This window comes from Oncorhynchus mykiss, chromosome 21 (assembly GCF_013265735.2).
Source record: "Oncorhynchus mykiss isolate Arlee chromosome 21, USDA_OmykA_1.1, whole genome shotgun sequence".
NCBI classification, from domain to species: domain Eukaryota; kingdom Metazoa; phylum Chordata; class Actinopteri; order Salmoniformes; family Salmonidae; genus Oncorhynchus; species Oncorhynchus mykiss.
Genome location: NC_048585.1, coordinates 31,678,915 through 31,823,093, shown reverse-complemented (window position 1 = coordinate 31,823,093; position 144,179 = coordinate 31,678,915). Strand labels below are relative to the sequence as shown.

General features: G+C 42.7%; 3 protein-coding genes across 7 annotated transcripts; all 3 read right to left on the bottom strand.

The window, feature by feature from the left end:
• Positions 1–22,972: 22,972 nt before the first annotated feature.
• LOC110500247 (ras-related and estrogen-regulated growth inhibitor) lies at positions 22,973–77,321 on the bottom strand. Of its 2 annotated transcripts, XM_021577499.2 has the most exons (5): positions 76,958–77,313; positions 72,685–72,858; positions 30,726–30,782; positions 25,873–25,946; positions 22,973–24,785 (listed from the first exon to the last, which is right to left on the bottom strand). In XM_021577499.2, exons 2-5 carry the CDS (start codon positions 72,743–72,745, stop codon positions 24,375–24,377), a joined length of 603 nt encoding a protein of 200 aa, XP_021433174.1. In that variant the 5' UTR covers positions 72,746–72,858; positions 76,958–77,313; the 3' UTR covers positions 22,973–24,374. The 2 variants fall into 2 exon arrangements, with proteins under 2 accessions (XP_021433174.1, XP_036813551.1); XM_036957656.1 differs by lacking the exon at positions 30,726–30,782 and having other exon boundaries at positions 76,958–77,321.
• Positions 77,322–86,262: 8,941 nt separating this feature from the next.
• On the bottom strand, positions 86,263–137,687 carry LOC110500244 (ras association domain-containing protein 3). Of its 4 annotated transcripts, none has more exons than XM_021577494.2 (7): positions 137,318–137,687; positions 126,773–126,897; positions 91,154–91,261; positions 89,358–89,513; positions 89,152–89,239; positions 87,473–87,588; positions 86,263–87,385 (listed from the first exon to the last, which is right to left on the bottom strand). In XM_021577494.2, exons 1-7 carry the CDS (start codon positions 137,670–137,672, stop codon positions 87,236–87,238), a joined length of 1,098 nt encoding a protein of 365 aa, XP_021433169.2. In that variant the 5' UTR covers positions 137,673–137,687; the 3' UTR covers positions 86,263–87,235. The 4 variants fall into 4 exon arrangements, with proteins under 4 accessions (XP_021433169.2, XP_021433170.1, XP_021433171.1 ...); XM_021577495.2 differs by lacking the exon at positions 137,318–137,687 and adding an exon at positions 130,671–130,808; XM_021577496.2 differs by lacking the exon at positions 137,318–137,687 and adding an exon at positions 127,967–128,063.
• Positions 137,688–138,197: 510 nt separating this feature from the next.
• Positions 138,198–142,154, bottom strand: LOC110500245 (apoptosis facilitator Bcl-2-like protein 14). Its single transcript, XM_021577498.2, has 7 exons — positions 142,000–142,154; positions 140,600–140,997; positions 140,343–140,438; positions 140,067–140,128; positions 139,666–139,812; positions 139,254–139,367; positions 138,198–139,112 (listed from the first exon to the last, which is right to left on the bottom strand). Exons 2-7 carry the CDS (start codon positions 140,991–140,993, stop codon positions 139,074–139,076), a joined length of 852 nt encoding a protein of 283 aa, XP_021433173.1. The 5' UTR covers positions 140,994–140,997; positions 142,000–142,154; the 3' UTR covers positions 138,198–139,073.
• Positions 142,155–144,179: the final 2,025 nt, after the last annotated feature.

Here is a 144,179-nt window from a genome sequence, read left to right as displayed (position 1 = left end):
GCTACTTATTGATCCTATGGTTCTAACAAAGACTTTAGCTTTAAGATGCTTTTGGGAAACCGGGCCCAGTTCAGTGTTTGCCTAAATTAAAACCCGCCTAGGTTTCCAGGTCGGATAAATAAATACAAAATGTAGTGCCTGTGGCACTCCAGGACCAGTGTTGCCTATCCTTGGAGTAGGAGATTGGCAACGGCCTGGGTCCATTCCAGACCAAATAGTTTTCTGAATTCCTTACTTTGCTATGATCTGGACTGTTAAGAAGTGAGTGTTTAAATTTAGTCTCAGGTGAGTATTCCTTTGACCTCTTGGTTAATTTAAGATGAAGATTAAAATCGGGCTTAAAAACTTGCATACCTGTACATATCAGCTGAGTAACATTACACATAGGGCCTGTCTCTGTAAGGAGTTTTCTTTTTAGTCAAAGCACTCGTTTCAGTAAACTCCATAAAATGAAAATGACCTCTTGCCCCTCAGGTGCAGGTGACTAGTGTGAGGTGTCATATATGAATATGGGTGCTGAAAGAACCCATACCATGGTTTCACCCTCATAGTTGTGGAATGTGTAGAAATTATAACTGTATCCTCACTGTCCAATTCTGAGTTTTAGGGTGCCAGGGTGTAGACAAAGGGACTGCCTGTGCATGTCACGCATAAGTAAATCGTCATTAAAGGTGATGACATAAGGCCACAGAGTTATTTGACTGGCCTCTGCAAGTGATATTTAAAGGTGTGTATATAGTATTCTTCATAAAATACCTCTGATGGAATGTTGATTTTTGCAATCACCTGTAATGAAAAAAATATTGTAGAATTCACAGACGAGGCATATTCTGTATTTCCAGATTTGTTACATAATACTTGTAATTATTTATTCACCTGCGACATTAAACTAACATTTCAGTTTCACCCTTGTGTAAAAGCAGTGGTGAAAAAAGTACTCAATTGCCATACTTGAGTAACAGTAAAGAAACGTTACTTATACTAATAGAAAATGACTCAAGTGAAAGCTACCTAGTAAAACACATCTTGTGGAAAAGTTGAAGTATATGGTTTTAAATGTACTTAAGTACAGTGGTTGAAAAATACTCAACTCATACTTGAGAAGTAAATGCTATAAATCAAATTCTTTATATTAAGCAAAGCAGACCGCACGATGTTCTTGTTTTTAATTTACGGACAGTCAGGGGAAAACGGCAACATTCAGACAGTTTACAAACACAGTATTTTTGTTTAGTGAGCCCGTCTGATCAGAGGCAGTAGGGATGACAATGCGTTATATTAATAGCTGTGTGCAGGGTTCTACACCTTTCCACTGGTGGCTCTGGTACTGCTACCAACTCTTTCAGCGGTGGCACCAGCATACAATTGGGTCACACCAATTTTTTATTTTGGATAGTTTTCCAAATAATTGATAATGACCTGGCCTGTGTCCCATAATGTGCCTGCATTCCATACAGAACCAGGCTAATAATAAGTAGCCATCTTTTAAAGTAGCATGCCCTTGTGTCCTTACATTGATTTGGTTAAATTTACTGTAACAGCAAAGAAAAATCTTTCAAGTGCAAAATGTATTTATTGCAGATTTCGAAGTGCCATTTGTTTCCTCTAGAGGGCAGAATTTGAAAAAACAAAACTTGATACCAAAATGATACCACAGCAGCAACAAAATGTTCAGGTTTTCGCATTCAAAAATGTGAATTCACAGAGATACCATGACGAGATCCTGAGGCCCATTCTCGTGACATTCATCCCCTGCCATCACTTTGTTTCAACATAATGCACGGCCTCGTTTCGGGAAGAATCTGTACACAATTCCTGGAAGCTGAAAATGTCCCAGTTCTTCCATGGCCTGTATACAGGTCACCCATTGAGCTTGTTTGGGGTGCTATCTCCAGTCATGTGAAATTCATAGATTAGGGCCTAATTAATTTATTTAAGATGACTAATTTCCTTTTATATGAACTGTAAAACCTTTGTTGCCTGTTGCGTTTTATATTATACAAAATACAGTATTTTGCAATGTTTTTTTAATCTTGGCATCAAGTTTATGTTAAGTGTAATGTTCCCTGTGAATTGCTGTACCCGCTTTGTTAGTTTTAACAGTGGCGAATTAGGCTACTGTGGCTATTGTATCATAATGTGCATTTACCAGAGTAGACTACCACCAAAAACAATATAGAAAAATGCATTCCAGAACATTTTAACATGGAAGTAGATCGTTCAACCTACAGTAGCAGCAAATGTGTTGTTCAATGTAGGCCTACATTCCATGAGACTTTTGAAAAAACATGCAGGGCTCGACATTAACCTGTTTAGCCCCTTGTCCTTCAAACAAGGAGGTGACTAAAAATGTTGGCTAGAAATCAACACATTTTGTGCTCTTGTAGGAAGCAACCACTCCCCCATTGTTGACTAGAAATTAGCTATATAACTGGGCTAATAATTCACAAACTACCAAAGAATATGAACAGGTGGCTCTTGCCTTTGTTCTCGAAACAAGCGCACCTACTGGCGACTGCTCGTGCAGTAAACAGATTGGCACAGATCCATATATGGCTATTTAATTTGCATATAGGCTTACTGCAGCTCTGATTGGCTATGGTGCACCGGTCTGTGTAGAGTGAATTGTGCTTGTCAATGCAATCGAATCCTACTCCGATGCGCTGTGCCAACAAGAACATCTCTTGCATAGTTCGTTTTGTTTCAATATGTTAAATTGGCTAATATTGCGTTGATTCGAGCTCAATTCCCACAGTTAGATCGCAACGTTAGTAGTGGTATCTAAAGGGGGAAACTTGACTGAAGTTAAATCTCCTGTTTCTCTGCATTCGCTGATATTTCTTATGCATGGCAGTCGAAGGGGAGTTACGTGCAGTTTAGAGGGAACATTGATAATGTGTTATTATATTGTGCAATACTTACTATGTAATCCATGCTGTTTGCTCCCCTCAGTGTCATAGATTGTGTCCACCAATTCCTGAAGAAACTCCAGTCTTCTTCCACCTCATTCATTGCCTCCCTGCCCTCATCCTCCCACATTTCATGCTACAATGGTTCTCCATCTTCTGTCTTATCCAGCAGCTCTACAAATCAAATGTCAAATGTATTTATTTATTTATAAAGCCCTTTTTACATCAGCAGATGTCACAACGTGCATATACAGAAACCCTGCCTAAAACTCCAAACAGCAAGCAATGCAGATGTAGAGGCATGGTGGCTAGGACATCTTCCTGGAAAGGCAGGAACCTAGGAAGAAAGCTAGAGGAACCAGGCTCATACTGGACACAGATACATATGAATGGTATCCACGGGTTCAACTGACCCTGGTGAAGTAGATAAAGGGTATCGTTGCCAAAACCCCAAAGTGTCCCGTTAATTAAGGCATGGATTTTGACAGCTGAAGCGCCGCCTATCCAGCAGTGACACACAGTGCCCATATGCACATGGAACTAAATAGATGTGCTTTTTGTGCCCCTAAACCACGTATTTAGAAACACAAACTGTTTTTTCCACTTGATCAATAGCCTTGACTACTTGGCGAATGTATTTGGCAGGACCAAAAAAAACAGGCTTCATTGAAATGAGGGGATGCTTGGTTTTTAATCAAATTAAACAAAGGGTTTGGCTCATGAAACCGCTTTGAAATCTTAATTAGCAGAGCTAAATTATTTTAGCCAGCTCCTGTTATTATTTTGGATGTGCGTAAAAACCCTCATGTACGTTATATGTACCATGATGGGCATATGGTCGAGAGATTAGCTGATGCCAGAGACCATATTTTAGAAACATTTAAGTTATTTTCCTTTTAACAATAGCTTGTTATCCGTTTCATGTGATTAAATAACAAGCCCTCAGTGGGAAAACGAAATTTGTTTCGACAGCAATGCATCGGGTGTATTTATTATCCTGGCCATTCATTAGCCAAGGAGCCTATGCATAAAATGTTTCTAAATGGTCTACTCGTGAGGCTTTTGCAATATTCACAATTCACATAGTCCTACCTGCAGTGCAAACTGCATTCGACTTGTATCCATCCCAATATCCAAAGTGCACCTCTTGTCCGGTTACCAAAGACGCGCTCCACCAAACATATTCAAATTATTCAGTCCTGTAACGCCGTGTCAATGGTAGGCTTTAGCGCCTTGTTTATTGAGAACGTGCCTCACAGGTACAATACAATTTACCAGGGGCGAAAATCTGATATCAACTTTGGAATGGACAATTACATGACATTTTCTCAAGAGGGGGACACCAAAAGTAGTGCTGTAACACACAGCCTACGTTGTAATATGTTAAATGTATATTGAGGAACCATAATTACTACTACTACTGGATAATTGATAGGTAGTTAAATGAGGGGTTGTCCCAACTTGTTTAAATATTTAAATCATTATAATACTACTACTAATAATAATAAGTTATAGCAGTGTTCCTTATCAGTCCAGTATGTATGCAGGTAGTTGTATTTACAACCAGCAAGACCAAGAAAGGCCAGTAGGTGACAATGGTACTGTACACTGTATGGGTGCAGTTTTCGTAAATACAATGAACATGGTGCGATCTCATCTAAAATAATCTCCATTGGGAACCATCACAAAGTTGGTCTCCGTATTGAATTTACCTTTTTATTTCACTTTTTCTGATACATTTATATAGTCATGAGTCTACTACAATAGCTTTACAAGAACAAAACGCTCAAAAAGTGCAGTTCTAAAAGCGAAAGAACTACTTCAATGAATAACCCAAACAAATCAACCAAAATATCCTTCAAAAATACTTGTTCGTTGTTCAGTCAGTGCCTCAACTCTTCAAACAACTATAGACAAGCATGTCACACAAAGTATGTAATTTTAAATAAAATAGCATAAAATAAATCATTAGTAAGTGTACTCTCATGTACTGAAAACTGCTAAACAAAATAACAAATATCATACTATACACCAGGGGTTCTTAAACAGGGGTCCGTGGACCCCTAAGGGTCCCTGGTGTAATTGCAAGGGGTCCGTGAAATAAAAAAGTGTAATGAACGTATTCAGTACGACAAGGTTTCCAGTAACTTTACATATATTATAGAGGGGGTGGGGGTCCATGAGGACCGCTTAAAACCTTGCCTGCCTTGCCTCAAAATATGCAGGGGTTCCAGTACCCTAAAAAGGTTGAGAACCACTGCTATACACACTACTGAACTAATGAACAAAATAACCAAACATATGTTTGCGGGTTTCAATGGATCAAACAAATTGCTAGCAGATATTTTCCCTCTTGAGACTGTCCAGCCTGTCTTTACGTACATTACAAACAACTACTCCGTTCAGTCTCTCTTGGCTCATGCTGGCCCGTAGTCAAGTCTTCAACCTGTGGAGTGCACTGAAACGCCTCTCAGCCTTACATGAAGACACTGGCACCACAAACAAAATTCTGATCAGCTCCTCAACTTGGTCAAACAACCCCCTACCTCCACTGGAAGCCTCCTGAGGACCTCTTCTGCCTCTCCACTGCTGCTACAGGGGTATTTGTTGCAAATGAGGGGCAACTGCACTGAAAGATAATCTATGTTTAGCTCAGGGTACTGATCGAGAGACTCGTCCAACTCACCCGTGAGATGCGCCCTAAGCCATGACCGCACACTCGACTGCAGCCTGCATACCAGAGACAGCCTGAGTTTTCTTCTGCAGTGAAATGTTTAGGCATTCAAGCTCTCCAAGAACAGCATAGGCAAGTGTGAGGCCCAACACAGTCTTGCCTTTGCTGAAGTGCTCAAATAAGCCACTGGCAGTTGAAGCTGTCTTGGAAGCAGTTTTTGCCATCTCCTCTAGGCTGCTTAGCACCCGCTCATACTGCCCTAGCACAGCTCTAATAGCAGTATTCCGCACAGTCCACCTTGTTGGACATAGGGGTTTCATGGTGGTCAGATGTGTATCTTCGGACGTGTCAATTGATTAAAACATGCTCTTAAACTTTCCTGACTGGCTATAGAGGACACCTACTGTAACTGATGGACCCAGGAAAGGGAATCCCGGATCAGTGGGGAGGCTGAGCAGCCAGCCTGTATTATCAGATTTACAAGGTGTGCTCAACAATGCACATAGAGGGCTAATGGCTGCTGCCTCCTCACAATTGCCTGTGCACCTGTGTATTTTCCTGCCATGTTTGAGGCACCATAGTAACTCTGCCCACGTAAGGCAGACATGGGCAAATTGAGCCTCAACAATACATCAGTTGCAATTCCCCTTGTCATCCGTTTGGCCTCTAAAGACTTGTTCCTGTCTTGCTACATGTCGCACCGAACTAACAATTTTCATCAAGCAATGCCTTGCCGCTGTTAACCCCACGCGCTGGATAACTGGGCACTGATTGGATTTAGCTGGTGTGCTGTTAGTTACAAAGTGGCGGTGGGTTTGGCAGTTCTGATGTGCTGTGAATTTTACACTGGCTTTTCTCCAGGTTCTAAATCCTGCACTAATGAAGGCAGCATCTGCTCTTTGGCCAAAAGATGGGTGGGGGGGGGGGGGGGCAAGACTGAGTTTGGGAAACCTTATTTTAAGTGACCTGGATGGAATGGAGTCAAATACAGTATGTGGTTTCCATATGCTTGATGTTTAATACCATTCCATTTATCCAATTCAAGCCATTACAATGAGACTGTCCTCTCATAGCTCCTCCCACCTGCCTCCTCTACATTCCATCCCTCTCTTTTCTCTGGAAACCACCAGAAAACAGAGCAGACTGAGTATCTACTATCTATCTAGATCTATGATGATTATCACTGTGCTGGGCCAGCGTGGTCTTGCACTTGCATACTTCAGGGAGTCTATTTACAGTAGTCACCCATCTGCCACTGAGCACTGCGTCTGGCCCCAATGACACCTGAGTGAGACACACATGGACTGGTTGACTTTCCCGTTAAAATAATAAACATATTTTCAGTAGAAATAGATTTGACTTGCTTTAGTGGCAACTAATATGATCATTTTCTCTGGAAACCACCAGAAAACAGAGCAGATTGAGTATCTACTATCTATCTAAAATCTACAGGAAAGAAAGTGTGCTTGCATTGATTTTAGTCTGTCAGTAGAAGGCACTGCTCCTCAACAAACCAATCCAAACCTACATTTACAAGGTAGTCCAATCCTACATTTACAACCAGAGTACTTCCAGCTCGCTGTCAACTTAAATTACAAGGACTAAGTACTTTTTGTTTTCAACTTTCTAGCTTTTCATGATCATGGATTGCACGGCAGCTATTCAGGATTGTTATTTTTCAGGTCTTTTTTCAGTGAAGTTAATAGTGATTCATATATCCTATCTGAATAAATGGATATTTGGAAATGATCCACTGCGATGTGCAGTTATCCAAAACTCCCACTTAATGTTACATATGCTGATTGTTCATTCAGAATCTGTTCAATTACATTATAAAGTAGAGAGTGGGAGTAGGAGAACAAAACTTTCCTCTGTACCATTCCAAAGGAAGGAATTTTAGTGAACCCACCTGTGAGCTATGTATAGATGCCAGTCTTGTCCCTTCCATCCAAGTCTCTAACCACACTTTCACCTCCAGGTCTGAACATGCGTCACAGCCTCACAGGGGTCCTTGTTTCATATGATAAGATCCTCCCACTCTTGGGCATGATGTGTGTGTGTGTGCCTACGCTATCTCCCAGACCTGTATATTGTGTCGGTCACCATAGAGGGGAGGGGGGAGGGGGGGGAGAATCTCCTTAGGTTAGAATCAAGGGAAGGCCTTGGTCGTCATGGTAACTGCAATGAGAGACAGAGAGAGAGAGAGCGAGCGAGCTTAGGAGTGTTGAAGGGAAGGCCACCAAGATGTCAATTACCCGCTAACCAATTGTTGTGGTTATCTCTATGTGCTTGCATTTATGAGATGGAAATGTTTCCTCCTCTGCCTGTTGTCCGTAGCCTCTTGTCTAAGCCACCGTCCTTCAGTGCTTCTTCCCATCTATACCTAAGATGACATGACAATAGCCTGTCCATTATAATATTACTTTATAAAAGCCTAGGGAATAGATATTGTGCAATGGGTTTTGTGCAATGTGTTATGCTTATAGATTATGATATATCAGGGCTATTCTGACACAGTATGTAGACATAACATGACAATCAAACAGCAATGCATTGGTGAATCTTTCCTGTTGAATAGCACGCTACTGAATGCTACAGGGTGGTCCCTCTGTGAGAATAACGTGGTGTTATATGACTGACTGCACAAGTCATTGTCAAAGATGACATCAATTCTTATCTCTGTTAGGTATTCATCAGGAAGTCAGAACAGTCTTTTGAAGTAAATTCAAGATAATTCCCTGTGTATTTTGTCTGCAGCACTCGGTAGCTATTATTCTATTTGGCCTATATATCGATTCATATAGTCTGCATGTTATTGACGGAACATTGTACCCTGACCATAGTGATTTCATTTCCTCTTCTGACAGTGTATTTCTTCTGTTTATCCTTTCTGTTTTTTTGCTGCTTGAGTGCATTCCTTCATGTTCATACTCAATTTCCTAGATTTGATTGCAAATGGTTCTGCAAATGTTTGCTATTTTCCCAAGTTAAACAGGATGTCCAGCATGGGGATTCTGACTGGCCTAGAGTAATACAACTAGACAGATTTAGCCAAGTCGGTTTCACAATAGGTCACTGGGCAGAACCCAAGAGAATATATACAGTATTACTTGAACTAAGTAATATACATGTAATTGTTATAGACGACAACATATTTCCATGGCAGCTCAGTACATTCCTAATTGTAATAACAGGTAAGCTACCAGCAACTGTTCATTCTAGAAACAGCAATTCCAAAGGGACCAATTTGACCATGGCCTTATAATAACTGTGATTGAAACATGGAACATTATTTGTGATACAAATAAGCAACAAAATTGTCCGTTTGAGTTCAAGGCCAGATGACGGCAACATAAAACAAAACTGTCCTTTGATGTGGCACTGTTGTATCTGCACTGTTGACATGCATTTAATGCCAAAGATATCATGAGTTTAAGGGAGACGCGCACACACACACACACCCAAGCCTCCTGGAGCTGTTAGTCTGCTGGGATTCTGGCCACTGAAAGAGTGTTATCTGCCTGCAGAGGTAAATATGGTAACATGGACCCAAGGCAGACACAGCAGGGTATTACTGTATTAGCAGGAAGAGTTGCAACTGGAGTGTGTTGTGCTGAATGACAGCAGGTGGGCTTACCCCCAGAGCCCTGAGAACCATCACATTTAGGCAATACATATAGATGAGATGTGTGCAGCCCTCAGGATCAACTAGTCACAGATTTACTTTCTACTCAATCACTGGATAGATCCAATGTTAGATCCAATGTTCTACAAGTGTGCTAGATATGATTTAAAGGTCCCTAACAGTCATTCTGATTCCCATGTAAAACAGTATTTTGCGTTACTAAAATATCACCCATAATATTATATTCATGACCTCGCGTTGACTGACAGCTCTTTGAAACGCCTATGTCAAGCAACGCGGATACAGTGAGCAGTGTTGCAGTAAAAACATCAAGCAAATGTACTGATACACAAAGCAACTCAAAACAACATTGAAATTGCACCAATGTCAAAAATATTTTACATCCCCTGTTTGGCATGTCTCTTAGTGATGCAGTTTACAGCAGCACCAACGAATGTGTTGACTTGACAAATGTGTCAGAGTTTTGAACGACCCCCCCCCATTTGTTCCATGCTGGCTGAAGACCTAGATAGCCAGTATCTAGCTAACACCAGACACCAATGAAAGGGCAAACATATAAGTATCTTTGCCATAGATGAATAGGGTAAACTTTTAATTATATTTGTTAACACCCTAGAGTCAAATTTTTCATGAGCTGAAATAATTTAAAAAATCCCCAAGATTTTCCATATAAACAAAAATATTATTTCTCTCAATTTGTCTACAAATTTGATTACATAGCCCTCTGCTCTTTTCCTCGGGTAGAAGCACATTCCTAACACCCAGACAGACTTAAAGAACTTGGGAAACTCCCAGCCATCATCTTGTTTTCTGAGTTTATTCTCAATGTTAGATAGAGAATAACGTGTGGATCTGTTTCTATCATGCAGAATTGTAGTTTAGTTTGTAACAGGGGAAGCTCATTCAATAATACAGATTTGGGTGATTTCTGTCCCAGGGGACTAAACTGTGTGTATATATTTGTTAAATTTAGACCACAATTAATTGAATGTGGTGTTAGTGAAGTGCTGGAACAAAAACCTTTACACTCCTGTATAAAGAATATATGGCTGTCATGACTTCAATTGACTAAATACTGTACAGTTACCATTTTACATTGTTAATCTATGCAGGTTTGATTTCTAAGAACCTGGTAGAGATGGATACAACCATACTACAAGGCAGGACATTTCCCTGCATCCAGGTTGAGGCCTGCTACCAGCATGACTTACTGTCAGTGTCAGTAAGTCATGCATATTTTTTAGATATATACAGTGCATTCAGAAAGTATTCAGACCACTTCACTTTATCCACATGTTGAAAAAATGTAAATATACATGACTTTGACTCAGTACTTTGTTGAAGCACCGTTGGCAGCGATTACAGCTTCGAGTCTTCTTGGGTATGATGTTACAAGCTTGGCACACCTGTATTTGGGGAGTTTCTCCCATTTTTTTCTGCAGATCCTCTCAAATTCTGTCAGGTTGAATGGGGAGCGCTGAACCCGCCTCCTTCCTGAGCGGTATGACGGCTGCGTGGTCCCATGGTGTTTATACAGATGAACGTGGTACCTTCAGGCACTTGGAAATTGCTCCCAAGGATGAACTAGACTTGTGGAGGTCTACAATTTTTTTCTGAGGTCTTGGCGGATTTCTTTTATTTTTCCCATGATGTCGAGCAGAGAGGCACTAAGTTTGAAGGTAGGCCTTGAAAAACATCCACAGGTACACCTCCAATTAACTCAAATTATGTCAATTAGCCTATCAGAAGCTTCTAAAGCCATGACATAATTTTCTGGAATTTTCCAAGCTGTTTAAATGCACAGTCAACTTAGTGTATGTACAGTGCCTTGCGAAAGTATTCGGCCCCCTTGAACTTTGCGACCTTTTGCCACATTTCAGGCTTCAAACATAAAGATATAAAACTGTATTTTTTGTGAAGAATCAACAACAAGTGGGACACAATCATGAAGTGGAACGACATTTATTGGATATTTCAAACTTTTTTAACAAATCAAAAACTGAAAAATTTGGCGTGCAAAATTATTCAGTCCCCTTAAGTTAATACTTTGTAGCGCCACCTTTTTGCTGCGATTACAGCTGTAAGTCGCTTGGGGTATGTCTCTATCAGTTTTGCACATCGAGAGACTGAAATTTTTCCCATTCCTCCTTGCAAAACAGCTCGAGCTCAGTGAGGTTGGATGGAGAGCATTTGTGAACTGCAGTTTTCAGTTCTTTCCACAGATTCTCAATTGGATTCAGGTCTGGACTTTAACTTGGCCATTCTAACACCTGGATATGTTTATTTTTTAACCATTCCATTGTAGATTTTGCTTTATGTTTTGGATCATTGTCTTGTTGGAAGACAAATCTCCGTCCCAGTCTCAGGTCTTTTGCAGACTCCATCATTCTTCCAGAATGGTCCTGTATTTGGCTCCATCCATCTTCCCATCAATTTTAACCATCTTCCCTGTCCCTGCTGAAGAAAAGCAGGCCCAAACCATGATGCTGCCACCACCATGTTTGACAGTGGGGATGGTGTGTTCAGGGTGATGAGCTGTGTTGCTTTTACGCCAAACATAACGTTTTGCATTGTTGCCAAAAAGTTCAATTTTGGTTTCATCTGACCAGAGCACCTTCTTCCACATGTTTGGTGTGTCTCCCAGGTGGCTTGTGGCAAACTTTAAACGACACTTTTTATGGATATCTTTAAGAAATGGCTTTACAGTGAATTATAAGTGAAATAATCTGTCTGTAAACAATTGTTGGAAAAATTACTTGTCATGCACAAAGTAGATGTCCTAACCGACTTGCCAAAACTGTAGTTTGTTAACAAGTATTTGTGGAGTGGTTGAAAAACGAGTTTTAATGACTCCAACCTAAGTGTATGTAAACTTCCGATTTCAACTGTGCGTGTATATACACTGCTCAGAAAAATAAAGGGAACACTTAAACACAATGTAACTCCAAGTCAATCACACTTCTGTGAAATCAAACTGTCCACTTAGGAAGCAACACTGATTGACAATACATTTCAAATGCTGGTGTGCAAATGGAATAGACAACAGGTGGAAATTATAGGCAATTAGCAAGACACCCCCAATAAAGGAGTGGTTCTGCAGGTGGTGACCAAAGACCACTTCTCAGTTCCTATGCTTCCTGGCTGATGTTTTGGTAACTTTTGAATGCTGGCGGTGCTTTCACTCTAGTGGTAGCATGAGACGGAGTCTACAACCCACACAAGTGGCTCAGGTAGTGCAGCTCATCCAGGATGGCACATCAAGGAGGAGCAGGAGGAGCACTGCCAGAGCCCTGCAAAATGACCTCCAGCAGGCCACAAATGTGCATGTGTCTGCTCAAACGGTCAGAAACAGACTCCATGAGGCTGGTATGAGCGCCCGACGTCCACAGTTGGGGGTTGTGCTTACAGCCCAACACCGTGCAGGACGTTTGGCATTTGCCAGAGAACACCAAGATTGGCAAATTCGCCACTGGTGCCCTGTGCTCTTCACAGATGAAATCAGGTTTACACTGAGCACGTGACAGACGTGACAGTCTGGAGACGCCGTGGAGAACGTTCTGTTTCCTGCAACATCCTCCAGCATGACCGGTTTGGGGGTGGGTCAGTCATGGTGTGGGATGACATTTCTTTGGGGGGCCGCACAGCCCTCCATGTGCTCGCCAAAGGTAGCCTGACTGCCATTAGGTACCGAGATGAGATCCTCAGACCCCTTGTGAGACTATATGCTGGTGCGGTTGGCCCTGGGTTCCTCCTAATGCAAGACAATGCTAGACCTCATGTGACTGGAGTGTGTCAGCAGTTCCTGCAAGAGGAAGGCATTGATGCTATGGACTGGCCCGCCCGTTCACCAGACCTGAATCCAATTGAGCACATCTGGGACATCATGTCTCGCTCATGCACCACAGACTGTCCAGGAGTTGGCGGATGCTTTAGTCCAGGTCTGGGAGGAGATCCTTCAGGAGACCATCCGCCACCTCATCAGGAGCATGCCCAGGTGTTGTAGGGAGGTCATACAGGCACGTGGAGGCCACACACACTACTGAGCCTCATTTTGACTTGTTTTAAGGACATTACATCAAAGTTGGATCAGCCTGTAGTGTGGTTTTCCACTTAAATGTTGAGTGTCACTCCAAATCGAGACCTCAATGGGTTGATAAATTTGATTTCCATTGATAATTTTTGTGTGATTTTGTTGTCAGCACATTCAACTATGTAAAGAAAAAAGTATTTAATAAGAATATTTCATTTATTATATTTTATATTTTAGTGTTCCCTTTATTTTTTTGGAGCAGTGTATATAGATATAGATATATATACTGCCGTTCAAAAGTTTGGGGTCACTTAGAAATGTCCTTGTTTTTGAAAGAAAAGCACATTTTTGGTCCATTTAAAATAACTTCAAATTGATCAGAAATACAGTGTAGACATTAATGTTAATGCTGGAAATTGCTGATTTTTAATGGAATACCTACAGAGGCCCATTATCAGCAACCGACCACTGTGTTCCAATGGCAAGTTGTTAACCTTTTAACATAATAAACTTGGATTAGCTAATTGATCATTAGAAACCCCTTTTGCAATTATGTTAGCACAGCTGAAGATTTTTCTTCTGATTTAAAGAAGCAATAAAACTGTCCATCTTTAGACTAGTTGAGTATCTGGAGCATCAGCATTTGTGGGATTGATTAGAGGCTCAAAATGGCCAGAAACAAAGTACTTTCTTCTGAAACTCGTCAGTCTATTCTTATTCTGAGAAATGAAGGCTATTCCATGTGAGAAATTGCCAAGAAACTGAAGATCTCGTACAATGCTGTGTACTACTCCCTTCACTGAAGAGCGCAAACAGGCTCTAACCGGAATAGAATGAGGAGTGGGAGGCCCTGGTGCACAACTGAGCAAGAGGACAAGTACTTTAGAGTGTCTAGTTTGAGAAACAGACGCCTCATAAGTCCTCAAATGGCAGCTTCATTAAATAGTACCCGCAAAACAACCGTTTCAACGTCAACAGTGAAGAGGCGACTCCGGGATGCTGGCCTTCTAGGCAGAGTTCCTCTGTCTAGTGTCTGTCCATCTTGTTATTTTCTGTCCCACCCTTTAGCTCCACTCAACCCCTCCCATCTATCTCTTCAACCCCATGATTTCTATTTGCCATATATTTTTCAACTGTGCTGTGATGTTTCACAAAAGTTCTGAACCTTCCAATTCTCATAGTTTATACAGAGTTTCTACAGATTTTAAAGATAGCAAAAATATAGTATTATTATTATATAATTGATTTGACTGACTTTTCAAATCACTGGGATGGTTGTATCCCATATATATATATAGCATTCTCTTGGTTGCAATCAATTTTTTGAACGATAATACAAATGGAAAACTCAGTTTTGAATCCAGCGTTGTTTTGTGTATTTTTATTTTTTATTTAACCAGGTAGGCCAGTTGAGAACAAGTTCTCATTTACAACTGCGACCTGGCCAAGATAAAGCATAGCAGTGCGACAAAAACAACAACACAGGGTTACACATAAACAAACGTACAGTCAATAACAAAGAAAAATAGAAAGAATCTATGTAGAAGAGTAGAGAGGTAAGGCAATAGATAGGCCGAAGTGACGAAAATAATTACAACTTAGCATTAATACTGGAGTGATATGTGCAGATGATGATGTGCAAGAAGAGATACTGGGGTGCAAAAAAGCAAGAGGGTAAGTAATAATGTGGGGATGAGGTAGTCGGGTGTGCTGTGTACAGGTACAGTGATCGGTAAGCTGCTCTGACAGCTTATGCTTAAAGTTCGAGAGGGAGATAAAAGACTCCAGCTTCAGAGATTTTTGCAATTCGTTCCAGTCATTGGCAGCAGAGAACTGGAAGGAAAGGTGGCCAAAGGAAGTGTTGGCTTTGGGGATGACCAATGCAATATACCTGCTGGAGTCCGTGCTACTTGTGGGTGTTGCTATGTTGATCAGTGAGCTGAGATAAGGCGTGGCTTTACCTAGCAAAGACTTATAGATGACCTGGAGCCAGTGCGTTTGGCGACGAATATATAGCGAGGGCCAGCCAACAAGAGCATAGAGGTCGCAGTGGTGGGTAGTATATGGGGCTTTGTTGATAAAACAAATGGCACTGTGATAGACTACATCCAGTTTGATGAGTAGAGTCTTGCGGGCTATTTTATAAATTACATCACCGAAGTCAAGGATCGGTAGGATAGTCAGTTTTACGAGGGTATGTTTGGCGGCAATCGGTTTAAGAGCATGCACTTAGTTTTACTAGCATTTAAAAGCAGTTGGAGGCCACGGATGGAGTGTTGTATGGCGTTGAAGCTCGTTTGGAGGTCTGTTAGCACAGTGTCCAAAGAAGGGCCAGATGTATACAGAATGATGTCTGCGAAGCGGTGGATCAGAGAATCACCAGCAGCAAGAGCGACATCAATGATGTATACAGAGAAAAGAGACAGCCCGAGAATTGAGCCCTGTGGCAGCCCCATAGACTGCAAGAGGTCCGGACAAGAGGCCCTCCGATTCGACACACTGAACTCTGTCTGAGAAGTAGTTGGTGAACCAGGGGAGGCAGTCATTTGAGAAGCCAAGGCTATTGAGTCTGCCGCTAAGAATGCAGGGATTAACAGAGTCGAAAGCCTTGGCCAGGTCGATGAAGACGGCTGCACAGTATTGTCTTTTATCTTTGGCGGTTATGATATCGTTTAGGACCTTGAGCGTGGCTGAGGTGCACCCATGACCAGCTCGGAAACCAGAATGCATAGTGGAGAAGAAATGGTGAGATTCGAAATTATGTTTTTATCAACTTGGCTTTCGAACATTTTAGAAAGCCAGGGCAGGATGGATATAGGTCTATAACAGTTTGCGTCTAAGGTGTCTCCCCCTTTGAAGAGGGGGATGACCGCGGCAGCTCTTTGGGGATTTCATACAATGCGAAAGAGGTAGAATAGGCTAGTAATAGGGGTTGCAACAATTTTGGCTGATCATTTTAGCGAGGGTCCAGATTGTCTAGCCCAGCTGATTTGTAGGGATCCAGATCTTGTAGCTCTTTCAGAACATCAGCTGTTTGGATTTGGGTGAAGGAGAAGCCGGGGGGGGGGGGGGTGGGGGGGGGGGGGGGGGCTGAGGTATTGGCCGGGGTAGCCAGGAGGAAAGGTGTATCAGTTCATAAACTATGTGCCATGGAATATTTTGCAATCTATATGGCATAGCTATAATTTTTTGGGTCCTTAAATTGAACTAGTATACTTTATTTAACACAATTTTCATTAACCTCTTTTGGTCTTTAATGCAGGACCGGGAGACAAGTTTCTTACTTTCTCCCCCTTTGACTTGCCTCTTCCATTTTCGCGGTAATGCTGCAAATGGTTGGTTGTCATTTTGAGTAGAGCAGACATTTCCATATATTTTTGTTAACTGCATGTGTGACAACTCTACCAGTCCTATTTATGATATAATTTACAAAGATTATATTGTTTTTAAACATTATTTCCAAATATATAGTTTTTTTAATCAATTAGTATATTTGAGTTTAACCCTAATATTTGTTCTGTTTTATTCTGCTGGATTAAACTGAAAATGAAACCAACTTTCTATAGATTTTTAAAAACAAATGGCTATATTGGAATAGAGAGGGGGGGAAAGGCCATTCTTGATCATGGGGTGAGACATTCTTACTAATCTTCTAGAGAACCAGATCAGAGTAAGTGTACTATGACTGAATCCTTTAGTCAGAGGTCTAATGCTTTAATATTTAGTCATTTCTGCCCTCTGAATTCATAGTCATTATAGAAATAGACCAGTTTAATTTTGTCTGGCTTCCTGTTCCAAATAAAACGGAATATTTCATTGCTCATATCATTTTAAAAACAAGTGTAGGCAAGGCCAGAAGCAACTAGCTAAACTGGGATATGACTAAAGAGTTAATCAGGATGATTTTTCCACAAATAGACAGTTATTTTACTTTCCATGGTAGCAAGATCTTATCTATTTTTGTTAACTTTCTATTAAAATGTATTGCAGTTAGATAATTTCTTTCTTTCGGGATATGAGTACCGAGTATGTCCACTTCACTGTCAGACAATTTTATTGGTAACTACACAGTAATGTAAAATGTATATTTCTTAGTGATACAATAGGTATTATAAACTGGGTGATTCAAGCCCTGAATGCTGATAGGCTGACAGCCGTGGTATATCAGACCGTATACCACAGGTATGACCAAATATGGGGCGGCAGGGTAGCCTAGTGGTTAGAGCGTTGGACTAGTAACCGGAAGGTTGCAAGTTCAAACCCCCGAGCTGACAAGGTACAAATCTGTCGTTCTGCCCCTGAACAGGCAGTTAACCCACTGTTCCTAGGCCGTCATTGTAAATAAAAATTTGTTCTTAACTGACTTGCCTAGTTAAATAAGGGTAAAATAAAAAATATTTATTTTTAGAGGGCTAATTACATTGGTAACAATAAGGCTCCTTGGGGGTTGTGGTATATGGCCGATATACCACAACTAAGGGCACTCTGCATTGCGTCGTGCATAAGAACAGCCCTTAGCCGTGGTATATTGGCCATATATCACACACCCTCTGGCCTTAAATATAGTACCCTTATCATAATTAGGTTGTAATCCATAGAGGTTAGAAAAGGTATCTAGATCCTCTGAGGCTGTGGAGGGATTGAATCATGTATGCTGAATCATCAGCATACAATGACACCTTTGTTTTTAAGCCCTGGATTTCTAGCCCCTTGATATTATTGTTGGATCTGATTTGAATAGCTAACATTTCGATGGCCATAATAAATAGATACGCCAATAGTGGACAACCTTGTTTTACTCCTCTTGACAGTTTAATACTTTCTGAGAAGTAGCCATTATTCACTATTTTACACCTAAGGTTACTTTACATAACTTTAACCCATCTTATAAGAGATTCTACAAAATGTAAATATTCCAGGCATTTATATATACATTCCCAGCCGTACATTATCATTTTCAAAGTCAGCCATGAATACCAGACCTGGTTTCCCTGATTTTTTTCATAGTGTTCTATTGTTTCCAGTACTTGTCTTATATTATCTCCAATGTATTGTCCATGTAAAGAACCTATCTGACTCGGATTAATAATATCCAACAATACCTTTTAAATTCTATGCGCTATGCATTTTGCTAGAATTTGTGCATCACAACACTGATGTGTAAGGGGCCTCCAATTTTATAAAAGGACTGGATATTTATGTTTACCACTTTGGCCCTGTTTCAGTAAAAATGAAATCAGACCTTGTTGAGTATCTGATAATCTATCATTTTTATGGGAGTGGTTGAAACATGCTAATAACATTCCTCTGAGTACATCAAAAGTTTTGGTATACCTCAACTGGTATGCCATCCAGCCCTGGAGTTTTCCCAGACTTAAAAGCTTTAATTGCATCAAGAAGTTACTCCTCTGTAATTTGCCCTTCACTTGAGTCTTTCTGTACAGCTGTTCATTTTACATTATAAAAAAATCCTTAAAATTAACTACAGTTAGTGGAGAAGGAGGAGACTAAAATGAAAACATACTGTAGTTTAAAGTACATTGCATCCACTTTCAAAATATTGTTATTATTTTTGGTAGCATTTCTATGTTGAAGATTTTAAAAAATGGTGCTTTTTTCCCCCATTCTATCCAGGTCGCTTTATTTTTATAATATATTAGATTTGATCTTTCTTGAATAAGGTCCTCCATTTCTTTTTGTTTTTCCTCTAACATATTCTGTGCCTCTATGGTACAGTTTTTATTTCTATCTATCTGTACTGTTAGTCCCTTTATTTCCTTTGTTAATATTAATTATTTTGACCTAAATTGCTTTTGTTTTAAAGATTTGTAGCTATTGAATTGCATGGCCTCTAAAGGCACATTTAAAAGTTTCCCATAAAATAAGGGGATCTGCTGTACCTATATTATGTCGGAAAAAGTAAGTTATAAATTCTTCTGTCCTGGTTAAAACCTCTCTGGGTTATGCGTCCCACCTCGCCAACAGCCAGTGAAATTTTACACCATTTTAAAAATAAACTTTTTGTGAATCCAGCCACAGTGTCCGATTTCAAATAGGCTTTACCTAGTCACAGAAAACCCTACAGCCATTTTCCAGCCCAGGAGAGGGCTCACAAAAGCCAGAAACCACTAACCTTTGATGATCTTCATCAGATGGCACTCACAGGACTTCATGTTACACAATACCTATGTGTTTTGTTCAATAAAGTTAATCTTTATGTCCAAAAAGCTTATTTCAAATTGGTGTGTTATGTTCAGAAATGCATGGTCTCAAACAAACATCCGGTGAAAGTGCAGAGAGCCACATCAAATTACAGAAATACTCATAATAAACATTGATAAAAGATACAAGTGTTATGCATGGAAATATAGATAAACTTCTCCTTAATACAACCGCTGTGTCAGATTTCAAAAAGGCTTTACGGCGAAAGCACACCTTGCGATTATGTTAGGTCAGCACCTTGCCACAGAAAAACATACAGCCATTTTCCAAAGAAGGAGGTGTCACAAAAGTCAGAAATAGCATTATATATTAGCAAATATTTACTTACCTTTGATGATCTTCATCAGAGTGCACTCCCAGGAATCCCAGTTCCACAATAAATGTTTGTTTTGTCCGATAAATTATGGACTTTATGTCCAAATACCTCCTTTTTATATGCGCCTTTAGTTCACAAATCCAAACTTACGAGGCGCGGGCAAGTACAGGCAAAGGTTCAGACGAAAAGTCCAAAAAGTTATATTACAGTTCGCATAGAATCAATCTTTAGGATGTTTTTATCATAAATCTTCAATAATGTTTCAACTGGACAATTCCTTTGTCTTTAGAAATGAAAAGGAACGCAGCTATCACTCACGACCACGCGCATGATTTAGCTCATGTCATTCTGCCAGACACCTAACTCAAACAGCTCTCATTCTCTCCCCCTTCGCAGTAGAAACCTGAAGCAAGGTTCTAAAGACTGTTGACATCTAGTGGAAGCCTTAGGAAGTGCAATATGACCCCATAGACACTGTATATTTGATAGGCAATGACTTGAAAAACTACAAACCTCAGATTTCCCACTTCCTGGTTGGATTTTTTCCCAGGTTTTTGCGTGCCATATGAGTTATGTCATACTCACAGACATTATTCAAACAGTTTTAGAAACTTCAGTGTTTTCTATCCAAATCTAATAAATGTATGCATATTATAGCTTTTGGGCCTGAGTAGCAGGCAGTTTACTCTGGCCACCTTATTATCCAAGCTACTCAATACTGCCCCCAGTCCCAAAGAAGTTAAAAACAAGTTGTCATCCAATAGGCTTGGACAAAATTTCCAATATCCTCGACCATGTGGAAATTCTGTAAGAGTAATGTAAATGGCAATAATTTGATGAGCTTAATTGAGCGGTATATCTCACTAGGTCAGGATATTTAAGCCTCCACATATCCCCTAGTTTCAATATATCCATGATATTCGTAATTTCCTTAAGTGCATAAGGGTGATAGTTTGTAGTGTGATTTCCTTTATGGTCCATTGAGGTATTCAGAATTGTATTATAATCTCCCACTGGAGTCTTGTACTGTTTGTAGGCTTGATATATTATTATATATATTTTCAAATAAGCGTGGATCATTTATTTGGACCGTATAGATTGAGCCAAATTGGTTTATGTTCCAATAACATATTTAAAAGAATCCATCCAACTTGCACATTCGGATCAAAATTATTGGTAATTAATATCATCATCATCATCCCTTTTGAGTTTCTTCGAACATGGGAGAAGTATATTTTGCCCGGACCTTTCCCGACACAACTTCATCTAAAATTGATGAATGAGTTTCCTGTAAACAATAGATATTATATTCCTTCTCTTTAGCCAGGTACATACTGATATTTATTTTCTTATCTGCTATGCATTGCAATTATAACCATTAATCATAATGCGATACAAGTTTCAAAACTAGTTTTCATAATATACAGTACCAGTTAAGTTTGGATGCACTTACTCATTCAAGTGTTTTTCTTTATACATTGTAGAATAGTGAAGACAAACTATGAAATGACACATATGGAATAATGTAGTAACCAAAAAAGTGTTAAACAAATCAAAGGTTTTTTGAGGTTTTTCAAAGTAGCTACCCTTTGCCTTGAGTGTGGTGTGTCCAAACTGGTACTTGACTGGTACGGTATATTTTTATTTTTGAGAAACCTAGCTAACATTAGCCACACTGCAGTGATGACAGTGGGAGTTAACTAGTTAACTTTCATCCAGCAGTTTCAATTTAGCTAGATATCTAGCTAGCTAATGGCATTTATAATCAACTTTATCATTCAGATGGTTAACTAGCAAATATATTTGTTTTCCCTTCTAAAGCTGCCTGATAAAGCTAGACAGTTGATTGTAAAGCTAGGATGAATGAGGCCAACTAGCTAAGACAATAGCATCTGCCAATGCAATGGCTGGTCTGGAGTTCACCTGAAATGTACCATTATATTTCACATGATAAGCAAACTACTGTCATACCTTTTCACAAAAGAATGCAATTAATATAGATAAGAGACACTTACTTTCAAGCAGATAGGTTTGGTTTCATTTCCCTCATCCTCTCTTGTGCATGTGGGTAGCTACTTCCTGAGATTTGATTAATGGAACAATTCAGCCAATGGTTAGGTTGCTGTGGTTTTGGCAGAAGGAACTGATTGGTCAGGAGTAAAAAGTTCTGCCTCCAGAGTGCAAAGATTTTTACTTGGGAATCTCTTGACAAGTGACGGCGCATGCAAGTGTATTTTTGATTCACAGCAGAATATTCATACTCGTAAATGGACTTGTAATAATTCTGAAAATAAATTATACTTGCAAATTGTATTGTATGTATTCAGATGTCAATTTACAACTTTGCGACCGTTGTAAAATCTTTCACCCATGATACATGCTTGCAAAATTAAATTACACATTTGGGAATCAAACTTGCGACCATGAAATTCAAAATGCAAACTCATGTAGTTCTGTCATCTTTATAATCCCATAGATACAGCATCTTTCTTCTCCAACTGGTCTGTGTCCAAGAATACACAGCCAAGAGACATCTAAATGTACAGCCTACATCTGCAAGCTATGAATCAATCTACAGGCCTTTAGTATTCCTACACCGGTCACGTGATGGGGAGCTAACTGTCTCCAGCTGTGTGCTACTGGTTAGGGACTCCAGAGGGAGGAGCACTGGGGTTGTAGTGGTCCACTGGTGCAGTTATTTTGAGAGATTCACTACTTTGTAATTACAGCAGGCCTATCCGCCCTGAGACTGGACACTCCTAAACAGCACCCAAACTCTCCAAGACTTTAGCGTTTTCTTTGAGGACTACAGGGTTTGTATTGTGTTTCCTTAACTGCCCAAGCAATAAAATGTTGTTTGGGTCACTTGAATTACACATTGATTTGTGGTAAAAGTGGTAATGTTTTTGACATTTTGGGAAAAGGATTGCAGGGTTTGAAATAGCACTTTGCCTTGTAGCCTTTGAGAGTGGTTCCCCCGTGGTTCGATTCATGGAGGGCACCTTTCATTATGATTGACAAGTATTGTGCAAATGTGACATTTCCGTCACTCTAAACCATAATATGAATTATACAGCTTTGTTAGACTGTCAAAAATAACAAACAATGAAATTTGTTTATGCATGACAACATAGTGTTGAAGATTAATCATAAAAGAGACATTTTCAAACTTGTATTGGATATACATGTATCTAATGTTTAATTACAATTGCACAGCAAATTTGTCCATTGTATCCCCATTCTCAAAACTCAGTCAGCTCAGGTACATTCGTTAACAAAGGAACAGCATTTGGTTAAAATATAGGAGACATATCGACCATTTTGTCTGCCTCTGGGTTATGTACTGTACACTCCTTTGAGACCAATGATAAAGGCAATATTATACATAGTTTACAATTAAGGTACATTTAGAACGTTCCTGGAATTTGAACCGGAATGATGGATGGACGATACCATGAAACAGTATTAGCGTTGATTTAAACTGAAAACTTTGGTCTCCTCCTCCTCCTCTTAGGTTCTTTAGATGAAAAACATATTTGAGATATGATCTCTATAGCCCTGTCCTATGCTTGGTATGAGATGGGGGTTGAGGGAGACATAGTATGATGGACAATTGTTTATTTGACCAATCGTGTCACAGCTCAAAGGATATGTCTAAGGTCAACAAGTACCCAAGGCCAACAGAGCTCTGCAAACGGACGACATAATGATCTAAGACCATGAAAACTGTTGATGTTTCATGAATCTTTTAACGCTGCTCAAAGAACATACATCCGTTGACCTAGAGACGTGTTTCCCAACACCGGTCCTCGTACACATTTTTGTTGTAGCCCTGGATTAACGCAACTCATTGAGGGCTTGATGATTAGCTGACAAGTGGAACGAGGTGTGCTTGTCTAGGTTTACAATAAGGATGTGTACTGGAGGACCAGGGTTGGGAAACACTGGCCTAGAGCATATCAAAACATTATCCCACAAACAAGCTACAGGAAACTACAAATGGTTTGTCCATTATTTCTAATAAACAAAGGGTGGGTTCATGGACAATATTTTCTTTAAAGTTGGTGGAGACACAAAACTGGGGTATTCACCATGCTGCTCAAGAAGGGAGAGTGAATTTCAGAGATTTGGGATTTCTGAATAACGGACTCTCCCCCCTTCCTTGGCAGTATACAGAAATGTCCCAGTTGGCTATGAAACAAAAGCATCTTCACCTCCCTCACAGACAAAGTAGTTCCCATCATGTGATTATTATGTTCCCCTTTGTGCTTCTGACCTTAGTTGTGGAGCGTGGTCAAAGAGCGAGTAATAATGGCCTACAACCTTCCCCTTTAGAATCAGTGTTGAATGGAGAGCGATTTTTGGCACACTCGGTATCAATGCAAATCTTCATTGATTGTGCATTGATACTAAGTACGAAGAGGTTCGCTGTTCATTCATCATTTTATATTTGTGCTCTTTAGGAGCTTTGATGGCTGCGTGATATTTCTACACATCTAAACCCTTGAAATCAGTCACTTTGTTCTTTAGTTTTTCTTGAGTTTATCCTCTTTGTGGAGTGTGCTCAGCGGCTCCCCCTAGCTGCTGATCTTGGTCAGCATCTTGTTGATGGCCTGCTTGACGTGGGTGGTGGAGCTACGGCGCCTGGCCTTGCCTTGGACCACCTTGCGGCGCCTCAACTCGCGACACAGCTCATGGAATGCTTCCGCCACCATGCCACCCTCGTCGGCGCACGCCGAGCACTCGTAGAAGGCGCACGCCATCTCGGCAGCCAGCCGCTCACCCTCCTCTGTGCCCACCTGTCGGGCATGGTCTAGATCGGCTTTGTTGCCCACCAGAACCAACGGGACATTCTTGGGTTTCTTGACTTCCTCTAGGAGGCCTCGCAAAGGAGCCACTTCGTCAAAGCTGCCCCGGTCAGTGATGTCATAGACAATGACGAAGCCATCGCCCCAGCGCATGTGGCTCTCCTTCTGCTGCGTGTCCTCCTGAGGTAAAGATACAGGAGGGCAGGATATTTTTTTAGCAACAATCTTTCGGCAACTAGCTAGCTAATTAGAGTACTGTTGACCAATAGGCCCACTTGTTGTCTGGCATATCCACAAGGCAAAGAAACAATAACTCTATGGAAGCCTTCATTGAACATGTGATGGAGAATTGAGGCATCTGAACAGAGCTTTTTATAAAATAACTTCCACCATGTTTTCAGCGGATTCAAATGCTTTATTTCTCCTTTCTCAACATAACACTTTTTAAATCCCCCAGATTTGAACAGTCGGCTACCCTTCTGAACTGGGTACAAATTTCAGCAGCTGCTCCTGATTTCGTCAAGTCAGTACAGCCAGTCCTGTCGTAACAAAACTTACTAGTCGTGTGATTAAACTTGCATGAGCCAGCGATATTCTTGACCTCAACTGTTATTGGTAATAATAACTTACTTTGTTACAATAACTATTGCATAACTCACATTGAACATAGTGATACTTGACATCTATATAACTGACCGACTTCTGAACTTATCTGATTTATGAGGTATGCCTTTGGGGTCCAAGAAAAATCAAGAATCAAAAGGCTTGATATATGTACTCACCACTTTCAACAGCTTTGAAGAGAACGAAGAACCCTCAGCTCTACACTGGCTCTCTGACAGAGAAAGACATGTCTAGCAACGCTTGGTTAGGCCCTCACCTAAACTCACTCCCTGCACTCTCAAAATAGAATACAATGTAATGAGCGAAGGATGACTTGGCTTGATGTTTCACAGGGGAAATTAGTAGCAGGCAGAACACCTACGTACTCAGACTAGCAGCAGCACATTTATCGTATAATGTGTTTACCCAATGGCTGATTAGAACAGAATAGAGCAACGCTAACGAGGATTTGGTTTAGCTAGGACTGCTACTGTGAATAATTATCATATAATAATATATATAATAAAATAATCATCATTATACAGTAGGGTTGAACTGGGATATTCAATTGACTATGAATTATTCTTATTCTATTGCCAGTCAGAGTATAAACATTTCTCTACACAAATGTCTGTTTTCTGTGCAAAGTTGCTGAAGCTCCAACCTGTCCGGCTGTGTCAAGGATCTCCATGGTCACAACCTCATCGTCTATGGTTGCTTGATGGCGATATGTTGATTCTGGAAAGAACAAAAAGACAAACCCCATTTAGAAGATGGTAACATGTTTATGTCTATCATGCACCGTTGATTCCACCTGGTTGTTTAGGTGGTCAATGAACCCCATCAAGTTGAATTGCCTCAGGGCAGCTTTACCAATAGGATGAGAGGTGGATACAGATGTGAGTGCTGGCTATGACCCTCTTTGTTATACCTAGATGAGGAGTAGTTTACCTGAAATGTCTCTTGTAAAAATTAAAAAAAATCTGTGTAAACTCTCAAAAACCCTTAAGGCACTTCTCCCTGATCAAAACATACTTTTTCAAGCATGGTGGGCAGCTACTATTGGAGACGGCGGGGGTCTGGAGTTTAACCGCCAGTAACACTAGAACGCTCTGGTTGGGTGTTAGTTAGCTGTGCGTGTCATCATCCCTGCCTCTACCCAGGTGCCCTCTGGGACATAAAACACTGTGTGCGTGTGAAATGTCACCCAGCGCGACCGCTAGGGTGTTGATTTACTGCCTTCTATAGCTAGAGGGTAGCCTGGGTCTCACATTTCGTCGGTGACGTCCCATTTCAGCTGCCATATCCACACACGTGCAAGCGCACACCTGAACACACACACACACACACACGCAAGTACACACACCTACTATGTGTGTTTGGGTATTGACAGCATGAACAGGGGGGCTAGGGGATGATTTAATGGGTCAACCTACATATCTGAAGATCTTGAGGGCCAACACCCCAGTCATTTTCCTGGCAGCAAATAACTCATTTCCTAGCGAGAACCTGGAGCTGCTGTTGGTGTTATTTTAGAATGCTGAAAGAGAAAGTCTCATACCAGAATATTAACTGGAAACATCAACAGATCAGCCCCCATCTCAAGCTGTTTGTACTTTTAACTACTACGCCTCTTAGAAATGTGTTTTCTTGTTCTGCTCACTCACTGGATTGCCAAGCATCTGCTTTCCTATTTGTTTCTACCTGTGATATTTATTCCTGTGATTGCGCAATGTCATAACCTCCATAAATTAGATTAATAGTCGATTTCTAGTAGGTAGTAGTTATTGTAGTAGATTTCTCTGCTCCTTTTTATTGAGGAGTGGCTTGGTAAGACTTCATTTCATGAGGTAAATAAGATTAGATCAGAGGGGGGTATAAATTGTTGTTCACAGCTACTTTCTGCATCGGCACGAACACAAAGGTAACTTTTTGTATTAATGACAAGCCAACTTACATAATTACTCTGCTCACATGCTTCCCATTGAGTGACAATTAATGGAATTCTCATATTCCTATTCTACGGTAGAGAGATAATATTAGTGGTTGTGTATGTTAGCTGGGCAGGGTGGAGTCGGATAAATAAATAGTTTACAATTGAACAATAAACAGAGAACCACCAAATATGAAAAAGCATAGAAATGTAGAACTCTGTTTTTTAATTGTGGGGGAAAAGTCCTGACAAGACTGCCGCAATGAGCAGGGCTTGCCGCCATTGTCAAATTATTGGTGTCATGGCAACAAGCATGACAATGCTCCGGTCCAGAGCCAGGAAAACGCATTCCCCAGTGGAGGCTGCAGAGGGGAGGACGACTCATAATAATGGCTGGAACTGAGCCAAAGGAATGGCATCAAACACATGGAAACCATGTGTATGATACCATTCCTCTGAATCCGCGCCAGCCATTACCACGAGCCCGTCCTCCCCAATTAAGGTGGCACCAACCTCCTGTGGCATTCACCCACATAGATTATATGACTATGGGAAAAGGGTATGCTTATGTAACAGTATAGACTTTACGTCCATCGCCCCGACCTGGGCGCGAACCAGGGACGCTCTGCACACGTCAACAGTCACCCTTGAAGCATCGATACCCATCGCTCCACAAAAGCCGAGGCCCTTGCAGAGTAAGGGGAACCACTACTTCAATGTCTCAGAGCAAGTGACGTCACCGATTGAAACGCCACTAGTGCGCACCACCGCTAACTAGCTAGCCATTTCACATCGGCTACACTCACCCCCCTTTTGACCTCCTCTTTCCGCAGCAACCAGTGATCCGGGTCACGGCACCAATGTAACAGTATAGACTTTACGTCCGTCCCCTCGCCCCGACCTGGGAGCGAACCAGGGACTTTCTGCACATGTCAACAGTCACCCTCAAAGCATCGTTACCCATCGCTCCACAAAAGCCGGGGGAAGGGGAACCACTACTTCAAGGTCTCAGGGCAAGTGACGTCACCGATGGAAACGCCACTAGCGCGCACCACCGCTAACTAGCTAACCATTTCACATCGGCTACACTTATGCATTTATATATTGAATTGTGTATCTCCATCCCCCAGCAAAATATTTTCCTGATGTTAGTCACTGTAGCAGTCTTTTGTAATCATATTTAATTAAACCCCTTGCGCAGGTTAAATCCTAACTCCTAAACTCTGATCAGAATTGAGGGAACATCAAAAAAGAACAAGGTTTCTGTCACACCCTGACCATAGTTTACTTTGTATATTTCTATGTTTTGGTTGGTCAGGGTGTGAGCTGAGTGGGTATTCTATGTTTTATGTCTAGTTTGTCTAGTTCTATGTTTGGCCTGATATGGTTCTCAATCAGAGGCAGGTGTTCGTCATTGTCTCTGATTGGGAACCATATTTAGGTAGCCTGTTTGGTGTTGGGTTTTGGTGGGTGATTGTCCTTAGTGTCCTGATATCCTTGGTCTGTGTTAGTTTGCACAAGTATAGGCTGTTTCGGTTTTTGTTACGTTTATTGTTTTTGTAGTGTTTGTGTTTAGTGTGTTTTTTCATTAAACATGAATCGCAATCGACACGCTGCATTTTGGTCCGACTCTCCTTCTCATACAGAAAACCGTGACAGTTTCAACATATCATATTCCTACAGTTGAATTATGTAACAATATAATAATGAAATGGAAAGCACTCTGTTGTACAACAGCTTCATTTTGCACGGCTGTCTAACCCCCCCCCCCCCACCCCCCCCAAGAATCTGACAAAACAAATTAGCAGATGGCATCTCTTCGAAGTAAAGAGAAAGATGTGGTAGAGATTTCCTCTTATTCGTCTTATTATCATAGCTTCATCAAATCCATTTGTATGTGCAGACTGTACACCTACGCAAACTAAGTGCTTCTTGAATGTCAATCGAAACAAATTGCTGTTCATTTCATTACAGGCGTTTTGAGGTTGACAGCATGGTGGTTGATTTAATCAGAGGGCTCCATTTTAGGGGTTCTATCATCATATGATGAAATGACCAATTTAGTAGACTACAAGGCACGTTATTAAAATCATATTACTTTTCTGGACTCGCATAAACCACCGAAGGATATGTGTAACCTACAGTATACACACACTGCGTACTGTTTGCAAAAACGTGATTAAATTGCTTCCAGACCCTGTTCTGAAACTTCATGAAATTAATCTGTCTGGTGTTGTAATTCAATATTCTCAACGTCCATGTTTCTTACAGAGCGGTGAGCGCGGTGTCTCTCTCTCGCTCTCTCAGCCCAAAGCCTTCATCTTTCATTCAACCCTTGTGTGATGTCAGGAAATAAGCTGTGGTGGGTACTAGGTTATACTCTTGAATGCTGTTCGAATAACAAGCACTTGAGCCTGCACCAAAACGTACATCACATTCAGGGGGAAAATGGGGGAACTGTCAATGGGAATCAGAGACGTGGCTTGCAGTGAGAAAATCTATATAAATATCTGCCGAATCCAATTCCCTTTCAAGCTAATTGTTTGACAGCATGCTATAAGCATATCTTAGACCATTGGTATTTGTAGGAGTATATGTATATATAGCATCCATCACATTAAATGTCTGCATGCAATGAGGCTTAATGTCTATATCATGTTACTTCTCCCACCATGCCAACAGTTGGGTCTGTGCCACGGTGTTATTCAACTTCTAATGAGGCTGACTCTGTACATAGCATGCCTTCGAACCATGAACCGAACAACCCCAATATTGTTCTAGCTTTAAGCAAAACATGCCACAATAGGATTTTCCTGCCAATGACGGGATGTAGGCTTACTATACGAACCTCCCCCTTGGACGGTCACTGTGGTCACTTAGCCTATATATGAACCTGATTAACCGACAACTGCCGTGAATGAATGACGCTTCGCCTCGCCCTAAACTTAAGGCATCGCCTCTATCCCTGTCTTATAATCACATAGCATTCATAGCGGCAGGGTAGCCTAGTGGTTAGAGAGTTGGACTAGTAACCGGAAGGTTGCAAGTTCAAACCCCCGAGCTGACAAGGTACAAATCTGTCATTCTGCCCCTGAACAGGAACCCACTGTTCCCAGGCCGTCATTGAAAATAAGAATTTGTTCTTAACTGACTTGCCTAGTTAAATAAAGGTCAAATAAAATAAATAAAAATAGCATGTTAAATCACCGACTAGGCTTGTGATGTAGTTTTTGCTATAAAAGAAAACGAGGTCAGGCCTAACCTAAAAAGGCATATTGTCAGGAAATTAATCTGTATGATGTTTTGAGAAGATATGGGGGAAATATACTACCACATGGGAGTGATTATTATTACTTCGGTTGCTATCTTGATATGATAACTCGCAGCGATAGAAGGCTTTGACCAACGCAGCACGGTCATCTCTGGATCAAAACAGCCTTTGAGGTCAGATAAAGCCTTTGATACCCAAAATCAGAGAGTGCTTTACTGGCTGCACAAAACACACTAAGACTAGTGTTGTGCAGGTTGTTTTCAATGTTGCCTAGGACAGCAGGAGGGGAGCAGGAGTAGGTAGGGTGTCTTACCAAGCGTTGGGTCATACTCCCAGATGAAACGTCTGGTCAGAAACCTCACCACTAGAGCTGTAGAGGTGGAGAGAGGGATAGGGAGGGAGGGAGGGAGGGAGGGAGGGGTGAATTAACATACTGTGCTGTAATTTAATTCAATCAATCAATCAACTTAAATATAGAGCAAGTGAAAACATGAAGATAGGATTATGTCTTGACAGACAGGGGTAATCAGTTTGGGTGGGATGGAAAACTCTCCCCACTCGGTATCAGATGCACAGAGTGCTCATCTGATTACGCAACAATTTATTCAGTTCAAAGGGACAACAACCTCGCTTTTATATGCACATCTAATCAGAGCCACTTACAAGCAGGAATGTATTAGAGACAGATGCTTGTAAGCCTTAAAGGAACCGTGTGCATACAGATACAGCAGCATGTCATCTGAATGCAAATATGTATTAGCTGTCTGAATTGTTTTACATCTTCAAATACAGTGTGTTCAGAGACAGCCTGCTAGACCAGACATCCGTTCCTCAAATATCTAATTACCATTTACCCCTATCTTTTTTCACTTTGTGTCTTTGTTGTCATAAATGTGAAATGCATAAGACCATTCTATCCAATGATAGTCATTCCCATAGAAAAGAACACTACACTCTAAAAAATGCTGGGTTGTTTGGATGACCCGACTGCTGGGTTGCCAGGCATTAGGACATTTAGTTGGGTTGACCCAGCAGTTCAGATCAGAAGACTGGAGGGGTGACTTAATAGGGATGTGTGTTTCAGGTAGTTACTTTTGGCCACCCGTGAGAGTAAATGTTAATATGTTCTGTTGTATTATCACATGTTAAGGTTGAACACTGACACCTTTGTGGCTTAAATGAGTGTTACAAGTGTGAGTTTCTAAAGAGCCTATGCATATCCCAATGTTGGGATAAATAATACATATTCTAATATTGAACCTCAATGTTGTGATATGTATATAATAATGTTGTGAAATGTATTAGATTTTAATGTGCAAAATATATTCAAGAACATTTTTTTAATTTTCAGTGTTGAAATTTATCACGATGAACAGGAATTACATTTGCTCTAACGGGTGTCCAAAAATAACTATCTGAAAGCCACGCCTCATGAAAATAACCTATGGATTACATCACCCAGTGTGTGTTCTGTCCAATATTTACCCAGCACTGGGTTACCAAATAACCAAAATTTGGTTGTTTTTAACCCAGCATTTTTTTTAAGTGTAGCGCTATCGTCATTCTGAAGGTAGAGTCTCAGTTCAAATGATGAAATATCCTTATGTGTCACAGGATTGGAACTTTGACTTCCTGTCCTTATTGTAGAATTATAAACCCACTGGATGTAGTCACTGTAGCCACTTCCCTGTGGTTTAGAAGAGTGTTGTTTTACCAAAGGTAAAAATAGCTTCGGAGGAAAAAAAAATAGCTTTCTACCTATGATTAATCCCACTCCTCACTTCAGCTGTGCCATAAATTATCAAACAAATGTTAAGCAATTGAATTTCTCTCTTTATTAGGCTACTGAAAGGCTGTTTATTGTGATCTGATATTTTAATTGCATGTAGTGCCTTTATTTGACACTAAGAGATCAAATAAGTGTTGTAGAGTGTGTTATTTACAGAGTTGATATTTCAGTTGATAGTCTGTTAACTCCAAGTAAATACAATAACTTTGGACACTGCAGACATCATTGCCATTCAACTAGGTTGAGATGTGAAGATAACCGCTTGGTAATTCTATTCAATGTGTTAGCTATGTAATAGGTATTCGAGACATTAAAGAAAAGTGTTTTCCACAAGTACATTGAGTAGCCAGCCAAATAGAAAAAGTAGCCAGTCGCCCCCCAGGGTTCTAAAAGATTTTCAAATCAAATGTTATTGGTCACATACACATGGTTAGCAGATGTTAATGCGAGTGTAGCGAAATGCTTGTGCTTCTAGTTCCGACCATGCAGTAATATCTAACAAGTAATCTAACAATTTCACAACAACTACCTTATACACACACAAGTGTAAAGGAATGAATAAGAATATGTACATGTAAATATATGGATGAGCGATGGCCAAACGGCATAGGCAAGATGCAGTAGATGGTATAGAGTACAGTATATACTTTCAAATGAGCTCTATATTGGTGGCCTCTGGTACATTCTAATTCCTTGAGTCTGTATACCCAGCTGATTAGCCGATGGCCGAACTTGATGTCAAAACAGTTCGGGACAGTTCTAAATTTACTGGGGTGGTCTAAAATAGGGGAGGGTGGCAGGTAGCCTAGGGGTTAGAGCGTTGGGCCAAGCAACTGAAAGGTTGCTGGTTCAAAAGCTGACCCGTCAAAGTGAAAAAGCGGTGAATGTATCCTTGAGCACGAAACTTAACCCTAATTTGCTCTAGGGGCGCTCTACTACTATGGCTGACCCTGTAAAACACATGTATCTTTATGTATCACATTTATAAACACATGCATCTATCTGGTGTACAGTGAGGGAAAAAAGGATTTGGTCCCCTGCTGATTTTGTACGTTTGCCCACTGACAAAGAAATGATCAGTCTATAATTTGATTGGTAGGTTTATTTGAACAGTGAGAGACAGAATAACAACAAAAAAATCCAGAAAAACGCATGTCAAAAATGTTATAAATTGATTTGCATTTTAAATGAGGGAAATAAGTATTTGACCCCCTCTCAAATCAGAAAGATTTCTGGCTCCCAGGTGTCTTTTATACAGGTAACGAGCTGAGATTAGGAGCACAACTTTTAAAGGGAGTGCTCCTAATCTCAGCTTGTTACCTGTATAAAAGACACCTGTCCACAGGAGCAATCAATCAATCAGATTCCAAACTCTCCACCATGGCCAAGACCAAAGAGCTCTCCAAGGATGTCAGGGACAAGATTGTAGACCTACACAAGGCTGGAATGGGCTACAAGACCATCGCCAAGTTGCTTGGTGAGAATGTGACAACAGTTGGTGTGATTATTTGCAAATGGAAGAAACACAAAAGAACTGTCAATCTCCCTCGGCCTGGGGCTCCATGCAAGATCTCACCTCGTGGAGTTGCAATGATCATGAGAACGGTGAGGAATCAGCCCAGAACTACACGGGAGGATCTTGTCAATGATCTCAAGGCAGCTGGGACCATAGTCACCAAGAAAATAATTGGTAACACACTACGCCGTGAAGGACTGAAATCCTGCAGCGCCCGCAAGGTCCCCCTGCTCAAGAAAGCACATATACATGCCCATCTGAAGTTTGCCAATGAACATCTGAATGATGGGTGAAAGTGTTGTGGTCAGATGAGACCAAAATGGAGCTCTTTGGCATCAACTTAACTCGCTGTGTTTTGGGGGTGTTTTTCTGCTAAGGGGACAGGACAACTTCACCTCATCAAAGGGACGATGGACGGGGCCATGGACCATCAAATCTTGGCTGCGAACCTCCTTCCCTCAGCCAGGGCATTGAAAATGGGTCGTGGATGGGTATTCCAGCATGACAATGACCCAAAACACACGGCTAAGGCAACAAAGGAGTGGCTCAAGAAGAAGCACATTAAGGTCTTGGAGTGGCCTAGCCAGTCTCCAGACCTTAATCCCATAGAAAGTCTGTGGCGGGAGCTGAAGGTTCGAGTTGCCAAATGTCAGCCTCAAAACCTTAATGACTTGGAGATGATCTGCAAAGAGGGGTGGGACAAAATCCCTCCTGAGATATGTGCAAACCTGGTGGCCAACTACAAGAAATGTCTGACCTCTGATTACCAACAAGGGTTTTGCCACCAAGTACTAAATCATGTTTTGCAGAGGGGTCAAATACTTTTTTCCCCTCACTGTATGTGACAATAAAAACATCTTCAATTGTCAAACTTCTTTTTTCGCTTTGGGTTGTGCTGTTTTATATTGTGCACATTAGAGGTTTACATTAGAGGTCGACTGATTATGAGTTTTCAACGCTGATACCGATACCGATTATTGGAGGACCAAAAAAGCCGATACCGATTAATCGGACGATTTAAAAAATGAAAAAAAAAATGTAATAATGACAATTACAACAATACTTAATGAACACTTATTTTAACTTAATATAATACATCAAAATCAATTTAGCCTCAAATAAATAATGCAAAAACAAAGTGTTGGGGAAGAAAGTAAAAGTGCAATATGTGCCATGTAAGAAAGCTAACGTTTAAGTTCCTTGCTCAGAACATGAGAACATATGAAAGCTGGTGGTTCCTTTTAACATGAGTCTTCAATATTCCCAGGTAAAAAGTTTTAGGTTGTAGTTATTATAGGAATTACAGGACTATTTCCCTCTATACCATTTTTTATTTCATTAACCTTTGACTATTGGATGTTCTTATAGGCACTTTAGTATTGCCAGTGTAACAGTATAGCTTCCGTCCCTCTCCTCGCTCCTACCTGGGCTCGAACCAGGAACACAACGACAACAGCCACCCTCGAAGCAGCGTTACCCATGCAGAGCAAGGGGAACAACAACTAAGTCTCAGAGCGAGTGACGTTTGAAACGCTATTAGCTCGCATCCCGCTAACTAGCTAGCCATTTCACATTGGTTACACCAGCCTCATCTCGGGAGTCGATAGGCTTGAAGTCATAAACAGCGCAGTGCTTGACGCACAATGAAGAGCTGCTTGCAAAATGCACAAAAGTTTGAATGAATGCTTACGAGACTGCTGCTGCCTACCACCGCTCAGTCAGATACTTGTATGCTCAGTCAGATTATATGCAACGCAGGAAACGCTATATAAACTAGTAATATCATCAACCATGTGTAGTTAACTAGTGATTATGATTTTTATTTTATTTATTTTACCTTTATTTAACCAGGCAAGTCAGTTAAGAACAAATTCTTATTTTCAATGACGGCCTGGGAACAGTGGGTTAACTGCCTGTTCAGGGGCAGAACGACCTTGGGGGTTTGAACTCGCAACCTTCCGGTTACTAGTCCAAGCTACCCTGCCGCCCCATTGATTGATTGTTTTTTAGAAGATAAGTTTAATGCTAGCTAGCAACTTACCTTGGCTTACTGCATTCCCGTAACAGGCAGTCAGTCTCCTTGTGGAGTACAACGAGAGGTAGGTGGTTAGAGCGTTGGACTAGTTAACTGTAAGGTTGCATGATTGCATGATTGGATCCCCCGAGCTGACAAGGTGAAAATCTGTCATTCTGCCCCTGAACGAGGCAGTTAACCCACAGTTCCTAGGCCGTCATTGAAAATAAGAATGTGTTCTTAACTGACTTGCCTAGTTAAATAAAGGTGTAAAAAAAATCTGTGTCCAAAAATACCGATTTCCAGGTTGTTATGAAAACAGCCCTAATTAAATCGTCCATTCCCATTCATCGGTCGACCTCTAGTTTACATTCACTCTTTTGCAGGTTTTAGTATACCATTTCTTCCATCCTAGCCAAATCTCCTCATCTGCTTGCATGCGCCTCCCTTATATCAAGGCGTTTTGGTATTTCCCTTATGCACTATGCTTTTCCGCATGCTAACTTTTACTATACCACAGATCAATATAGCCTACCAGTCTGTCTATCCTGCCTTCTATCCACCATTCATAGTGATATTGGTAAGTGGATTGTTTGTACAGATCTGCAATAGGCTAACTACCAATCAAACCCCACATAAAAGCATTGAATCCACATCAACAAATAGGAATAGCTGATAGGCAGTGGAGAGGCCTGGTGCATCATTGAATATGAAAGAACAGTGAGGATATGAGACACGCAGCTCAGATAGCTCCCCTATTGATTTTGTTTTGGGACAATATACAATTATCCTACAATACAATGAATCATTGTATAATTGTTTTCAAGTGAGTACAAAATTCTACTCAAGGCTGCAGTGAAAATTTAATTTGAATAACGGTGCTGGCCCAACGCTCTTTTCTTCTGATACTGAGATGCGCTGTCTGTTGCAGATCATCGTTCTCCCAAGTAGACCTATAATAATGTGGCCACATATGCTCCCGGCAGGCCCAGTTATTCAGGAAAGCTTAACATGCGTTTTGCTTCTCCAATCCGACAGGCTATCCCTAGCGCACCTAGAACCTAACACTTCAATATAGCCTAAATATTTGTCATTAAAATGTTTTTATGTATTACCTTTTTTTTGTGGCATAAACACAACCAGTCAATGTTTTAATGTAATTCGGCTAGTCCAGAAGTCTCCTGTAGGCCAGGCATGCGCATGTTCGTCCAAAATATAATTCCACATCCTCAAAATGGCTGGACATTAACCAGGTTTCCATCCAGCCTTGTTATGTGAGTAAAGTACGTTGCAAATGTTTGTTTTTTCATAACATGGGAAAGAATGCATTTTATTCGGATAGATTAAATACATTATGATGAACTTCACAGGGTGGGGAAAAGTGCACAGTGACGAGGTTGATGGATGCTCCTTTCAATAAATATCGAGGGTCTTAATTCTGGTGACATGATGCTTGGCAGCCGTTTGACCCCCAAAAGTTGTAAATGCGATAGAAACCCATGTAAGTTTTTATTGCGTACATGTAATTTTTATGTACACTGCGTATACACGCACAGACATTTTTCCGCAACAAGTCAATTTGATAGAAACACAACTCTGATGGGGAAATGTGCATATTGTTTTTATGTATACTTTAGAATATTCACATGAAAATCTGTCACCAATTGGATGGACACCTAGCTATAGACACTCTAAAGACTCTCCCAAGTGCTGTAGTCCAGTGTCCCTTTGATTCTGCCTGCACATCAGGATTCACCAGCAGCCCCAAACATCTAAAAATATAAGCTATCTGGTAAGAACACATCTTTATACACTGGTGCTGTTGTGTGGAACAAACTACCACAGCAACTCAATTACAACCATACCCACTTTTAAAAAGCATGTCAAAAGCTGGCTAATGTGTTTAATTTTTTTTTGTCTGTATCTCTGCAATGTGTCTGTATCTACAGTGAGGCAAAAAAGTATTTAGTCAGCCACCAATTGTGCAAGTTCTCCCACTTAAAAAGATGAGAGGCCTGTAATGTTCATCATAGGTACACTTCAACTATGACAAAAAATCCAGAAAATCACATTGTAGGATTTTTAATGAATTTATTTGCAAATTATGGTGGAAAATAAGTATTTGGTCACCTACAAAAGATTTCTGGCTCTCACAGACCTGTAACTTCTTCTTTAAGCGGCTGTCCTCCACTTGTTACCTGTATTAATGGCACCTGTTTGAACTTGTTATCAGTATAAAAGACACCTGTCCACAACCTCAAACAGTCACACTCCAACCTCCACTATGGCCAAGACCAAAGAGCTGTCAATATGATTTTCTGGATTTTGTCTGTCATAGTTGAAGTGTACCTATGATGAACATTACAGGCCTCTCTCATCTTTTTAAGTGGGAGAACTTGCACAATTGGTGGCTGACTAAATACTTTTTTGCCCCACTGTAATTAGTAGATTTGGATAGAAAATACTCTGAAGTTTCTAAAACTGTTTGATGTCTGTGAGTATAACAGAACTCAAATGGCAGGCAAAAACCTGAGAAACATATCCAACCAGGAAGTGGGAAATCTGAAGTTTTTCAAGTCATTGCCTATCGAATATACAGTGTTATGGGGTCATATTGCACTTCCTAAGGCTTCCACGAGATGTCAACAGTCTTTAGAACCTTGTTTGAGGATTCTACTGTAAAGGAGGAGAGAATGAGAGCTGTTTCAACCAGAGGTCTGGCAGAGTGCCATGAGCTGATCGATCACGCGCGCCCCCGTGAGCGTTAGCTGCGTTCCATTGCATTTCTAAAGAAAAAGGAATTCTTCGCTTGGAACATTGAAGATTTATGATAAAAACATCCTAAAGATTGATTCTATACATAGTTTGACATGTTTCTACGAACTGTAATATAACTTTGACATTTCGTCTGAACAAGTGATCGCGCATAATGCATTTGGATTACTGGGCTAAACGCTCAAACAAAAAAGGAGGTATTTGGACATAAATGATGGACTTTATCGAACAAAAACAACCATTTATTGTGGAACTGGGATTCCTGGGAGCGCATTCCGATCAAGATCATCAAAGGTACGTGAATATTTATAATGCTATTTCTGACTTTTCTGACACCTCTCCTTCTTTGGAAAATAGCTGGATGTTTTTCTGTGACTAGCACTGACCTAATGCACTGCTCAAAAAAATAAAGGGAACACTAAAATAACACATCCTAGATCTGAATGAATGAAATAGTCTTATTAAATACTTTTTTCTTTACATAGTTGAATGTGCTGACAACAAAATCACACAAATTATCAATGGAAATCAAATGTATCAACCCATGGAGGTCTGGATATGGAGTCACACTCAAAATTAAAGTGGAAAACCACACTACAGGCTGATCCAACTTTGATGTAATGTCATTAAAACAAGTCCAAATGAGGCTTAGTAGCGTGTGTGGTCTCCACGTGCCTGTATGATCTCCCGACAACGCCTGGGCATGCTCCTGATGAGGTGGGGGATGGTCTCCTGAGGGATCTCCTCCCAGACCTGGACTAAAGCATCCGCCAACTCCTGGACAGTCTGTGGTGCAACGTGGCGTTGGTGGATGGAGCGAGACATGATGTCCCAGATGTGCTCAATTGGATTCAGGTCTGGGGAACTGGCAGGCCAGTCCATAGCATCAATGCCTTCCTCTTGCAGGAACTGCTGACACACTCCAGCCACATGAGGTCCAGCATTGTCTTGCATTAGGAGGAACCCAGGGCCAACCGCAGCAGCATATGGTCTCACAAGGGGTCTGAGGATCTCATCTCGGTACCTAATGGCAGTCAGGCTACCTCTGGCGAGCACATGGAGGCCTGTGCGGCCCCCCAAAGAAATGCCACCCCACACCATGACTGACCCACCGCCAAACCGGTCATGCTGGAGGATGTTGCAGGCAACAGAACGTTCTCCACGGCGTCTCCAGACTCTGTCACATGTGCTCAGTGCGAACCTGCTTTCATCTGTGAAGAGCACAGGGCGCCAGTGGCGAATTTGCCAATCTTGGTGTTCTCTGGCAAATGCCAAACATCCTGCACGGTGTTGGGCTGTAAGCACAACCCCCACCTGTAGACGTCGGGCCCTCATACCACCCTCATGGAGTCTGTTTCTGACCATTTGAGCAGACACATGCACTTTTGTGGCCTGCTGGAGGTCATTTTGCAGGGCTCTGGCAGTGCTCCTCCTGCTCCCCCTTGCACAGAGGCGGAGGTAGCGGTCCTGCTGCTGGGTTATTGCCCTCCTACGGCCTCTTCCACGTCTCCTGATGTACTGGCCTGTCTCCTGGTAGCGCCTCCATGCTCTGGACACTACGCTGACAGACACAGCAAACCTTGCCACAGCTCGCATTGATGTGCCATCCTGGATGACCTGCACAACAGCATGTGAAATGTATTGTCAATCAGTGTTGCCTCCTAAGTGGGCAGTTTGATTTCACAGAAGTGTGATTGACTTGGAGTTACATTGTGTTGTTTAAGTGTTCCCTTTATTTTTTTGAGCAGTGAATCGCAAGGTGTGCTTTCACCGTAAAGCGTTTTGAAATCTGACACAGCGGTTGCATTAAGGAGAAGTTGATCTATATTTCCATGCATTACACTTGTATCTCTTATCAATGTTTATTATGAGTATTTCTGTAATTTGATGTGGCTCTCTGCACTTTCACTGGATGTTTGTTTGAGACAATACATTTCTGATCATAACACACCAATTTCAAATAAGGTTTTTGGACATAAATATGAACGTTATCGAACAAAACACACATTTACTGGGTAATATGAAGTCCCGTGAGTGCCATCTGATGAAGATCAAAGGTTAGTGATTAATTTAATCGCTATTTCTGATTTTTGTGAGCCCTCTCCTTGGCTAGAAAATGGCTGTATGGTTTTCTGTGACCAAACATAATCATTTGGTGTGCTTCGCTGTAAAGCCTATTTGAAATCGGACACTGTGGCTGGATTTACAAGAATATCTTTAAAATGGTGTAAAATACTTGTATGTTTGAGGAATTTTAATTATGGTATTTCTGTTGTTTTGAATTTGGCGCCATGCAATTTCACTGGCTGTTGCGAACCAGTGAACTTAACAAACTATAGTTTGGCAAGTTGGTTAGGACATCTACTTTGTGCATGACACAAGTAATTTTTCCAACAATTGTTTCACTTATAATTCACTGTATCACAATTCCAGTGGGTCAGAAGTTTACATACACTAAGTAGACTGTACCTTTAAACCTGGCTTGGAAAATTCCAGAAAATGATGTCATGGCTTTAGAAGCTTTTGACAGGCTATTTGAGTCAATTGGAGGAGTACCTGTGGATGTATTTCAAGGCCTACCTTCAAACTCAGTGCCACTTTGCTTGACATCATGGGAAAATGAAAAGAAATCAGCCAAGACCACAGAAAAACAATTGTTCCTCTCTGGGAATGCCCAAAAGGTGTATTGGGACCTAAACGACGAACCGGCAACAAACTACGACGTACTCAAACGTTAGATACTCAGCCGCTACGGGTACAGCCTGGCCCATCGGCCTCAACGGTTCCACGACTGGAGGTTTGCATCTGACGCATCCCCCCCGAGCCCAGATGAGCAATCTACTGCGCGTCACTAGGGCACTGCTCCTCACCGACGTATCCACCCTCAACAAAGTGGTCCTGGACACGAAGAGGGCCACGAGTCTGTGCACCCCAGACCTTGGAGGGCCTCCTGGAAGCAGTGGAGATACATAAGAACAGTCAGGCACTGCTGAGTGGGAGCCGGGACCCAGAAGCAGAAGCCCAGAAGCACTTCAAGTTCAACTGTCGGAGTCAGTTGGAGCGCCGGGGTAAGTCAAGCTATTGTTTATGAGAAAAATCCAGTACCCCCCCCCCCAAAAAAAACACACAACCCTCCCAAAGCAAAAAGAAAAGTTTGACAATCTTCCCCTATGTGTTGCTCTCTTTCACTGAGTAGGTAGCAGGTAGCAGGTAGCAGAACAGAAATGGGTTACTCTTTAGTTGACTGATGTAGCTGGCAAGGTAACTGCTGTTTAGCTTAAATTTTTTTTTTTTTAAAACTAGTGTTTGTATGGAAATGTTTTGTAGCCTTTGTTTTGTCCCGTTTCAGAAGTAAATGAACTTTCGCCATTTGACGTACCATTAAAAAGAGCTGGCCAAAAGTTCGCTTACATTAGCTATTATTTTTGCCTCAATAAAACTAGACCTGAAATAAACAATGAAACAAATCGTCAAAATTATTTCAAATTGATGTTCTGACGTTTTTTTCAGTGTAATGTGAGTTGTATTAGTCAGTACGGCAATGTAACTTTATTTATATTTTATTTTCCCTAGATAATTCCCTACTTTTCACACAAACAGTCGGTAATAAACAGCTCTAACCCTGCAAGCTTCACTGTCATGGTGCACAGTAGAGGTTTGCGTGGGAAATTCACTTGCCAGCCATGATCCCAGTAATTTTCCACCCTATAGGCAATATCAAATGTGCAAAAATAACTTCAAATAGGTTTGTTTACCAGAGATTAATATAGTAGATGTAGTTTGAAGGGAGCAGAGTAGGAGAGACTTGCACTTTCTCTTGAGCTATTTTTATAGCCTACCTTTTAAGAGTGAGAGGATTCCCAGCAGGGTCAGACAGCCAAGGAAGACCAGTCTCTAGGGAGCACAGGTGAATTTTGCAGTATATTCAGTGAATGATAAAGTTCCATCTTGAATTGATGGGTAGACCTACAGTAGCTACATGACAGCAGCTTAAGCTTAAAGCTACAGTCTAGGAATAATGGTCCTTTCAATTATTGAACCATTTATTATATTCCTGGATAATGTACACCAAAGTAATGTTGTCATGCCTCATTTTAGGAGGATCAGATGGTGACAAGGGTCAGGCAGCCAGGGAAGACCAGTCTGTGACAGAGGTGATGTGAATTTGAGGATTAAACACATTCTCTCTGTGCAGCAAACACTGGACAAGCCAGACGCTATTTTAAGGCAGTCTGACAAACCTCGAAAGTTGATTTCCAAACTGTATGAAGGGTTGATAGACTTTTCCTGATGACACAAAACATGTAAAATAAAAATGTGAGGAAGACCTGGGAGATGCTATTGATGATGATGATGAATGGATACAAATGTTAGAAAACCCAGTCATGTTCATATAAATTACTGCAGTTTTAGACCATCCATAGAACGTACTATATGCCAGTGAAACTGAATATCATGCACTCAGAAATTGTATTATTCTTCTGGAGGTGTAAAGCACAAAAGAGGACATATTGCATATGTTGTGGTCTGGTGAAGGCTGGCTGAACTCTGGCAAAGAGTATGTTCTTTTAACTCAGTATGTCTACAGATTCCCCCTTTTCCCTGTTTTTGTTTGCTTGGAAATATTGATACTGGAGACGTATCAGTGCCGAGTGTTGCAGTGGTCTAAGACACTGCATCTCAGTGCAAGAGGTGTCACTAGAGTCCCTGGTTTGATTCCAGACTGTGTGATATCCGGCCGTGATTGGGAGCCCCATAGGGTGGCGCACAATTGGTCCAGCGTCGTCCAGGTTTGGCCGGGGTAGGCTGTCATTGTAAATAATAATTTGTTCTTATTAACTGACTTACCTAGTTAAAAAAAGGTTACATAAAAAAAAAACTGTAACCTAGCATTTATAGTGGCTAATAAATGCATTGTCATTAATTGGAAGGATAGTTATCCTCCCACAATGTATGGAAGAAATATCAAGTTATGTACAGTATCACTAGATTTGTTTTAAGATTAAGGGTATACTGTACAACTTTCATAAGGTCTGGATGCCTTATATGGAATACTGTACGACAAAAGGAGTCGGTATTAAAAACATGCCCACGTCAACAGAGATACCTATTTAGGCAATCCCTAGCTGCTGAGCTGCACAGTCCTGGCCCTGGGGGTCTGCTATACTGATGTCACTCTGGCCGTGGCCTAACACACCTGAAAACAATAATGAATGTTTCACTAAGATCCTAAAGCTGAGTGGGTTGTGTTGGGTTGGGGCGCTACGGGGCCATGGACCCCTAGGGGCAGCTCGGAGTGACCCAGCTACAGTGGGGCAAAAAAGTATTTAGTCCATCACCAATTGTGCAAGTTCTCCCACTTAAAAAGATGAGAGGCCTGTAATTTTCATCATAGGTACACTTCAACTATGACAGACAAAATGAGGGAATAAAATCCAGAAAATCACATTGTAGGATTTTTTATGAATTTATTTGCAAATTATGATGGAAAATAAGTATTTGGTCAATAACAAAAGTTTATCTCAATACTTTGTTATATACCCTTTGTTGGCAATGACAGAGGTCAAATGTTTTCTGTAAGTCTTCACAAGGTTTTCAAACACTGTTGCTGGTATTTTGGCCCATTCCTCCATGCAGATCTCCTCTAGAGCAGTGATGTTTGGGGGCTGTTGCTGGGCAACACGGACTTTCAACTCCCTCCAAAGATTTTCTATGGGGTTGAGATCTGGAGACTGGCTAGGCCAATCCAGGACCTTGAAATGATTCTTACGAAGCCACTCCTTGGTTGCCCGGGCGGTGTGTTTGGGATCATTGTCATGCTGAAAGACCCAGCCACGTTTCATCTTCAATGTCCTTGCTGAGGTTTTCACTCAAAATCTCACGATACATGGCCCCATTCATTCTTTCCTTTACACGGGGCAGAAAAACAGCCACAAAGCATGATGTTTCCACCCCCATGCTTCACAGTAGGTTTGGTGTTCTTTGGATGCAACTCAGCATTCTTTGTCCTCCAAATACAACGAGTTGAGTTTTACCAAAAAGTTATTTTTGGTTTCATCTGACCATATGATATTCTCCCAATCTTCTTCTGGATCATCCGAATGCTCTCTAGCAAACTTCAGACGGACATGTACTGACCTGTGATCATTTTGACCCCACGGGGTGAGATCTTGCATGGAGCCCCAGATCGAGGGAGATTATCAGTGGTCTTGTATGTCTTCCATTTCCTAATAATTGCTCCCACAGTTGATTTCTTCAAACCAAGCTGCTTACCTATTGCAGATTCCGTCTTCCCAGCCTGGTGCAGGTCTACAATTTTGTTTCTGGTGTCCTTTGACAGCTCTTTGGTCTTGGCCATAGTGGAGTTTGGAGTGTGACTAAAGTTGTGGACAGGTGTCTTTTATACTGAAAACAAGTTCAAACAGGTGCCATTAATACAAGTTATGAGTGGAGGACAGAGGAGCCTCTTAAAGAAGAAGTTACAGGTCTGTGAGAGCCAGAAATCTTGCTTGTTTGTAGGTGATCAAATACTTATTCCACGGCTGCTACACAATATCTAGTGACTGTCTGACACACTGACTACTAGATCAATAGCCTCTGAGGATTGAGGACTGTGGCCAGTTATATCTGGGCTGTCGTTAAGATCAATAGCTGAGCTTGGTGAAAGAAGAAGATCAGAGCAGATTTCACAATAAAACTGAAAAACAAAACAAGCCCAGACTTGTTTGAGAATTGACTCAACATGTAACCTAGGGAGGGATAAAACAATTTTAAAAAACTACCAGTTTTTATAACCTGGGTCAAAGCATCAGAGTAGGAGTACTAGGATAAGGTCCCCTCTGTTCATTAATCTTATTCATTATGATCTAAAAGGCAAAACGGATCCTAGATCAGCACCCCTACTCTACGGGCAAAAGACAGAGAGAGGAGGACCTTTAAATTTGCTGTCCAGTGTCAACATAGCAACCATGGGAGGTGATTAGCAACAAGTTCCTTTTGTCTCGGGGTGAACTAATTACCTTTATAACGTCAGGGGAGAATGTCCGTCTGATAAACAAAGCAGAAGCAATTAGCAACTCCCAAGACCCTGTTCTAGATCAGTGCCAGTGTTATTCATTGAACAGGCCCTTATTGATTCCGCCACAACCACCAGACAGACACCACATGGCCCCAGGGTTTCAGCTTGCCTCCCAGGGTCACAAAGAAAAATGCTGTGAGGTTCCTCTCTCCCATGAAGACCTAATCTCTGTCTGGTGGGTAGTCTACACTAGCCTGGTTGAACCTGAGTGAACTTGAGTGTAGTGTTCAGTCTGGTTTTACCAGGCTAAGCCTCCACAGTGCAAGCATTTACAAATAATCCTCCCCCTCTGTGTTTGATATTTTAAGGCAGTCTGACAAACCTCGAAAGTTGATTTCCAAACTGTATGAAGGGTTGATAGACTTTTCCTGATGACACAAAACATGTAAAACAAAAATGTGAGGAAGACCTGGTAGAAGCTATTGATGATGATGAATGGATACAAATGTTAGAAAACCCAGTCATGTTCATATAATCTCAGACATAAATTACTGCAGTTTTAGACCATCCATAGAACGTACTATATGCCAGTGAAACTGAATATCATGCACTCAGAAATTGTATTATTCTTCTGGAGGTGTTTTATGACTACAGAGCTGTCATGCTTGTTGCAGGTCCATTTGGGACATTGCTTTCTCATGGTTTACATTAACTGGCCTGGCGCTGAGATCCAATCAAAGCTGAAGTAAATCATTAACTGGAGTGACTGTTTGGGTAGTTTTAAAAGCATTCCTCTACACAGTATCCTGTCATCTCACTGCTGCTCCATTGAAATATTGACTGACTGAAAACATGTAACTTGTATGTATGCAACTTGTATGCTGGTCACCAATCTCTTATAATGAATTCCTCCACAAAAGAAACCGTGTTCCTCAACTCAACTATATAAAACACACACAAAATGTGTTCTTAAAGCAATTTAACTACAATGGCGCTGGAGAAGAAGGCGCCAACAGATTGTGTTTTTTGTTTTATTTGCATTGTTTCTAACTTATTTGACTTTACATAATGTTTCCGCTACCGTCTCTTATGACCGAAAATAACTTCTGGACATCAGGACTGCGATTACTCATCACGGACTGGCAGAATCCTTTTTTTCCCTTTTAAGAAGTCTGACGAGCCCGATGCGAACGATATACTGCTTTCTCTGGAACAGACCCAGATCCCCATGATTTGCGTGAAGAGGAGGCAGCGAAAAAGGGGCCAGAGGGCGGGCTGCCTTCTGAGAATTCGTAGGCGATCGAATAAACTCCCACTTCCTTCCATTCCGCTAGCAAACGTGCAATCTTTGAAGAATAAAATTGACGACTTGCTCGGACGATTAAACTACCAATGGGACATTCAAAACTGTAATATCCTATGCTTCACGGAGTCGTGGCTGAACGATGACACTATCAACATACAGCTGGCTGGTTATACGCTGTACCGGCAGGATAGAACAGCGGCGTCTGGTAAGACAAGGGGCGACGGACTATGTATTTTTGTAAATAACAGCAGGTGCACGATATCGAAGGATGTCTCGAGCTATTGCTCGCCTGAGGTAGAGTATCACATGATGAGCTGTAGACCACACTATCTACCTAGAGAGTTTACATCTGTATTTTGTGTAGCTGTTTACATACCACCACAGTCAGAGGCTGGCACTAAGACAGCATTGAATGAGCTGTATTCCGCCATAAGCAAACATTCACCAAGAGGCGTCGCTCCTAGTAGCCGGGGACTTTAATGCAGGGAAATTTAAATCTGTTTACCACATGTCTATCAACATGTTAAATGTGCAACCAGAGGGAGAAAAAAAAAAAACTCTGGACCACCTTTACTCCACACACAGAGATGTATACAAAACCCGAACAATTGTCAGACTCCTGCCACCCTAGTCATAGACTGCTCTCTGCTACTGCACAGCAAGCGGTACCGGAGCGCCACATCTAGGTCCAAGAGGCTTCTAAATAGCTTCTACCCCCAAGCCATAAGACTCCTGATCACCTAATCAAATGGCTACCCAGACTATTTGCATTGCCCCCCCCCCCTCCTCCTCTTTTACACCGCTGCTACTCTTATCATTGATGCATAGTCACTTTAACTCTACCTAGATGTACATATTACCTCAACTAACCGATGCCCTTGCACATTGACTACAAGGGGGTAACGGTACAGTCTCACTATTGTTATTTTACTGCTGCTCTTTAATACCTTGTTACTTTTCATTCTTATTCTTATGCATATTTTTTTAAACTGCATTGTTGGTTAGGGGCTCGTAAGTAAACATTTCCCTGTGAGGTCTACACCTGTTGTATTCGGCGCATGTACCCAATAAAATTTGATTTTAAATGTATGAGGTCACAACCACGGGAAAAAAATATTCTTTAGCACAGCTGAGAACATGACTGTGTGTAATGTAAAAAATAACACTTATTGGCTACAACACAGGTCCAATGCGTCCTGCACTTCATGTGGCCACCTCATGACATTCACCCTCCTCTCACGTGACAAATGGATTTCGAGATCAATTATGGCTAGGGTTGCATATGGGGCCGGGCCCCATAGATCTTACAGCGATCACCATGGCGATTGATTTCTGTTGTCCAACAGATCTCCCCTACACAGGAACCAGGGCTGGTGGAAATCAAATAACTGTATATTTAGTAGGAGGAGTAACAGAGGAGGTGTGTGTTTATATTGTTTTCCCATTGCCATCTCACCAGTCATTTGTCTTTGACAGTAGGTGTAGAGTTGGAATACCCCATTGATCAAACCCGATCTGAAAAAAGTACTCTAGCTACAACTACTTACTTCAGAGAATAGTAGCAAAAACCGAGACGTATTTAAGATCTAAGTGTGTTCTGGCAAATATAGATATATATATATAGATATATAGACTGGGCTCATTCAATTTGATCCTCGAAAACCTTACAAACTTGATGCCAACTGTGAGGATGATTTACAACTACAGGATGCTAGCTAGCATGTCATCGGGTTTACGGAAAATAAATGGTATGCAATGTAGAATTCAACTGTACAGAATACTGTAGAAATATTTCAATATGCGGCCTCTTAGTAGGTCTCAAGTTAATTTATCCTTTGAATAACAAACCTGTACTCTACCATTAAACACTGCATATTTATGCTTCCATTTCTAACACTGTTCTGTCTGCCTCTTTATATGCAGCTTGAGTTATATGTAGCAGGCTTTTTAACAAGGTGAATATAGTGAACTGGATTGAACTTTATATTGTAAAGAGCAGTTGGAGATCCATTAGTGGCACTCAAGGCTTTTTTCTTTATTCAATAGAGCGACAAATTATACTGTAATTGTGGGTATAAGGGCAACACGCAGAGATGCACATAGCGATAGTGACAGCTCAGTTAGCAAGCCTTTCCAACATCAGACTGCAGTAGTTAGGACCAACTCGACCCATGCTGCTGCTGCTGCAAAATATATATATTCTGGTCACTTCCTGTGAACACGAGGTCACGGCTCTGTGTCAGTCTCAGCGTCCAGTGGAAGCTTTCCCAAAAGCCTCTTTCACCGCCAGATGCTCTCTTGGGCATGTTTATGTTCCCTGGGTTTACAAGGCGCTCCAGATCCATTGATAAACAAGATTTGTAGGGACATCGACTACAACGTTGCTAGATAACAAGTTCCTTTGGCGTATCAATTTTCGTTTAAGTCAAGAGGCTCATCGGGCGGAGACATGGACGACTTCCATGATAGGCTACGTCGTCGGCAGCGCCAATGATAGTCTGTAGGCTTAGCAAGAAGATCCTTGTTCAGATTATTTTGTAAATCATTATCGCCAATTAACTGTAGTGGCCCTAGGAAGAGCTGAATTTGCATGAGTCAACACTTTTCTTCCTAGGGCCTCTCTGCTCATTAGTGGGTATCATGTCCCTGGTTTCGTGACAAAAGCCTGTACACTATAACTAATAGGGGTCCAAACAAACAAATGACAATGTGCTATGCCCCAAACAGTCATCCAAACTCCAAAAAGATGAGATATTAGGGTAGGTGATTGATATTTTATTAATATCTCATGTCATACAATGCTTAATTAGTAGGCCTAACATTTACAGAAGAAGTGCCAATCCTATGAAGTGCAAGCACAACACATTTGTTCATTACTAATTTGAGCTACAGTATGTCTGAGAAGAACTGCCTTCTCTGCCAATTTCCCCCGGACTCTGATACCAATCATCTTCCAAAAACAGAACAAATAAATTACCTCTGTTACGCCAAAGCTCTGAGCAATGTCACAACACTAAGAATAGCAAATCATTCCTTTAATTTAAAACCATCATTAAATCACAGAATGTTCCCCCTGAAAGCTGCAGCTGGGGAAAATGAATATCTCCCTTTAAATACCAGTGTGAGCAGCCTGCCTCCAAAACTGTTTGTTTACACACACCAGTGATGTGCAGTCAGGGTGTGTGTATAATCACATTTTTAAAAAAGCTGTTTTGAAAAGCCATATAAAAAAGGAAATTATATATTTTTAAAGTACATTTTTGTGTTATCTAATGATGTTCAGTATGCTTCAAATCCCCAAATTTGATAAAACTGCATCAAAACATCAGTCGCCAGGGTATTCATGCCTTCCTTCCCATCCATTCAAATTCATTCAAATGGTGGACACATGCGGCCGTTCTTTACGTATTTTGCGTATGCGTATTGCCTAAACATGGTGTGTGGGTAAGCTTTGGGCGTGCTTCCATAATTTGGCCCTCACATCCCTTGAACTGAACAAAGCTAGACAGCTAGCAAAAACTACCTGATAAATGGACACCATACTGGACACCATACTGGACACCATACTGGACACCATACTGGACACCATACTGCACCTCAAACTATTTTCCAAGTTGGATTTCCAAGGAAAGCTTGGTATAATTCAGAGAGGGAGACCAACACCTATGCTTCCTGACCTTCATCAGAGGAATGGACAGAAAATCATCCAATCGAATGTAGCACACTCGACCTGACAGACAAGGCAACCCGGAGCTGATAGTCGATCACAGATGAGAGGAGAGGAATGTTTTACAACATGTTGGACAATAACAGTGTTCAAATGAAAGCCAGATCATTTTGAAATGTTTTGTTCTTCAATGGGAGAATAGTCAATGACGAAGGTTTGGCTCTCTATCAGCTGCAATCAGAACCTGGCCAGTCTAGAAAGTATGGCTTATATGTACTGTACGAGTGCAGACAGATACACACGACCTCTGTACTTTTCCATATACAGTATGAGGTCATAGAAGAGGCAAAGGTAAACCATGCTATCTCTGCATCAGCTGGTGATTATGGGTTTACCTCGAAGCGAACCCTCTCGAGTTCAGTCACAACCTCTCAGGCTATATCATTCCTGTTCGATCACAGCATGTAGACCAATTAGAGAAGCTCTAAATGCACAGAATGATGTTAATGTAGCCACGGGACATGAAAAATAACCATGCACTCTATTCGACCTGATACACCTCATCCCTAATTGTAGTATATACTGTATATCCTTAAATGGGTGTGTAATTACTCACTTGTTCAGTCAGATCCTTTTGATACACCTTTATGGGTCTAAAGGACTATGAAGGTCAATGGAGATATATTGCTTTTGATTGTATTAAACAGGTTGCTGTACAGGAAAGCCTCTCACGTTTACTTTGAATGACTGGGACATCCCCCGAAGGAGGGTCTGACCAGTGTCGCTCAACTTGGTACGTGTTCCAGCTCTTTATAAGCACACAAACAATGGGGGGGGGGGGGGGTGAGGTGAGAAAGAGAGCCTTTCACTCCTGTCCCCTAAGGCAGTGTAATGTAGGACATTTAGGAGAGTACGATTTCCCCTTTTTCTAAGGGTGCAAAGGACCAAAACCCGGGATATTGTCAGTTGGGACTCTGGGAAGGGCTTAAGGTTTCTGATACTCCATTGGATCTCTAATCTGGCCAATGAACAATGGGGATCTACTCGTATTCACCCTGGCTCACATCTCTCCCAGGTGATCCCAGTACACATGATTTGACATTGTGTCAAATATTTGAGACTCATGAGCTAATCTGAGTTTGAATATTACCTGTGACATGGAGGTTACTAACTAGATGACTTCGCAGGGAATGGATGACTATGAATGGAATTGTTTATTATTTTTTTTAAATAGTTGAGTTTAGATATACACAAAGCAGGTGTTCTATTGCTCAACTAGTCCTACATGTAACCAGACGTTTAGCCCAAAATAACCCAACTACGGTTTATACATAATTGCATAAACATGTGATTTTGTCTTGTGTTACACAGGACTTAAAATATTTATGTTCTGCATTGTGCTATGGACAACACCTGGCAACATATATAGTATTATATTAAATCAGCTAAAAACCTCCATTCAGACGATAGAGCTGAACAGATCTTTTAGTCTACCTAATGACAGCACTTTTTTTTTCTAAAAGTAATCTAGAACCTAAAAGGGTTCTTTTGCTATCCCCATAAGAGAACCCTTTGAAGAACCCTTTTTGGTTTCAGGTAGAATCCTTTTGGTTCCAAGTTCCATGTAGAACCATTTTCCCCAGAGGGTTCTACATGGAACACAAAATAGTTCTACCTGGAATCAAAAAGGGTTCTACCTGGAACCAAATAGGGTTCTCCTATGGGGATCAGCTAAAGAAACCTTTTGGAACCCTTTTTTTTTTAGTGTCCACCTGATGACAAGCGTGTGTTATTGAGAGAGTGGACAGATCCACTTAGGAACTCAGCCATTCAAAGCCACTCAATTTGTCAAAAGGGTGCCACAGGAAAACAAATACATTAACCGGAGCGTTTCCTCACAAGCGCTGTGTCTTAAAAAGTAAAAGAAAGCAACAAGAAAATGCTTAATAGATCCACCATTACATTTTAAAAGCCGTCCTAATCTCCCGAGACACAGCAGGGAAGGCTGTTAAAAGGGAAAGAATTGCCAACGATGACTCACTCGTCACTAAGGAGACCAGCGGCATGGAGAACTCGTGACGAACTGGGGGCGAGCATGGCAAGGGAGAGGAGTAGGTAAACGGTAGAGTACGTAGGTCTAAAAGTTTGGTGTCACTTAGAAATGTCCTTGTTTTTTGAAAGAAAGCCAACATTTTTTGTCCATTAAAATAACATTAAATTGATCAGAAATACAGTGTAGACATTGTTACTATTTTAGCTGGAAACGGCAGATTTTGGCTTTTTCTTTGCAACTCTGCCTAAAAGGCCAGCATCCCGGAGTCACCTCTTCACTGTTGACGTTGAGACCGGTGTTTTACGGGTAATATTTAATGAAGCTGCCAGCTGAGGACTTGTGAGGCATCGGTTTCTCAAACTAGACACTAATGTACTTGTCCTCTTGTCCAGTTGTGCACCGGGGCCTCCCACTCCTCTTTCTATTCTGGTTAAAGACAGTTTGCGCTGTTCTGTGAAGGGAGTAGTACACAGCGTTGTACGAGATCTTTAGTTTTTTGCCAATTTCTCACATGGAATAGCTTTCATTTCTAAGAACAAGAATAGATGGATGAATTTCATAAGAAATGTCTTTGTTTCTGGCCATTTTGAGCCTGTAATCAAACCCACAAATGCTGATGCTCCTGATACTCAACTCGTCTAAAGGAGGACAGTTGTATTGCTTCTTTAAAATCAGGACAGTTTCAGCTGTGCTAACATCATTGCAAAAGGGTTTTCGAATGATCAATTAGCCTTTTTAAAATGATAAACTTGGACTAGCTAACACAACGTGCGATTGAAACACAGGAGTGATGGTTGCTGATAATGGGTCTCTGTACGCCTATGTAGATATTACTTTTTTTTTTTAAAGAAAAGCCATTTCCAGCTACAATAGTCGTTTACAACATTAACAATGTCTACACTGTATTTCTGATCAAGTTGATGTCATTTTAATGGACCACATTTAAAAAAAATGTATTTCAAAAACAAGGACATTTCTAAGTGACCCCAAACTTTTGAATGGAAGTGTACGTATGGACAAATAATCTGGGACAGCATTTTAGAGTGCATGGTCTAAAAATGGATAGGCTCTTTTTTCATGATTTCTTTATTTATCAACCTATCTCCCTGTGATGCAATTGCTCTAGAGAGAGAGGGAGAGAGAGAAAGACTAGGAGCTAGATGAGTGGGTTCAGTGGAAGTGTGTGTGAACGCTGAGTTAGGCGGAAGAAAAGCAAGGTCTTTTGACAATTCAAATAGGAGGTAAGTGCTGTGAGGACAAAATGATGCTCTGGGGTGTATTTAATTCGTTCAGAGAGCAAGAGGGAGGAAGGAAAGAGGGGAGGAGATGCTGTTGGAATTGTCGATGCAACATGTGTGCCAATATGTGGCAAGCATACATATACTGTAAGCCTTGTTTATACCTGGTACTAACCCTTTGTCCTGATCTTGTCCACATTCTGATTGTGCTCACATTTCTTGGACAGGTGTAGACAATTAAAGACACATTGTGATCCGATCTTCCTAACCACACACACACAGTGACAGACCTGTATCACCTGTCCACACTTGCAGTAGCTTTCCCTTCTCAGTTTATTAACATTCCAGCATTGTAAACAAACACCACCCAACAGGCTGACGACACCCACCTACCCTCATTTCGCCTGTCTAACCCTAAATCATTTCCCATCCCTCCTCTTCTTCACTTCTCCTTTTCTTTGGCCCATTTGCTGTCACCAAAGCAATCTCTTATCAGGACAAATGACTGATGGTAATGTTAGCTGGCAGGCTCAGTCCCTTTACTTATTGAGGAAAAAAGGTGACAGAAGAAACACTGACAGTGTGTCGATTCATACAGTAGTCTTGGTTTTACTTGCTTACCAACGGAATAGCAGGATTCTGTTTCCTAAGATTTAGTCATACATTTTGTTTGAGTTTGCGCCAGCAGACAGGCAATTCGCAAGCCCTTGAGGAACCTATGACACTAAACAAGTAGCTATATAAATGTATATATTACAATGCAATGTCTCACGTTATTAACGGATGGCCATAAAAACCAATAGCCTGCTAATTATATCTTGCCCTAGCCTGCAAAGTACAGTGTATTCGGAAAGTATTCAGACCCCTTGACTTTATCCACATTTTGTTACGTTACAGCCTTATTCTAAAAAGTATTACATTATTTTTCCCCCTTAATCTACACACAATACCCCATAATGACAAAGTGAAAACAGGTTTTCTGAAATGTTTTATTTACATAAGTATTCAGACCTTTTGCTATAAGACTCGAAATTCAGCTCAGCTGCATCCTGTTTCCATTGATCATCCTTGAGACGTTTCTACAACTTGATTGGAGTCCACCTGAGGTAAATTAATTTGATTGAACATGATTTGAACAGGCACACACCTGTCTATATAAAATGTCCCACAGTTGACGGTGCATGTCAGAGCAAAAACCATGATGTCGAAATAATTGTCCGTAGAGCTCCTTGACAGGAATGTGTCGAGGCACAGATCTGGGAAAAGGTACAAAACATTTCTGCAGCATTGAAGGTCCTCAAGAACACAGTGACCTCCATAATTCTTAAATGGAAGATGTTTGGAACCACCAAGACTCTACACCTAGAGCTGGCTGCCCAGCCAAACTGAGCAATCGGAGTGGAAGAGCCTTGGTCAGGGAGGTGACCAAGAACCCGATGGTCACTCTGACAGAGCTCCAAAGTTCCTTTGTGGAGATGGGAGAACATTCCAGTAGGACAACCATCTCTGGTAGTGACCAGATGGAAGCCACTCCTCAGTAAAAGGCACATGACAGCCCGCTTGGGCACCTAAAGGACTCTCAGACCATGAGAAACAAGATTCTCTGGTCTGATGAAGCCAAGATTGAACTCTTTGACCTGAATGACAAGTGGCATGTATGGAGGAAACCTGGCACCATTCCTACAGTGAAGCATGGTGGTGGCGGCATCATGCTGTGGGGATGTTTTTCAGCGGCAGGGACTGGTAGACTAGTCAGTATCGAGGGAACAATGAACGGAGCAAACTACAAAGAGATCCTTAATGAAAACCTGCTCCAGAGCAGTCAGGACCTTAGACTGGGGCGAAAGTTCACCTTCCAACAGGACAACGACCCTAAGCACACAGCCAAGACAACACAGGAGTGGCTTTGGGACAAGTCTCTGAATGTCCTTATGTGGCTCAGGCAGAGCCCGGACTTGAACCGATCGAACATCTCTGGAGAGACCTGTAAATAGCAGCAACGCTCCCCATCCAACCTGACAGAGCTTGAGAGGATCCGCAGAGAAGAATGGGAGAAACTCCCTAAATACAGGTGTGCCAAGCTTGTAGCATCATACCCAAGAAGACAAGGCTGTAATCGCTGCCAAAGGTGCTTCAACAAAGTACTGAGTAAAGAGTCTGAATACTTATGTAAATGTCATAATTCAATATTTTCTATTTGCACAAATGTCTAAAAACCTGTTTTTGCTATGTCATTATGGGGTATAAGGAATTTTTAGAATAAGGGTTAAATGTGACAAAATGTGGAAAAAGTCAAGGGGTCTGAATACTTTCCAAATGCACTGTGTGTCTAGCCTTACAGCATATAACCTGAATATTAAGCCCTTGTCTGGAAAACAGACTACTGTAGAATATTTACTCCCTGTTGTGTCTACGCTTCAAATCACTCTGGTTGTAGATCAACAGAACAGGAGTGGTGTGAGTGGGTCAGAATACCAGCACCTTCTATGAAATGTTTTTAACATTCTAAAAGCTTATCTGTCTGAACTCAAGTTACCGGTATAGTCAATCAATGTGTCACATTTGTAGGACTACTGTAAATCTCAGTCCTTTAGCAAAAAAAACACTCGTTGAGATTAGAATTGACTTACATTACTTAGTACACTCGGTGTATGATCTGTGTAGGGTTTAGGGTATTTTCCAAGTGAGATAAAGACAACATGATCAAATGATGAAGCGATAGTGAGACAAAGATATAAATATACATAAATAATGCACTTCATTTGCTTGATTTGTCAGGGTTCTGGAAAACACGCAATTTAATAAACAGACCAGCGTGCCAATTCCCAGTGCGTTCCATGGGTAAATTCACACATTTCCCATAACCACCCTCTGATCTCTTTTAGTCTCGAAATCTAAATGCCTAGATAACATGCTGTATGCATAAGTCGCATAAACACATTACATGGATCAGAATTCAACTGTTTTCTGTAGCCGTGCCAACACGTACTGGGTACATATCACTGAAAACCTTGCATGAACCTGGCTCGCCTCTTGGTTTTAGAAGTTTGCCCGAAACATTCTAACCACGTCTTTTTGAGAGACACTTGTATGCCTCTCCAAGGATCTTATCTCAGGAATGAAAATGCCAGCAACGATTGTTAATTAGTGCACTTGTGCAGTGGAATAATGGCCATGATGAATCACATCTTATGCCCACAGGACCACTGTGCCATCAATATAATGAGGGTATTCCAACAGCATGCCAACCGGTCTACACTTTCTTGAAGGTTCTTTCACAGGGCTATTCAGTGCATACCAAAGAGCTATGGGTAGGGCTGTGGCGGTCATTACATTTTGTCCGCCAGTGATCGTCAAGCAAACAACTGCCGGTCTAATGGTAATTGACCGTTAATTAATATCAACACATTTAGCATCTCCTGGCTTCCACTCATAGGCTACAAGCCACTGATGCAGACCATCGGAACATCTACATTTTAATAAATCCATTTAATATAGCCTACACCATCACAAATCCATTATTTAGTTTAGACAGGTTTAAAGAAACATGATATAAAGAAAATGTAGTCTATTTTAGAAGAACAGAATAGCATACTCTGAGTTGTCCTGATCTGGCTACGCCATATGGATGTGGGATAGTTCACTTAGCAGACAAGATTTGCTTAGAATTCAGAGGCATTATTTTATAGTATGAATAATTTAATTGAACTAATCTGAATAAAATATAAAGGATATTTTCTCCAAATGCTTTCCGAGGGAGCGCACACATACAGCTATTGTGTTGAGCAGTTAAAACTTCTTTGGGATCGGTGTCCCTTCCTACGGGACGGTTGAGCTAACGTGATTAGCATGAGGTTGTAAGTAACAAGCACATTTCCCAGGACATTGACATATCTGATTTTGACAGAAAGCTTAAATTCTTGTTAATCTAAATGTACTGTCCAATTTACAGTAGTTATTACAGTGAAAGAATATCATGCCATTGTTTGAAGAGAGTGCACAATTTTGAACATGAAAAGTTATTAATCAACAAATTAGGCACATTTGGGCAGTCTTGATACAAAATATGGAACAAATGCAATGGTTCATTGGATCAGTCTAAAACTTTGCGCATACACTGCTGCCTAGTGGCCAAAATCTAAATTGCACCTGGGCTGGAATAATACATTATGGCCTTTCTCTTGCATTTAAAAAAAAACAAAAGTTTTTTTCCCCTTTGTGTTATATTCTCCTACATTCCTTTCACATTTCCACAAACATCAAAGTGTTTCCTTTCAAATAGAACCAAGAATATGTATATCCTGGCAGCATCCCCCTTGTGTGGCCGTAATGCCCCCTAAAAAAAACCATGCCCTTTTCAGCCAAAGTGGCCGTTGTGCCCTTGGGCTGAATAAAAACAATTATTATTCACTTATCCCGGCTGTCAATCGCCGTGCTCCGAAGCACCTCTCAATCACATGGCTTTCTAAGATATATCTCAAATCTTATTATCCCATGCCCCTCACATGATCGGGTCCTTCTCACAGGCATCTCAGCTCTGAAGTAGGCTACAAGTGAAGACAGACAACTGCGCGCGTCCTTATCGAATTCCGAGGCATGTATTGAAGATGTTAAAAGGACTGTCCACATTTACTTTGTCAGCCAACAAGATGATTAGGCCTAACGAACAGCAAAAGTACTGGCCCATGTCAATCTACTATCCCCCATAGTACAATAGTTAACCTATTCCATTGGTCAACTTGTCCTGTGCGAGAAATAAATATTCCAAAACATCCTCTGGGACAGTTGTGGGTTGCAATAGACCCCAAATTAATACAACCACTCGTATCCAATTTTTTTCTCCCAAAGCAATGAGGCTGATGCAACAGTGCCAAAAGCTTAGCTTAAAATTTTGAGAAACTATTAGGCAATTTCTTCACACTATAAGCGCAGTAATGCACACACGACAGTAGGCTAAAGTGCAAATGTTCCAAAATGCAATCAATTAAGCGGGAAAACACCATTCTCAAAAGTGACCGCCAATGCGACTATGCATGTAATCCTTTATTATAAAAAGGTGCATTTTTATGGTGAAAATGATCTTCCCCAAACTTGAAACTCACACGCCGCCTATGTATTCCAGTAAGGCTCTACACTGGTTGTAAAGCAGATTAATGTGCTTCATTTTAAGAAGTTATTTGGCCACCTTAGTTGTGATACTGTAAGGGTTTGGTTCCTTGTTAATCATTGGCTTATTGGTGAAAACAGTCAGACAGACAATATCTTCTTTAAATAAATCAATTCAACCTTTATTAATGCAATTGCAGAGAGAAGTTGACAATGGAAACACAGCACGTATGTTTCAGAGTAAGTTCTGCAAAATAAAACAGGTCAAAATTGCTTTAATATACTTGCAGTCAACCCCTAGTGATGTAACTGCCTACGTCAACACCTTCTACTCATGAGACCAAGCCCATGCATATACAGTTATACAAACTTGCAGGAAAAAACAATAGTCTCAGGCTCAGCAGTAATTTTCCATTCACGAGTGACTTAGTGGTATGTCTGACTTGTCTCTTATCTATTTACTTCCCTGCCGGAGTCTGTGTCTATGTATCTCTTTTAGCCTTGAGGCACTTTCTCACAGACACCCAGTTTTGACCGCAATGGCTCACACATCTGCTCAGACCATTTCTATAAGAGGCAGAGACTAGAAAAGAACTGTGGAACAGTATTAAACCTTATCATGCCTATATTGGTCATCTGTGGTCCAGGTCCATGAGTTTTGATTTAGAATGGACCATTATCATGCACCTGTTTCAGAACAGGGGCAGGAGAAAATACATGTCATATGAAATTTGCTTAATATTAGGAAAGTTGAGAAATAAATATAGCAGGCTTAGCCTCTTTTTTAATAGAGCACATCAAAACTATTTTCTCACACAATTACATAGCCTATAGAAATGTTGTGCAACGTGAGCTCATGGGAGCAGCAGCATCAGAGCTTGGAGAAGCCTAGTTACCGTGACGAAACGGTCATGTGGCCAGTGTGGCGGTAAGATGGTCACCGTAACAGCACTAGCAATGGAGGTGAATCGTAACTTTCACTGAAGTGAAATTTTCACTTAGATGCCCCATTTGACATCGATGCATGACTGAAGCAGAAGTTAGGATTTAACCTTCAAGTAGTACATCGCAAATGACTTGAGATGGATCAGTGCATCGCCATTCTCTTTTATCCTGTTCAGAAACAATTCTACACTAACTGAATTCACAAATGACTGTCAATCGATGAGGTTATCAGTGTCCTTTAATAGTTAAATACAGGCATTGAGAAACACTAATATGCACATATTAGCTGCCTCAAATTTAATCCGGATTAGAGCTTCTGCTATCTGTTAATTGGCGTTGGTTGTTATGAAAGAAGTTGAGAAAAAAAATGCCGTCTCTGGCCTCCCGGGTGGCGCAGTGGTTAAGGGCGCTGTACTGCAGCGCCAGCTGTGCCATCAGAGTTCCTGGGTTCGCGCCCAGGCTCTGTCGTAACCGGCCGCGACCGGGAGGTCCGTGGGGCGACGCACAATTGGCCTAGCGTCACCCGGGTTAGGGAGGGCTTGGTCGGTAGGGGTGTCCTTGTCTCATCGCGCACCAGCGACTCCTGTGGCGGGCTGGGCGCGGTGTGCGCTAACCAAGGTGGCCAGGTGCACGGTGTTTCCTCCGGCGCATTGGTGCGGCTGGCTTCCGGGTTGGATGCGTGCTGTGTTAAGAAGCAGTGCGGCTTGGTTGGGTTGTGTATCGGAGGACGCATGACTTTCAACCTTCGTCTCTCCCGAGCCCGTACGGGAGTTGTAGCGATGAGACAAGATAGTAGCTACTATAACAATTGGATACCACAAAATTGGGGAGAAAAATGGGTAAAATAAAAAAATAAATAAAATGCTGTCTCGGGAAGCTACTTGTGTAATAATCATTTTGAAGAGTGAGTCTTCTTCTGTTTGGTGGTTTTTGCCTTCCCTGATGACAGCAATTTGCTTGTTCTCAGTTAACTGAGCAGCGCTAGCATGTTTCCATCAGAGTAACTGGCTGTAGACCATGTGGCCATTCTATCTGGTGTATCCTCCAAAGAACGTTGGGTTTTAATGCGTGTGCATGCACTTGTATTAGAAGGGCATGTCATAAAAACAAAGACCTGTGGGGGGGGGGGGGGGGTCCTTTTCCCAGAATGTCCTAAAAAAAATAAGACTACAACAAAATAACACACACTGACTGTGTGGTCTATAATATAACCACCTGAAATGTAGCGGATGTTCATCTTCGGGGCAGCAATACCTGCCAGTTTCTTTGTTTTCCAAAGGCCCAACTCCTCATCCGTGCCCTTTCGGCGTGAAATACTGTTTACATATCTCTTTAACAAGACACTTACATTAAGCTGATTCATGGTCTTCTTCAGGCGTTGGGTTGGAAACCATAAACAGCAGTGTTTCTAGGCTGAGAGGAGAAGAGGAGAGCAGCGGGCAGGAGACTTTATTATTGTTATCTTTTCTTCTCCGTCAGGCAGGGATGGAGGGAGCGGAGGGAGAGAGGCAGGATGTTCAGGGATCTAGCAGACTGGCCCATTTATGGGGCCACATTTCGCACTCAATAAACCTTGTTTCCACTTTATTTGGACTCCCAAATAAAAACACCACACTGCCGGAGCCACGCTGACATCTCACGAGTGTGTGTGTGTGTGTGTGTCAGTTTGTGTGCATGCCAGTGTGTGTGTGTGTGTGTTTGACAAATAGCATCTCCAGACTCCAGCATCTCTCCAGTGAGTCAATAAACCAAAGCCTGAGAAGTGCTGGAACAGACTATCCACACAGTCGGTCAATATACTCTGTTGCTTTATTAGACCTGGGTCTATGTGTGTCTAAGGAGATCAAGACATCTCTCCAACCAATCAAAACCAAGTCTCACAAACACATTGTTCTCAAGCCAAGAAATGTCCCTTGCCATTCCCTGAACAAACCAATCAGGGTTAGACAACACTCTGCATCTTTATTAAACCCGGGTGTCTGTGTGTAAGATTTTTTTTTAACCAACCAAGTCACACAAACATGTACACACACCATCCTCCTCAAGCCAAGAAACATCCCTTTCCCTGAACCAACCAATCTTCTGATTACGATGGTAAATGTTTTCTGCTGGCCAACAACCCAGTGATTGTGCATGTGTAACGTTTGTATGCAGTCACACTCCCGTTCCCTTACAGAAATAGAGCCCATTAATATCATCCGGTCTCCAGGAGACCAAGAAGGAAAGGGAGGTGATGCTGACTGTCTGAAAATCGATTGGAGACACAGGCAGAAGATGTACTGAAAAGAGGTCTGAGTAACCTGATGTTATGCCACCCCATCGAGATTCTATGTTAGGAACAACTTATTGAAGAGACCACAAAAATAATAATCCCCTTTCAAGTGTGCGAGTGTGTAGTGTACCGCACATGCGACTCATAGTAAGACTAAGCAATAAACCTATTAAAATGTTTCTGACTTCATAAATATTATTTTGCAATATGGAAGAGACTATAGTTAAGTTACAGTACTAGGCAATCAAGAAATACTTCAATTGAATTCTAAATACAAGTGTATTGAATTACTTTGTAAAATGAATGGATTCGCATGCAAGGCATACAACATAAGTTACAAGGCAATGCTGACATTAACAAAAAGCATTCTAGGCATATAGAGCCTAAGGTTAACTTACAAGACAAAGCATGAACAAAGAGATGCCTAGGAAATGAGAATTGATCATACAACCTTCCTCCATGGAATGGATACAAGGATAGGAGAGGACAAAATGCATTTCATTCAATTTATAACATCTGAAGTGGCGCAGCGGTCTAAGGCACTGCATCTCAGTGCTAGAGGCGTCAGTAGACACTACAGGTTAGAATCCAGGCTGTATCACAACGGGCTGTGTCGCAACCGGCCGTGATTGGGAGTCCCATAGGGCGGCAAACAATTGGCCGGGCGTCGTCCGGGTTTGGCCGGTGTGGGCCGTCATTGTAAATAAGAATTTGTTCCTAACCGACTTGCCTAGTTAAATAAAAGGTTAAATTATAAAAATATATATTTTTTTTTAAAACAACCACCAATGAAACGATACCAAGTTTACATTAACCTGACTACCAGGCTCAGTCACAGCATTTAAAGGCTTGTATGAAGGATAAGACCAATGTAAATCATTTCTGAGAGGACAATAAAATCCCTTTGCATAGAGTCATTTAAAGTTCACCATGTACAGATGCAAGTAACCACAGAGATCATACATACATTTAGATAGCTTCAGAGTCCTCTTTAGGGGACAAGATTCAGATAGAATAATACTATAGTATCCATGTCTGGTATCATCACACATTCAATAGTCAATCCTCTGGCTACTGTAAAGGAGAGACACATTTTGGCCACTCAGAGGGGGAATGGCTTACTTGTCTTTGGGCATTGTCCTTTTGTGTTTTCCTTGTGTTCCTGCACCATTTGCCATGCAGCTCCAAGTGACAGAGAGCACATAAATTATGGCAGAGCCTACAAGTGCGTCCGTGCATGCATGTGTGTGGGTCAGTGTGGGTTGTCAGAAGAGTAATGGGCTACTGCAGTTTCTACTCAAACCCTAAAATCCTTAATGCAAGTGTCAATTTGCAATGAATCTCCGGGTCTTAGCTTCCGGGAAACACTACAGTGGTTCTGTCCGGTTAACCAGGCTACCGATAAATTCTCAGAAAGCAATCACACCCACCTTCTCTCTGACTCAAACTCTCTCCTCATCCACTGATAACCCCGGTCTTGCTGAATGTAAGTAAGCCTATATGGTTGAAAAACACAACATGCACAGTATATCTTCCTCTACTTTCTAAATTGGGTTTATAGCTGGGCATAATTGACATGGGATTCAGCAGAATTGTTCAGAAAATTAGAAAAAGCACTTAGCTTTAGCCAAGTGCTAATGTTTCGTCATACTCATTTCACTCAGTGGTAACTTTCTCTTGTAATTGACGTTGGAGGCGGCTGTCACCAATTTTCAGCTGCCATTCGCTCTCTTTGGTCAAAGACGTCAGTCTCAGATTTGCAAAGGCTGAACCTTTGGGAACCATACCAATACTTTGGACCTCTTCTTTCAAGTTATTTTACTTTTTATTATTAACTCTATTTGAAGGACATATCTTTTTATTGTAGCTTTTTTTGCTACATATACATATCGTGTAAGTCAGAAGTTAACATATACCGTAGCCAAATACATTTAAACTCAGTTTTTCACAATTCCTGACATTTAATCCTAGTAAATATTCCCTGTTCTAGGTCAGTTAGGATCACCACTTTATTTTAAGAATGTGAAATGTCAGAATAATAGTAGAGAGAATGATTTATTTCAGCTTTTATTTCTTTCATCACATTCCCAGTGGGTCAGAAGTGTACATACACTCAATTAGTATTTGGTAGCATTGCCTTTAAATTGTTTAACTTGGGTCAAATGTTTCAGGTAGCCTTCCACAAGCTTCCCACAATAAGTTGGGTGAATTTTGGCCCATTCCTCCTGACAGAGCTGGTGTAAACGAGTCAGGTTTATAGGCCTCCTTGCTCGCACACGCTTTTTCAGTTCTGTCCACAAATTTCCTATAGGATTGGAGGTCAGAGCTTTGTGATGGCCACTCCAATACCTTGACTTTGTTGTCCTTAAGCCATTTTGCCACAACTTTGGAAGTATGCTTGGGGTCATTGTCCATTTGGAAGACCCAGTTGCGACCAAGCTTTAACTTCCTGACTGATGTCTTGAGATGTTGCTTCAATACATCCACATAATTCTCCTCCCTCGTGATGCCATCTATTTTGTGAAGTGCACCAGTCCCTCCTGCAGCAAAGAACTCCCACAACATGATGCTGCCTCCCCTGTGCTTCATGGTTGGGATGGTGTTCTTCGGCTTGCAAGCCTCCCCCTTTCTCCTCCAAACATAACAATGTTAATTATTGCCAAACAGTTCTATTTTTGTTTCATCAGACCAGAGGACAAAAAAAAGTACGATCTTTGTCCCCATGTGCAGTTGCAAACCATAGTCTGGCTTTTTTATGGTGGTTTTGGAGCAGTGGCTTATCCCCTACTGAGCGGACTTTCAGGTTTTGTCAATGTAGGACTCGTTTTGCAGTGGATATAGATACTTTTGTACCGGTTTCCTCCAGCATCTTCACAAGGTCCTTTGCTGTTGTTCTGGGATTGATTTGAACTTTTCACACCAATGTAGTTAATCTCTAGGAGACAGAACGCATCACCTTCCTGAGATGTATGACGGCTGCGTGGTCTCATGGTGTTTATACTTGCGTACTATTGTTTGTACAGATGAACGTGGTACCTTCAGGCATTTGGAAATTGCTCCCAAGGATGAACCAGACATGTGGAGGTCTACAATTATTTTTCTGAAGTCTTGGCTGATTTCTTTTGATTTTCCCATGATGTCAAGCAAAGAGGCACTGAGTTTGAAGGTAGGCCTTGAAATATATCCACAGGTACACCTCCAATTGATTCAATGTCAATTAGCCTGTCAGAAGCTTCTAAAGTCATGACATAATTTTCTAGATTTTTCCAAGCTGTTTAAAAGGCACAGTCAACTTTGTATGTAAACTTCTGACCCACTGGACTTGTGATAGTGAATTATAATTGAAATCTGTCTGTAAACAATTGTTAGATAAATTACTTGTTTCATGCACATAGTAGGTGCCTTAACCGACTTGCCAAAAGTATAGTTTGTTAACAAGAAATTTGTGGAGTAGTTGAAAAAGGAGTTTTAATAATGACTCCAACATAAGTGTATGTAAACTTCCGACTTAACTGTACATTTTACATACATGGTACTTTTATATAAAGCAGTCGCATAACAATAATACTTTACCAACATAAGCTATTTAATCCCAACCCTCAGCCACTCTCAGACCATCCCACCTACCACCATAGACCACCCTCATTTGGTTTCCATGTGCCATATATTTTACAATTGTGCTGTGATGTTTTATATAATTTTGTTCCTTTCTAAATCGTATAGTATCCACAGATTGTGAGCTAAAGATAAACCTTAAGATTATTATATTATTTATTGACTGACTATGGTTTTCCAAATTGCCCATCACTGCTATTTGTAAGGTTCATTTTAAGTGCACACTGTGATTTATTTACCATTCCTGAACCTGTGACCAGAAACAAGCTACATACTATAGGGGCAATACCAGAATAAATAACCTATTGATGCTGTCTCTTCGCAGCAAAATCTGCAGAGCTGAGATTGTTGTATGCCTCATATATATAGCATTCTGTTGGTGGCAATAATTATATATATATAATACTTTAAATTGAAAAACTAAGTGTCGAGTCAAGTGTGGTTTTGTACCAGTTCATAAACCATATGCCATGGAATTGGTACATCAAAAATCTCTTCATTTATTTTGTAACCTGCATGGCGCAGCTGTCAACATTTTTGTTCTATCTTTTCTGGAGGATAAAACTGAAATTGTAACCAGCCTGTTTAAGAAAAGGGCAATACTTTAAACAACATTTTATTTTCAATTAGTCGGGAAATGAGAAGTTGTAATCTGTATAAAAAGGCCATTTTTGAACAAAGGAAGAGCCTTTCTTAATAATCTACCTGAGAACCATTTTGGGTTTGAATATCTCATGTCTGAGTGAAGCTTTTAGTGAGAGCTTTAAAGCTTTAATATTTCATCATTTTAGCCCCCAAACTTATATTCATTATATGAATAGGCCAGTTGAATTTTTGGCTTAACATTCCAAATAAAATTGATTTTTTTTGTTGCTCAAATGATTTTAAAAATGAGTCATCATTAGTAAGTAAGTAAACTGTGATAGGACTTGTGATTTTTTTTAAAATTAATCTTTGGTTTGATTCAAGAACAATTTTGTGCATTTTTCACCATTTTCCATCCAATTCGCTTTATTTATGTAATACATTACACTTGATCGTACCTCCATTTTCTTTCAAGTGTAGATGGAGTCAAGGGAAATTGTTTCACAAACTGGCGCCTGATACATCCCAAAGCTGCTAGCCTAAACGTCTCCTCACTCCTTTTCCTCAGACTTTTATCAGTACAGTCTGTGCTGGAGAGTAGCACTTCTCTCTCATTCATTAGGAGTAATGTGTTGAAAGTCATGTGGTTTTGAATATTTGTTTCTGTGAAAGTCATACAACATGATCAGAAGTGAAATTCTTACTTACAAGCCCTTAACAATGCATTAAGAAAATAAAATAAACGAATAATTAAAGAGCAGCAGTAAAATAACAATAGCGAGGCTATATACAGGTGGTACCGGTACAGAGTCAATGTGCAGGGGCACAGGTTAGTCAAGGTAATATATACATGGGTAGAGTTATTAAAGTGACTTATGCATAGATAAGAGAGTAGCAGCAGCGTAAAAAAGGGGGGGGGGATGCATATAGTCTAGGTAGCCATTTGATTTGATGTTCAGGAATTTTATGGCTTGGGGGTAGAAGCTGTTTAGAAGCCTCTTGGACCTAGACAGTCTATGACTAGGGTGGCTGGAGTCTGACAATTTTTAGGGCCTTCCTTTGACACCGCCTGGTATAGAGGTCCTGGATGGCAGGTAGCTTGGCCCCAGTGATGTACTGGGCATATGGCCCCAATGACTGCATGATCACACAGTCTTCAGCTGATGCTCTCATGCATGTTTCAGTGTTACTTGCCTCGAAGCGAGCATAGAAGTAATTTAGCTCGTCTGGTAGGCTCGTGTCACTGGGCAGCTCTCGGCTGTGCTTCCCTTTGTAATCTGTAATAGTTTGCAAGCCCTGCCACATCAGACGAGTGTCAGAGCTGGTGTAGTACAATTCTATCTTAGTCCTGTATTGACGCTTTGCCTGTTTGATGGTTCGTCGGAGGGCATAGCGGGATTTCTTATAAGCTTCCGGGTTATTTAATATTACATTTTTTTTAACCGGGCAGGCTAGTTGAGGACAAGTTCTCATTTACAACTGCGACCTGGCCAAGGCAAGGCAATAAATAGGCCATAGTGGCAAAATAATTACAACATAGCAATTACACACTGGAGTGATAGATGTGCAGAAGATGAGTGTACAAGTAGAGATACTAGGGTGCAAATGAGCAAAATAGATAAAATAGATAACAGTATGGGGATAAGGTAGTTGAACGGGCTAATTATAGATGGGCTATGTACAGGTGCAGTGATTATGAGCTGCTCTCACAGCTGGTGCTTAAAGCTAGTGAGGGAGATAGGAGTCTCCAGCTTCAGTGATTTTTGCAGTTCGTTCCAGTCATTGGCAGCAGAGAACTGGAAGGAAAGGTGGCCGAAGGAGGAATTGGCTTTGGGGGTGACCAGTGAAATATACGTGCTGGAGCGCGTGCTACGGGTGGGTGCTGCTATGGTGACCAGTGAGCTGAGATAAGGCGGTGCTTTACTTAGCAAAGGCTTAGATGACCTGGAGCCAGTGGGTTTGGCAACGAATATGAAGCGAGGGCCAGCCAACGAGAGCATACAGGTCGCAATGGTGGGTAGTATATGGGGCTTTGGTGACAAAACGGATGGCACTGTGAGAGACTGCATCCAATTTGTTGAGTAGAGTGTTGGAGGCTATTTTGTAAATTACATCGCCGAAGTCAGAACCGTCCTGAGTAGTGATGCTGGGCGTGTGGGCAGCGAGCGGTTGAAGAGCATGCATTTAGTTTTACTTGCATTTAAGAGCAGTTGGAGGCCACGGAAGGAGAGTTGTATGGCATTGAAGCTCGTCTGGAGGTTAGTTAACACAGTGTCCAAAGAAGGGCCAGAAGTATACAGAATGGTGTCGTCTGCGTAGAGGTGGATTGGAGAGTCACCAGCAGCAAGAGCAACATCATTGATGTATACAGAGAAAAGAGTCGGAGTCCCGCTCCTTGAAAGTGGCAGCTCTACCCCTTAGCTCAGTGCGGATGTTGCCTGTAATCCATGGCTTCTGGTTGGGGTATGCAAGTACAGTCACTGTGGGGACGACGTCATTGATTCACTTATTGATAAATCCAGTGACTGATGTGGTGTATTCCTCAATGCCATCGGAGTAATCCAGGAACATATTCCAGTCTGTGCTAGCAAAACAGTCCTGTAGCTTAGCATCTGCTTCATCTGACCACTTTTTTATTTATCTAGTCACTGGTGCTTCCTGTTTTAATTTTTGCTTGTAAGCAGGAATCAGGAGGATAGAATTATGGTCAGATTTGCCAAATGGAGGGCTGGCTTCGTAGACGTCTCTGTGTGTGGAGTAAATGTGGTCTAGAATTATTTTTTGCCTCCTCTGGTTGCACATTTAACATGCTGGTAGAAATGAGGTAAAACAGATTTAAGTATCCCTGCATTAAAGTCCCTGGCTACTAGGAGCGCTGCCTCTGGATGAGCATTTTCCTGTTTGCTTATGGCCTTATACAGTTTATTGAGTGCAGTATTAGTGCCAGTATCGGTCTGTGTTGGTATGTAGACAGCTATGAAAAATACAGATAAAAACTCTAAGTAAATAGTGTAGTCTACAGCTTATCATGAGATACCTCAGGCGAGCAAAACCTTGACTTCCTTAGATATCGTGCACCAGCTGTTTACAAATATACATAGACCGCCACCCCTGGTCTTACTAGAGGCTACTGTTCTATCCTGCCGATGGAGTGTATAACCCGCCAGCTGTATGTTATTTATGTCGCCCTTCAGCTACGACTTAGTGAAACATAAGATTACAGTTAAAGTCCTGTTGGTAGGATATACACGTGCTTTTAGTTCGTCCAATTTATTAACCAGCGATTGCCATCTGTACTATTGGCCAATGTACAAAGGCAGATTAGCCACTCGTCGGCAGATCCTCACAAGACACTCTAATCTCTTCCCGAGATACCTCTTCCGTCTTTTTCTCCTGCGAATGACGGGGAAGAGGGCCTGTTCGGGTGTCTGGAGTAAATCCCTCTCGTCCGACTCATTAAAAGAGAAATTCAAGTGTAGTGAAATGCTTGTACTTCTCTATGGAATAAGAATATGTACATATAAATATACGGATGAGCAATGACCGAGCGCATAGGCAAGATGGTATAAAATACAGTATATACATATGGGATGAGTAATGCAAGATATGAAAACATCATTATTAAAGTGGCATTAATAAAGTGACTAGTTATTCATTTGTTAGAGTGGCCAATGATTTCAAGTCTGTATGTAGGCAGCAGACTCTGTTAGTGATGGCATGTTTTCTGGAGAACAAAGGAGAGTTGAACAAAAATAATCTGAATGCTCAGAAAGTCACTTTGGGCAATATTCATGTATAAGCCACTCTGGGCCTTGCCCTTGTATCAATGAGAGAAATTGTACTGTCTCCTGCCAGTGCTTTGAACTTTGGCACAAATTATGTGAGAACAACTCTGAGACACTGGTACAGGTGTTCACTGGTGAGGTATTTGTTTTTCTAAGAAAGGTCATTGTGGAGAAGACTGATTTACAGCTGTGTGTGGAGCCAAACATGGTCAGGATGTGTAGTACCAGTTTTTTGAGAACAAGGACATCAACTTCAGGCACCGTCTTTCCCCAGAAAGTGACAGGGTCCCAATCACAAGCCTGCTCCTTCAAAGCCACATTTTCTTGCAGCTCAATCAACTCCATTTTGGGGTTCTGGATGAGCAGCAGTAGCTCTCTTCCAACAGTGAAGTCATCAAAGCAAGCCTTGAAGTTATCCATTAGCTTCTGGATGAAATCAACATGGTTGGGAACATCTTAGTCTCCCTGCATTTGCACCAGAAGATTGAGGAAGTGGACAAGTTCTCCCTGGAGATCATTCTGGAAAAGCTCAAATTTCCTCTGGAAAGCCCGGAGAGCTGTGATATCACACACTGTTGTCCCGTCCCTGCAGCGTAACATTGTTAAGGTGTGATGTAATGTCTGTCAAAAATGCAACTGGTCAGCAGTCCCCGTCACTGTCTTCTCATCTTCCAAAACCTCAGACAATTGAGTTGCCTTCTCACTCTTTTGCTCTAATAAGAAAGCTTGCATTTCCTCCCGAATGGCCCAAAAGCATTCCAAAACCCTGCCTTTGCTGAGCAATATGATATTGTGCAATAGTAAGTAATAAAAATGGCATTGGTCTCTGTCAGAAAGCCTCGTAGCAGGCGGTGTTATAGGGATGATGTTGCTCTCAAAAAGTTCATCATTGTTGTCATGACCTTAGAATACTCTTTTCCCAGACTGGCACACAGGACAGATTGATGGGTGATGCAATGGTATGTCGTCAGGTTTAGGGTGGTCCTCTTTCAAAACGTGCAACCAGCCACCCCTCTCTTTTCCTATCAAGGCTGGAGCGCCATCTGTTGTGATGGAGACCACGGACTTCAGATCTATCCCCCTTTTTGTCAGCATCCCTTTGAAGGTCTCATGGGTATCCTCTCCCCGCGCGGGTGCTTCTAGATTTGTTAAGCCCAACAGCTCCACAGAATTCCTTCTTTGCTTCATTATACAATCTGACAAACACCAGAAGCTGGGCATTATCAATGTTATCTGTTGATTCATCCACAGCCAATGAAATGCATGGTGCATTCTGAATAGCCTCATCAAGTTGTGAAGTCAAATCTCCAGCTAATATTTCAGTTCTCATTGCTATGGAATCTGACAGTGGGATCTGATCTTTCCCTAAGCTAATTATTTTGTTACCTTCAAGCAAGGTGTCAGCAACTTCACACATTATTATTTTACCATCTTAGCATCAGAAAATGTTTTTTTCGTGTTTTCCCAAAACCCAGGCTATCCTCAGTGAATACTCCATTGCATGTTGTTGGGCTGTCAGGGAATCGACATGGACTTTGGTGGACCTCTCATATTGGGATTTAAGTTGGTTAATCTTGTTTGTTTTCACCCCAGTGTTTAGGAGATACATCGGATCGATATTACTATTGTCGTAACATTGGCACTTTTCACAAGGGCTACGGACTCACTGCATATTAGGCACATTGGTTGTGGGAAGAATTAGGTTTTGTTTTTTAAAGCCATCTAAAAAAATAATTGACTTTTATAGAACTAAATGATGTTTTGGTCCGTATTGACCCTTAACTGGGTCTGGAACCGGACAGCGCCAGTTGAGTTTGGCTGTCACAGGAGGATAATGTGTGTGAAGTCTTGCAATATACAGGGCTGGGCTGTAAAACATACTTCCCTTTTATAGAAGCGGTAATCCTTATTCCACATGACCTATTAGTGGTTAATAATACATGTTCATTGCAAAACAACCTGCTGTACAGTACTTACGGTTCTATACGGGTTTTCATGGAATCATTTGGCATCTTTCCGCAGTTTCCAAAACAGTCCCTTATTTGACCTTCACAGACATCAGTGTTACATAATGAATGGCCTTCTTAAAAACATGGATAACTTTCAAATAAATATCTTCCAACACCATCGAGAGCAATCTGTCTTCAATTGTGCCGTGCAAGAGACATATGCTCTTCATTATCTTGTTAGCTACTGCAGATATCATAATAAACAGCATACTAAATATGGTGACCCCTGTTTGACATGTGCATTAGGATATACAGGAGAGTTTTGCCAGTTTGTGTTGAACTGATTCAGAATGTGTTGAATTGGCTTGGGTAAAGTAAGGCACTTCAGACCAGAACAACAATCAGCGGTTGATTTAGTAGATAGTTTATTGTGTAATCGTCACTGAAACGTGGGAAGTAAAACAAATACTGCTCTTCTAACAAAAATAAGCCCACAAGCCATATCTCACTGACTCACTCCAATAGATTAACAAATAGAAAGACACAAACATGTAAAGACACAAACATGGAAAGACACAAACATGGAAAGACACAAACATGGAAACACACAGACAGACAGTCAGTCAGTGGTCCTCCTACCTGATTTACCCACTCCTGCTCTACCGAAAACGGCCAGCTTCATCTCGGGACTCTTCGCCATGGCAGCAGGTAGCGACCGGAACCAGAACGGACCAATCACAGAGCCGATAGATCACACAGCGGGTTCCGGGTTCAGCCACCCATCCTCAGTTCCAGACACGGGAGCTGGGATGTCTGGGAAAGCAAACCATCAAATACGGGATTAAGGCTTTAATATGAAACAGCTTGTCACATATGAACTTAGATGTATTTCCTGCTGGGATCTGAAGCAATGTGAAATGACAGGCGAGAAGCCTTTGATATACAATTTCCAAGGCAGTGAGTCGTAAAAATGGAAAAGGCACGCGATTCGAGGTCGTCTGGTTTATGTGGGATGAGGTCTGGATCTGAGAAAAATATTTTATGTCTAATGCATTAAAGAATATATAATATGTGTAAGTGTTGTGTTCTCTATAGTTCTTTGTATTGACAACCCAGGTATAATTTATTTTGAGGCTGTGAAATGGCTGTCAATGGTGTGCTAATTAAAAGACCCTCAATGTGCTGGAAGCCATTTTGGCTCAAGGGAACAGGTGGCTGCAGGTATTTCTGGTTATCCTCATTCTGATAGTCTTTTATTATATGAACGAGCTCCATATCACTGGGGAGGGTGAGGCAAAGTGAATCTCTCCGAGAAGCTGTGGATATGTCAGGGTACTGTGGCTCCTGTTTATCAATGGCTTAGCCCTGACACACACAGACACACACATGCTCACACCTACTGAAGTGATGGATGAGGCCCATCTGCAGAAGCGTTACCGCGGGCAACAGCATCACCACTGATATGAGTCACATACTCTTTTTTTTTTTGCGTGGAAGGCTGTTAGCAGCTGCATTAGTATCTGAGCTGGTGTGGGAGGGAGAGCATATGTGGGAGGGCAGTCTTCTGAATTATTCATTCAGAAATAAAGCAAATGGTTCCGTGCTCTAAATAGCAGTCAATTCTGCACTATAATCTGTTTAGGTAGACACCAGCCGAGCTGTGTTGCTGCTGGCGCTGAAGAAAACGGACAGAAATAAACTCTAAAACATCACACACAGTGCATTGCTTCACCTTTTGACGGGGAATGACAGGAAATGAATGCACACTAGAGAAATAAAACACTTTTAATTATCACATAGTGCAAACGTATGTCTAAGTCCTGGGCTGGCAGCCCCAATGATGTTCTATCACTATGTTTTCCCCCCCACTCATTTAGAAAATGGTTGCTGCTCAGTACACCATATATACGGAGTGAAATGTCTGCGTTGCAAATGGCACCCTATTCCATACATAGAGAACCACTTTTGACTACAGTGTATGGGCCCTGTACACTATATATGGAATGCAGTTCCATTTGAGACACAGCCATTGTTTATTTGACACCAGGTTGGCTGAGATCAAGAAGTGCGCTGAATCACCTCCCATTAGCCAATCGCAATCTCTCTCAGATCCTGGCACGGGTGCCATCGACAGCCATCCCTCAATACCACTCACTCCCTCACTGACTTGTTGTGTACAGTCACACAGCACTCTCCTAGCCTTCCCTCTCAAATTGAGCCCTTATATGGTATGATTGTGCACCATCTGTGCCCTGTCCTAGCCTGCCGAAGGTGCTCGAGTGGCAAACGAGTGTCTCAGTCAACATCGCTGAGGTCATCCTCTCCATCCCTCCCATCATCTATCCCTCCATTTCCCCATCCAGACCCAATAAACAGAGAGGCAGGAGACCTCTGTCTGAGGCCACACCACCACTCTGGGTTTATACAGCTCTATGCTGCTGCACTAGGGGCTGCAGTGCCAAGCCCTGTCTCTCTCTCTCCGGAGCTGTGTGAGAAATGAGCATCATCTATCTCACAACTTTCTCTCTCCTGCCAAGGGAAGCTGAAGGTTCTAGACGGGAACATCCCGGTCTATCCGTTTGGCGCCAACGTCTGTCTCAGTTTGGGGACACACGTATTGCAACGTCACAACAACATTTAAACAACATTCCCCATTTGTGAGGATAGCATCTTCTGAGCACCCACCCACCTTGGTCAAATAGACCCGAGGAGAAGGGGAGGAGGAATCCATTACTTAACTCCCTCGCCCTGCTAACGTCAGTGTCACTTCCCTGGCCCTTGGCCATTTATTGGCTCAACTTCGTGTACCACAGGTTCCCCCACGGCCCACACTATCCTATCTGTAATCCAATGACGTCTCCTAAAGGGGAGGCCAGATAAATAGCCTCAATAAGGCCTGTGATGGATTGCGTTAAGTGGCTGCTAAGTGGTCAGGTGGGAAAAGAGGCCGGGGGAGACTTGGTGACAAATTGAACACATCTGGAGTTTAAAAAGAATAACGAATCCTGCCGTAAAGAGCCTTGGGCGATAGTGAGATCTGAGCATACTGTGTGGTGGTGTGTGTGAGAGAACGATACAGAGAAGAGAGAGCTGGGAGTGGAGGGAAGATATGGGCGATAGGTGCATTGCCTCTCTGTAAAAAGGTGTTTTACACTACCTTAAGATCCATCGCTTAAGAAAATACCATCAAAGTCTTAAAAGCGAGGGTGAGGAAAATGAAATGTGCTGGCATTTCACCTGAGGGCTGTACACTCAGGACCTTGTCTAAATATTCAAAATAAGCACATTTATTTTTTTTTCCACACCAAAGCCAGAGCTCGGTGCCCATGCCATTTAACGTTGAGTCAGCAGTGAATGTGGTGTGTGTCGTAGTTACTTCCGTAGACAGATTACAGGCTGAATGCTTCCAAACCCTGGGTGGAGACCTGAGTGAGTGCTTTGAGCATAGTGCACCACACGCTAAAGAAAGACCTCCTAAAACCACAGCTTTTCCAAAGGGACACTAAAAACCTGTCTGATGTGTGCACTGTTCATAAACGCACTGTTCATCAGAGTCAATGTGGCAAATGACATTAGCAAAGATGTAATTCGATGTTCAATTTCTGTTGAAGTTGTTGAAAAGGTTAAACGCTAATTGTGTGTATTTCAGTAGGCTGCACCCTGCCTGAATTATATAACATTCAAATTTTTCCAGATGGTAAGCTGTAGGACACATCAAGGGATACACATTGAACGATCTCACAATGTAAAATGCCATTATTTCATTCTGTCACATTGAGCAGTAGCTGCCTCTTGGCAGTCCTCCCGCCAAACCTGTGTTGAACTCTGCTCCGAGAGAGTGTGTGTGTGTGTGTGTGTGTGTGTGTGTGTGTGTGTGTGTGTGCTCTGAGAAGATCAGATCTGTTACACAACACTCCACACAGCCAGCTCAAGTCTTAGATGACATGAATGCGAAATGAGCAGCAATGTGATCATTCTCACTGCTTGGCTTGCACAGGCGATGGGGGTAACTGACATATTAGACCATCTTGTACATTTAAAGTCAAGAGTATGTAACATTTCTAGTTGTTTCAATTAATGATATACCCATTTTTTGTATGACTATAAATACCTTATTGGGCTTACTACAACTGTATTGCCTTACCAAAGCAAAGTTCTCCATTGTTTGTTTTTATAGTATGAAAAAACAATGTATAGCTTCATTTAGTGTTGCGCTCGTGAAATGTCTTTCCTTAAGCATTTTAATAGACCTACAGATATAATATAAATCCAGTTATATTTGCATGTGATAATACAATGGGATGCATTTGTTCAAATGTCTATGGCCCTTTCTTTAGTGTATAGATGTTTTATGTCACATACACCAGATCGGTGCAGTGAAATGTGTTTAACAGGGTCAGCCATAGTAGTATGGCGCCCCTGGATCAAATTTAGGGTCAAGTGCCTTGCCCAACGGGCACAGCAACAGATTTTCACTTTGTCGGCTCGGGTATTCGAACCAGCTACCATTCAGTGGGTTACAAGCCCAACATACTAACCACTAGGCTGCCGCATGTGTCAGAGTGTGCTTTAATTATTTGTTCCTGTTCAATATGAAAACGTAGAAAATATATCATAGTTGTTGGCAACAGGTAGGTAGGAGATGTGTCACATCATTAGTCTACAGTTGACATTGACATGCTATTGACGTGGAACCAACGCGTATGTGGAAATAGAAAGGGAGACTGCATAATAACTTTAGAAAAATAATGAGAAATACATGTGAAATAAAATAAAACTACGCTGACTAAGTCGTTTTTACAGTTGTAGCCCTATGAACAACCAGGTGACTTCAGTTAGGTTACTTTTGGACACAAATGTCATTCCATACAGAAACAAGAAATCTTCATCTCATAATAAAAGGTTGACTCACCAAACGATTGGTCAATGTAAAACAATCCTTGTTCTGAAAGCAGTTGCGATGGAGGAACAAAAGTTAATCAGTGTTTCTACAAATTGTAACAAGGTGAGGCGATATCTTGACTCGAATCCAACAGATTCGGACCCAGCGTTCCGAAGAGAATCCAACAACTTCGGACCTAGGGCTCCAGAAGAGAGGAGCGCAAGGTGGACACCGCTACTTGTCCTCTGATCAAAGCAGTCTGAACCGTGGTCAACCACAAGCACTGTCAAGGTATCATCTCCAAACGAGGGTCAGCTGCAAGACACGGAGTGGCGCTGCTGAACTTGAGCTTTTGATAGCACATCGGCGTGCTGCATACCGTTGCATCTGTTGCAGACGGAAGCGGAGGACACTAGGGCCCTCTACCGTCAGTAAAATGAAATAAAACCGTGGGCTACACTCAAATGTGAACAAATATGTAATTATGTTACATTGTCATTTGAATAATCAATTAATCTATCATGGTATTGTATTGAAAGTAATGATTGATTACTAATTTAAAACTGATATTGTGGGAAAGTGCAAGTGCCTCTCTCTCGCTCTCTGTAGCCTAATTTTGCAGCAGGCCTATATGGTTATGTGCACACCATTTGGACGAGGTTGATCTTACTGAGGTTGGATGTATTTGAACATTTAAAATGTCACATGCTGTAAATTGGTCGGAGAGGAAATGAGTGTTGACCTGTCCTGTTTTCTTATCATCAGAATCCTTAGTTACCATTGCTTACATTTTTTTTTTGCTTAAGTAGTTGAGACAGGCTTTGTAAGGTGGCCTTCATTCCATTTGAGATCTGTTGTGCAGTTTGGGAGAAAAATATATATATTTTTAAAAATATTTTTTTGTACATTCCCTGACACACAGTGATAGTTAGTTTGGATGAGAGGAACGTTTTCTCCAAAGTCCACCAGACTGGCGATACAGAGAGCAACCCTGTTGGTCAGAATTCCAGCTTTATATTCAGATACAACTCTGGAACCATATGAGCAGGGCCATGTACAGACCTTTGGAGGGGCAGGTGCTCAAAATGCCCCCACCCAACAACAAAAAATAATTGACTGAAACGTCTTACATTCATAGCTAATTATCTAATGCTCCTGAAGCCAACATTTAACATATACAGTACCACATATCACTGACACTGACTCAACTCCAGCCACTTTAATAATGGGAATTGATGGGAAATGATGTAAATATATCACTAGCCACTTTAAACAATGCTACCTTATATAATGTTACTTACCCTACATTATTCATCTCATATGCATACGTATATACTGTACTCTATATCATCGACTGTATCCTTATGTAATACATGTATCACTAGCCACTTTAACTATGCCACTTTGTTTACATACTCATCTCATATGTATATACTGTACTCGATACCATCTACTGTATCTTGACTATGCTGCTCTGTACCATCACTCATTCATATATCCTTATGTACATATTCTTTATCCCCTCACACTGTGTACAAGACAGTAGTTTTGGAATTGTTAGTTAGATTACTTGTTGGTTATTACTGCATTGTCGGAACTAGAAGCACAAGCATTTCGCTACACTCGCATTAACATCTGCTAACCATGTGTATGTGACAAATAAAATTTGATTTGATTTACCAGTCAAAAGTTGACACACCTACTCAGTCAAGGGTTTTTCGTTATTTTTTTACTATTTTCTATGTTGTAGAATAATAGTGAAGACATCAAAACTATTAAAATAACATGTAGTAACCAAAAAAAAGTGTTAAACAAATCAAAATATATTTTACAATTCAGATTCTTCAAATTAGACACTATTTGCTAACTCTTGGCATTCTTTCAACCAGATTCAAGAGATAGTCACCTGGAATGCATATCAATTAACAGGTGTGCCTTACTGAAAGTTAATTTGCAGAATTTCTTTCCTTCTTAATGCGTTTGAGCCATTCAGTTGTGTTGTGACAAGGTAGGGGTGGTATACAGAAGATAGCCCTATTGGGTAAAAGACCAAGTCCATATTATGGCAAGAACAGCTCAAATAAGCAAAGAGAAACGGCAGGTCATCGTTATTTTAAGACATGAAGGTCAGTCAATTCGGAAAATTTCAAGAACTTTTACGTTTCTTCATGTGCTGTCGCAAAAACCATCAAGCGCTATGATGAAACTGGCTCTCATGAGGACCACCACAGGAAAGGAAGATCCAGAGTTACCTCTGCAGCAGAGGATAAGTTCATTAGAATTACCAGCCTCAAAAAATTGCAGCCCAAATAAATGCTTCACAGAGTTCAAGTAACAGAAAGGTGGAAATGTGTCCTTTGGTCTGAGGAGTCCAAATTTGAGATTTTTGGTTCCAACTGCTGTGTCTTTGTGAGACGCAGAGTAGGTGAACGGATGATCTCCCCATGTGTGGTTCCCACCGTGAAGCATGGAAGAAGAGGTGTGATGGTGCTTTTTTGGTGACTGTCATGGATTTACTTCAAATTCAAGGCACACTTAACCAGCATGGCTACCACAGCATTCTGCAGCAATACCATCTGGTTTGCGCTTAGTGGGACTATCATTTGTTTTTCAACAGGACAGTGACCCAACACACCTCCAGGCTGTATAAGGGCTATTTGACCAAGAAGGAGAGTAATGGAGTGCTGCATTAGATGACCTGGCCTCCACAATCACCCGACCTCAACCCAATTGAAATGGTGTGGGATGAGTTGGACGGCAGAATGAAGGAAAAGCAGCCAACAAGTCCTAAGCATATGTGGTTACTCCTTCAAGACTGTTTGAAAAGCATTCTAGGTAAAGCTGGTTGAGAGAATGCCAAGAGTGTACTGTATATTATTAGCCTTTATTTTCTGCAAAATACACTCATCCCACTGAAAGCAAGCTTACTTCTCAAAGAGAGGGCATTGGGGGGTGATCATAGCAAAAAAAATGACAAATTAACTTGACTTACATTTCTTACATTCATAACTAATTTAGCCAGGTCACCCATAATACAAGTCATTATTCAACGTCCATCCATGTCTGACTATGTCAGGAAATGACCTGGAAACCAGCCACTACGGGCAACAGTGAGCGATGTTATCTTCAAATAGGTTTTGCTAGGGCATTGTGGACTGGCATGGCATGGGCGTAAACATCAATCAATCCAGCCATAGAAGTTGTTTTAGAGATTTTTGTTTCAACCCTTCTGAGTTATGCCTAACCTTCAGATTTAGGAGTTAATGCCTAAACGCTAACCAGTCTTTAGGCGTGATTGTTTATAGTTTATTCTGATACAGACATCTGCCTCTGTGTTTTTTTCATCATGTGTTTGTCATTCATACGTTCTTGTCTCTGTAATTCATTAATGATGAGTGACAAAACTATTTACCAAGTTGGAATCAATAAGTAAGTACTACTCTACTCTCAGACCTACTAACAAACATTCAAAATAACTTCTGACTGCTGGAAGAGTGCAGTGTGCACACTCGTGTGGGTACAGAGAAGCGAGGGAGGGAGGATAAAGATACAAACAGTGTAAAGTCGCTAGTTTGATGGGAAATTCGTTAAATTAGGCTATCAAAATAAAGAGAGTCACACACTATATGTAAGCTCTCAAGAATGTATTGGGTAAAACACCAATGTTTCATCATCACTGTGGCTTCTTCAGGGTAATGTCATGAAGGCCTGAAACAGGTTATGTAGGCCTAGCTGAGGAATGCTCAACTTGAGTTTTGATAACTAGTCGCGTGATTTGCTAGCAACAACATTGAGTCGTCTAGTCTTGACATTTTTACAAGTATGAAAATGTTTACCAGTTGGCCTATCTATGTTTGTCCAACTGCAATCCTTCAGAGGGGTACTGAAATGTACAATTTTTATAAAAACTTTTAGCGAATACAACCACTTCTTCCTCAACGGTGGTTGAATAGGTCTATATTAGGCTATTTCATAATTGTATTGCAACATGATTAGATGCTTTACATAGTATTAACATCAAAAGGAATTATTAATTTCACCTATATACACACTACATGACCAAAAGTATGTGGACACCTGCTCATCGACCATCTCATTCCAAAATCACGGGCATTGATATGAAGTTGGTCCCCACTTTGCTGCTATAACAGCCTCCACTCTTCTGGGAAGTCTTTCCACTAGATGTTGGAACATTACTGCAGGGACTTGCTTCCCTTCAGCCACAAGAGCATTAGTGAGGTCGGGCACTGATGTTGGCCGATTAGGCCTGGCTTACAGTCGGTGTTCCAATTCAACACAAAGGTGTTTGATGGGGTTGAGGTCAGGGCTCTGTGCAGGCCAGTCAAGTTCTTCCACACCGATTTCAACAAACCATTTCTTTATGGATCTCGCTTTGTGCATGGGGCCATTGTTATGCTGAAACAGGAAAGAGCCTTCGCCAAATGTCATTGTATGCTGAAGTTTCAAAATTTCCCTTCACTGGACCTAAGGGGCCTAGCCCAAACCATGAAAGACTGCCCCAGCCCATTATTCCTCCTCCGCCAAACTTTACAGTTGACACTATGAATTAGGGAAGATAGCATTCTCCTGGCATCCACCAAACCCGGATTTGTTTGTCGGACTGCCAGATGGTGAAGCGTGAGTCATCACTCCAGTGAACGCATTTCCACTGCTCCAGAGTCCAATGGCGGCGAGCTTTACACCACTCCAGCCGACGCTTGGCATTATGCACAGTGATCTTAGGCTTGCGTGCGGCTGCTCGGCCATGGAAACCCATTTCATGAAGCTCCCAATGAGGCAGTTTGGAACTCAGTAGTGAGTGTTGCAACCGAGGACAGACGATTTTAATGCGCTACGCGCTTCAGCACTCGCCGGTTCCGTTCTGTGAGCTTGTGTGGCCTTCCACTTCGCGGCTAAGCCGGTTACTCCTAGACGTTTCTACTTCACAATAACAGCACTTATAGTTGACCGATGCAACTCTAGCAGGGCAGAAATTTGACGAACTGACTTATTGGAAAGATGGCATCATATGACGGTGCCACGTTGAAAGTCATTGAGCTCTTCAGTAAGGCCATTCTACTACCAATGTTTGTCTATGGAGATTGCAGCTGTGTGCTCGATTTAATACACCTGTCAGCAACGGATGTGGCTGAAATAGCCGAATCCACTAATTTGAAGGGGTGTCCACATACTTTTGTATCAGCGGAGGCTCCTCAGAGGAGGAAGGGGAGGACCATCCTTCTCAGTGAATTTCATGAATTGTAAAACATTAAGCAGTTATTTTTAGGTATAACTATACTAAATATAATCGCGTCACCAAATAATTGATTAAAACACTGTTTTGCAAAGGTCTACAGTAGCCTCAACAGCACTCTGTAGGGTTGTACAATGATGTAGCCGGAGGATGTCCTCCAGCCTATCAGAGATCTTGCAGCATGAACTGACATTTTCCACCCAATCAAAGGATGAGAGAAGTCATCTAGTACTGAAAGCATAAACTTTAGCTAGCTAGCACTGTGTATTGTGTAGAAAATGTGGTGAGTAGTTGACTCAAATTAAGAAAAAGTCAATAGTTGAACAGTTTTGAATAAATCAATTTCTTCCAAAATGGAGATTCAAGACAGAAATAGCGAGTGTCATTTTTTTTCCAGTTTCACCCTCCTCAAACAGAGGGATGTTATGTTAGCTAACTGGTTATGACTTTCCAACAACACTGGAACTCTTCCAAGTCAAGGTAAGCTTTTGGTGTTACTAATTTATTGTCACCGGGGCCCACCGGTGTAACTGCTCACTGTAACGTTACTGCATGATTGTAGCAGGTTTACTAACACTTTAGTTATATTAGCTATGCTGACTTTGACATTACTTTAGCTAATATGGTGACAGCGATGTAGGCTGTGTATAACGGTTTGGCTTGGAAAGGTTTTTTCGCCTGGTCACAGAGCTGATGTGTTGTGCATTGAAGTCCACACGCGAAGGAAGAGGTGAGAAAGTGAACCGTGTTTACTCGTGATCAGGGATGTATTCAATCCGCCGATTCTGTTGAAAAAGAATATATATATATATATATATATATATATATATATATATATATCTTAAACGGAAGCAAAGGCAAAACGGGGATAAACAAACCTGAATTTGTCTAATATAAACTCTCGTTTGCAACTGTTGGTCTAACCCAGGATCAGCTAGACGCAGGCCCAAACTAATGAATTCTTTTCAATTGACTGATTTCCTTATATGAACTGTAAGTCAGTAAAATCTTTGAAATTGTTGCATTTTGCATAAATTCAGTCTACATCCATTTTTGGACTTATGAATTGATATGAACCCATTGATTCTTGAAGAATATACACCTATAAATGCTTTCTGAGCTTAGTTTAAAGGGCAATTCCGCAAATGTTCAACCTCAGTCATCATCTGCTGCACCAAACCTGTCTACATACTGTATGTGTAAATGGCGTGCTTCTATTATGTGTTTGAAACATTTTTTTTAAAGCTTCTTTGTGACAGGGTAGGGTTAAAAATAAAAATTAAATAACCTTCAACAGGTTTCCAGCCCAAGGGAGGCAATGTTTGTGCTCCCCTTGTCACTACCTCAAAATCCTGGATTATTCCCCCCCCCCCCCCCCCTCAACAAAACACCTTTTCGCATATGTTAACCCTGGTATTGTGCTGTAAATAATGAAAATTAAGTTGAAAAGTGCTGGCATTGCCCTTTAATTGTCCTGTAAGAACCCCAAATATAAGCTTGCTTTACTCCAGGTCGATGTAAACAAGTGTATAACCTCAAAACATGGTTAAAACTAGAATTTTGATATCATGGATGGTGTCTTAACATCTATAGCTCTGTAAATTAATTTGAAAGTGATTGAATGTATCCAATAACGGGGAAGATTGTCTGGGCTGCCCCAGCCCGGCCCCTAGAAAGCCCTCCCAATAACATCAACGAGATGCTATTCAGACGAAGAGAAGAGAGCAGGACCTGTAAGTTGAGTTCACAGCCACCTACACGAAGGACCTGACTACAGAGATATGCGGGATGAAGAGGCTGCTTCACACTGGCGCAGCCTCCGAAGTCCACAGGAAGAAGCTCACTCCAGGGACCCTCTGAAGATTGAGACCCCAGGCACACAGGCAAAGACATGCCGGTGTAGAAACCAGAGGTCTATGAGCAGGTGACATACACCTGGGCGACCGCTGACTTGCCCACCTATTGATGCAGATGCCCCTGCTATGCTGCAACACCTTAATGAGCTACCCCCAGTATGGCTATGTACTGGAGATCATCGACGAGGACGTCATCTTACGTAGCAACTGCTGTTTGCCCCTTTAGGAGCTGCCTATAGGAGTGCAGTCAGGTCTCATTATTAGTTCAGCATTTTTGATTCAGTGGCCAGATCATTGGATTCACCAATATTCCCTTTTTTGTACAATTTAAAACTTTAATAGATTAATTCAGTCCTTTAGAGAAGGCCACATTTGGTAACAATCCAAAAAAAAAAAAAAGTTGCCTACAAAAATAAATCTGCATCATCAATAATATAAATAGAATATAGCAACATTTTTTTTTCATTATAACATGTCGGTTCAATCCCGTCTCCTCCAAGCTGAGCACACAGCTGCTGTGTTCATCCACATCCTGGTACTGAACCATCACTAACACTGTCAGCAGAATCATTCCAGGTATAGATCTTACAGTCACTGCATATAGCACTGCAGCGTAGAACATTACAAGGGCATAGCTGAAGAGACAGGGGGGCTAGCAATCTTTGGTAAATAACAGTTATGCATCTAACTAGTTTATGTTTATCTATAAAAACTTTCATACATTTCCAAGTTCAACAGTACAGGCCTCTGGTTCCTAAGAGCGACATAGTAGACCTATATGCATTAGGTGTAGATGATGCATGCTTTATAGTATATTTATATGGGTTACTTTAGCAGTCATCCTCCTACATCCCACTTAACAAAGCTAACCAGAGAGCGCCGCCCATGATACAAATTGAAGATAAACCAACTTTCACAGTCTAACAAATCATACAGGAGCTTGTACAAAGGTCACGTTTTAGAAACACCTTACATCTTTCATAAAAGCCACTCATTTCAATAAGGCCTAATTTTGAAATATTGTGTAGAATTATAATAGTGGAAGATTGGCATCTGGTAAATGGAGAAGGCAAAGAAAAATCCCTGAATTAAAAGGTAAAGTGCCCAGAAGCTTCAGTAGATCATAAACTGGTCCGATAGAAGCTCTGTAGATAGATATTAACTTGTCTGATTCAAAGCCCTGATGCGGAGATGTGCAGACCTCTAACTAGCTAACACAGGGCGAGTGGTATCTGTCAATGTAACACTGTGCTTTGCAACACCATTTAGCAAGGCTTGCAAAGAAAATAATGGCTTTAGGATAAAAAATGTTATATATTTTACCATATCTAATTCCATTAACCCAGTGTTTAAACGTAAATTAAGTTCTGGGTGTGTAAACCCTTATAATAAACTCTAGCTATAAAATGTTCCCTTAATTTGAGGCCTCTAGGAGCATCAGGCAAAACCTAAAATAAATCCAAACATTTTATAATAGCTTCGGTTATAGAACATGAAAACATAAGCAACAGCACATCATATCCCCAACAGGCAGACCGAGAGGACACAGTTACAGCATTTATCCACAAGGTGGGGGTATATAACCACACCACTACTCTTTCTATAGAGATAAACATGGCAACTAATGCAGTACCATCAGAAAAACGTCATATAGTACTGGCAGATAAACAACAAGGCTTTTAAACATGCCAAATCAACATATATTCTTGCATTTGGTCAGTGTGTTTTGATACTGTGCCGAGGGTTGATGGCCCAAAATGCGCTCACTAGTTGCTCTGTCCATTCAATTGATTGTCCATCTATTCCAAAGTACAGTCTCTGTTCAAATGACCTCTCCTGTAACTACCAGAAAATCGCTACAACCCTGGTAGATGTAAATACAGTACTGAGAGAGAGAGACGGACAGGGAGGCGAAATGCGAGAACTTCAAAGCAACAGGTTCTAGCCGCTTTCTCCTAGTCTAGGAGACTGAACACATGGCCATGTGACGTCGCCTCTACAATAAACTGACTTTATCCTACCAGCCCTGAAGCAGATTAGGACAGATGTAGCCATGTTCAATGACTACCAGAGGAACAGAAATATAGCCATTGTCCTTTGCTGCTATTCCTGACCATGTTATCTGTGGCCACTGGCCTGGCGCTGGCTCCAAGAGGCCCTGAACTTTCTCGGCATAGAAAATCTCTTTTAACATGGAACTCCAAAAACTCCATTTAATTTGTTCTTGTTTTTTTTACAGTGTTACTTATCTACTTCCTCTAAAACCATTAGTCAACTTCCTAAAATCTTTCCATTCTCACAGCGCTAACCTCTTCTCCTCTGATACAACTAGTCTCTGTCCAGAGGTCAAAGGTGAGCGGTCAGCTCAAACTCCACTGTCAGTCTGGTCACAAGCGGTCACACTTCCATCCTGACCTCTAAACCCCAAACAGCTTGTGACTGCCAGACTCTACAAACTGCACCAAATATTCTTCTCCTTTCAAGACCCTCACAACCTTCAGTTTAAATACACCACTCTTATTCTGGTCTGTATCATTTGCCTTTTCTAGTTTCTATTTCATCCTGTCCATCTAATACTGTGTCCTTTCCATGATAAACCAGTAGCCTTTATGTTGCTGATATGTTTTCTGTGCATTAACCCCTGTGAGAGAAATCAGTGAGCACACGAGTCGGCCCTTTGGGGGTTGGATTGCTGCCACGCCTTCATAGAACACAATAAAACAATTTCTGCAAAGAAACAGAACAAAGCTTCACCCACATAAATTAAAAACGACAATATGTACAAACCCTTGCATCCACCAATTAAATAAAAATGCTAAATAAATGGATTCAAATATTCGGGGGTTTGAATCATTCACCTATTCAAAAAGGTAATTCTAAAAGAATTTAAAAAAGGCAATAACCAGAAGGATCAAAAGAGTGAACAGAAGAGTGGATATGGCACACAGGGGTGTAGGCCTACTCAGTAAAGACATGGAGCTAGTCTCTTGAGTGCTTAATGCCAAGTCCAGGCTGAACGCAGTGGAACCACAGATGCCCTCTAGTGTCCATCTAGTGTATTGCACATAGGGTCCACAGGTACAATCTAGAGTTTATTCCAGCTCTCTCCAGTTTCTGAATCAGGTTGGACCAGTTTCCCCCTCAGTGTCCCTCAGACTGGATTCTGGTTCCCAGCCCTCTCTCCTCCGGGGACAGTAGTTACCCCGGCCCCCCTGCTGCTCTCATGGCCTCCTGCAGTTTGAGTCTGTAGTTGTCGTAGCGACGCGTCACGGAACACACCCGCTCAGTCTCCTCCTTCTCCAGCATCCTTAGGAAGTTACTCAACTCTGGGATGGAGAACGCTTCCCACTGGAAGAGGAGAGAGGTATGGTTAATACAGGGAGCATGAGTGTGTGTTTAGTGTGTGTGTGGGTGGGAGTTCAGTGTGCGTCTTACCATGACCTCGCCAGTCTGCTGTTCTCTCAGGACAAAGCCCAGCGTGTCGGTGTTGGGACCTGCTAGCAGACGCAGGAACAACGGATGCTCTCCCTCCGACAGCTTACACATGTACTCTACAGGAGGAAACACACAATAATATTCTGTGGTTATAATTCATGATTATTAGGGATTATTCTACAGAAGGGTTCATTGTCAAGTCGGGGGGGGATGATGTGCTGTAAAAACACTAATGAGAGCTTTAGTAAAAAATAATTTTAAAAAATTACGTTTTGGCTCCATGCCATGGGGGTAAGCACACACAGAAAGCGGCCCGGTCAGATCAGAGACAGACGTCTTTCATGCGAGTCAAGTCACCAGGCAGCCCTAAACCCTCCTGCTTGCTCCATATCCAGAGACAGCAGCTCACACCACTACATGCTCTCAGCCTGTCCCTCTACAGTAGAGGCTCCCACCTGCCTGCTAGGCCAAGCCTACAGGCTCTCCTATTAAAAACACAGCTGCTGAAAGGGACTAGCTCTACACAGCTATGTACCAGATGGTGCCATGGTAGTACAGTACCTTAGCCGTCCATCTCAGCAGGACTGGGAGAGACCTGCATTCCATGCCGGATTCAGACATCACCGTGGCATTTCTTGCGGCAGGCAGGGGCTTTAAGTTTACACCATCGGAATGGGTCATAAGTTAGACGTGCATACATTTACCATTCCTCATAGATCACGCAGTAACCACAGATCTAGGGTCAGAGTTATGACGCCTCAAATCCTAACCATTACGAACTGAGTCCGTGCCCCACAGCCCAGCACACATAAGCCCCCCCCGTGTTTTTAATTGGACCACAGTATAGACTGTCTAGACAGACCCTCATTAACAGGCTAAGAACTCCCCTCTTCATGTACCGAAGGGAAAACACTGCAAACACGCACAACGTCAGAGCTAGCGTCCGAGTCACGCTGTTCTAGAAGTCTGGGATAGCGGGTGTGCGCATTTCCCTTGACATAATGAAGAGCTGGCAGATTACACAACAGTGTGAGATTAGACAGACCGTGACAGACTGCACGGTCGGCACTGCAACTGGGCTGAAAGTCTGACCTATTCACAACCATAAGCTACCTGCACTCCTATTCCCGACTACTCTACCCCCACCCAGTCTTCAGTAAGATGGGCTTATCTCCTGCTCTGTGGTATAGGGACTGATCCATCTTTGCTTGTCTCCTGGGGGTCCATGCTGAACCTCACCAGGGAGTTGCCCTCGCCATCTTATCTAGCAGAGCCCTAAAATAGGAAGAACAGAAGACCAAAACACCAGCTGCTACTGTAAACTGTACTGAAACCTGTTGTGGACCTCTCTCCACAGACTGGCTGGTTGAGAACAGCTGCTGCTGTACACGGTGTGTGTGTGTTCCTTCCCTGGTCGGGTATTCCAGCCACAGGGGTGAAAAGTAATGTGTGTGTGTGTGTGGGCAGCCCTGTGGCATTCAGCAACATGAGGGCGAGGCGTCTAGAAATACACACCCTAAACCCTACAGATACCGACACACACTATGTTCAGACACCAACCCAGTTCTGGCATGCATGCTATCCAGCCAGCTAACAGACTGGCATCTATAGCATGACACACCAACTACAATGTCTCCTATAGCCAGAAAGACAGACCACACACACACACACACACTTACCTTGCTCATCCCTGCGGCAGCGTTTGTACAGGGCATATTTAGCAGGGTTGTCAGCTACAGTGAACTTGGTCAACAGGGCCTGAATCACCTGATGGAAACATTAAAGATTAGCATCAGTGTTCATATATAATTATAGCCATTTTCTACGAAATCACTGCACGCAGGTTGTACGAAACTGTGTGTGTGTGTGTGTGAGTGAGACCCACCTGCCGTACGGTGTTGTTGGAGCTGATGTGAAGAGTGTTAATCGCCCCCTGGGGGAGGTAGAAGGCCTCCTCTCCTCCCTGGCCCCCTCGTACTGTGACGGGTCTCCTCAGCTCCAACTGCACCTTAATGAACCCTGTATACACACCACTGGGGTTCTACAGGGAGGGGGGGGGAGGGGTGGGGACCGGTTAGGATACTGCAGGGTAACACAGAACAGGTACACAAGCACTCATGTTCGCACACAGTAAGCTCTGTCATGTCTGTGTGAGAGATTACCAGATGATGGGGTGGGTGGGGGCTTCACATTAATTACCAGATGGAGCCCAGATTTGTGGGCCCATCTTTAAGCCCAGTACTTCACATGCCATCCCCCTGTGGACGTGACAGCACTGTGTGAGTGAGTGAGTGAGTGAGTGAGTGAGAGTTTAGCAGTGGTGTAAAGGTACTGAAGTAAAAATACTTTAAAGCACTACTTAAGTTGTTTTTGGGGGTTACTTTACCATTTATATTTGACAACTTTTACTTCACTACATTCTTAAAACAAATAATGTACTTTTTACTCCATACATTACGCCCAAAAGTACTCGTTACATTTGAATGCTTAGCAGGACAGGAAAAGGGTCCAATTCACACACATCTAAAGAGAAAATCCCTGGTCATCCCTACTGCCTCTGATCTGACGGACTCACTAAACACAAATGCTTTGTTTGTAAATGTCTGTGCTGTAGTGCGCTTTTACAAAATATGGCGCCGTGTGGTTTGCTTAATATAAGGAATTATCCATACTTTTAAAACCAAATACTTTTAGACTTCTACTGGATGACTCACTTTTACTTGATTCATTTTCTATTAAAGTATCTTTACTTTAAGTTAAAAAATAAAAAGACAATGGGGTACTTTGTCCACCACTGGTGTTTAGAAGGGTAAGAGAGAGAAGGTTATTAAAGGAGAAGACATGAAACGCATCAATCAGCTGACTGCCACTACTAAAATGCACCATCACAGAGTTATGTTTCTATAGAGAAAGAGAACAAAGAGTGACTTGTGGTTGCGATAGATGGACAGATCAGGGACACAAAGAGAGGCGAGAAGTGGGCGCAAACAAAGACATTCTAAAGACAACAAGACCGCAGAAGTGTCATTATGCCAGCCTGACTGCATGTTTTAGATGACTGACGGGTCTGATCGCATGGACTAGATGGACATCAATGTGAATCAAAGAACAGTGGTTTCGAACTTTGACCCATACCCAGAAGGAAGTAAGTATGCTAGTTATTCATCTGATACATCTCAGACAGGCCTGTTCCAGACAGCTAGTCTGGTGAACATGTGCTGTGTGCCACCATCATGCCCGCAGCTTGGTGAGCACTGAGCAGTCAGTTAGACAGAGCTGGTTCTCTTCCACATAACAGGGGAGGTCAGGACAACAGAGCTTCTGTTCAATCATCATCCTTATCATTAGTAAACAGAGGAAGGAAGGAGAGATGTGGTGGAAACATGCAGCAAGCAAACGTGTGTGTCACGTCTCTTGTGGATCAGGAGGGGATAGATAACGCACAACACATGAGTGCTGAATGAGCCTTTACAGTTCAGCTCTGAAGGCTGGCAGAACCACGCACACACTCGTGGCAGAGATAACCATCAGGGCCTGACGGTCATACAAGTTTGTTTAGGGATGAGGGGGTCAAAAGTGGGAAGCTAGGTCAGAAGGGATGATAAACCGAGGAAGCCTAATGTCTGATGGAGGAGTTGGGTTATGGGTTAGTGGATGGGGTCGGGGTTAGAGGTCACTTACCAGGGTCATTTTGAGGTGGTCCTTGGAGGAGGAGTTGTACAGCTCGACCTTCTGTCTGATCTCCTCTCTGCTGAGATGAGTCCGTAACTCTCTTTCCTGCTCCACATCCTGATAGACAGAAACAGAGAGAGTTAAGTGGTGTTATTACATGTGTTATGGCCTGAAGAGATTGGTAAGATCAGCTGATACAGATCGACAGAGCACACACACACACACTGACAGGCCTCCAGCCCTGGGCCTGCCAGTGTTGTCCTGACCTTCATTTGGAGGACCTAGATAAGGGATATTCAACTGGCGGGGCCCAGGCCAGATCTAGCCCGTTTATTATTTTATACTGGCCCTTTGATTAATTGTGAACATTAATGAAAGATCTTTAAAATAATAATAATAATAATAATAATAATAATAATAATGCCAATATCGGACGTTCAGTTCCAGAACGACAAGCACTATGGTGGTTGTCTATAGTGTGGTTTCTAGCGCCTATGTGGCATGTTGATTCTACATATGGAGTCTAGCGTTTGAACGGATTAAGTTACAAAATATTATGACCACATTGTTGAAATCTACGACTAAGGAACAGATATGTGCCTTCTATTTCCCTCATACACACAAGGACTCATTAAAAGGGAGTGTGACAAAAAACATGTCTAATGACTGAGGGAAATGAATTCAAAGCATACTTCCTTCAGACTGGAATTTTGCATTACCTAACGACACACTGCATTCTTTGTTATTTATTGAGAATCTTAGTTTTCAGATGATTTTAAAACGACCTATTTACTTTTAGAACCTTTTAATATTTGTTTAAATAAAACAAAGCATCATTGTTTGTTGCACCTTGACTCACGTCACTTCTTTCCTAATTACTTTTGGCAACATTTCCTTTTAAGAAAAGTGCTTCATTTGTGGTTATGCGTTGCTTTCTTTCCACCTGACAGGTGTGGCATATCAAGAAGCTGATTAAAACAGCATGATTACACAGGTGCACCTTGTGCTGGGGGCAATAAAAGGCCACTAAAACATGCAGTTGTCACAACAATGTCACAGATGTCTCCCTTTTGAGGGAGTGTGCAAATGGCATGCTGACTGCAGGAATGTCCACCAGAGCTGTTGTCAGAAATGTTTATGTTAATTTTCTACCATAAGCCGCCTCCAACGTTGTTTTAGAGAATTTGGCAGTAAGTCAAACCGGCCTCACAACCGCAGACCAAGTGTAACCGTGCCAGCTCAGGACTTCCACATCCGGCTTCTTTGGGCTCCTGTGTGGCACAGCGGTCTACTGCATCTCAGTGCAAGAGGCATCACTACAGTCCCTGGTTCAAATTCAGGCTGTATCACATCCGGCCGTGATCGGGAGTCCCGTAGGGCGCCGCATAATTGGCCCAGCGTCATCCGGGTTTGGCCGTCATTGTAAGTAAGAATTTGTTTTTCACTGACTTAGTCAAAAAGGCAATACACCCCAAAAAATAAATGTTTAATTCTTCACCTGCGGGATCATCTGAGATCACCCACCCGGAGAGCTGATGAGGATTATTTCTGCCTGGAATAAAGCCCATTTGTAAGGGAAAAACTCATTCTGATTGGCTGCGCCCCTGCCTAGTCATGTGAAATCCATAAATTAGGGTCTAATGAATATATTTCAATTGACCGATTTCCTTATATGAACTGTAACTCAGTAAAAATCATTGAAATTGATGCATGTTGCATTTATATTTGTGTTTAGTAGTTGGAATCGCCCTGCCCTCATATTGGGTCTCCCCCTCAAGGCAAGGGTCCACCACAGCAGAGACGATTCATCCAGAGAACAGAAGTGCGCCAGGCCCAACCCATAGTTATGCAACGAATGTTCTCCCCAGATCCAGAGAGAGTCTTTCTGCTGAAGGCTGTGACCGTCACACACAAAGTTTAAACTCCTAGAAAGTAGAAGGATCTGACTTCAGAGTTCATTGATAACGATAACTGAATTTGTCATATTTCTTAATGGACATGACTGCAGCTTCCTCTCCATTTCACCCTGGATCATGCAGTCATAGCAGACACGCGTCATCCTCCGTGTGTGCCTGAAGGTCCAAAGTCCAGACAGCGCTGTGTGTTCTTACATGGGCATAGTGCTTCTCTGCTCTAAGGCTCCTAGATACTAAAAACAAACCTAAACCCCAGTCAGTATCCTGACAAGACCGAGCAGGCCCTGGACACCTTATAAGGCCACACTGCACGAGAGACCAGGGTGCCAACTTGTGTACACACACACACACACAGAAGAATCCACCTTAGGCAATAACATTGATAGTGGAGTGGTATGGTTCTAATAGCTAATACTAGTGTTCTCTTTAATGTCAACATCAAGGCAGTAAAAAGCATGCATGCCCTTCTGGAGGTGCTTCTGATTGACTTGTTTTTACTGCCTACCACAGAGGATAACAGGCTCATAAAGTAACAGAACAGAGCTCCTTACTGTTACGGTTAGCAATGGATGTGGTCTAATGCTGTGGTTTAGACTCCTGCCGCAGCCAGCTGTCTACGCAGACTGGGAACTGGGCTTGGTGGAGCTGTAGTAGGATGGGCCTGTGAGGAAAACTGTTGGTCAAGTCCACCTAGGTCACAGCTGATTCAGGTGGCTCACAGTAAGACCCAGGGGATTATGGGTAGCCACAGAGAAAGAGGTTGGTGATGGTTATGACAACACTTAATAGCCGCTATTGCATGGGCCATAACCACTCTGGGGTTGTGAGAGAAAAGATTTGGGTTGGTTACTGTGTTAAAAATAATTTGTCTTCTCACCCTCTCCAACCAGCTCTATAGGATTACCTCGGTTTCAAACAGAACCTCGCAGAGGTCATGATCAACTACATCAGATGACGCCGCACCGAGCCAGTTCATGACCGCGGTCTTGAACAAACTAACATCAGTATCATTACTTTGGGTTACAGGGCAGAGTATATAAAAGGGAGTGTATTTGAGTCCATACAGACAGATGAGGATGGGGCAGACAGGAGAGGGTTAAGAGGAGGACCAGTGAGACAGAGCATGACAGGCAAAAGGCTAAACAAACAAACATCCCAATGAGGTAATGGACCAAAAAAAACATCCTTCTCACTCCCACACAGTGTTTGTTATAGCCACGGGCCACTACACTGCAGCCGGTGAGGGGGAGAACAGAAAGACAGCAGAACAGACTCTCCCTGAGAGTTCAACCTGTTGCTCTTTCTTCACCCATCACTGTAGTTACTGCAGCATCAAGGTTAATGAATGCCAGTCGGATTAGACTCCGTTAAATGAACTACAAGCCTATACTCTCCCTCTGTACTCGGATTGAAGTAAGCAGTTAAGCAACTTTTCCTGGGGCAGGCAGGGTTAGCTGGGGTGGCAACGGTATAAGAGCAGGACTGATAAAGAGAAGTAGTTTTTTTTTAGGGTAAAGAGTCAGTAGGCCGAGCAACGAGGGATAGTGTTCGGTAAAGATGCTCTGGGATTGACTGCTTAGAGTAAGCCTTAGTAAGTAGAGTTACAATGAGTTCAGTGCTGGGTTAAGTAGAGGTGGTGTAGCTTAACGTGTGAAGTAATGTGTGTGGTGTGTTCTAAGAATAGAGATTAGGCTATGCTTTGTGTCGACAGACTGGTTTCTCCAGCGCTTCTCAGTCAGGCGAGGAACAGGTTTGACTGACTAATTAAGATAACATCAGCTATGTAGGTAATCCGTTTACAGACGGACAGATCCAGAGCAACAAAAAAATATATATATAGGAAAAGCTGGAAATAGACTAAACACCCCTGACTTAATCTAGATCTGGATGGGCATGGATATTGTTCTACATAAAGATCTGGTATGGGAAGAGCAATTTGACCATGTGTTATGGTATTTTGTGATGACCGTCTCAATCAGTGCCACAGCGCTGTAGCAACTATCCCCCCCCCCCCCTTGTGTGAGACTTCCTCTGCAGCTTAGAGGGGAAGTCCACAGCAGCCACGCCTTTCCTCCGCATAACAGACATCGATAACTAATGCAGGTTATGTAGACTTAAAATCAAGCACTGCATACACCTCATTCAGTACAAGCCCACTTGGAGAGCTCCTATACTACCACTAAACCACAGCCAATTCCCTGACACCACACTACAAAACACAGTATTAATTTGGACCTGGAGGGATTCCAACAGCTATTTGCCGTACTGGAGTCCGACCCAGTACTGCATGCACAAACACACAGAATAGCATAGGAAAGACTAAACCACTCCAATGACTGCAGCAGGAGTGTGTGATCCATCCCTTAGTGTCCCACAGGGTAGACCAGAAGTGAATTCCTGCTCAGTGGGCTCAGAGTGAGAGGGTGACAGTGAGCAAGTCCATCCTGCCTCCTGTGGTGTCGATGGACTCTCATAACTGAAAGTGGCTTTACTTAATCTTGAAACTAGGGGGCACTATTTTGTTTTTGGAAAAATAACGTTCCCAAAGTAAACGGCCTATTTCTCAGGACCAGATGCTAGAATATGCATATAATTGACAGCTTAGGATAGAAAATCTAAAGTTTCCAAAACTGTCAAAATATTGTGAGTATAACAGAACTGATATTATTGCAGGCGAAACCCAGAGGAAAATCCAATCGGGAAGTGCCTCTTATTTTGAAACCGTTGTGTTCCTATCCATCCCAAATTGGCCATTGAAAGGGATATCAATCAGATTCCTTTTTCTACGTATTCCCTAAGGTGTCTACAGCCTTTAGACGTAGTTTTACGCCTTTGTTGAAGAATGAGCGTAAACGACTACATCGCGTAAGTGGCCAGCTGAGGGCTCTGTCAATTGTCAATTGTCCCGGTTGATATATTATCGAATAGATATTTGAAAAACACCTTGAGGATTGATTATTAAAAACATTTGCCATGTTTGTCGATAGTATGGATATAATTTGGAAAATTTTTTGGCGTTGTCGTGACCGCTATTTCCGGTGAATTTCTCAACATAACGTGACCAACAAACGGAGGTATTTTAGGTATAAAAATAATCTTTATGGAACATTTGCTGTCTAACTGGGAGTCTCGTGAGTGAAAACATCTGAAGATCAAATGTAAATGATTCATTTGATTGCTTTTCTGATTCGTGACCAAGCTTCCTGCTGCTAGCTGGACATAATGCTATGCTAGGCTATCGATAAACGTACACAAACGCTTGTCTTGCTTTGGCTGTAAAGCATAATTTCAAAATCTGAGATGACAGGGTGATTAAGCTGTGTTTCGCTATATTTCACTTGTGATTTCATGAATATTTTCTAGTAATATCTTTTGACCGTTGCGCTAGTGTAGTTGATGACAATTCTCCCGGATCCAGGATGGGTAGTTCCAAGAGGAGTAAGGAGATCAATATTTTTGCGCTAGTTGGCTGTACATGCAGCATCCAGTATTTTTTCTTCTTTAATTGTTCTCCGTCTTTTTAAAAATAGGGAGCCAATTGGTTTTAAGTAGCTTTATTTCCATGACTGATCAAAACACATCACGGCTTTCGCTTGTCCCTCTGTCACAGACATATGTTGAGCAATATTTTAGAAACAGTGAAGCGCAAGAAAATAATCACTACTGAATCGGAATACATATCGAATCACCACCTAAGTACCGTGATATCGTATCGTCCGTGGCAATTCCAAGCCCTTGTCAGAGGACAAGGAATTGACGATGACTGAGGGACAGACCCTAGGCTCGTGTTTTCTTGTGGGCCATTTCTTGATGATCTCCCTCTCACGGTTTCTCTCTAGTCTGCATGCATCTGTGTGCTCCACACATCAAAGTCAGGTCCTCTCTGTCAAACTGATGGGAATTACCATCTCCTCTGGTCCCACCGTCTAGGGCTGTTCCCGACAACAAAAATCTTGGTCGACCAGGAGTCTGTTATTTCAACCGAAATTGTAAAAATGTTTCCCCCCCCCCACACTAGGGCTGACCCCATTTAGTTGACTGGTCAATTGTTCGGTCGACCAAGATTTCTTTAGTCGAGCAGTCGCAAAAAAATGTTTTTGTGGTGCACAAGACACCCGTCTGAGTGGACTAATCCATTGCGGAGGCCACGGGATGGCAGAGTCCATCACTAAGACTTGTGATATACGGAAATTGTATATGGTTGTATTATGTGAATATAATATTTTATAACACTTGCTTTATCCCGCGTTGGATAAAGTTGCTGTCCGCTGTTCTGAAACAATCTTTAGTGCGCTGTAGAATTGGCGCCTTTCCCTATGTTGATATGTGCATAATATCACATTTTACCAGCATATTGGGATTGATCACTGTGTTTTGAGAGAAATGTCTGAGTTTGACAGCTGTTGCTCGCCGTTTGAGCAAGAAAACATGAACTGATTTGATCATCAATTGAACGAAGTGCTGCTCATAGCCTATATATGAAGGGTCTACATGTATCAACCTTCACAGTGAATGTTTTTGTTCATACGTTGTATGATTTGAATATTGCCAAATGCATCAGTAAAAAAATAAATATTACAGCTATTTAATGAAACCCGTGCTGTTAACAGACCGCAAAGCAGCATATAACTGACCTAAACATCTGGAAATGTTAAGTTCACATTTGTATCCATAGCCTTAAAAACGCATCTCAAGTGCAAATGCACTGTTTAGCGCACATCTGAAGGCTGGGGGGCATTTAGGACATCTACAGCGAATTGCTAAAATATCCTAATGATTATGATTAGAGGTTGACCGATTAATTAGGGCCGATTTCAAGTTTTCATAACAAATCGGAAATCAACTTTTTTACACCTTGATTTAATCTTTATTTAACTAGGCAAGTCAGTTAAGAACACATTCTTATTTTCAGTAACGGCCTAGGAACGGTGGGTTAACTGCCTCGTTCAGGGGCAGAACGACCGTGTCAGCTCGGGGGATTCAATCTTGCAACCTTACAGTTAACTTGTCCAACGCTCTAACCACCTGCCTCTCATTGCACTCCACGAGGAGACTGCCTGTTACGCGAATGCAGTAAGCCATGGTAAGTTGCTAGCTAGCATTAAACTTATCTTATAAAAAACAAATCAACCAATCAATCATAAACACTACTTAACTACACATGATTGATGATATTACTAGTTTATCTAGCGTGTCCTGCGTTGCATATAATTGATGCGGTGCGTATCGTTGCTCCAATGTGTACCTAACCATGAACATCAATGCCTTAATTAAAATCAATACACAGAAGTATATTTAGCTAAAAGAAATCCAGGTTAGCAGGCAATATTAACCAGGTGAAATTGTGTCACTTCTCTTGCATTCATTGCACGCAGTGTCAGTGTAGACAGTGAGGGAAAAAAGTATTTGATCCCCTGCTGATTTTGTATGTTTGCCCACTGACAAAGAAATTATCAGTCTATAATTTTAATGGTAGGTTTATTTGAACAGCGAGAGACAGAATAACTACAACAAAAATCCTGAAAAACGCATGTCAAAAATGTTATAAATTGATTTGCATTTTAAATGACTGAAATAAGTATTTGACCCCCTCTCAATCAGAAAGATTTCTGGCTCCCAGGTGTCTTTTATACAAGTAACGAGCTGAGATTAGAAGCACACTCTTAAAGGGAGTGCTCCTAATCTCAGCGTGTTACCTGTATTAAAGACCTGTCCACAGAAGCAATCAATCAGATTCCAAACTCTCCACCATGGCCAAGACCAAAGAGCTTTCCAAGGATGTCAGGGACAAGATTGCAGACCTACACAGGGCTGGAATGGGCTACAAGACCATCGCCAAGTTGCTTGGCGAGAAGGTTACAACAGTTGGTGCGATTATTTGCAAATGGAAGAAACACAAAAGAACTGTCAATCTCCCTCGGCCTGGGGCTCCATGCAAGATATCACCTCGTGGAGTTGCAATGATCATGAGAACGGTGAGGAATCAGCCCAGAACTACACGGGAGGATCTTGTCAATGATCTCAAGGCAGCTGGGACCATAGTCACCAAGAAAACAAATTGGTAACACACTACGCCGAAGGACTGAAATCCTGCAGCGCCTGCAAGGTCCCCCTGCTCAAGAAAGGGGCAAAAAAGTATTTAGTCAGCCACCAATTGTGCAAGTTCTCCCACTTAAAAAGATGAGGCCTGTAATTTATCATAGGTACACTTCAACTATGACAGACAAAATGAGAAAAGATTCATGGTCCTTTTGGTCCTCCAATAATCGGTATCGGCGTTAAAATCATAATCGGTCGACCTCTATGATCGCACTTCCTCAATTCAAATATTATGGCGACACTATACCAATGATAGTTTGGTATGGTTTAGGAACTTGGGAACCAAGCTCGAGTTATCAGTGTAGTCCTGTTATCGCCTGGACGTGAAAATCTTTGCCCCTAGAAAAAAAAAATGTACATTGGAAAAAAGAAAGAATTTGAGGAGGCAGTTTGGAAAAAAACTAATCCAGTCAGAATCATCCTGTGGAATATGTGAATGTGGCTTAGCCTAATTGTCTAAGAAAAATGAGGAGAGAGCGCAAACCAACCTAATTAGGTCTATAATCAACGGCGTAACTGTTAAATGTGCCTATCATTATAAATCATCCACATACGTACCAGTACCACACTCATTCAAGGATTTCTTTATTTTTACTATTTTCTACATTGTAGAATAATAGTGAAGACATCAAAACTATGAGAACACATGGAATCATGTAGCCAAAAAGTGTTATAAAATTTGATTTGTTTTTATTTTAGATTCTTCAAAGTAGCCACCCTTTATGACAGCTTTGTCAAACTTTTCACTGGTACTGTACATCTACAGAAATAAGACGTAGCTTGCTTCTGTTGCCTGTTTGAGTGTTTGTTTATTAGCCTACTGATTCCGTGAGCGCCAAGCCTCATGCAAGTGCAAAATGTTGAATAAAAGTAATTTCACAGATTTGGCTGTTTTAAATCTTTGCAATGCTGTAATAACAGCTAAGCAATTATTTTTGTTAGAAGAGGCTGGTATTATTTGGAATGTATTTTTGGTTGTTTACAATATTCTCTCTGCCTGTTGTTTGGAACAGTGTAATTAACAGAACCTGTGTCACAAAACATGTTATCATTAGTAGGCGTGGTATAATAGCCTTGTAGAACCACCATCGAGCTGTAGGCCTAAGAGCGTGTCCTGCTTGGTCTTAATACCATAACTTACTTAGGCGTATATTTCAATATCTAGGCTACTGTGTCTATCAATCAATTATTACATTTGTTCATGTCATCACACAGGGAGCTTGTAATCTAACAGCAACTGTTTGGCATGCATCATACTCGCATACCCTCCTTCTTGAGCTCCAGTAGTTTCCACAACTAAGTTTAATGTCTTCCACAGATCTGACTTCCCCTTTCCCTCCTGAACAACCAGTAAACATTTGCCCGTTTCGGGTTTATTTTTGACGTCCTACACATCCATTTTGCTGTTTGTTATAAGCAATTTCGTAGGCTATAGGTCACATGCATGCAATGCTTACATGTTTCACATAAAGAGAGCAAGGGTTAATGGGAGGTTCTCTCTAAACAAATTAGGGATTTTGGTAACAGAACAGTGGTGACAGTGCAATAAACACTTGCTTTGCTATGGTGCCTTTTCACTGCAGTAGGGAGGAGAGAAAGACAACATGCACCAGTCACACAGGCACTTGCTGTCATTTTATTTTTTAACAGTGTGACTATTGGGCTTGGAGTCATGTGTGTCTATTATTTAATCAAACAGACAAGCTCAGTGCATTTGCAGTTGGTTTTATTCAAACAATGTGTCTATATATGGAAGAATACATTTAAACATTTTGACCAATTGATTGGTCGAAAGAACAGGACGACTCTTGGTCGACCACGATTATATATATATATTTTTGATTACAGTTACTTATTTTATAATAAAGCCTTTGTATCCAAATTAAAATTACACATGATCTAAAAGTAACTTCTATTGCCAACTTTGTAAAAATAGACTACATAAAGCCCCAAAAATAATAATATTGCAGCCTGCAGGTAGAAAATATCCTGATAAAAATGCAAGAAGCTGGTTTTAACAAACTTGAAGCATCGTGTAAAATATTCTGGGCCCTCAGAGTTATCCCACACCAGTGAGCACCAGACAGACACATCTGTAGCCTATTTGCGCAATAAGAAGCATAAGAAGTAAATCAGGTGGCCTATTTTATGAAGTTTCCACTGGATAAGAGCATGATTTTATTTGTACTTTTCCCCCCAAGCTGAGAGAGCTGGAAATGTAAAAACAGACTTTGTTAACTTGCCGTATGAGGTGAAAAAACAATTAATTTGATAACTCACTCCCACTAATGACCCGTGGAGCTTAAGACAAATCAGAAATACGATCAGATCCCCAAATGGGCACATTTATAAGCCTACATTTGCGTGCAGGCCAGGTAGCCGAGGCCTACTTCTACGCGTAATCAGACGCGCGTCCTTACTTAACATTGACAGGAGTGCTCCAAACAAAACACAATGAATATATTGATAACTCGTAAACTGAACGAAACAAACCAAAACTTGTGTAGCCTAGGTTGTGCGCTCTGCAAACAACGTGTCCACTCTAACAATGAAAACTGTACGAGACTAATAATCTCTCTCTATCTATATATAATAGCACTAGGCCCAGCACTAACTAACTAACTAACTAAATATACATACACACAGTGGGGCAAAAAATTATTTAGTCAGCCATCAATTGCGCAAGTTCTCCCACTTAAAAAGATGAGGACTGTAATTTTCATCATAGGTACACTTCAACTATGACAGACAAAATTAGAAGAAAATCCAGAAAATCACATTTTTTATGAATTTATTTGCAAATTATGGTGAAAAATAAGTATTGTGGAGCCCCAGATCGAGGGAGATTATCAGTGGTCTTGTATGTCTTCCATTTCCTAATAATTGCTCCCACAGTTGATTTCTTCAAACCAAGCTGCTTACCTATTGCACATTCAGTCTTCCCAGCCTGGTGCAGGTCTACATCCAAAGAACACCATACCTACATTCTCCCAATCTTCTTCTGGATCATCCGAATGCTCTCTCATCTTTTTAAGTGGGAGAACTTGCACAATTGGTGGCTGACTAAATACTTTTTTGCCCCACTGATTATATATAAAATACTGGTGAGCCATTGACGCGGCCTCCGCAATGGATTATGCCACAGACAGGTGTCAATCAAGACGTTTTAGTTGTTGTAACAGCGACTAAAGAAAATAAAAATTCTAGGCCAACCAAAAGCTTATTGCCCAAACAATCGACCAGCCGACTAAAGGGGGTCAGTTCTCCGCCAACACAGCTGTAAAGCGTCACCACACAAGACAGTGCTGATAATGCAACTCTTCACCCCTCAACCCCAAGTGGCTTCTTGCCAGGATGTTCCAGCACAGTTATTGGTTTTCTAAGACTCCTGAAATATAGGCTTAATATCAGTGTGCGGAGTACGACTGCCTGGACAGACAGGTTTCATTACTGCAGCACATAGCCTAGGCCTGTAATAAAGACATTACATCACTGTGGTCCAATAACAAGACTGTTCTACCTCCTCACGCCTCAGCTCCTCAGGCTTTTTACCACACCCCATCCTCCCTAATCTCTTCATCTGATCAGCCACTCACCCAACTCCGTGTGTGTTTTTCAACAATGGGGAGTAAGCATGGGGTGGTGAGAAGTGACATTATGAAAGGCAGACTTCCCTGTTCTTCAGTAGCTATGTTAGTGTGTGAGGCAATAGAACATTTCACAGCACTGAAAGACACCAGTCCTTTGAAAACCCAGGTCAACAATAACCCAAACTTCCACTGTTGAGTTTTATTAGCTGGCTCTGTGGAAACCTGGACCCTGCACTACAGACCAGACACACACAGGCCTGTTAACGAGGGAGACAGGGATGATTGACAGTTCACATAACTGCCTGGGGAGGATTCATCATACAGCAAACCAATGTGCTGGGTCAGCTTGTTCTTAACCTAATGTGAGAGGCCCACACAATACACACTGGCTATAGTATGTAGCCTAGGCCTATAACATGGCATTGAGCAATGGGAGACACATAGGGAATACAGTAACAAATAGCACTAGGCCCAGCCCTGTTCCTCTGTCTTCCTGATCCACTTTTCGCTTTAGAGTGGATCTCCATCTCAGAGACAAAACAGGCTTGGCTTCAGACAGGTCTAGTTACAGTAACATGGAAAACATTCCTATAGAGCAACACAATGAGGATAATAAAGAGGGATGAAAAACAGGTGTGTCTGTGGCAAGAGACAGGAATACAATAGAACACACAAGAGAGCAGAATGTGGAATATGGGGACGACTGAGCAGATGTGATACTATGTGGTTCACTCGGGGAGGAAGTAGACTTGTCTGACTAACGACTCATACAGTATTTACCATAAACTGCCACGGAGGTATGAAGTGGCAGGGAGCTAGCCTGTAGAACTAGTCTATGGGGAGTAGCATTGACCCACTATCATGTTTAACCCGCACTTAGCGAAGACAGACAGGAACCATTCTGCAGAGAGCGTAACAAGAGCAATAGCACCAACACGCTCCGCTAGACCACTCAGTCGGCATGGCTGCAGGCATGACTGCAGTGGAAAATGAATTGAAGGTCCTTGGCTGCAAGGTATAGACTGTCACATCAAACACAACCTCTGGGAAGCTACTGTACTAACAGTTCCAAGCCAGTCAAAACAGGCTAACACTATAACTGTAGACTAAACTCTGACGATCAAAACTGCACTACTTTAAATCAACGTTGATGAAAGGCTCTCAACCTGGAGTATGGACATATTGACAAGCCTCTTATAGTGAAACTGAAGGTCTGTTAACAATATTGGCCTAAAGGCAGCTAGCTAACCGGCATTAACTAACTATAGGCTACTCTCCTGTGACACTGTCTGTCTGTCTGAGAGAGAGAGACATTAGATAGATAAGCGCCAGTAGCCTACTACAACTATAGCGGCCCTGTTCCGAGAAACACAGTAGTCACGTTTTACCATGAGCATGTTCAAAACGGAATAAGTGCTGAATTCTATTTTGAATGGATTTAAGTAAGAACACATGATACCAGGGTTGTGTAACGCATTAATGCATGCTTAGACCATAGTCAGGCACTAACCAAGTGCAGAAACACAGCACACAGAGGCTCTATAGGGTTACAATGCCACACTAACCAACCTGTCCACGCTCTCTGTGAGGGAATGGGACAGGGGTGTGTTGTTGCTTTTCCTACCATGAATAAACCCATACAACTTGGACATGACAGATCACAGACCCCCGAGGCTCAGTCACCTCTAAGCACCAATAGAAACCTGAACAGGCCCATCTCTGGCACAATGGAGTGTGATATGAATGGTTTGGCTGACGGAGAGGACTATGCTGACATGAGCCGTCACCAAAGCCTTCACTAAAATCAGACACAGCTTCAGTACTAGCCAGGGCGGAGACCAGCAGCTATAGCCACACAGTTCAGTGACTGTAGCAGCCAGCCATAGCGGGGTGGTGACTGTAGCAGCCAGCCATAGCGGGGCGGTGACTGTAGCAGCCAGCCATAGCGGGGCGGTGACTGTAGCAGCCAGCCATAGCGGGGCGGTGACTGTAGCAGCCAGCCATAGCGGGGCGGTGACTGTAGCAGCCAGCCATAGCGGGACGGTGACTGTAGCAGCCAGCCATAGCGGGACGGTGACTGTAGCAGCCAGCCATAGCGGGACGGTGACTGTAGCAGCCAGCCATAGCGGGACGGTGACTGTAGCAGCCAGCCATAGCGGGACGGTGACTGTAGCAGCCAGCCATAGCGGGACGGTGACTGTAGCAGCCAGCCATAGCGGGGCGGTGACTGTAGCAGCCAGCCATAACGGGGCGGCGACTGTAGCAGCCAGCCATAGCGGGGCGGTGAATGCAGCAGCCAGCCATAGCAGGGCGGTGAATGTAGCAGCCAGCCATAGCGGGGCGGTGAGTGTAGCAGCCAGCCATAGCGGGGCGGTGACTAAAACCCAGAGAAAAATAATAAGGCTCAGTGAAGACACCAGTAATTGCACCTTTATCTGTTGTTTTACAATGCCACAATCCATAGGCATAATTGGTCCCTGTGCCCAAGAACGCAAAAGTAACCTGCCTAAATGAGTACCGCCCCGTAGCACTCACGTCTGCAGCCATGAAGTGCTTTGAAAGGCTGGTCATGCCTCACATCAACACCATCATCCCGGAAACCCTAGACCTATTCCAATTCGCATACCGCAACAGATCCACAGATGATGCGATCTCTATTTCACTCCACACTGCCCTTTCCCAGCGTTCAACACCACAGTGCCCTCAAAGCTCATCAATAAGCTAAGGACCCTGGAATTAAACACCTCCCTCGGCAACTGGATCCTGGACTTCCTGACAGGCAGCCCCCAGGTGGTAAGGGTAGGCAACAACACAGGTGCGTGCTTAGTCCCTTCCTGTACTCCCGGTTTACCCACGAGTGCATGGCCAAGCACGACTCCAACACCATCATTACGTTTGCTGGCGACAACGGTGGTAGGCCTGATCACCGACAACAATGAGACAGCCTATAGGGAGGTCGTCAGAGACCTGGCAGTGTGGTGCTAGGACAACAACCTCTCCCTCAACATAAGACAAAGGAGGTGACCGTGGACTACAGAAAAGAGGGAGGGGCATTGAATATGCCCCCCTTCACATTGACGAGGCTTAGTAGAGCAGATGGAGAGCTTCAAGTTCCTTAGTTTGTTGGTGATGTAGACACCATCATGGTCCAAACACACACCAGTCAAGGGCACCACTAACACATATTACTTTCACTAACCTGTACCCCCGCACATCGACTCAATACCAGTACCCCCTGTATATAGCCTCATTATTGTTACTTGTGTAAATATTTTCTTAACACTTATTTTCTTAAAACTGCATTGGTTAAGAACTTGTAAGCAGTTCACGGTATTGTATTCGGCACATGTGATAAATACAATTTCATTTGAATTAGGCAAATGGTGTTCATTATGCTGTGAGGGCTGGAACACCCATGCGAGTATATTGAGCGTGATGGGATACCCACCAACAAAGCAATAAACACATTAGGCCCACAGTAAAGATTGGGTTTCCACAAAACTGGCCTGAGCAACTTCAATCGCATCTCTCCAAGACGTCCTGTTTCATGGACCTACAAGTGACATGATTGAGCAGCTGATACATTTAAATGTATACAGTGTACACATGTCAATAGGTATAGCTAGCAAGTAGCTACAAGATCCAATTTACTCCATGCTGTTGGCATGTCCTCCCTTTCTCGCTCTCCTCTCACGTAGTGTGCAATGGTGTGTGTGGAGCTTGTACGTAGTGTGTAATGATGTGTGTAGATACCATGCGCAGTGTGTGTGTGTGATTGTGGTAGAGTAATTACAGCCACAGCCAATTTCTCTAACTGCTCCCAGAAACAGCATATGGTAGCCAGGGATCTTCAAGGATAGTGACCCACAACCCTCTGCTCTGTACCAGTTGGCTTCTGACCCTAGCCAGGGGAAATGAGAGGGTGGTGGCTGACACCCATCAGTTAAATGACCACCTGGATACCCTTCCTAGTGTGTAATAGACACCTTTAGGCCAGGTGTCTTCTGGGACCTATGAGTAAGAACCAGCTCCTATTGGGCCTCAGTAGTTCTAATACAGGGCATTATTCAGGATAATGATAGTTTGTTGTCCAGAGGAGAGGGGATTCTCTCACAGACAGTGAGGGGGTGTGTCTAATAGACCACCTGTTCTGTTGTCTTGCTAGGATGGGACATGACCACAGGTGATACAGTTCAGTAGGTCTGGAAGCTTGATCAAGTGCTGCCGTTCCATAACTGATGTGGCTGTGCATGCACGAGTAGTCGAGCACACACACGGGTCCAGTGTTTAACAAACACCTCATCTGCTCCATGACGCAGGCAGTCTGAAAGGTAATCATATTATCAAGGAGCCTGCTCTGTGTGCGTGTAGGGGGGGGGGGGACTGCGATAGCAACCGGGGCCATTGCAAAAACAATCAAATTGAGTTTCCTCTGGAACAGAACACTTAGAGCAGCAGGCAGTTATAAAAAGGGCTTTATGTAACATGCAGGCAGGTCATGCAACAGCAACATAAGAGAGGAAGACTGGCCACGGATCATGAAGCAGCCTACTCCCATGCTAACTCCCTGCAGTAAAACCCACCTTTGGAGCACAGTCTTTTTTTCAACATGGCTCTGTTTGGTATGTAGGCTAGATGACGTAGGGCCCCGTTTTGCATTTCTAAACTAAGAAGCACGTTTCCATAATCAGCCTTTTTTTTATCAGTAGCTGCGAGGGCTGAATTGGTGGAGTATGCTGTGTGGGTCTTGCTTTGTTTAGCTGAAGTATGAAAACAGGGAAACAGTTGACATTCTCTCCTTTCTGCAGCAGAACAAAACTCACAACAGCAGGAAGGAAACAGGCCTGCATGGCACCCACTGACACAAACACACGGTTACAAGGCACACACAGCTGAGTCGAGCTGAGCAGTGTTTAGGGCTGGCTAGGTTGTGAACATAAACAGATGAAAGCCTCAGGGACTCCTCTTCAAACAGTCTGTACCTCAAGTGGTGCCCCGAGCCCTCTGCCACTGCTTAGTCATACTATTCTATCTCCTATCATTAATACGCCATATTGAAACACACATAAAGAGACACGAAAGGCTTTGTGTAAGGTTGATGAAGGTACAACTGTCGTGGCACCAGTCATTCACCGCTTGGACAGCAAGTATATATATATAACTTGTTAATTACACAGATCTATTTGAGATCTCCCTGGAGCAGATCCTACATTTTGTCTAGGCTGGGTGTGCCACTGACATACTCACTTCATCTCCAAATCTGAAGACTCAAGTCAGAGGAGTCATCTCTCTCTCACACACACACACACACAGACCGGTATGCTGGAAAAAACAGACACCCCGTCCCTGAATAGCAGAGACAAAGCTCTCAGGCGTTCTCACTTCTGGAACAGGCGTCTGGAGAGGTCTGGCTGCCGTTATGTAAACTCACAGCAGACTGAAGGTTCTAGTGTGAGTTTGAGATTGGCTGGCTTCTCTTTCACTCAGACCTTTTCCACTCCCCGAAAGCTAGTGCTAAGTAAACGCTAGCACAGTACGGCCCAGGAGGAAGAGCAGGCCTGGTGAACAGGTTTGTTGTATGTACTTTAGACTTGCATGTTTGTTTACATTTCCTCATTTCCTACAGCAAGATGACAAGCATGACCAAATGGAGGAACTGTGTTAAATGTGATACTATAATAATTAGGGCAAGGACGATACCAATAGCGCAATATTTTTTGGATGGCAAAAATGAAAACACGAAGCAGACCAAACTCCTTGGTCCTTTAAAAACCTGCAGTATGTAAAGTATTGTGTGCAGCATCACTACAGATCCTGCTTCGATCCCAAGCTGTGTCACAGCCGGCCGCAACCAGGAGACCCATGAGGCGGCGCACAATTGGCCCTGCACCGTACGGGTTAGTGGAGGGTTTGGCTGGCAGGCCGGGTTGTCCTTGTCCCATCACGCTCTAGCGACTCCTGTGGCGGGCCAGGCGCAATGCACGCTGACTAGGTTGCCAGGTGTACGGTGTTTCCTGGCTTCCGCTTTAAGCGAGCAATGTGTCAAGAAGCAGTGCGGCTTGGCGGGGTCATGATTCAGAGGATGCACGGCTCTCGACATTCACCTCTCCCGAGTCAGTACGGGAATTGCAGCAATGGGACTAGACTGTCACTACCAATTGGATAGCATAAATTTAAAAAAAATACGTTATGCACAACTTGAACTGAAAGTGACAGCAAACAGAGAACCAGATACAAAGCTGGGAACAATCAGGAACTGCAATACAATAGCTGAGGAACTAGGGGTGGCAGAGGGGGAGACGCGTGAGGGAGGGTGTGTTAATGGATTGTGTGGTTGATCACACCATGCTGCCAGGTAATGTCATAGACAAGTCAAACCCAGCCTCCCTGAACGTGTGTGGGGGCACTGCCACCAAAACCCTCCTGTACTTACACAGGAATATAGTCTGCGGGACTGAGATCCAACTAAAAGGGGCCTTTTCCCACCAGCAGCAGCAGAGACGGGAAGGGAGGCTAAAGCAGCTTCTGTATCTGTAGCAACACAGAAATCATGGGTGTGATTCCATCCCCTTCTAGTAATCTGGGGCATCCTCTGGTCCGGATGGAGCAGTGTTTCTGATGTCTGAGGAAGACCGGTACTAAGCTGTTTCTTTCCCTCCCTCTGTTGGACAGATCTCTCTCCCACCCTCTCCATCTGGAAAAAGAGAGCACTCAAGGAGAGAACCTGAAATGCATTATTGCTGTACAGCACCCTAAACACACAAACAGCCACCGCTTGTCCTCCACTCAACCCAACCAACAGCCCTCTCTGTGACCGAGGCAGCCTATAGTTTTATACAGGAAGACTGCCAGAGGAGATAATGCGTGATGATTATCTTACATAAGCGTCTGCCGTTGTTGACTTTGGAGCAGAGCAACAAACAGCAGCCCTCTTTCTACACGGCTGCCATGTTAGATTGAAACAGACCAACTCACTCCCAAACAGCTCTACTAAAACCTAACTACTTTAAGTATTTATTTAACTAGGCATGTCAGTTAAGAACAAATTCCTATTTACAATGACGGCGTACCAAACCTTAACCCAGACGACGCTGGGCCAATTGTGACCCGCCCCATGGGACTCTCAATCACGGCCGGTTGTTGATACAGCCTGGAATCAAAACCAGGGTCTGTAGTGACGCCTCTAACACTGAGATGCAATGCCTTAGACCGCTGTGCCACTCAGGAGCTAATACGATAACTATAACTAACACTACACACACCTACTATTATGATTAATGTACTATACAGCAATATATCTATCACATAGCTCCTCTACAAACCCATTAGGGTTCTCTCCTCCCGTATACAGAAAGAGGGCTGTGAGTTACTGAGTAGTCCACAGTATTAGCTAGCTACTCTGGAGACAGAGACTAGCTGAGGAGGGTTATGAGGCCCCGTCACTCAGAAGCTGTGCCGCCACCGTGTGTGTCTATTGCAGCTGTTTCCCAGCAGCCCGGGCAGAGTCAGAGCTTTGAGTGTCCATGGTGCTAAGGGGTAAACAGAAAGACTAGAGGCATGTTGAAGCTGAAACTTTGACTTGTAAAGACACACACCACAATGAACAGGCACTCTTGGTTAAACATGGGCCAAGGCCAACAGAATCTAAATCGTCACAAAAACCATTGCGCAAGAGGAGACACTGCTACGGAAGAACCTAACTAGCCCCTCATCTTTATCATTAACTGGTAGTTTAACTGTTGTTTGCTGGGGCTGTCAGGGGGGTAAGGAAAGAGAGTTATCTAAGCCCATGAAACCTATTTGAAACAAGTAGCAGTGGCATAACCAATGGCACCATGAAGAACAGTACATTTAAAAAGAAGGCATTAAGTCTTCCACATGGTACTGGATGAATAGAACCCCATACAGCAGGATTTGAGCTGCTGGAGGGGCTACTATGAGAGACCCTCTGAGTGACGTTTCACTCACAATAACACAATTGTGGGTGCAGACACAGCATTATGCTTAGTGGGCAAGTCCCTTCATGGCATAGTGTGTGTGTGTGTTGCATGGGCCACTTTGTCCGCAGGGTGGCATGGAATATGACTGTGTCAAGGTCATATGGAAATATGAGAGGTCAGGCTGAGAAGAGTTTGCAAGCTCAACACACACATAGTGAATGCAGTTGTGTGTGAGAGACAGGACAATAACTTACATTATATGCAGAGTCTTGAGTCTGGGAGACAGACCAGTATTGATGAGCACAAATTGACCTACTTATGAGTTCCAGAACCCATAGTCAGGATGTCATGAGCTTTAACCCAATCAGGGGCTAAAGGTCCCCTCTGGCATGCACCTCTGGCATGCACGTTAACCAACTCTTCCACTGTTTAAAATACAGCTATACAATTTAAATTGTTGACTATAGCTCAAAATATAAAGTGTTAGGATAGCAATTTAGGTGCCACTATCAAAGTATGATCCCACGTGGTTCTGAAATATATTAGCTGCACGTGCCACTCAGATTACGGATATAATTGTCCACCATCAGATTAGCTCCATTCAAATCTAAAATCATAAAGCCTGGCAAACCAATACGGATTTAGCCTAAACAAATAATTGATAGCTAAAGTTAACTCATGAGACGGCTAGCCAGCCTGCCTGCCATTGGTTACGTTGAACATACTGTAGAGCAGGACTGCACGCGAAACTGGTAACTCCTTAAATTAACGCGTTAGCAACAGGTTGCTAACTTTATATGACAAAACACAGTATTTAACAGGTGAGACGTTGGCACAAATTAAAGTTCATGTACCTTGCACTGGGTTGGTTTCCCTGAAGGCTTCCTGAAGAACGAAGTTCTGGCGGTGAAAAAATACTCTTCGGAGTCCTCCTCTAAACTACTGTAGCCACTACTCATGGTGCTAGTCCACGTCATTTGAGGAGAAAACTAATCTCTTCAAATTTGGCTGCAGCAAAGCAACAACTTGAAAATAAAGTTGGCTACACCTCCGCAAACTTGTTTTGTGAACCGCAAAAAGCCGAACACTTTCCAACGCTCGAATCCTCCGTTCACTCTTCAACCAACTACTGATGAATCCTCACACTCTAGCAACTATGGAGCCGCCGTCTGTCAGCCGCTCTGAAGACACGCCTACTAGAATTCATTGAAAAGTCCTCTATAGAAATCACCTTTCACTTTCTTCCTTTTCTTCTTCGTTTGGTTTTCCGGCAGACTAGACGCTGTGTTGCTGCCGTTTACAGGTAGGAGAGCAGATTGCACATTTTGGTCACCCCCAAAAAAGGGAAAGAGGAATTGGACACATTTAAATTGCACCACCATCTAACCATGCAACTATACACTATCCCCAAAAACCCACCACCCCATTCCACTATTTTTGCCCGATGGATGGAACCCCTTCTCTCAAACCTTCCTGTAGAACTTCTGCACTAAAATCTCTCACACCCAAATATTTCTCTGCTACTGCAACTACAACATCTACAGTATATTCAGTGGTGTCTGTTCCATCAGTGAAGTGCAGTTGATCACCATGGCTATAACCGCAAGAAATCCAACCTTACTAAAACTTATCCTCTCTGGCTCGCTCTCTTCATGCCTGCTCACTGGGGGGCTCCCAGTCGGCTGCCTTAGCATAGGAAACTTTCTGACCCACTCGAACCCTGGCAATCTCAACCTGTCTCTCTTTCACAGGGCACTTCGTATCCCCAGCTGCATTGGCACCCTCACAGTTGACACACAGTGCTTTCTCTATCCCAACAGTACACTCCCTCTGACTGTGCTCTCATGCACATTTCTCACATCGTGGGATTTCCCTTCTACATTACTGCTGCAACATGTCCAAAACCTTGGCACCTAAAGTACCGTAGCGGGTTCGGAACATAGGCCCTCACAGAATAGCAAATATAACCTAACCTTAACAGGTAGAAACTCTGGGTCAAAGCTCAACAAAACAGACAGGGTATTTTCAGTCTTGCCATCGGGTCTACATCTCACCAAATGGCAGAAGTCACAAACACTAGGAATCTTCATTTTCATTTGATCCACCTCTACATTCAACACTTCCCCACAGGGCACCCCTTTCAGCGGTGCCCTGCTCCGGAGAGCAAAGCACACCACAGGTTGAACCCCGAGCTGCGTGACTTAAAGCACCCGCTTCCTCTGGGAGGCAGATACATAAAAAATCCAAACAATTCCACTTCTCGAAACTTCAGATGTAACCATTCCCAGTTTATCCTTTACCCAGCTTGACACAACGTACGGGTTGCCCAAAAAGCCGGAATCAACCCTTTTCTAAAATCTCACTCTCCGGTAGGATTCTCGGGGCAAACGTTGAAAGACTCTACCACACCTGCTGCCGCATGTAGGACCACTACATCCTGGACTGGCTCAACTTCAGAGTGCTCACCACTGCCGACTGACTCCATTTCAAGATCCTCAAGGTTCTCAAGAGAGCATGAAGACCTATAAGTAAGATGACTTGGTTTGTAATCAGGAGACGTAAGTATGTACAGTATGTACTCCTCAAACTCAGGAGACAAACCTCTGATCTTATGCGCCATTCTTGCGCTTTCGCGTCATCGCACCTCTTTCGCCTCTTCCCAACCAACAGTTTCCACCGGCTTCTCCATTACGTTCACATCAATGAAGTGAAACCAATAGTTATTTCATTCTTTCTTACTTCCTGCCTCTCATACTTTTCTTTCCTTAGTCAGTGTGGCACTTGATGACATACTCCCGAGTGGCGCAGCGGTCTAAGGCACTGCTTCTCAGTGCAAGAGGTGTCACTACAGTCCCTGGTTAGATTCCAGGCGGTATCACATCCAGCCGTGATTGAGAGTCCCATAGGGCGGCGCACAATAGGCCCAGCGTCGTCCGGGTTTGGCCGGTGTAGGCCGTCATTGTAAATACGAATTTGTTCTTAACTGTCTAGTTAAATAAAGGTGCCATTATTTTTTATACTGTAGGTCTGTCTATATGCTCAGCACTTCCACTCATCATCAAATAATCCATATGAATCCATAGGTGCACACATCCTAAAGAGACAACATAACATCTGCTTGCCACTTACCTCAATGAACATGCAGCACAGCGAAGCTAGCTTTCTTATTTTCCTTCCCTGCAACATGCTGCTTTACCCGAGCTCCAGGACCAACTAAACTAAAAATGCAGACCAAAGGCATTTAATACTTTAGACTTACATACGCCCAGATGAATGGGTGGAACATCAGGCGTTCAGTCAGACCAACCTTTTAAAATTCCCAGTGACCCTTGATAGTTGTGGTAGTGTGTGTTTGTGTGTCTCTTAGTGTGTACATGTCAAAAACCCCTGCCTATCTACCAGAACCACATATAACCTATATATAAAATCAGAATGTCTTGCCCCTTTCTAAACTCTGCATAGGCCTATGGGATCCACCCTAACACAGCTCAATGTGCTCGGACGGGATTCTGTAGCCAGGGGTAACATGACATCATCAGTAACCAGGAAATGGGACAACGAGAACCCTACGCAGGAACTCCGGTTCAACTGCATTCTCACCTTTCAATCCAAACTGGTCAAGGCATTGGTTATAGTGACCTGGGGTCCATCTCTACCATATGAGGACAACATTAGTTATGTAAACGTTTGGCATGGATGAAGAAAAGCTGAATAAAAACACCCAAATTAAAGTCTTGTTCTCTGTTAGACATGAGACTGGGTTGGGTTCTAGCCAGGAATAAACCCCTCTCTGCTACTGACTCTCATTCCCTGATGTTGGTTGGCTTTCTCTCCTACTGGCATTGATCACAGTGAGTCATGAAAATGTAATCATTTCATCAGCAGCTTCTCATGCTGTTGTTACGACAACCACCCCATGCAGTGTCAGATAATCTGTTGTATAAGTATTAATAAACATTCTTAAAAACACATTTGGTGTTTGACGGTGGGGAGGCTAGCTGGCTCCTGGGTTTATTTGGTTATAAATGTGTAATATGTTTTTTATTCATGTTTTAACTCAGTGGTGGTGTTTTTAGTGTCTGATAAAGTTGTCTTGCATCAGCCAACAAATGGAACCCATTACTGTGATTCTCAGAGAGCAGAGCTATAATGCTTTAACAGCCATAATGAAAAGTGCATGCAGTTAATTTCTATTAGGATTTTAGTTGCCTAAGGCTTTTTTCTGAGTACATTTCTACATGGCTCCTCCTGTGTGGCCTGTTCTTTAACACACTAATATCATTCAACTAACTAGCCCACCCAGTCACTAGAAAGGATGTTACAATGTCAGATACTGGGTCAAACGTATGTAACATCTGTAGTGAATAAGGCGTACAACCCTTATCCTGACCACACCCAACACATACTGTAGCAGGCTTCTTTGGGGTTTATGGAGGGACAACCCTAATTTAAACCCAGAGTGCAGAGGCGACCTAAAAATAACCTAGAAGCACTGGAACAGCCAAACCCTTCAACCACACCACAGCCTGGCCAGAGAAGATTCATACAGCTGGCCTCTCTGTCCAGTTCTCTTGCAGTCTCAGAGCCAACTGCCCACATGTCTGTCGAGGACAAACTATACAGTCCACTAGAACCCTGTCTAACCAACAGCTTCTGGTCAGGTGGAGTGATGGGCACTAGTTGTTATGGCTTCCGTGGCCTGTATTTCTGTAGTACTGTGCTGACTTTGGAACCAACAGATCGGCTCCTGTAGGTGCATGGGAGCGTGTGAAAAAAAATCACAGAGAATGTCTCAGACACATGGAAACTCATTCTCAGTCCCAACCCCCTCAAACTCCCTCTCCCTTCCCTGGTGTAAAACAATGGACACTCAGCTTGAACCCCGCCCCCCCCCTTCCCGATCTCCACAGAGAGAGAGAGAGCGGTCAGGCAGGCCAGGCTAGAGAGAGAGAGAGAGGTGAACCTTCACTAGGCCTGTAGTCTCTCTGGCTGAAAGCTACAGCCCTTGGCAGACATTACCCACATTCCTCTGCAGACAGGGGGTTAAGGTTCTCAGCACACTGCTTGTTTCCAAGCTGCAGATTTAGTTAGTTATAGGTGAAGGGGTAAGAAGAGGTGAGGGTGAGGTAAAAGGGGTAGGTGCATAAGGAGGTGAGTGGGTGAGGTCGGGGAGGCGTAAGGAATGTCCCATAAATGACTCCATAAATGAGACTTCCACCACAAAGGCTAGTCTGTGGAGAGAGTGTTGTGAGAAAACTGACACTCTCTACTTCAGGCTAATCAGTGAGTGTGGGAGTCCGAGTTCCCCTACCTTTATCATCTAGAATGACGACATTGTTGTAATAATTCACCCTATTTTATTATCAGGAAGTACAAAAAATATTCCTATGAGCAATGATATATGATGTGCTTGAGATAAAACACAGATGAGGAATGCTCACTCATAAGAGTGATGGATAGCTTGTTTCAGTATACTGTATACAGTGCATTCGGAAAAGTATTCAGACCCCTTTCCTTTTTCCACATTTTGTTACATTACAACCTTATTCTAAAATGGATTAAATACATGTTTTCCTCATCAATCTACACACAATACCACATAATGACAATGCAAAAACCGTTTTTTAGACATTTTTGCAAATGTATAAAAAAATTCAAATAAATACCTTATTTACATAAGTATTCAGACCCTTTGCTATGAGACTCGAAGTTGAGCTCAGGTGCATCCTGTTTCCATTGATCATCCTTGTGATGTTTCTACAACTTGATTGGAGTCTGTGATAAATTCAATTGATTGGACATGATTTGGAAAGGCAAACCTATCTATATAAGGCCCCACAGTTGACAGTGCATGTCAGAGCAAAAACTAAGCCATGAGGTTGAAGGAATTGTCCGTAGAGCTCCAAGACAGTATTGTGTTAAGGCACAGATCTGGGCAAGGGTATAAAAACAATTCTGCAGCTTTGAAGGTCCCCAAGAACACAGTGGGCTTCATCAAATCATATCAAATTTTATTTGTCACATGCGCCGAATACAACAGGTGTAATCATATACCGTGAAATTATTCTTAAATGGAAGAAGTTTGGAACCACCAAGACACTTCCTAGAGCTGAGCAATCGAGGGAGAAGGGCCTTGGTCAGGGAGGTGACCAAGAACTCGATGGTCACTCTGACAGAGCTCCAGAGTTCCTCTGTGGAGATGGGAGAACCTTCCAGAAGGACAACCATCTCTGCAGTACTCCAACAATCAGGTTTTTATGGTTGAGTGGCCATACGGTAGCCACTCCTTAGTATAAGGCACATGACACCCCTCTTGGAGTTTGTCAAAAGGCACCTAAAGGACTCTCAGACCATGAGAAACAAGATTTTCTGGTATGATGAAACCAAGATTGAACTCTTTGGCCTGAATGCCAAGCGTCACGTCTGGAGGAAAACTGGCACCATCCCTACGGTGAAGCATGGTGTTGGCAACATCATGCTGTGGGGATGTTTTTCAGTGGCAGGGACTGTGAGACTAGTCAGGATCGAGGGAAAGATGAACAGAGCAAAGTACAGAGAGATCCTTGATGAAAACCTGCTCCAGAGCGCTCAGGACCTCAGACTGGGGTGAAGGTTCAATGACGCGAAGCACACAGCCAAGACAACACAGGAGTGGCTTCGGGACAAGTCTCTGAGTGTCCTTGAGTGGCCCAGTCAGAGCCCGGACTTGAACCCGATTGAACATCTTTGGAGAGACCTGAAAATAGCTGTGCAGCGACGCTCCCCAACCAACCTGACAGAGCTTGAGAGGATCTGCAGAGAAGAATGGGAGAAACTCTCCAAATACAGGTGTGCCAAGCTTGTAGCGTCGTACCCAAGAAGACTCAAGGCTGTAATTGTGGTGCTTCAACAAAGTACTGAGTAAAGGGTCGGAATATTTATGTAATACATATTTCAGTTGTTTATTTTGAATACTTTTGCAAAAATTTCTAAAAGCCTGTTTTTGCTTTGTCGTTATGGGGTATTGTGTGTAGATTGCTGAGTTTTTTTGTTCAACACCTGTGGCCATATACGAGGTTAGATTACACCAGAATAGTACTGGATACCTGTCCCTACCCCCTTTTACTTCGCCAAATAAGGCCTGAGTGACTCAACTTTGACTTCTCCTGTGTTTCTTCTGAGGCACTGAGTGCATTGGAGTGAGTGTGTGTGTTGAAATATATCTGCTGCCTCTCTTCCTCTGAGGCACAGTAACTCACAACATTCTCTGACAGCCAAGAAGCGCCACTCACTCATGAGCAAACACCATAGGAATGCTTGGATACGGCCACTATGCTACTGTAATATATTCCATCTTTGCTTCTGTAGTTACCTAATTTTCACAAGCTCACAACAACAACAAAAGGTTCTTAGTTATGTGCAGACTACTGTATTTCACTTAACTGGTTTCTGAGCTACACAAACCACCCTCCATTTTGCACTTCAAACGGTAAAGAACCTGGCACCCAGCGTTGACCCCGGAGAGATCAAAGGGACTATTATACTGGGTAACATACTTACTCTTTGGGGAGTTGAGCTGCTGCCCATAATTCTACACTCGTCGTTGCCAACACAGCCAGATCAACACTATCCACTTCACACGCTCTCGGTTTTCTCAAATCCAGTTGAATCTCAAGTCTTTCAACGTTAATTTTGTACATTTATACCTTTATCAGTGTCGAATGTGTGCCATTTGCAGTGGAAGCTTATTGCAGAGGAGCGGGAGGAGGAGGCAGCGATTATACGGGTAGATACGGTGGGCAGAGTTCAAGGCAGCATTGTAAACATAAACACACACAGACCCGATTCATACCACACCATTGGCTACCCTACGATCAGCCCATAGGCACAGATCTATAAATGTATAGGGGCAACTTTATCCTACTCATAACTGCAGACAACACAGGAACAGCTGCTGCTCACAGGCATAATACTATAGGCAGGTCAGGACTCGCTTAAAGAGTCACAATAGACCTGCTCTCTCCCCGCCTTATGCCCCATATACAGTAACTAACTGTGGCTCCTTTGTCTGGCCCTTAGATGGACACAGGGCTTAGAATCATCAGGTCCCCACTCTGTCTGTACATTTGAGGGGGAAGCGCAAACACTACCTATAGACACTGAGGGGGAAGCACAAACACTACCTATAGACACTGAGGGGGAAGCACAAACACTACCTATAGACACTGAGGGGGAAGCACAAACACTACCCATAGACACTGAGGGGGAAGCACAAACACTACCTATAGACACTGAGGGGGAAGCACAAACACTACCTATAGACACTGAGGGGGAAGCACTGAGGGGGAAGCACAAACACTACCTATAGACACTGAGGGGGAAGCACAAACACTACCTATAGACACTGAGGGGGAAGCACAAACACTACCTATAGACACTGAGGGGGAAGCACAAACACTACCTATAGACACTGAGGGGGAAGCACAAACACTACCTATAGACACTGAGGGGGAAGCACAGAGACGCTACAGTTAAAACACACAGCCACTACAGGCAACATAAAACATCGGGTGAGATTATCCCCTCGTCACACTTGGATTAGACGCAGGCTCTGATGAGCTGTTGGCTCTGTCAACAACATGGACGTCTCCTCTCCTCAGGTCACAACACAATGACTCACTGATTACACTACAGACTGGCAGGAAAGATGGGAGACGATGGGAAACAGGGGAGAGGAGGTGCAGATAAGAAACAATAATACATCCAGTTTTTACAGGCTGACCTGGAAGTCCTCAGGCTGTGATCGTGATGGGGTTTTGATTGTGATCGTAGCACAGAAGCCACTCTGTCTTGTGGCTCGACATAAGGTTTTCTTGTAGGGCTGTGAATGATAGGGGAACTACGCTGGAACCATAAGGGACTGGGATGACCACTGATGTATCGCAGACCAAATGAATATTGACTAGTAGTGATAGACATTCTAGTTCAATAGAGTTCACTGTAGAGTCCCAGACGATTCTTTGATCCAGACAGTCATGCCTGCTATGTCTGCTGATAGGAAACACTGTCTGTCAGAGGTAGCTGGGTTATGGGGAAAGCCTGGGGATGTCTGGTGTGTTGAAGATGTTATCGTACATCTTTATCTGCCCAGTTTGACACAGAGAGGGAACATTGAAATAACTGGAACACCCTGTCTGTAAAACAGCAACATGATGAACCAATCTGGGCTGAACTCTGACCCCGCTCCCTCACAACAACCACGTAACAATAAAAACCCGACATCAACATCTACAGTAAATCAGGACCGGGTGTGACTTGGTCAACCAAGTCCTTTTTAACTGTGTGTTTCACAATATCCCTGCAGTTGAGGTTAGGTCACTAAAAGGTAAACTATCTTAAATTACAGCCCACTAATCATATAGAACAGAGCTGTTACGCAATATATGATTTGGTGGATTTTGTTTCCGAGTTCTGGGTTCTGGGTTGGAGAACGGTTCCAGGACCAGGCACTCTGCTGAGAGGTTGGGTTCTGTTATCAGAGGAGTGTAGGCCTATATCTTATAGCGAGAGCCGTGTGACAGAGCAGCCTTTCAGTGATTCAGTGACAAGTGTTCGGGGGTATTTCCACTAAACATTTACATTTCAGTAATTTATCAGACGCTCTTATGACTTACAGTAGTGAGTGCATACATTCTCATACTTTTTTTTCACACGGGTTCCCCACAACCTTGGCGTTACAAGCACCATGAAAAACCAACGGAGCCACGCAGAATTGTATTTAACATTTGGGGTCACTAAGGAAACGGTTGGCTATTTCTGTTGGCTGCACAGTGTGCTGTTGAGGAATCTTCATTCAGCATGAGGTCTAAAAGCTTTGTTCGATCTATGTAGAGCCTTTCCTGTCCTCTTGTCTATACTGACGGTATCCTTTGATTTTGGCCCATAGCTTAACCGGACTGAAGCAGGTAAGATAGCATACCTATGGCATGACGCAAGCAACCCTATAGGACGTACTACATTACCCCGCGCACGATGAGGAGGAGAAGAGGGAAGGGAATAAGGGAGACTCCCGTTAGTCTGAGAGCTCAGAGAGGTGTAGAGTCCCTGAGCATTCCGCCACAGATAAAGAGTTCTGTGAAGGTTTGTGAAGAATGCACATATTAACAGAGGTGTCACAAAGGTCAAAGGTTAAAGTTCAACAACTTATGCAGGTTATCCTAAGCTAACATTTTGGGGTTAACGAGTAGCAAAGAAGCCCAGAGGGAATACATCAACATTCTTCTCCTCCTAACAACTGTCGTCCCCCCCCCCCCCCCCCCCCAGGTCCCTGTGTTTGACTTTCCCATCGTACAGGAACAGGAAATATACCTATTATTTACCGCCTGTCTGGTTAGATAACCTACCAGAGGGCATGGCTCAGCCTATAAGAGTGCAGTAGGGGACATTGTCATATTAGTTCAGAGGTCACTCTCAGCACTGTGCATAGTCACTCAGTCAGAAAACACATCCCCTCAGTCAGAACAACTACCTCTACAGCTAAACTTACTATACATGAACTAACTAAATCACACATTAACTAACCGAGTACAAATTATGTACTCGGGTGTCTTTGTGTGTAATTTCTTGCATTAGTGTGTTCATTTTTGAGTTAGTGAGCTCTTGTTGTGTATAGACCTTTAGTTAGCGCTGACAGAGATGTACATTGCATGTGATGCAATCATGTCTCTATGGTGAGAAATTGACAGTGACACTTGCCATTACCAAGAACTGTGTTTCAAGCCCAGTAACAGAGTTAGCCCATGACAGGGCAAGAGCTCTGGGTCAGACTTATGTCAATCTCTGTATTACTAGTCAACTCAGTGACACACTCCAGACCAGAACAATCACTGCTAGATGCAATCCCTGATCTATTCAATCAGCTAATCACTTTACGCTCCTGCACGTTAGGACTGAGTGCTGCCCCAGATCTTGTCACACTCGGAGGCTGTGTTACAGTGTGTAGGATTCCTAGTTATAAAATGTCACCATGTGTTGACTGGCAGCCATATTGAGTGGGCTTTACTCCTGTGAACTTCATCGCGTAACCAGCTGTCTGTGATTCATTTAGTAGTACAGGTACGTACGTACGTACATACATACGTACTGTACATACAGTGGGGCAAAAAAGTATTTAGTCAGCCACCAATTGTGCAAGATCTCCCACTTAAAAAGATGAGAGAGGCCTGTAATTTTCATCATAGAAAAAAAAATCCAGAAAATCACATTGTAGGATTTTTAATTAATTTATTTGCAAATTATGGTGGAAAATAAGTATTTGGTCAATAACAAAAGTTTATCTCAATACTTTGTTATATACCCTTTGTTGGCAATGACAGAGGTCAAATGTTTTCTGTAAGTCTTCACAAGGTTTTCACACACTGTTGCTGGTATTTTGGCCCATTCCTCCATGCAGATCTCCTCCAGTGCAGTGATGTTTTGGGGCTGTTGCTGGGCAACACGGACTTTCAACTCCCTCCAAAGATTTTCTATGGGGTTGAGATCTGGAGACTGGCTAGGCCACTCCAGGACCTTGAAATGCTTCTTACGAAGCCACTCATTCGTTGCCCGGGCGGTGTGTTTGGGATCATTGTCATGCTGAAAGACCCAGCCACGTTTCACCTTCAATGCCCTTGCTGATGGAAGGAGGTTTTCACTCAAAATCTCACGATACATGGCCCCATTCATTCTTTCCTTTACACGGATCAGTTGTCCTGGTTCCTTTGCAGAAAAACAGCCCCAAAGCATGATGTTTCCACCCCCATGCTTCACAGTAGGTATGGTGGTCTTTGGATGCAACTCAGCATTCTTTGTCCTCCAAACACGACGAGTTGAGTTTTTACCAAAAAGTTATATTTTGTACTGGCTTAATCAGGGGGACATGTCTGGCACTGCAGGATTGGAGTCCCTGACGGCGTAGTGTGTTACTGATGGTAGGCTTTGTTACTTTGGTCCCAGCTCTCTGCAGGTTATTCACTAGGTCCCCCCGTGTGGTTCTTCAGTCTTCCCAGCCTGGTGCAGGTCTACAATTTTGTTTCTGGTGTCCTTTGACAGCTCTTTGGTCTTGGCCATAGTGGAGTTTGGAATGTGACTGTTTGAGGTTGTGGACAGGTGTCTTTTATACTGATAACAAGTTCAAACAGGTGCCATTAATACAGGTAACGAGTGGAGGACAGAGGGGCCTCTTAAAGAAGAAGTTACAGGTCTGTGAGAGACAGAAATCTTGCTTGTTTGTAGGTGACCAAATACTTATTTTCCACCATAATTTGCAAATAAATTCATTAAAAATCCTACAATGTGATTTTCTGGATTTCTTTTTATTTTTTTCTTCTTATTTTGTCTGTCATAGTTGAAGTGTACCTATGATGAAAATTACAGGCCTCTCTCATCTTTTTAAGTGGGAGAACTTGCACAATTGGTGGCTGACTAAATACTTTTTTGCCCCACTGTACGTACAGACAGACAGACAGACAGACAGACAGACAGACAACCACTAGGTGTTAATCTATTAATCGTGATAGTTACTGAGTAATATTGTAGAGGCCCTCTCTATTCCTAGTTTATTACAGACTCTTCTAAACTAGGATAAGGAGCTCATTGTCTTCCTGTGTCTGTGTCCTCTGGGTATAACAGAGATCCATCCATCCAGCCTCTCTCCGATTCCATTTCCTTCACCGAGACATTTCCTGTCTCATGGGTTCATATCATTATCTGTCCATTTCAGGAGAGTTGGAACCACAGACCACAGAGCAGAGACAGAGAGTTGGACAGAGATAGAGCTACGGTCTACTGGGAGGTTCAGAGTACTTTATATAAGGATAATAAAGGATCATATAAATATAGGAATCTGGTTCTGGGCAGTCACATGGGAGAGTTTGATCAAAACCCAACAATGCCTCCCGCTGTCTGACCCGGCCGCACGCACGCACACACACACACAGAGACACAGACGACACACAGACACACACACCCAACCACAGATTAACACAGAAACAGAAACACGGCACTGTGAAACAACAACGACAGACATCTGCATGTCTCAGCAGCACTGTTCAGCACTGGTCCCAGGTTTCTGCTGAGCTAACATCTCACCACTAAACTGTTTCACTGCAGTATTGAAGCCAGACTGTTTTTGACAGAGTTGAAGATCCCTGACATGCCCTGAATATGTCACGTCCTGATCTGTTTCACCTGTCCTTGTGATTGTCTCCACCCCCTCCAGGTGTCGCTTATTCTCCCCAGTGTATATATCCCTGTGTTTCCTGTCTCTCTGTGCCAGTTCGTCTTGTAGGTTACTCAAGTCAACCAGCGTGTTTTTACCGTACTCTTTTTGCTATTCTCTTTTTGCTAATATTCCTGGTTTTGACCCCTGCCTGACTCTGGACTACTTTCCCGCCTGCCTGATCATCCTTCCTGCTCTGACCTTGATTCTGCCTGCCCTTTGGTACCTTTTGGACTCTGAACTGGTTTTGACCCTTTTTGCCTGTCCGCGACCATTCTCTTGCCTTACCCTATTGGATGAATAAATATTGTTAGGCTCCAACCGTCTGCCTCCTGTGTCTGCATCTGGGTCTCGCCTTGTGCCATAATAGAATATGATCCAGAGGTGTGTCTATATGGCGTAATGCCCTCACTCTTTCCATCCATCCATCCATCCCACATGAGAGTTGTGTGTGTGTGCATGCTTGCGTACATTAGGTTGACCCCCCCCCCCCCCCCACACACACACACACCTTTTGATTCTCCTGGGACCACAGAGGTCAGAAATGTGTGTGAGGCCACCCAAAACAACCACCGCTATATGTGGCAGCCGGCTCATGTTGCTGTTGGGTGTGCTACAGGGCCAGGTAGATTAGAATGCGCACGCACACACACACAATGACTCCGGGGCTATTAGCCTAGTGGTTAGAGCATTATATCTGGAGTATTTCTCCTTTCTTATCCGGTGTCCTGTGTGAATTTAAGTATGCTCTCTCTAATTCTCTCTTTCTCTCTTTCTTTCTTTCTCTCTCTCGGAGGACCTGAACCCTAGGACCATGCCTCAGGACTACCTGGCATGATGACTCCTCGCTGTCCCCAGTCCACCTGGCCGTGCTGCTGCTCCAGTTTCAACTGTTCTGCCTGCGGCTATGGAACCCTGAGCTGTTCACCGGACGTGCTACCTGTCCCAGACCTGCTGTTTCCAACTCTCTAGAGACAGCAGGAGCGTTAGAGATACTCTGAATGATCGGCTATGAAAAGCCAACTGACATTTACTCGTGAGGTGCTGACTTGTTGCACCCTCGACAACTACTGTGATTATTATTATTTGACCATGCTGGTCATTTATGAACATTTGAACATCTTGGCCATGTTCTGTTATAAACTCCACCCGGCACAGCCAGAGTAAACTGAGTAAATGTCAGTTGGTGCATCAAAGCAGGGACCGAGAGACTGAAAAACAGCTTCTATCTCAAGGCCATCAGACTGTTAAACAGCCACCACTAACATTGAGTGGCTGCTGCCAACATAGACTCAACTCCAGCCACTTTAATAATGGAATAATTTATGTAAAAATGTATCACTAGCCACTTTAAACAATGGCACTTAATATAATGTTTAGAATACTCTACACTACTCATCTCATATGTACAGTATGACTATACCACCTCTTGCCATCTTTATGTTATTTTTTTTAAATTTGACCTTTATTTAACTAGGCAAGTCAGTTAAGAACAAATTCTTATTTTCAATGACAGTTCAGGGGCAGAACGACAGCTGTACTTTGTCAGCTCGGGGTTTGAACTTGCAACCTTCCGGTTACTAGTCCAACGCTCTAACCACTAGGCTAGCCTGCCGCCCCATACATGTATCACTAGCCACTTTAAACAATGCCACTTTATGTTTACATACCCTACATTACTCATCTCATATGTATATACTGTACTCGATACCATCTACTGCATCTTGCCTATGCCGTTCTGTACCATCACTCATTCATATATTTTTATGTACATATTCTTCATCCCTTTACACTTGTGTGTATAAGGTAGTTGTTGGGAATTGTTAGGTTAGGTTACTCGTTGGTTATTACTGCATTGTCGGAACTAGAAGCACAAGCATTTCGCTACACTTGCATTAACATCTGCTAACCATGTGTATGTGACAAAGAAAATTTGATTTGATTTGAAGAGGACTGGCCACCCCTCATAGCCTGGTTCCTCTCTAGGTTTCTTCCTAGGTTTTGGCCTTTCTAGGGAGTTTTTCCTAGCCACCGTGCTTCTACACCTGCATTGCTTGCTGTTTGGGGGTTTTAGGCTGAGTTTCTGTATAGCACTTTGATATATCAGCTGATGTAAGAAGGGCTATATAAATACATTTGATTTGATTGGGCCAGTAACCGAAAGGTTGCTGGATCGAATCCCCGAGCTGACAAGGTAAAAACCTGCCGTTCTGCCCTTGAGCAAGGCAGTTAACCAGCTGTTCCCCGGGCTCCGAAGACGTGGATGTCGATTAAGGCAGCCCCCCCCGCACCTCTCTGATTCAGAGGAGTTGGGTTAAATGTGGAAGACACATTTCAATTGAAGACATTCAGTTGTACAACTGACTAGGTATCCCCCACTTTCCATTTCCCTTTCCTATTATATAGAGAATGACATGGACAGCTGGTCTCAAAGCATTGGCCCCACCTAGCTAATCCCAAACACGCACCCTTCAGTATGATACCATCAGAGTACCTAGAGCCAAGCCATTTATCCCCCCAAAAAACCCTAAGAGCAACACATCCCCCAAACAGTCACTCACTCAAGCCAAGAGTTCTATGACAAGAGATACAGTATAGAGACAGAGAGAGCGTCATCTGGTGGTACATTGGTGAACTACGTCTCAGTCACTCACTGTAATCACAGGCAGGGCGAATACTCATTCTATGCACTCTAACACCCCTTTGTGGTGAAACACACGAAATTCAGTCATAATGTGACCATCACAGAATATAATATCAGCCCTCATCTCAAGGAACAAAGTGTTGACCCTTTAATTAGACAACACAGACACACAGAGGGAGTGAGAGAGAAGGTGGGTACTCACAATGGCCGGTGTGTTGTTGTTAAGGTGGTCCTGGCTGAGGGGGGTGTCAGCGGCAACAGGACCACCGGGGGGACAGTCCAATGACACTCGCTCCCGACACTCTGGGTGACACGTATACTTACACCCTGGAGCAGGAGGAGAGGAGCTTGTTAAATAATTGTAAAGAGCACACTCTGACCTGACCTGGCAGACTCATAGAGCCTGCATTGTCTCGCGGTGTGTGTCAACGGAGCGGGCGGCGTTCAACACTGCACCAAATACCCTCATTTCATACTTCTAGTTATTCTTCCACCTCTTGAAGACTCCTGCCACTTCCTTGCCAGGAGGAGTTCAAATATTTCATCTGTGTTGGACTCAATAGCAGCGCGATCATTAACAGAGACCCGTGCATGCACTCAGGTCACAAGTACTATGTTAAATACTCCGCCAACCCCTAACAGGTTTCACCCATAACCAAATAACTCATGTATAACCCAGCCACTAACTTATTTAATCTGTAACGCAACCCCAAGCTGCTACGCAAGTATTCCCTGGGACTCCAGGCTCGGGTCTCCAGCAACAGCAATGAATGACCAGGCGAGGTTGTGTTGTGTCTGGAGGGAAAGGACGAGATGGAAACGAGGTTGTCCACAGTGTGCGAACACTCCCACTGACCCCGTTCACAGTCACCAGTGCAAAAAAATCTTTCACCTGAGCTCTCGAAAACATTCATCTCAGCCAAGTGAAACAGAAGTCACCATTCCAAACTATTCCAAGTGCAAGAAAAATGTAAACATGATATAATACATCGGAGTGACAAAGAACAAGGGGAACTGTTCTGCTGCCCTTTGATCAGATCTGTCTGACAGGTCGGGGAAAAGTCTCCAAGTGACACACACACTTCCTCCCGTGCACACTGTAACTCCGCCGCGGCAGAACAAAAAGGTTGGTGGAATCTCTAATGTGTCCTCTCTTTCTTTCTCTTTCCCCTCTCGTTCTCTGCGCCGGCTTGGCCAGCATCCAGCAGCCCACTTAGAATTAACCCAGCGTGGAGGAGAGACAGGGAGAGACCGCTAATAACACAGAATACATTACACATCACTGTGACACTCCCTCTGCAGAGTACAGAACATCCAGCGAGTCCTCGTTGTTAGCACCGGTGTACAGGAACAGAGTGGCCTGTGCGCGTGCGTTTGTCTGTGTCTCCTCTCTTACCTGAGGACCTCCTCTTCACCTGCCGGCTGAGCTTCACCGACAGTCTACAGATGGCTGCTCCCATCCCCGACCAGCACACCATTTCCCTCCTGCCTCACACACTCTTCTCTCTGAAGCTCTCCCTCACTGCTCAACCAATACTCCTTGACCACTGCGCACACTGTACCACCACTGGCCAGTTGCAACAGGCCCAGCTTCGACGCACTCACTCTCTTACACACAGGCACAACAAGCATCAGGAACAATAGCCTGTTTGGACTGGGAACCCCCCACCTCCCTCGCCAGCCCAGACCTACACAGAGACTCATTAGACTAGCTGCTACCACTCTCTCTCGCTTTCTCTCTCACACTCGCCCACTCACTCTCGGTCTCCCCCTCCCACTCTCTATGTATGGTAGTGCTGAGTGGGTGATTTGCCTGTCAAATGGAGGCTCAGTGGGTCACAGTGATGGACACACAGACAGTAGGAGAGAAGAGAGAGGGAGAGATGGAGGGGGGAGAGAGAGAGAGTGTGTGTCCGAGCGTGCGTGCGTGCGTGTGTGCGAGAGAGTGTGTGCGTACGTGTGTGTGGGTGTAGGCCAGGGATGCTCCTCTCTGAGCTCACCAGCACACAAAGAGGGTGGTCAGCTCTTGTCTGCTAGGCTTCCTGCCCTAACACTCGCTAACCCTCTGTAGCTTTCGATACAATTAGGCAAAGCCTGGGTATTGTCTCAGCTAGGCCCTGGCGCTGGGACAGAACCAGAGAGGAAACGGTACACTGTCCGTCCACGACGCCATGACAGAATAACAAACACCACCACAGGCTATGTCATCAGACATAAGGCACTATGCCTGTGATGCATGAACTTAGAGGAGATTTGTCTCGCCCCATTGAGGAGAAATAAAACACACTTCCATGTCTTACACAACTGCAAAAGACTGACGATCTGATGATGATTGTTACTGTCTGTCTGATGAGTTAAGCACTTTTTTTCTCTCTGGGAGTCTCCTGGGCCTGTGGGGAGTGTTGTGTGTGTGTGTGTGTGTGTGTGTGTGTGTGTGTGTGTGTGTGTGTGTGTGTGTGGTATAGCTGTGCTGTCTCATTGATAATAGCCCTTCCTGTAATCAGCCAAGCAAAACCAATCAATCAGACTTAATCAGTGGAGCTGAGAGGAGAACAGAGCGCAAGTCAGCATCTTCCCACACTCCCACAAAGAACAACAACACACTCCACAAACAGATGCGTACCAACACCACTCGCCCCTGAGCCTAGCCACTGTCAGCTGTGTGTAGTATTTAGAGCTGGCTGTCTAACCATGTCTCTGTGTGCTGGGAGGAGAGATGAGGAACCTGTGGCGACTTTCTCACTGACGTGCCAAGAGCCAATTCAGCCAAACTCTGCCTCCCCCTCCCCACAACACACACATCTTGCAGTATCAATCCCAACATGTAAAGACCATAGCCTTGGTTTTAAAAGCAAGTAAGAGAGGGCCAGACCTTCACCCACAGGACACTGTGTGGTTGCAGAAGACATAACAGTACTCAAGCCTACTCTTCTTGGAGTCCTGCTGTGACCAGGTAGACCTGTGTGCGTGTTTGGGGATGGTGTGTGTGCGTGCGTGTGTGTGTGTGTGTGTGTGTGTGTGTGTGTGTGTGTGTGTGTGTGTGTGTGTGTGTGTGTGTGTGTGTGTGTGTGTGTGTGTGTGTGTGTGTGTGTGTGTGTGTGTGTGTGTGAGAGATATCGTTTTCTTATCCTGTAATCAAAGGTGGAATGAAGCCTTGTGTTTCAGTAGGCACAATAGCTGTATCTGGGCTGTGGGTTGACGTGATCAACTTACTGAGGCAGTTGGTATGACACTAAGGCTCTGGACTGTAATAGGAGTAGAATGGTCTGGGGCTGGAGAGCTGTGTGTTTGTGTGTCTAGTCCAGACAGGTGGTGCGTTGTATTTGTTCCTGCGCTTTCTTTAGACTGTAGAAAATAGATATCCTTCTTGAAGCAGCATTGCGCAAACTTAACAGCCCTCTTAGTTCCCCATTCCACATTCGGAGACTTCAATTTGGAATTCCACATCTCTCATTCCTATCCGGCTCCACTCAGGCCCCCACTAACAAAACACACCGCACTAAAAACACACATACACACTGCCAGGACAGCAGGTGGTCTCAGACCGTGCTGACTGTCAGTGGAGGAGACGGAAGGGTTGTCATTCCACTGTGGTAGTGTTGTTTTCCTAAGTCAACGGTAATCCGTTTCCCATAGACACCAGCGACGGGACTAAACCCATTCCCTCAGCACTTAAGAGCCTTTTCACACATGGCTGCTAAACACCTAACTGAAATGCACACACACTTAATTATGGAACGTGCATATCTTCCACTCTCCCTCTCACGGGTATCCCTTCCTCTGTCTTTCGGTCTCTCTGCAGAGTCTGTTTGTCTGTTTACCTGCCTGTCTTCCACACAAAGTGTTTGTGCTGAGTCTTGGGTGTTTCATGACAGGTCAGGGATGACATTGAGTGATCTGTCTGTGGACACAACAATGTGTTTATACACTTATTTTATCTCTCAGCTCATGGCCTCTAAGTGACACCAAACCGTCTGTCTGCCTTAACACCATGCTCTGGGGTTGGCTAAACACAGGCCCAGATACACACACTCACATATACAAACGTACACACACACACACGGACACACACACACAGACACACAAACACACACACTCACCAGAGTTCCTCCAAAGTAGGCTTAGTTCCAGGCGTCCAGAGCGGCGGATCAGTTTGGGAACACGGAAGAAGAAACCTGATAACCTCCTCAGAGTCCTCCCAAATCCTTTAGCCAGCCCCATTGCTCATTCACTAACACAGAGCTCACACACACTCATACGCTCGCACACCCAGGTTCCAACTCACACATAGTGGGCTCCATTTTGCAGAGAGCACTGCGCAGATCCAACATAAGGTTGCCCCGGTCCTGCAAATCCCAGACTGTCTTTCACTCTGGCCCCTCTCTACCCTCTTTCTCCTCCTCTCTTTCTCCCCCTCTATCCTACCCTGTCTGGCTTTTCTGTGTCATGTCTGGCCTGTGCTAGTCCCTCCCCTTACTGTCGCCCCCCCATTCACCCTGTGCGTGCGTGTGTGCGTGTGTGTGTGTGTGTGAGGATTACTATCCTCGTGAGTACTGGAAATCCCCATAAGGATAGTAAAACAAGGAAAAAGGCTATTTTAGGGGTTGGGTTAAGGGTTATGGTTACAATTAGGGGTTAGGTGAAGGAGTTAGGGTTAGGGGTTAAGGTCAGGTTTAGGGTAAATAGGATTATGAATTGAAATGCATTTTAGGTCCCACAAGGATAGTAATACATAAAGTGTGTGTGGTCATTGTGATGTCATTAACCTGTCACAATGAGAGAGTAGTGTCTTCTGGAGCCACACTGTCACTGCACCTGCACAAACAGCAGCTGGGCACTAGGGAAAACACATACGCAGGCAGGCAAGTACACACAGAGACACACACAGAGACACACACAGAGACACACACAGTCTTCAGTGGAGAATGAAAGCTGATCTAGTCATGGGGAATTACAACAAGTTATTTCCAATCCAGGAGCACAACAGGTCTCTAACACTTCCCTGTGGTGAATGAATGGTCATGTTAATCCCCCATCTCCTCTGTGTCTAATCTGATTTCACGAACTTCTCACCTCTCCATGTAAATGGCTATGGACGAGGCCCACAGGCCTAGCTGACCATTTGGGCTTATAAGGCCAATGGTTCTGTGTGAATGACAGGGATAAATACCGCCCCAATATATCCACGGGTGATACAATCGCCATCGCACTGCACTATCCATCTGGACAAGAGGAACACCTACGTAAGAATGCTGTTCAATAACTACAGCTCAGGCTTCAACACCATAGTACCCTTCAAGCTTGGGGCCCTGAGTCTGAATCCAGCCCTGTGCAACTGGGTCCTGAACTTTGTGGGCCCCACAAGGGTGCGTGCTCAGCTCCCTCCTGTACTCCCTGTTCACCCATGAATGCGTGGCCACGCACACCACCAACTCAATCATCAAGTTTGCAGACGACACAACAGTGGTATGCCTGATTACCAACAATGACGCGACAGCCTACAGGGAGGAGGCAAGGGTCCTGGTGGAGTGGTGCCAGGAAAATAACCTCTTTCTCAACGTCAACAAAATGAAGGAGCTGATTGTGGGCTTCAGGAGACAGCAGAGGGAGCAAGCCAACATCCACATCTACGGAGCCACAGTGGAGAAGGTGAAAAGCTTCAAGTTCCTCTGCGTACACATCACTGAAAATCTGAAATGGTCCAACCACACAGATAGCGTGGTGAAGAACCTCACGAGGCTGTAGAAATTAGGCTTGGCACCTAGGAACCTCACAGACCTTTACAGGTGCACCATTGAGAGCATCCTGTCGGTCTGTATCAACGCCTGGTAGGGCAACTGCGTCGTCAGCAACGGCAGGGCTCTCCGGAGGGTGGTGCGGTCTGCCCAACGCATCACCGGGGGCACTCTGCCTGCCCTCCAGGACATCTACAGCACCTTGTGTCACAGGAAGGCCAAGAACATCATCAAGGCCACCCGAGCCCCGCAATCAACCAGAAGGCGAGGTCAGTACTGGTGCATCAAAGCTGGGACCGAAAAACAGCTTCCATCTCAAGGCCATCAGACTGTTAAATAGCCATCACTAGTCAGCCTCCACCCAGTACCCTGCCCTGAACTTAGTCACTGTCACTAGCTGGCTACCACATGGTTACCTTAGAGGCTGCTGCCCTATGTACATAGACATGGAACACTGGTCACTTTAATAATGTTCACATACTGTTTTACCCATTTCATATGAATATACTGTATTTTCTTCCGGTCCATCCTATTCAACTATTGCTGAAAATATACTACTGTATGCAACGTATTCTTCAGATAGAGTACATATTTGATCCACATACTGTCCATAAATCGCATCACATACAGTGCCTTCAGAAAGATTCAGAGCCCTTGACTTTTTCCACATTTTGTTACGTTACAGCCTTATTCCAAAATAGTATTTTTCCCTCATCAATCTACACACAATACCCCATAATGACTAAGCAAAGACAGGTTAAGACATTTTAGCTAATTTATAAAAAATATAAAACTGAAATATCACATTTACGGTTGAAGTCACAAAGTTTACATACAGCTTAGCCAAATACATTTAAACTCAGTTTTTCACAATTCCTGACATTTAATCCTAGTAAAAATTCCCTGTTTTATTTTAAGAATGTGAGATGTCAGAATAATAGTAGAGAGAATGATTTATTTCATCACATTCCTGTGGGTCAGAAGTTTACATTCACGCAATTAGTATTTGGTAGCATTGCCTTTAAATTGTTTAACTTGAGTCAAACGTTTCAGCTACTCTTCCACAAGCATCCCACAATAAGTTGGATTAATTTTGGCCCATTCCTCCTGACAAAGCTGGTGTAACTGAGTCAGGTTTGCAGCCTACTTGCTTGCACATACAGTGCCTTGCGAAAGTATTCGGCCCCCTTGAACTTTGCGACCTTTTGCCACATTTCAGGCTTCAAACATAAATATATAAAACTGTATTTTTTTGTGAAGAATCAACAACAAGTGGGACACAATCATGAAGTGGAACGACATTTATTGGATATTTCAAACTTTTTTAACAAATCAAAAACTGAAACATTGGGCGTGCAAAATTATTCAGCCCCCTTAAGTTAATACTTTGTAGCGCCACCTTTTGCTGCGATTACAGCTGTAAGTCGCTTGGGGTATGTCTCTATCAGTTTTGCACATCGAGAGACTGACATTTTTTCCCATTCCTCCTTGCAAAACAGCTCGAGCTCAGTGAGGTTGGATGGAGAGCATTTGTGAACAGCAGTTTTCAGTTCTTTCCACAGATTCTCGATTGGATTCAGGTCTGGACTTTGACTTGGTCATTCTAACACCTGGATATGTTTATTTTTGAACCATTCCATTGTAGATTTTGCTTTATGTTTTGGATCATTGTCTTGTTGGAAGACAAATCTCCGTCCCAGTCTCAGGTCTTTTGCAGACTCCATCAGGTTACAGAATGGTCCTGTATTTGGCTCCATCCATCTTCCCATCAATTTTAACCATCTTCCCTGTCCCTGCTGAAGAAAAGCAGGCCCAAACCATGATGCTGCCACCACCATGTTTGACAGTGGGAATGGTGTGTTCAAGGTGATGAGCTGTGTTGCTTTTTCGCCAAACATAACGTTTTGCATTGTTGCCAAAAAGTTCAATTTTGGTTTCATCTGACCAGAGCACCTTCTTCCACATGTTTGGTGTGTCTCCCAGGTGGCTTGTGGCAAACTTTAAATGACACTTTTTATGGATATCTTTAAGAAATGGCTTTCTTCTTGCCACTCTTCCATAAAGGCCAGATTTGTGCAATATACGACTGATTGTTGTCCTATGGACAGAGTCTCCCACCTCAGCTGTAGATCTCTGCAGTTCATCCAGAGTGATCATGGGCCTCTTGGCTGCATCTCTTATCAGTCTTCTCCTTGTATGAGCTGAAAGTTTAGAGGGACGGCCAGGTCTTGGTAGATTTGCAGTGGTCTGATACTCCTTCCATTTCAATATTATCGCTTGCACAGTGCTCCTTGGGATGTTTAAAGCTTGGGAAATCTTTTTGTATCCAAATCCGGCTTTAAACTTCTTCACAACAGTATCTCGGACCTGCCTGGTGTGTTCCTTGTTCTTCATGATGCTCTCTGCGCTTTTAACGGACCTCAGAGACTATCACAGTGCAGGTGCATTTATACGGAGACTTGATTACACACAGGTGGATTGTATTTATCCTCATTAGTCATTTCGGTCAACATTGGATCATTCAGAGATCCTCACTGAACTTCTGGAGAGAGTTTGCTGCACTGAAAGTAAAGGGGCTGAATAATTTTGCACGCCCAATTTTTCAGTTTTTGATTTGTTAAAAAAGTTTGAAATATCCAATAAATGTCGTTCCACTTCATGATTGTGTCCCACTTGTTGTTGATTCTTCACAAAAAATACAGTTTTATATCTTTATGTTTGAAGCCTGAAATGTGGCAAAAGGTCGCAAAGTTCAAGGGGGCCGAATACTTTCGCAAGGCACTGTACTTTTTCAGTTCGGCCCACACATTTCCTATAGCATTGGAGGTCAGGGCGTTGTGATGGCCACTCGAATACCTGGACTTTGTTGTCCTTAAGTCATTTTGCCACAATTTTGGGAAGTATGCTTGGGGTCATTGTCCATTTGGAAGACATGTTTGCAACTAAGCTTTAACTTCCTGACTGATGTCTTGAGATGTTGCTTCAACATATCCACATAATTCTCCTACCTCATGATGCCATCTATTTTGTGAAGGGCACCAGTACCTTCTGCAGAAAAGCACCCCCACAACATGATACTGCCACCCCCGTGCTTCACGGTTGGGATGGTGTTCTTCGGCTTGCAAGCCTCCCCCTTTTGTTTTGGTCATTATGGGCAAACAGTTTTATTTTTGTTTCATCAGACCAGAGGACATTTCTCAAAAAAATACGATCTTTGTCCCCATGTGCAGTTGCAAACCGTAGTTTATGGTGGTTTTGGAGCAGTGGCTTCTTCCTTGCTGAGCGGCCTTTCAGGTTGTGTTCGATATAGGACTCGTCCACCCAACTTATTGTGGGAAGCTTGTGGAAGGTTACCCAAAACGTTTGACCAAAGTTAAACAATTTAAAGGCAATGCTACCAAATACTAATTGAGTGTATTCAAACGTCTGACCCACTGGGAATGTGATGAAAGAAATAAAAGCTGAAATAACTCATTCTCTCTCCTTTATTCTGATATTTCACATTCTTAAAATAAAGTGGTGATCCTAACTGACCTAAGACCGGGAATTTTTATGAGGATTACATGTCAGGAATTGTGAAAAACTGAGTTTAAATGTATTTGGCTAAGGTGTATGTAAACCTCTGACTTCAACTGTATTATGCACATACAATTATGCTGAGTCTACACACACTCACTCACATAGAATCATCATATACAGTACCAGTCAAAAGTTTGGACACACCTACTCATTCAAGGGTTTTTCTTTATTCTTACTATTTTCTACATTGTAGAATAATAGTGACGACATCAAAACTATGAAGTAACACAAATGTAATCATGTAATAACCAAGAAATTGTTAAACAAATCCCTGGTTCGTGCCCAGGTAGGGGCGAGGAGAGGGACCGAAGCTATACTGTTACACTTTGAAACCATTAATGTACAAGCAATGCTTTTAAACGTGTGATGACTGATGGACCACTCTGGGCACAGACGTCAGTTCAAGGTCGAGTTGTCAACTAATGTGAAATCAACAAATGTCACCATGTCATTGGATTTAGGTTAAAAGAAATGCCCTTAAATTGATGACTTTTTGCAAATCCAATCAGTTTCCCACATTGATTCAACGTCATAACATAGATTAGGGGGATTGAAATGACGTGGAAACAACGTTGATTCAACCAGTTTTTGCCCAGTGGGGAGTAATGCAGCAATGATAGGAGTAACAACAAGAATGTACTGTATCAATCATCAGTAAACAGGTTCCTAGGACATTAGATCGAGGAAGTGAGTGCCTATCAGTGGAAGAATACAGAGAAAGCTGAGCCGAGAGGAAAGCATGTGTACAAATGTACAGTTTATAAACCAGTTTATCAGCACGGTGTGAGTGTGTGCGTAGAGCCCGGCCCTGTGTAAGGGTAGACTATACGTAGCCATGCCTTCCTGAACATGTACAACCAACATAAAGTATTCCCAACCCTTGACTTTTTCCGTGGTTGTCGAGCAATGATCAACAATCAATTTGCCAAAGCTTGAAGAATTGTTTTGAAGAATAATGGGAAGACGCTGCACCATCCAGGTGTGGAAAGCTCTTGGAGACTTAAACCAGAAAACACACAGCTTTAATCGCCGCTGCCAAAGGTGCTTCTACAAAGTATTGAGTCAGGGGTGTGAATACCTGTGTGTTTGAGATATTTCCGTATTTCACTCTGAATACAGGTCTTAATAAATGTCTAAAAACATTGTATGTAGATGGGTGACAAAAAAACAATTTTGAATTCTGGCTTAACACAGCAAAATGTGGAATAAGCAAAGGGGTATGAATATATGTTAATATCCAGATTGTATGGAGCCTGTAAGAAAGTCTAGTTTCATAAGGCAGTTTAGGTATCCAGTTGATAAATCATTAAATTGATAAGCTTCATACCTTGAGACTCTCTGTTAACCAGTATGTTGTCTGCTGTAGTAGATGATATTGATGCTAAGACAGTCAAGCGATCTCAACTGAAACATAATACAGTTGTAGAACTCACCTGAACACATCAGGGAGAAGTGGAGGATGTATACGCGGCAAACATCGCACCATGCGCCCGAAAGACCAAGGTAGAAGGTGTGTCCCTCCCCCCTCATCTGGGAGTCTCTCTCACTGGGGGAGAATATGGTCCTCACATCCGGGGGCTTGAACCCCCTTTTCCTACTGCCGCGGACAGGGCAGCCGTTCTCCGCGGGGTTCATCACCTTCACCGGCTCCGGTCTTCTCTCTTCGAGGTTTGGTAACGAGTCCGCTCTGATCTTGCACCAGACCGCCTCGATGTTCTCCAGACTCCTGCTTGGAGTAGAGGTATGCCTTCGGGCGGCTCGGACTACCTTGACTTTCGAATGGTACATCCTAGGCGGGTTGAACAATTCCCCTCGACTGTAGTTCACCGTCTTCAGTGCTGATTTATTAGCGATATCCACAGCTAACTGTGATACGCCGATCACGCGATGTAGCGCATCGGTGAGTACTTCCTACTTTGGTGCATGATCTTACGCACTCTTTCGGGCACACAGGCGACAGCAACGATTAGTCTTCTTCGCGCGCAACACAGATGAGATACAGAACAAGGTGTTTAGTTTAGTACATGTTACCTACATGTTGAAATCCACATTGTGTGAATAGATGACACTGCTTTCTCGCTCTGGCCTGTTCTTCTTGTCTGTAAGCAGGTTGAGCAGGTGCAGGAAACCGTTTAGGTTCATTTCAGTACAGACCCCAATAAATCCCTCCTCCCTCCATGAGTGACGTACCTGTACACAATACCTGCACATGGGTGACATACCTGTACAAGCATGCTGTGCGTGATGATTCTGAGAATGCATTTCAATATAAATGACCACTTGGTCCTAAATCATTTTACACAATGTCAGGAGTCTTCAACAGAACTATTTTTATTCAATAAATCAATATTGAAACAAAGCTGTCTAAATCAGTGTTAACATTGAACACTATAATCATAACATGGAATTTGTTTAATTATTCCTAAACAAGTCAGACATTCCAATGCATAGACTCAGCACACAGAATGAAAGTGTGACCATATAGCAGTAAGAATAGATGCACTTCCATACAGTATATGTAGGCTACAGTAGCTGCCCCAGTCTTTGGTCCAGTCATGGTTTAACCATGTAGTGGTTCAATCTCTGGATCAACTGAGGACATAAGTCCTGGAGGTCTGGCATGTTGACCTCTTTGCTTTATGTAAACATTATTTGGATCAGACAGCATAGGCTACATCAATAGTCGACAGTCTCATCATCATTATTATTCTTACAATAAAAAAAATCAAGTAAATATGTTTCTATTTTTTTTTTTTACATTCCTAGTCCAAATTAAAATGTTAACAAAACACCTGAATACTGTACTTACACATACATTCTTATATCATATCAATGTATAATTTTTAAAAAAAAGGAATGGGGTTTGAGATGTACATGTTCTTATATACTATGGCTCTGGAAGACAGTCTATATTTCTATGTGCATGTTTCTTTGTGCAAAATCAATGTTAAATTGGGCATGCAATATTAACCTGAGTTGAAACTTCTCTAGGGGTTGGGGTTAGAGGGCGACGTCCCAATTCTCCACCCTTTCCCATGTATTTAACAATGGTGGAAACTCACTTTAGCCAATACCTACACCAATGAAATTCTGATCCATGGAAGAAAGTGCGCAAGAGCATACTTTGGGAAAAGGGTGGATAATCAGGAAGAACCAATGGGTGTATAGGATGGGGAAAATCCCTCTGACTCAGTCGACTTCCTCCTCATCATTCACAAAAGCTTCCTCCTGTTGAGAGAGAAATGAAAGCTGTATTGACCAACATCTCACAAAATAACATTGATATTTTTGTCAGCTGGAGATCATTGATAGGAACAAGAAGGTGGACCTCCAGTACTATAGGCGATAGATCTCTCTGTATGTACGTACATATCCACCCTGCTGTATGGCCCAGGAAGAGAAGTGATCCTGCAGGTATTTCGCTCCAAATCCCAGCACCCGGCTCATAGGGAGGCTGTCCACCGCTGACAGGCGACTGGTCACCTGGTGGAGCAGAGGGTTGAGACTTGACACAAAATGGCTGCCATGCAACCAATATTATACATGCTTGTGGTACTCCGATGGGTGATTTAGCCGCATACAATGTAAAGCACTTACAGGGACAGTTTCTAAGACCCAGATTAAGCTTATTTCTGGAGTAAAAAACACTTTCAATAGGGATTCTTGAGCATGCATTTTAGTCCAGGAGTATGTTCAAATATGTGTCTGGGAAAATGGCCATTAGTTAGAAAAATGATTGGGAAAAAAATGTTTTATGTAAATGTAATTCTGTCATGATTACCTCACAAGTCATGGCGATTTGGGCCGTGGGTGACCCCTGAGTGCTGGGGTCCGAGGTCAGGCCAAGTCTGCCGAGGAAGGTGGAGATGGTCCTCTCATACAAGCTGTAGCCAAAGAGCTCTGAGGACAGAGAGGCGTCCTTCAGGACCTGCCAGGGACATGATAGAGGACAGTAAAGTTTACACCCCAATCCCACAATAATTTTCTGGGTGAATGCCCATGTGATGAAAAATGGATGAATGATAAATGCAACACCATTTTTTCCGTTTCTCTTTGTGAGGGGATCCCAGTCTTGCAGATAGACTAATATTATCTGTGTGTAGAGGGACACCAAGTGGGCAGAGAACTACACAATCACACAGGTTCTATCTACAGAAACAGATATTTCCTGCCATACTTTACCTCCTCATTGAGTTTGTCTCCCGCTCCTCTCAGCAGAAGCCCCACCAGCCTCTCTATAGCATCTGAAAGGCAGAGATAAGAGGGTAAGGGTTAGAGGTCATAAGTAAAAAACAAAGAGGAGTTCAGGGTCGTATTGATTAAGGCACATCGTAGAAAAATGTTTTTCCTTGCGATTCTTATTTGACAAGATCAGGTAGTCCCTCCCATTTTCAGTCCCTTTTCCATTTGGTGCCTAATGAATACATCCCATATATGACGGCTGAGTTGGTCTTATACCTTCCTCTCCGTCAGTCTCCAGGTCCCCAGAACTGAAGGTCACTCCGTCAGCAATCTGAGTCAACCGGTCAGCTACCTCCCCCAGCTCATCTCTCGCTAAACCGGAAACAAACACACACAGCTTTAGTATACTTGGCATGTCAACAAACCATCTGCCTAAAGAAGAAACATACTTTAAAATGTAAGGAACAGTGTATTACACCAACACATGCAATCAAACAACCCTCCCGTCTCTCCTTCCCCTGATACAAACTCACAGTTGCCAAAGGATCTGAAGGAGGACCTCTGGGTGCCCGTTGGTGGTGATGGTGTTCTTGGTGGTCCTGATGCTACAGCTGTACTATCTCTGTGGGGTCGGATACAGCTCAACAAGCTCTGCAGCCTCCTTCTAATCCCCTTCTTCTTCCTCTTCTTCTCCTTCTTTATAAATGTGTCTGCATGGCCCTCTAGTGTCTGTGCACCACCCGGCTGGGTGTCTGTGCCTTGAGGTAGCGGGCACAACACCTCCCTAGGTCTCCTCCTCTGGGCGTACGCCATCATCAGCCTGAACTCCACACTGTCCTCCATGCCATCCATATCCCCTGGCAGCCCAGCTTTGGCACTCCCATTCACATTACTGTTGGTACTCCCATTGGCATTGCTGTTTGCCATCTCCCTAAACAAAAATAAACAAACAAACCAGGAACAGGAAGTGAGTGTATAGCTGCAACAGCCAATTACACAAATCCAACAACATTGATCTGTAAGTTTTCCAATGCAGTTTAAAAACAGTTTATGAATGTATACTTTCCTGGAAGAGTGCAATGCACAGTCCCCCCAAACAGCACATTGGGAATAGAGAATGAAAATTTTCACTGAAAAAAAAACATTAAAACAACCTCTAGAGAGCAGCAGCACTCATGTGGTGGTAAAGGGCGTAACTGATGCCAAAAAATGGGAAGACAACATACCAAGGCACACCCTTTTGTCCTGTGAGTTCTGAGTCTGACAAGACATCAATAGGTGACAGGTAGCATAGTGGTTAGGGCTTTGGGCCAGTATCTGAAAGGTTGCTAGTTTGAAGGTGAAAAATATGTAAATGTGACCGTGAGCAAAGCACTTGGAGTTGGGACATGCAAAAATATATATATTTCCAATGCGCATACAAGTACAACACACTTGTAGCTGCCTAAATGTGTTAAATAGGACAAATAAGTACCCACCAAATTATAATCATTTTAAATTATCCAGAATGTACACACTACTATTTAAGACAATCAAAAACGCATCTTTTGACCAATGTGTAAAATAAAATGTGTTAATTGTGTAGATACTCCTCTAAGAAAGCCAATGGCTCAAACCTCATGTCGCCAACATAATTCGTTCAAAGGTTATTGGAGGGGATAATTCAATGGTGGCCTGAGGGGAAAAAAATAAAGAATTCTGCCAGGGGGGAGATTTTCGGCACAATATCGAAATAAGATATATATCGACTTTGAGACATTACATGAAGTATTTTCATATTAATGCGAAATTCTTGTTCGGAAGATTTCTCACAAAAACGTCTACTACCAGGCGCGTACTGGGAAACCAACCAGGGACATTAAAACTTTAACAAAGTTTAAGTTAATAAATCGGCACTTACTTATTTATCAAATAAAAAGCCATGCCTACTTACGTATAACAGTACTACGTCTGCGCTAGTTGCCAACGTTTTAAGTTATAAATTCGCCGGTGAATGAGCGTTCTTCTGATTCTTAAAACTCTCGTTCTGCCTGGTAGCTGCTGCCTGTCCGACTGACTCCTGGTGTTTCTTTATAACCTGTCTTCCGTAAACGTCAGAGCGACGTTTGTATGTGGTCGAAATTGAAACCAAGTTGCCATGACGATTGTTTTACCTACATGTGAGAACCCCCAAATAGTGACACGTCAACCCCGTGATAAACTAGTCATGTTAAATAAACAAAACAATGACATTGCTATTTTATCTGTTCTTCTAAATTGATAGTTATTCACGTATTAGGACACAATTATACAATCCGTTGGTGTTGGACTATTCCTAATGTCTATCAAATGTATCCCCTTCCAAAAATAATACATACTTTAACTGCTTGCCAGTCTGTTCCCTGTCTGTATAGGCCATATCAACCTGCTGGCTGTAATGGGTAAAGGTTGTGACTATATTGCAAGCATAGTCTATGACTGATATAAGTCTCTCTGAGACTGGATAGAGTGATTCAGCCACCTTCAAAATGGACAACAATAATATTCTATTCCTTAAGGAAATCCCCAGAGTTAGTTTTAGCAGGCACCCATGATATTCAACCACCCTACTATCTGTCCTCTATCCCACTCTGAAGGTTGGGAGTCTTTCACAGGCTTGTGTAAATGTGACTTCTCTTTTGCCCCACCTCAACAACAAACAATCATTCAAAACACAGGAAATAAAGTCAGAGGCAAGCAATAGTATTTTCTCTTGGAAAATGTCTCCTGTGAAATGCCCTCAGTTAGCCTACCACACACATTGTCACATGTTTTGTTGTGAACTTGTGACTCATACTGTTGCGACTCATGAGACATCCACAGGTAGTGCTGGTAAATGACGACACCTTATTATATCAGTTCCAGGTACTTAGACCTACATTAAATGTTGTTGATCATTGACAGATACAGTGGGGCAAAAAAGTATTTAGTCAGCCACCAATTGTGCAAGTTTTCCCACTTAAAAAGATGAGAGAGGCCTGTAATTTTCATCATAGGTACACTTCAACTATTACAGACAAAATGAGGGAAAAAAATCCAGAAAATGAATTTACGAATTTATTTGCAAATTATGGTGGAAAATAAGTATTTGGTCACCTACAAACAAGCAAGATTTCTGGCTCTCACAGACCTGTAACTTCTTCTTAAAGAGGCTCCTCTGTCCTCCACTCATAACCTGTATTAATGGCACCTGTTTGAACTTGTTATCAGTATAAAAGACACCTCTCCACAACCTCAAACGGTCACACTCCAAACTCCACTATGACCAAGACCAAAGAACTGTCAAAGGACACCAGAAACAAAATTGTAGACCTGCACCAGGCTGGGAAGACTGAATCTGCAATAGGTAAGCAGCTTGGTTTGAAGAAATCAACTGTGGGAGCAATTATTAGGAAATGGAAGACATACAAGACCACTGATAATCTCCCTCGATCTGGGGCTCCATGCAAGATCTCACCTGAGAGATCTGCATGAAGGAATGGGCCAAAATACCAGCAACAGTGTGTGAAAACCTTGTGAAGACTTACAGAAAACGTTTGACCTTGCCAAACAAAGGGTATATAACAAAGTATTGAGATAAACTTTTGTCATTGACTAAATACTTATTTTCCACCATAATTTGCAAATAAATTAATAAAAAATCCTGCAATGTGATTTTCTGGAATTTTTTTCTCATTTTGTCTGTCATAGTTGAAGTGTACCTATGATGAAAATTACAGGCCTCTCTCATCTTTTAAGTGGGAGAACTTGCACAATTGGTGGCTGACTAAATACTTTTTTGCCCCACTGTATGCTACCATACAGGTAAGCATGGGCATATTATGGGAAATAGTAATTGAAAGGGTAAGCCGTCAGCAGGGTGGAGGAACGCACAAGCACACACGCACGCATATATTTGGATCATGTTTGACTATAGTGTAGGGGCGCAACTTTCACTGGGGACGGGGACGGGACGGGGGTCATGTCCCCCCCACATTCTGAAATTGCATTTTTGTCCCCCCAGTTTTATCGTAGCAATGTGATTTTAAAAAAGGTGGCAATGGAGTGGTTTAGGACCATGCAGACTCTTCTGATCGGCCGGGTAAGTTGTGTGAA

Bases quoted from the DNA above. Each gene is read 5' to 3' on its own strand.
- LOC110500247 (XM_021577499.2), bottom strand. From the start codon at position 72,745: ATGGCGAAGAGTCCCGAGATGAAGCTGGCCGTTTTCGGTAGAGCAGGA. The intron at 30,783-72,684 runs GTAGGAGGACCA...CCACCTCTACAG, and splicing joins AGCAGGAGTGGGTAAATCAG to CTCTAGTGGTGAGGTTTCTG. The intron at 24,786-25,872 runs GTTGGAGCTTCA...TCTTTACCTCAG, and splicing joins TCCTTGACACAGCCGGACAG to GAGGACACGCAGCAGAAGGA.
- LOC110500244 (XM_021577494.2), bottom strand. From the start codon at position 137,672: ATGTACCATTCGAAAGTCAAGGTAGTCCGAGCCGCCCGAAGGCATACC. The intron at 91,262-126,772 runs GTGAGTACCCAC...TCTGTCTATCAG, and splicing joins ACAACAACACACCGGCCATT to GATGTGGAGCAGGAAAGAGA. The intron at 89,240-89,357 runs GTGGGTCTCACT...TGTTTCCATCAG, and splicing joins CCAACAACACCGTACGGCAG to GTGATTCAGGCCCTGTTGAC.
- LOC110500245 (XM_021577498.2), bottom strand. From the start codon at position 140,993: ATGGCAAACAGCAATGCCAATGGGAGTACCAACAGTAATGTGAATGGG. The intron at 140,129-140,342 runs GTATAAGACCAA...TCTGCCTTTCAG, and splicing joins GGAGACTGACGGAGAGGAAG to ATGCTATAGAGAGGCTGGTG. The intron at 139,113-139,253 runs GTACGTACATAC...CTCTCTCAACAG, and splicing joins CCATACAGCAGGGTGGATAT to GAGGAAGCTTTTGTGAATGA.